At 38.8% G+C, this 128,218-nt stretch overlaps 4 protein-coding genes across 5 annotated transcripts; 2 read left to right on the forward strand and 2 right to left on the reverse strand.

Moving 5' to 3' along the window:
* Window positions 1-49,995: 49,995 nt before the first annotated feature.
* On the reverse strand, window positions 49,996-90,351 carry snx19b (sorting nexin 19b). 2 transcript variants are annotated; one of them, XM_059330853.1, is made up of 14 exons: window positions 90,276-90,351; window positions 88,063-88,345; window positions 87,250-87,444; window positions 85,413-86,651; window positions 84,133-84,331; window positions 83,269-83,369; window positions 83,051-83,170; window positions 82,719-82,843; window positions 82,250-82,343; window positions 81,995-82,154; window positions 76,689-76,818; window positions 55,609-55,793; window positions 55,174-55,261; window positions 49,996-54,113 (listed from the first exon to the last, which is right to left on the reverse strand). In XM_059330853.1, the coding sequence occupies exons 2-14, from the start codon at window positions 88,321-88,323 to the stop codon at window positions 53,990-53,992; spliced, it is 3,021 nt and encodes a 1,006-aa protein (XP_059186836.1). In that variant the 5' UTR covers window positions 88,324-88,345; window positions 90,276-90,351; the 3' UTR covers window positions 49,996-53,989. The 2 variants fall into 2 exon arrangements, with proteins under 2 accessions (XP_059186836.1, XP_059186835.1); XM_059330852.1 differs by lacking the exon at window positions 90,276-90,351 and adding an exon at window positions 89,675-89,779.
* On the forward strand, window positions 89,598-99,412 carry il4i1 (interleukin 4 induced 1). The gene is made up of 10 exons (XM_059330854.1): window positions 89,598-89,688; window positions 92,135-92,247; window positions 92,423-92,511; window positions 93,209-93,314; window positions 94,106-94,320; window positions 94,405-94,517; window positions 96,116-96,317; window positions 96,401-96,469; window positions 96,557-96,693; window positions 97,479-99,412. The coding sequence occupies exons 4-10, from the start codon at window positions 93,284-93,286 to the stop codon at window positions 98,245-98,247; spliced, it is 1,536 nt and encodes a 511-aa protein (XP_059186837.1). The 5' UTR covers window positions 89,598-89,688; window positions 92,135-92,247; window positions 92,423-92,511; window positions 93,209-93,283; the 3' UTR covers window positions 98,248-99,412.
* A 2,703-nt stretch (window positions 99,413-102,115) lies between these two features.
* timm8b (translocase of inner mitochondrial membrane 8 homolog B (yeast)) lies at window positions 102,116-103,697 on the reverse strand. The gene is made up of 2 exons (XM_059331570.1): window positions 103,509-103,697; window positions 102,116-102,510 (listed from the first exon to the last, which is right to left on the reverse strand). Exons 1-2 carry the CDS (start codon window positions 103,608-103,610, stop codon window positions 102,343-102,345), a joined length of 270 nt encoding a protein of 89 aa, XP_059187553.1. The 5' UTR covers window positions 103,611-103,697; the 3' UTR covers window positions 102,116-102,342.
* An 829-nt stretch (window positions 103,698-104,526) lies between these two features.
* On the forward strand, window positions 104,527-118,163 carry sdhdb (succinate dehydrogenase complex, subunit D, integral membrane protein b). The gene is made up of 4 exons (XM_059331264.1): window positions 104,527-104,671; window positions 106,526-106,636; window positions 108,112-108,262; window positions 116,273-118,163. The coding sequence occupies exons 1-4, from the start codon at window positions 104,623-104,625 to the stop codon at window positions 116,436-116,438; spliced, it is 477 nt and encodes a 158-aa protein (XP_059187247.1). The 5' UTR covers window positions 104,527-104,622; the 3' UTR covers window positions 116,439-118,163.
* Window positions 118,164-128,218: the final 10,055 nt, after the last annotated feature.

The following is a 128,218-nucleotide window of genomic DNA, read 5'->3' on the forward strand; positions in this document are numbered from 1 at the left end:
ATAAGTGCATAATATGCACTTGAGTCTGCAGCTAAATCTATATATATGGGACATGGACGTGACGTGACTAGTCGTCAGCGTGCCCGCAGCAGAGTGCATCCATTATAATCCACTGAAGCTGTTACACTGTGTATCCATGATCCTGTAGTTAAAATGGACATGTTTGTTAATTCATATTAGTTAACCTTCTGCAAATATTTCAATAGCATGTGGAGATCAGTTTGGGCAAGTGTTAGATATATAAATTAAATTTTATTCCAATTTAAAAGAAAAATAATTTGTCAGAGCAGTTCAACTTGCATTTTTTTCATGATTTATGTCATTATAACTGTGTTATTCTGCACAAAGATATGTTTTAGACGTTCCTACTTCTAGCCATGATTGTGCTGATTCCATAGCGCTGCAGGACTTATAGATTGTATATATATTTTAATATTAATTAAATATAATTAATATATTATTAATATAGCCTACACTTTGAAACACTGAAAAACCAACTGCATTATCACTTTGCAAAACTTTCACACTGAAGCTGGCAGCAGCCACATGTGAGTGAACTGTCATTTGTGTAGCAGGTAAATAATGCCTCTCTGCTGAGATTAGCTAATTTACAAAACCCAGACTGAAGGTTATTTTTTAAATACTGGTTTTAGTAAGTACCTCTAGAAGTTGGTCTAGTCTGCTACTTCTAATAGAAAAATGAAGTAGGCTTTTAAGTTGTTTGATATTTTATATTTACAGTAATTTGGATCTTGAATCTATTTTAGTCATGGAGAAATAAGGTAACATACCTGTGTAGTCTGTGTAGACCTGCTTTAACTAGACTCCGACTCCAGGGACAGAGCGACCACCTGATCCAACCAGAGCTACCTTTTACAGAGTGAGTGAGAAATGACCATTCGCACTGTGTTAAGTTAAGTCAATCAATTATACAGCTCCTTGTAAATCTCTAACAATTAGTGTCTGAGTGTAACGTCCTTGAAAAGGAGCCCAGACTAGAACGAGCTCTTTGTGCCTGGACTTTATCCAAGTAGGAATTGTGTATGTGTGGAATGTCTCAATATGCCGTGTTCATGTTGTTCATAGTAGTTAGATGCCATCACATGCTCATGTTCGCATGAATGACAGCACCTGGTAGAGATTACCTATTGTAGAGCCGAGCATTGATGTACAATTAGCGCAAGGCTCATGCCTGGCCTGGCCTGCTGGGCTAGTAAACAGCAGGGGGGAGCTTAGCGGTTGGATTTTACAGCTAACACCTGCCCCTTTTGGGGCAGAAGTAGAATGCTCTACAACCGCACCATTAACCTGAGGAATGGGAGCTCACTTGTGGCGCTGCTATGACTAAGTCCTGCATTCTTTATACATCTTGTCAGAGCGGTTCATGATCATTTCTACCGTGGGGAATGATGTAATCATAATAGAGTCAGCCATTGTTTGTGCTTTTATGTGCTGGGGTAAGGTGTGCTTAATTAGATCATATATTTGCCCTCATTTTGGGGTCATGAGTTCAGTTGATGTTTTCATTTCTGAATCATTTTAACATAATCACGCCAAGAATAAATTCATTGAAACAAACAAAAATCTATTTTGTCCTCATTCATGTATTTGAATGTTGGCACTTGTCCACATTGTGTGTCCTCTGGATAACAATACCAACATTTTGGGGGATAGCTAAGTGTGAATAAAGGTTCATTGTGTTTCTAGATAAATGCTACAGTAGCTCCACTGTCCTTAGTGGGTGGGAAGAGAGCATAGCTTTAGGCAAAGCAATTATGAAACTTCACAGAACTGACAATTAGATGAAAGAGGAGTGGGGGTTTGGTCCAACTGACAGGACAGGTCTAAACATTCCTATCCTAGTCAACAGCCAGGACTTCATCTCACTGAATCGAGGGACCAAACAGCTTTGAGAAGAAGCCAAAATAGTGTAAAGCTTCAGTTTCTAGCTGCCCATCAAAGGTAAGACAGCTGTGAACTGGCTGGCTGATTGACCGACCACTCATAATGGTAGCAAAGCCACTCAGACATGTAGAGACCCACTATGTCAATGACACAGCCCCGGGATAATGTTCACAACACAAGCATTTTGTGTTACACTTCTGTCTGAGAAAAAACTAAATCTTAAAAGAACATTTCAGAGAATGAGGCCATTATAATGTGGCCATGTACCTTAAAATATGCAATTGTTCTCTGTGAGAAGGTTGAGATGCACTGAAGGGATTTTGGTGTCAATCAAAAGCAGAATTTATTTAATTATTTGCCCATTATTTTTTATAATAAATATACATTTTTTTTGCCCTCTTTAAACCTGTACTAATCAATGTTTTTTATGGGCCAACAATAGATTAAATTTGTAATGTGAAGTTGGTTGCTCGTGCAGAATTATCATCCAATTCTGCAGTTCCTCTCAGCATTTGTGACTTCATTATGTTGGTTTTAGGTCTAGCTTAACTTAACTTCAATGTTTTCAATGGGGTCAAAAGCTCACTCTACACTGCTTACCGGTGTCACGGTTAGCGACTAGCTGGTGAACACAGTGGAGCAACTTCTAAAGCATTTAGCAGCTAAAGAGGCTGATATTTCCCTCATGAGTTGATAGAGACCAAAATGGAGCTAAAAGAAAAGTCAGCAATAAAAGGAAGCACATAACCCTGAAAGGACAAAACAGTAAATGCAGTAAAAACAGTAAAAACTGCTTGGACATACAGTATCTATCTGTTTGCACCATTCCTATAAAGTGGCATAAAAAAACTGCAGTTCCAGACTGTAAGTGAGAAGGGGGTAATGACTGTTACTCACACATGCAGAGGACACAGGACTCTTTGTCAAAGAGGAAAAGATTAATTGGAGGTATTTGGCAGAGACAAACGCCCTATACATGAAGGTTTTGGCAAATGCGAGTCTATTTGTTATGTGTGTAGGAGGGTACCGTCAAAACCACAGCACAATACTTCACTTTGTCACTTTGAAAACCTGCAACTATCCTTTCCTTAAATGATAGGTAAGGGTGAGGAATGATGTCCTGGAGGGACATGTGGGAGATGTGCTGTGGGTAAGGCAGGTATAATCTCTCTGCACCTTCGACTATTCAGGTATTTTGTGGTGATGAAATGCATCTGACGTCAGCGCACTGAAGAGCAAAACTGTGGAAAACACTGACGTCAATGAGGCTGGGCGCATTAACACCATCCTCAGAGCCAAAAGATGAGCTGCTCACCATGAATCCTCACCATCCTGGATCTGAAAAAATCATTTAGCAAATTCCTAGTGACGTCTCGTTGCCCTTTCCCTCCTGAGTGTCGCAAAAGTGCTCTGAGCTTCTATCAAGATGTCTTCATCAGCAGTGGAATGCTGTGAAGCAGAACTACAAACTATATGAACAACTATGTGTGTGTGTGTGTGTGTGTGTGTGTGTGTTGGGGACTGCAATTGTGTTACCAGCCCTGTAAAGATTCTCATGTGGTGAACAGACCTTGTTTATTTGGAGTTCGCACAGCGTGCATGTTGCCAGTGCGCACATCTATTCTTTTACATTTCCTGGCAGTTTTTTAAGCAAGAGACACTTCCAACCAAAACAACATGCTCAAGAAAAAAAGTCATAAAAATTACATGAATTGACCTAAATCCGTTGGATTTCATCGACACAAAACATATGTCTGAAGTACATGAACATTACATCCTGTTCTGTACACAATGTTCCCGTTTTGAATATACAGCGGCTGTGTTTTTTATCGCTTGGAATTATTTCAGTGCAGTAAATTTGTTGTAGTTATTGTCATGTGGAATATATTATGGAGTCAAGAGTGTAGATCCTATCCTTGTACTTTCACAAGTCATGACAATTAAGTTCAGATTTGTTTCATCATTGCAAAAGTACAGATATTTAGCGCTTACAAATTCAACCCTCTTACCATTTCATGTTCTTGCAGGGATTTTATTGTTGTTTTCATAGCTTACGTGCCATAAAAATGTCTGCTGCTGCTGCTGCTGTGATACAAGACAGAACAGATCTATTTGACATGGGTAACTACATTAATTGCACTAAATGGGGCGGCTATGGCTCAGCGGCTTAATCTCAGGTCTGCCACCAATTGTGTGGCACAACGAGAGGCACAATGCAAAGGGTGGTATAATGACATTATGTAGATGCAGATTATTTTCCACACATGTAAGTCTACAAGTCCACGAAAACGCTGGCAGTTACATCAGCTTCACTCTAAAGTTCTGGCTTGAAACCTCATGCCAGTTTGATGATGATAGGCTAAGTAAAGCCGGAGATAAGGTAAAATATATTTAGTATAAAAAAAATAGAACTAGATGTTCTCCTCATTTAACCCAGGCGGCAACCTCTGGGTCTGAGCAAGGAGGCAAACCAGGAAGTGCCTTAAGCTGCATTCTACCAAAAATTCCAGCAGGGGGCGCTAAGTTTGGCTGGGGAAAAAATCTGTCCATTCATTTTAATATAAAATTAGAAAACTTCTCACTTGATTTATTACCTCAGATTTTTTTTTAGGACAACACTATGGTCTCAATCACTAGTAAAAAATCTTCTTCAAGACAATTTGATGTCAAAAGTTCAAATAATGGCCCCATTTAGAAGAAAATAGAAGATATCGTATGATTTGGGGCGGGGGCTACCTTTGATTGACAGGTCACTAACAAGGCGAGCCGTCATCAGGAGAGAAGAAGATCAATGCGTATCCACGGCACTGTGTCAATCAAGTTATATATAATGTTATATAGATTTAAAAAAGGACGTTTAGCGGTTTGGTCTCATAACTTTGACCCTTTCACTGCATTTTCACTTAATGACACTCAATCACTTTATTTGAACATTTTGTTCATTAAAAATGTCTTGTTCAGCGTTTGGTTGGAATGACAGACACTCCAAGGAGGTAAGTAACATACATTTTGTTTTTGTTTGTTGCTAGCCAAAATGAACATCCCATTATTGTTCCAGTTAATGCTAACATGACTTAACAGCAGCTTCTCTCAGTCAGGTTGAGGTGTAGAGAGGCGTGTAGTCAATGATCAGATCCCTCTCGCTCCTCCACAGTCCAAATATGGTCTGCTCCCCGTTTACGGAAATAAGATGACGACGAGTGTAACGCTGAATTTGATGCTTCCAAAGGGCAGTCCACAAACCAATGGGTGACGTCATGGTGACTATGTCCATTATTTATTCAGTCTATGCTACAAACGCTAATACAGGTCATAATAAACTGCTGTATGAACGACATATGAGGTCGTGTTTTTAGGTGAAGGACAATCTCTGCAGTTCTGTTCCAACAAGCGAACATGCAGGAGACTTGTGGGGCGGGGGATCTGGGTTTGCTGTTGCTATATAGCTGGATTTATTTTCCACAAATCACATAGCACAGCCAGCTCGATGACGGCTGCTGTTATGTCCCGTCAAATGCAATGACATCACTGTTTAGTCAGTTTTTTAAAATGTGTGTGTGTACTGGAGAATGGACTGTGTGGTGCTGTGTGGTGCATGGTCAGCTGTTGGCCTGCAATGACTCCATGACTGATGGGTAGCAGAGCCACTGGCACAGACTTCCACAGCTGCACTAAATGATGCCGCGGTGCTGCCAAGCCAGGCGTTCGACATTCCTCCAAAAGCAGGAGAAATGAGGTAGTATGCTTGTGTTGTGGCACCAAACTACACATAACATACTGCATGTACACACATACATTTACATCCATGGTTCTGCAGATTCATACATGTAAAGATAAAAAATCAAAACCACCCGTGCACCCATACCTCCACAAAATACCCACAGGGTGATATGTGATATAAGATTACTGTAAATAACATGTCTGTTGTTAATTTAGACCATTTGGCAACTCATCAATTCAAGTTTATGGTTGCATCCAAAAGGATTCATTTGGGCACATAACAACCCATAAACATATATTACAGAGTAAATACATGGCTCAGAGTAAGCTGGGGTATTTACTCACCTATTCAATGAGCTAGTGGGTGATTACCATTCCAAAAAGTCCCTAATATAAACTCCTGCCAGCACAATGAGTCAGTGGAACAGCTATTGCATAACTGAGACTTTGAAAGGCAATCGCATACTGTATGATGTGGCATGTGTAAATCAGATTATTTCATATTCACCAAGTAGATCTCTCACATCGTTTTCTTTTCTTTTCCTTGTAAAAGTTGGCGGCGCTATTGACACACTGAATAACTTGTGACTTGATGTCAAAAGAAATTAGTTTCTGTTAATTGAAATCATGCCTGTACTGGAAAACATTTGGGTCTCTGTGATGCTGTTATTTTTTGCCCATTTGTAACTGATACTAAGTCTCTGTTAATATATTAGACATATCAGACCGCTAGTACTCAGATCAGAATTATTCATCAGTGTTTGTGTGCTTCTCAAGCAGCACATGTACAGAGCAAATGCCCAATAGCTTATTTTTTATGGATATATTTTACAGGCACAGTGCACCTTCATAAACATTGCTGCAAAGTTAGCCAAGAGGTTATTTTTCATCTGTAGACATATGTTACAAGGACGTCTTACCTGCCGCCATCTTTGTCTTTCCCTCCCTCTTACATGTTTTACAGACTGCTGAGTTTTTCCTTATCTGGAAGCTTTGATTAAGAAGGTTGGATTGTTAATGCAGCTCAGCGTCTTTCTTTCTTTCTTTCTTTCTTTCTTTCTTTCTTTCTTTCTAACTAACTTTGTCTCATTTATCACATGCTCAATCATGTCGAATGTATGTGAAGGAACGTAACATATTAACTTATTTTTAGCAACTACCATCTTTTCCCAAACCTAACTAAGGAGTTCTGTCGCCTAAACATCGCCAAACACAACCACGTGTTTAAAAGAGCTACTGGTATGAGGACATGTTGATCTCCTGCAAGAGGTCGAAATCGACAACGTACGACTTCTTTATGAAGTAAAAATTAAGCAGTGTGTTTCTTGCCGTCAGCTTCCCTCTAAAGTTCTGACTTGGAACTCCATGGCAGTTTTTGTTTGATGATGAGAGGCCAAGTCAAACTGGAGATAAGGTCAAATATATTTAGTATAAAAATATAGAACTAGATGTAATCATCATTTTTCATCTAATATGTTACATTTGCAACCTGTGTTCACATTTGCAACATTTCTAATTTTTGAGCATGATTGTTTATTGAACTTTAAAAAGATTAGTTTTAAAATCTGATTTCAAGGGTTTTTTTCTGCATGTTTTTTTTTTTGGGGGGGGGGGGGTCAAAAAGTTGTCAGTCAGTCAAAGTGTATTGGCCAAAGAAGAGCAGCTTTCACTGTAATGGATGTGCTGCCCTGTTGGAACTTTGTGTCATAAATCTCTTAATAAATCCATGCTTGGAATTGTTAGTGGGCAACCAGCATACTATCAATTGTGTTTCAGAATAATAAACTAAATGTTTTAGTCAATATCAAGTTCATCTTTGCCTTTTATCTCAAAATTGGCCAGATGAACACTGTTCAAAGTTTTCTCCAAGCTTGACTTGACAGTTTAAACAGTCATAAATGAGAACAGGATTATTTACAGGCACGATCACAGTGTTCCCACCAGAAAGACTGAATCATGGGGAATTTTGAGAAGATCTCCTTTTTTTCATCAATTACTAACCATTACCTTGTCAGGCAAATGTAAAACAGTTCCTCTCTCTCAGTCTGTCTTTCTTTTTTCCCAGTGGGCATTGCATGTCAAACTTGAAACATGACACACAACTGGGCCCACCTAGATGAGGGGTACGGTGAAGACTATTAACAGTTATTTGAGGTAGAAGACATGATGTGCATCTGGTGGTGGGCAAGGTCAAAGCAAATAGATTTGAGGTTACAGAGACAGAACTAGAAATGTTCTCCCAGCAGAGTGCAGATCTCTGTCAGGCATAGAGAATCTGCTGCACAGTATTGCTCCCATCGATCTGAACTCCATTCAGAAAACAAGCATTTTAAAAGTTTTTTGCTTGTCATCTCGCAGACAGACCTGACAAATCATGAATTCTGACTTTTTACCAGGCGGCAATCTCCGTGTCTGTGCATGGAGGCCAACCAGGAAGTGCCTTAAGCCTGCAATCCACCGAAAATTCCAGCAGGGGGTGCTAAGTTTGGCTGCAAAAAAAATCTGCCCATTCATTTCAGTGCAAAATTTGAAAACTTCTAACTTGATTTATTACCTCGGAAAAAAATTTCAGGACAACAATATGGTCTCAATCGCTAGTAAAAAATCATCTTCAAGACAATTTGATGTCAATAGTTCTAATAATGGCCCCATTTAGAAGAAAATAGAAGATAAAGAATCGTATGATTTGGGGCGGGGCTACCTTTGATTGACAGGTCACTAACAAGGCGAGCCGTCACCAGGAGGGAAGCAGAGCAATGCGTATCCACGGCAACGTGTCAATAAAGTTATATATAACGTTATATAGATAGAAAAGAGGACGTTTACCGATTTGGTCTCATAACTTTGACCCTTTCACACTGTATTTTCACTTAATGTCTTGTTCAGTGTTTGGTTGGACTAACAGACACTCCAAGGAGTCGCTGCTCAGTTTTCTGAGGTAAGAAAGATACATTTTGTTTTTGTTTTTTTGCTAGCCAAAACTAGCATCCCAGTTAATGCTCCAATTAATGCTAACATGAATTAGCAGCGGCTTCTCTCAGTCGGGTTGCCGGTGTAGAGAGGCGTGTAGTCAGTGATCAGATCCCTCTCCTCCTCCACAGTCCAAATATGGTCTGCTCCGCGTATCGGAAACAAGATGGCGGCGCAAGATGGCGACGAGTACAACGCTGAACTCAATGATTCCAACGGGCAGTCCACAAACCAATGGGTGACATCATGGTGACTACGTCCATTATTTATATACAGTCTATGCTTTTTACACATTGGCATCATGATATAGTTAATTCAGCATCCTGTTTATTACATTTAATTCACAGCAGTTCATACTAATGTAGTAGCGACATCCATCCAGATGCAGTTTCTGGAGAAAGCAATGAAATTCACTGAGCTGTGTGCCGCATGATATTATTTATCCAGACATGATGGCATTTGGGTTTCCAATGTATCTGGCAGCAATAGTGGTTATTTCAGCCATGGTTGATGACAGAAAGTAAGGATGGCATTGTTTACAATGGTGCATCTCCACATGAATACAGACATGTGATCCTGTGGTAAACTGGGCTGGATGCCTAAAAGCACAGGTCAAAATGTGTCCTGCAACAGACTCCATAAGGCTTGTTTTTACCATAGCAGATTGCAGGAAGTGGTGTTTCAATGGAACTGTAACTGAAGCAGTTGTTGATGACTTGTGATTCCGACTGGCTCTCGAAGAGTCGAAAATCAGTTAACAGGAGTGCAGAATAAGAAGTCATGTTTGTCAGAAATTATGAATCATTGCAACCATGGGAGGTCCTTGAGCTTTAATGTGCATAATAATAATGAGGCTGGTTGGTCCAGAAATATGAAAGTTAGCTGAGAACATACAGATATAGGTCGCTTTCATATATAAAGTTTGGTGGTGCAATTCAGTGGTAAAGCTGCAACATTTTTGCCCAAGTCAAGCAAGTCAACGACTTTAATGTATTGCTGATGGAGATTTTTTACTTTTATGCAGCATTGATCCGTTCTATCGCTAAATAATTTGAAGACTTCATTGTTTTTGCGTGTAGCCACAAGCAACTGAGTCATGTGATCTCTTTGACCATATTTAGATAAGTGCCTTACTACATCATTAGACCTGACAGACACCTGACATTTTTCAAGCCTGTTAATACCGTGCCTGGTGTTGATTCTCAAATTTCAGCCCAAATTCAACCCAGAATGCTCAGTGTTTGGTTCCCTTCCTTTCTTTGGTTCAGACTGCATTCTCACCTGCAGATAATTGAACTCTGGTGCACTAGGAAGCGAATCGAGAATCCTGTTTTTTAGCGGACCAGATTTTGGTTCTTTGGTCCACACCAGAGTTCATTTTAGCATTCACACCAGCGAAAAACCAAATGGACTCTCTGACAAAACGCACCAGAATTCATTGCAAGCGGACCCAACAGCTCAGGTGTAAAATCCCCCATCATCATTGGCTCACACGGCCAAACTTATGATGATCTCCTCCAGGCTTGTGTGTGGCAGTGATAATAATAATAATGAGACAAGCTAATGGCCATCAGAGTGCTTGTGTTCTCAAAATCACACTGGTTGCAGTCCAGTTTGTGAAAGAAGGAAACAAAACAAAAAAAAGGGCTGTTTTTTTGTCATCAAATGGACTAATGTTTCTTCAGGAGGGCCTCTCTCTGACCTGCAGCCAGGTGTCTGAGAGGAGCTGGTAACAGTAGTTTGGAAGAAAAGCAGCAGGGGTCTGAAGGAAGGGCGGGGCAATGGGGTCAGAAGTGCAGAACACAGGTCTGCTGGGTTTTGACGCTTCCAGCTGAAACATCCATCTTTTAGAAAAACATTCTTAGAAAGTGATAGGGAAGTGGTTAATTATGGAGATGCTACATTGTGTTGTGATTTCCTCTGATTTACCACACTCTCATGAGTAATAATAATTAATAAATGTGGCTGTTGACTGATTGCTGCTACAGTGTGATGTGATATATCGTGCAGATGCCGCCATCCTTTTCTGGCTGAGCCAGGTTGGAGCTGCAGCTATCGTGCGTGTCACTGTGATGAAACCTTCATCTCAGCACTATAGTGCATGAGAACTTGTTGACACTGAGACCAATAAGAAGAGGAAAGAGGAAACGATGTGTGTGTGAGTCTGCGAATGTGTCTGGGCATGCATGTGTGTGCATGTTTAAGCACAAAAAATGTATGTGTGCCATTTAGTGTATGCCAAAATATCAAATTTTTTTACCGTCTCTCAGCCTTGAACTATCTTCCTTCATGGTCCAAACCTTTTTTTTGGCACCCAGGCTTAATACCTCAAGAACAAAGCGATGTCTTTGCATTGAAGCATTCACACTCAGAGCCATAACTTACTCTGCCTCAGGGCAGACAGTAATTAATGATTGATCTTTTGTTTTGGCACAAAGGCATGCTCTCTGAGTTATGTGCCTTTATTCTTTCTGAGTAGGATTCCTGAGGTATGCAACATGTCAAACGGCACAACATTTTTTGTAGATGACACATTTTAGGGCTGTTTTTAAGTTCTGTAAAAGAATTGACAGACCTGAAGAAGACACATGACTCACAGCAATAACCCCGTCTCCAAAGAAAGTAAATGTACATACTACTAATCTGCAACAGTAAACTGGACTCTGACTGGATTATGTCCTACAACATCCACTTTTTACTTACAGAAAGTTTGTAGGGTTCTGATAGGTCTGGGAAAGGTTGTCAATGTATTTATAGCTTTTGAAATGCTGCTTAATTGAAAAAATAAGTTTCTCCATATTTTAACAAAAACACAATCTTTTTTTGAGCATTAGCATAAATGTTTTCTGTCTTGGTCTTAAAGAAGCTAAGAACAGCCATGTTTGCAATTATTTTTTAATGGTGTTAACTTAAGATAACAAGATAATTAACAAGTTATTACAAGAAAACAAGCTCTTTTACTGCACTCCAAAAATAATTTGAAGAGCTATTTACTAGTATTTAACCCTTTGGAGTTTTGGGCTCTTTTGTCCGTTTTTGAATACTTTTCGTTCTGCCACTTACCATGTTGGTGTACTTTTTTTATCACCTGTATGACCTGATCATTATTTTTTTCACTTTGACTTACTCGATCAACATTTAGAACACAAAAAAAACAAAAAACAATTGTAAAATCTGATTTGAAAATTATGGGTTTTTTTTCACTTTCAGAATACAATCATGCTCAATGCAGAATTTTAAATGTTGGTTACAAATATAACATATAAGAGGTAAAATGAGTAACATCTAGTTCTATATTTTTATACTAAATATATTTGACCTTACTGCTGGAAGTCTGTACTTTTGAGGGAAGCTGACCGCAGGAAACACACTGCTTCGATTTTATGTTGTGACGCCATGAAGAAGTACTGCACCGGAGATTTTGTGGACTCTAGTTAAAGGGGATGTCTGGGATTGCCAGCAGACAACAGATTACTTATAAATCGGGATGACTTATAGTAATGTTGATGTGACAATCTGCTCTAACATTGATTATCTGAGAAAATACAGCAGCAAAAAGAAAGCCGAGAAGCTGTCTGTATCTGTCATACTGTCACCTGTATCATTTGGTCAAATCAGGACTTCAAATATTTTATCCTAAGCTGTTTCAATATAGGGGTGGCTGTAGCTCAGTTGGGGTGGCTGTGGCTCAGTTGGTAGTGTGGTCGTCCACTGGTTGGAATGTTGGTGGTTCGATCCACGACCGTGGCAGCCTACATGCCGAAGTATCCTTGGGCAAGATACTGAACCCCAAATGGCTCCTGAATGTGTGTGTGAACGGGTGACGCAGTCTGTAGTGTAAAGCGCTTTGGATAAAATCGCTATATAAGTGCAGTCCATTTACCATTTAGTTTTCATTGTGTCATAATGTTTTTTAAAATCATTTGGGTTTTGGTTGAACTCGGCCTCTTCCTGCCCTGCACCAATAAAGAGAATGAATGTCCTATGGCACACAGAAAGATGCATGTGCAAACATTTAAGAGCTACCTTACTAACTAATACTACTTTAAATCAGAGGTGCTTATTGGAAAAATAATACCTGCACTCTACATCTATCCCCTTGTGCAACATTTCACCCCCTGTACATTTTCATCAATTACGTAATGGTAGTGAAATTGTAAAGGGGGTATTGTTTGACAAAGAGCTACTTTGGGTTGAAACTAAAACCAAATAAAGCTTAGTGAAAGCAAGATGTTTCGTTTTTCTTTTTCCTCTCGTCAGTATTGACTTAGTTAATTCCCTGTGCCTGAGATGAAGTTCTGTGTGGAATGTGCAAACATTAGACGGCAAGAGCGACAACACTGTTTCTCTCCAGTGTATCTCAGTACCATGGAAACCCACCATGGGGTAGATGACTGTAGCCCTGGCAGAGAGCAGGGCTCTGTCCGCTGACAGATACTGTCTGGCTGAGGAGATGGGGGACTGGGGGATGCTGGGAATACAATACGTACAGGACAGCATGCACTCACCTGCCCACTTACTCACAGCTTCTGGGGGAAAACAATCTGCTGCCTGGCCATGTCGGAGTGAAGAAAAATATTTTTCTTTGGTTTTTGGTGATCTCCCTCCCTTTACCCACAACCTCCATCAGAGCCAGCATACCGCTAAAGGTAACACATTATCTCCCAGAGAACAAGACGTAGTTATTAAAGCATATTAACAATGCCTATGCTTTTTTATGCATTTAGAGTTGTAAAACAGCTCTCATTTCATTATACATACATGTATGGTCCATGGTTGTAAAAAAAAGCTGCAATTTTGTTGAATTGAGGCTACAAAAATCAGAGATCTAGTGCTGATCAGGCGTAAGGCGTTATAAAAGACAGTTTTAACAGTAAATAAATGCACGTAAATATCAGAACTGAAGTAGTTACCATAGACTGGATATAAATAATGGACGTAGTCACCGTGACGTCACCCATTGGTTTGTGGACTGCCCGTTGGAGGCATCGAGTTCATCGGTACACTCGTCGCCATCTTGTGTCGCCGTCTTGTTTCCGATACGTGGAGCAGACCATATTTGGACTGTGGAGGAGCGAGAGGGATCTGATCACTGACTACACGCCTCTCTACACCTCAACCTGACTGAGTGAAATCGCTGCTAATTCATGTTAGCATTAACTGGGATGTTAGTTTTGGCTAGCAACAAACAAAAACAAAATGTATGTTACTGACCTCAGAAAAATGAACAGCGACTCCTTGGAGTGTCTGTTAGTCCAACCAAACGCTGAACAAGACATTTTTACTGAACAAAATGTTCAAATAAACTGTAATTAAGTAAAAATACAGTGTGAAAGGGTCAAAGTTATGAGACCAAACCACTAAACGTCCTTTTATATATCTATATAACGTTATATATAACTTTATTGACACGTTGCTGTGGATACGCATTGCTCTGCTTCTCTCCTGATGACGGCTCGCCCTGTTAGCCACCTGTCAATCAAAGGTAGCCACGCCCCAAATCATACAATTCTTTATCTTCTATTTTCTTCTAAATGGGGCCATTATTTACACTATTAACATCAAATTGTCTTGAAGAATTTTTTTTATTTTATTCTTGGTAGTTACGAGGAAGATGCAAGGTAAGTGACATAGTTATGTAAAAACGTGAAGTACGGAAGTTCAGTCTGATGTTAAATCACATAATTTACTTTTGTTTTCACCTGACCCCATTCTCCTGGGTCAAAGTCTGGGGTTTGTTTGACCCACCCAACATCCCTCCCGCCCACCTCAATAGCAACTTCCGCCATTTAAAGTCGAGCACTAGAGGGGTGGTGGTGGTGGGCAGTCTAAATCGTGAATGTGGGTTGTATTTTGCTGGTTGAACAAACAAACAATCAGATCGTTTTTGAGGAGAGACCAGTCTCTCTGAAATGAGAGGAGACAGTCTCCTTTTGAGATATGTTTGAGAAAATCCACACATTTAAAAAAAAAGAAAGAGGAGGAAAGAGGGAAAATAAAGAGCTCTGGACAGTGTCAAAGTAAAGCTCTCATAAGAGTGATAAACAGTGAAATGAACAAGCAAATATCATGTAAAATGATAATATATCTAAGAGCAGGAAGAAAACATATCTGATGTCATATATAATCCTTACCCTATATTATACTTCATCACTTCATGAATGTTATTTTTGTCAGCAAAGTCGTGTTCATGATCCAAAGTAGTTTCAGAGTGAACAGTGATCAAAACTACACAGGGTTAACTCAGTGCACATGGAGCAAACTGAACACATGAAAACACGACAAGAACACAAAGCTGTGCCCCCTTGCCTACAGGGCGAACTTCTCTGTGGATGATGATGCAACACGGGCCCCAACATGTTTAGTCTGCAGTCAGAGGTCCTGTTAGGTTTCATCCAGTTAGGTCCTGTTGCCGGTGAAACACACTATTATAAGCTCAGGGAGGGACATCTTCAGTCTGAGCAGTACCTCAACCTGAGAGGATGTGCTTGTTCTGAGTGTGAGCACAAAAGCGCAGACTTTAGATCTGATCACAGGACATTTTTTAGTGTGATCGAAATATTTGTGTCCAAGAAGAAGAAATGTGAGCACAATGTGATTTTTGAATTCAAGCAAACATATTGAAAGAAAGCAGCAGAAATCTGAGTGCGAGCACAAAATGTGAGCATGAAAAGGAGCTGCTCTCAAACTGAAAATCTACGCTTTTGAATGAAGATAGGATATTTCTTCCATACTAATTATCCTTGTCTCTGTGTTGAAAACCACATTTAAATCAGACGTTTTGTTCCTGATTTGTTAGCCAATCAGAGGTTGTACAAACTTTCCTTTACAATACAACAAACTTTATTTAATTACCCGAATTATCTAAAGTGGAGTGATACATGTAGTTAAAAGTCCCAATGATGTTATACTTTAACAGGAAAATGAAATGATTCGTCACTTTTTTTAAACGACAATAAACATAAAGCAGAAATATAACATGACACTTTAACCATCAACCTACTGCAATACACTTTCATCATGCAGCATTTCTTCAAACTGTATGTCACAAACACACCTCAACCAAGAAATGTGAAATGTCACTATGTTGAGCAAATATAGTATTCATTTGGTGCTGCATTTACACCTCTCATTGACTTTCAAAATAAAAGCTTCAACCGTCATAATATATTTACAAGAACAACATGCCTTAGGAAAATGATTACGGTATGCTTTTTCCTTTTATAATTCCTCTTTTCTGTGTGCACATTAAAAATGTAATTGGGGGGACGAGGGGGGGCTAAAATGAAATTTACTGTTTAATTTCAGTCTGGAAATATGGAAAAAGTAAGTCACTTATTTTTAATTTTGGGAATTAAGAGGAAATGTGCAGTAAATTAATTCTATTTGGGGTTTTAGTGGATTCAGTTTTAACATCTGTCATGAATAAAACACAGACAAGATCCTATTTTGACTCTTCCAGCGTCACACTGAGGACTTACAGAGGTGACAACATGGAAGAACAGAATTTGGCGTCCCACACATCATGTCCTCAGATAGTCTGTTTATATTTGTAATAGGCTTAATGATGAAAATACATTACCGCATGTGGATGGTGAAGATGACATGAGCTCATGTTCTCTCTTTGAAACCTGAAAAAGAAAGGACCACAAGCTTTTCTTTTTTCTCTCTAGCTGACTTCACCCATCTGGTATGTTGTTGTTTTTAATTTGATGCACAACTTTGGAGCCCACCTTGACTGAATACATGACTAAAATCCTGTCGTCACCTGATAGCCCATGAAACATTGTGTAAATGTTTTTCAGAGATGTTAACTGTAGGGCTAACAACTCCCTGGAGGAGACAATATAGCGCTAATATTGTTATGTCATCAGGGACGCATTAGCTCCATATATGAGATTGACAAGAAGGTATTAGAACGGAATGTGCTCTAAATTCTGCATGTTTTATATTTCATGTTTGTTGCACTTACATCTTTTATCAGTTACAGCATTTAACTTATCTGCTGTTACAAATTACAATTGGCAGATTAGGTACAAACTATTTGAGAAAATGAGTCATTTTATGACCAGAAAAAAAAATCACTGACCAAAGAGGTAAAAGGAACCATAACTCAACACCTGAACCAGCTCTGGACACGTAATAACTGTCTGAAATGTTTCTTTAGGTGCACTATTATATTGCTTTTCGTGTGATGATGTCATAGTGCCAGCGACGAGCTTCCTCAGTTGAGTGGCACTAAGTCCTGTTGCTCTTAACCCTTTATCAGGCAAAGAACTATATTTGGTAACTTCAGGTAATATTTCAAGAAAAAAGTTGCAAATTTACTAGATTAAAGTGGCAAATCTACAAGGAAAAAAGTCGCAGACTTACGAGAAACAAGTGGGGGGAAAAAACAACTTTTTTCTCCCAGATTCACCACTTTAACCCTTAATAGGGCACTCATTGAAATACTTGCAAATTCCAAATTTTAACCCTAGAGAATATTGGAAGGTATATCATACAGCCAGAATGTGTTAAAAAAAACATACGAAAATAATATTTTGAGAAAAATTTTTACGAGATTAAAGGGGCAAATCCACAAGAAAAAAATGCATAGATTTATGAGATTTAAAGTGGTGAATCTGTGAGAAAAAAGTAGCTTTTTTCCCACTATTTTCTCATCTGAGACTTTTTTCGCACAGATTTGCCATTTTAGATCTCCTAAATCTGCAACTTTTTTCTTGTAGATTTGCCACTTTAATCTAGTAAATTTGCAACTTTTTTCTCAAAATATTACCTGAAGTTACCAAATATAGTTCTTTGCCTGATAAAGGGTTTTTATCATTTTCACCTGTTTAGCAGGAGAGGGCACGTCGGAGGTTTGCCCGGTTGAATTGGATGTGGTAGCCGTAGCGGTCATGTCAGTGGGGGGATCCAGGGATGTCTCAATGAGTTTCACATTCCTGTGCCGGCTTGCTAGGTGCTTGCTCGGATTTGAGGTGGAATTTTTTGCTGTAGATAAAAGTTTTCTTCCCACGCAGAGTGTACAGCGGATGCTAATGTTTTTGTTGATTTTTCCCAAGTCAAACTCAAAGTAATGTCGGTACTTCCAGGCATTAAACGTTGCATGGTCCTGCTTTCTCTCATCTTGCTGTCACACGTTTGTTACCACTGACGTCGCACCGCTCATACATGGTTGTCATGAGACTCTCTTACAAACAAAATTTCGGTTTAGTAAGGCAATAACGCGCCTATTATCCAGCAGTGAGTACTATGTGGGGAGTTGGTGAGAAAAGAACATGCATAAGGATGTGCAGATCACTTAATAATCAATCACATGATGTCATGCAGAAGGAGTGAGAGAGAGGTGTCTAAATAAAGTCAGCTGTCTAAATACAAATTAATGGTGTGGTCCATATCTCATCCACATGGTACTGAATAAGAAACATGAACCTGTTGCACCACCCTCTATTAAAAACGCATCACAAATCAGACGTTTTCACACACACACACACACACACACACACACACATACACACACAATGTTTTCCGTTTGTGTGCGCTATTAGAGCTAATTAGCAAAATATTCACTCGGGAAATGAGCCACAGTGTGAAGTATTTACATTACAATCAGCTCAGTTAAATTCCATTCACACACCCTGATCAAATAAACAACCAGTATTTCAATGCCAATCACTGGATGGAGAACATTGTTTGGACTTGCTGAGGCTTTGTCCCAGGAAATTTGTGCAGTGCAAAACATCCACCCACAAAAAGTAGAATTTCCCTGAAATACGTTAGCGATGCTGGCTCATAAAAATGAAAAATTACCAAGAAAAACAATGATGATGGATGTGATAAAACTTGATCAATTACATATTTACCTCTAATACATATTTGGTATTTTAATAACATTCAGCATTTGGGTGCATTAACCTTTAAATGCTTTAAAAGCCCACAGTTGTCAAACTCTAGCACAAAACAAAGGTTTGATTGTTTCTGGGAATGCAGGAACAGTTGTTTCCCCTCACTCCAGCTCTTGTAAAAATGTCTTTTCACATAGCCACAAGTCTCCGGGGACAGTGGGACTAGAGCAGGTTGTTACTGGACACTGTCCATGCCTCGATCCCCGTACAGCTGTGAAAACCTGCAGCAGCCTCTCATCTGGCAGCGAGCCGCCACCGATGCGACGTCACCCAGTCTGAGGTCACCGCTTCTTGTCACCAAAAGTCATCCACCACCCAGCTGTCAATCACAGTCCAGGTGCAGAGGGGAAGAAAACTGTGGGTGGAAATTTGACAGTTTGTTAAATTATGATGCTCATCAAAAAGCAAATAATCATCAGTATTAGCAGAAATGAATCATAGTTTGAGGAGGTTTATTCAAACCTGAATGAATCTTAATCTTAATCAAATGGCTGTGTAATGTTAATGTATTCATCCTGCTCCAACTTGTTCAGTTGACGCACCAGGTTGCGCACACCTGTGTGTGTGTGTGTGTGTGTGTGTGTGTGTGTGTGTGTGTGTGTGTGTGTGTGTGCCTGATTTTACACTTTTACACCATTGTAGTTGTATAAAACTTTGATTTGCAGTGTTACTATTTGTTTTAGCAGGCATACGTCTGAGAGATAAGGTATAATATGTTTTAGTTTTGTTTTCAGCTCATGTAAAAAAGAAAAGGAAACATTTAGCATATGAAGAGAAAACAAGACATTTAGCAGTTAGTTTACTCATGGAAGCATTATCTTGGCCTACATCTGGGTCTAGTGACTCAGACCACGCCTAACGTCTACACAAGCCATGTTTCCTTTAAAGTCAAAACAGATTTTGTAGCAAAATTTTGAAATGTTGCATAAAAGAGAATGTGAATTAGGGACGTTTCCATCAACTGGTTTCGAGCAAATAAACAAAGCTGCATAAACGTACTTTGGTCAGAAGATGGCAGTGTAATGTGTTGCTGGAGGCTAATCTGTCAGTAAACAGGAGAAGAAGAATAGAAAACAACAACAAAAAAGAGGTTGCTAATCAGACAACTTTGGCCACCAACGAGAGAAAATGAAGAGAAGTCTTCAGGAATTATATTCAATTGATCAACTTATAATTGTTGTTTCATGTCAGAGGAAACAGCTCATCATTCCTATAAGTTAGATGTTCACTACGTCAGAACTTATTCAGGAAAAAGCGTGTATTGTGTTTCCATCTCTGGTTTCTCTATTTTTCATAAAACAAAAACCACCTCAAGCCTGCGTAAAAACTTTTATGCACATTTTTGAAAGTTTTATAGAATTTTGGTGTTTTATCAAGCTTTTCTCATGCAAATCTTCAAAATGCTCTAATACATTTGTTGGAAAAACTACTATAGTCAGTCCATCTATCTCACATGCATTTGATGGAACAGATGCGCTTCTATTTTTATTTAATCCAGTTGTCTACACAGGCCATGTAACAGCTGGTGTTTTACTCAAGGTCTATGTTTTCCAGTGATTGAGTGTCATTCTCAAAATGTCACTACAACTCGGGTGATCTTCAATCAATATTGTAGTCATGTGTTGAGTACTAAAGTTGCTGTTCATGCGATGCCTCTTGTGTATACATGGTGCAGGTGCAGTTCCTGTGTAAAACACAGCAAAACTCTTGTATAGCATATTAGCTTGGTGGCTAATAAATCGCAACAAACAATACAAAACTGAGATTATTTTGAGGTTGCTGAAAACATGTTCTTTTACTCTTGACTGAGGCTGGCATGAAGTCATATACCTCACACATAATTACTGTGACACTGACTGGACCAAGACAGTGAATAAACTTAAAAGTATGACTCATGTCATACTCAATCAGGCAATATATAGTAAGAGCTGAGGCAAAGGTACAAAAACCTATGACACAAACCAATTCCAAACACACAGCGAAGGCAACATGAGGGAATGGCTGGGACGCTTACTGAGGAGCAGACAAGAGGAACTGGCATTGACACCAGGGGCAAAGACTAAATACACAAGGAGGGGAGGATGATTGGAAACAGGTGATGACAACAATCAGGGGCAGGGGGGAAGGTAATCACACAAGACGGGAAACACACGAAAGGGCAGGAAGTGACCTAAAATGAGACACCATGTCAGTACAAAACAGTGAAGAGTGACGTGTGAAGTACAGTTATTGCTGTAGGCAATTTTATATTTTTCTATCCTTGAAATGCTTTTCTTTATTGTTTTACTATTTATTCTGTTTGTTTTGAGACATGTCTATGGTGAAACCAAAGAGGAATTTCCACTCAGTGGATAATAAAGTTTTCGTATTCGTAAATGTGGCAAAATAAAAGACATGACATCACAATAATCACCCAAGCACACACAGTACAACTCTGTACGCTGTACAGGTTGTTTTAGCAAAAATGTACTGTGTAGGAGCAAAACCAGCTAAGCATGGAACTAATACAAGACACTGTGACGTAGTGTGGCCACTCACCCCACCTTCATCATCTTCATCCTTCATCATTATGGCGTCTCCTCAATTAAACTGTGACTGGTCTGAAATTATGGCTTTCTCCCCAGTTATGATGGGAAATAAACCCCTTTGTGTGTAGCGAAAGGTAATATAACCAGCGTGACGTGTATGTGTTATGGGTGGTTAAGTTACAGCATTCTGCCAAAGTGTCAAGAAAAAACACTTTTTGCCCCCCAAAAACAAGAAGGCTTGTACATTTTGCAGGACAAGCTGGACATAAAGTTTTACCGTTAGCCTCAAACAGAGCTAGTGCAAACCACAGCTACAAGCTAATGCTAAAAGCGAATAAGAGTCAGTAACTTCTTTTCAAATCACTTTGCCCACTTTTATAGACTTGCTTTTCTGTAATGTTTTCCATCTTACGACTCTTTGTATTCTATTCTATTCTATATATAGTCTTGCTTTTACCTTGGAAATCTGTTCTTATTACTTTATCAGGATACTTATCCTTGGTATTTCGACCTAATGCCATCATTCTCCTTTGTAAGCTGATGTTTTTTAAAGGTGATATATAAATAAAGTTATTATAATTGTAATTATTATTAATGCTATTGATGGTGATGGTGACACTTCTCAATCAGCTCACTCTCAAGATTCCAGGCGTCAATATTAAAAATGTTTTATTTCCAAGATAAGATAAGATCAGATAAGATAAGAAATGCCTTTATTAGTCCCACAACAAGGAAACTTCCAGTGTTACAGCAGCAAAAAGTTTAGAGCAAAAATAGAAAGAAGCATCAAGAATATAAAAACAAATAGAAACTAGCAATATTAAAAACAAAAAATGAATTAATAATTTAAGCAAAAATAAATAAGTATTAACACTTTAATTAAAACAAAATGTCTCTGTTTTTGTCTACATATGTCTGTAAACACCTCACACTGCAGGATTGTTTGGGCAGATAAATAACTGGTAAGGACCAGCCTCAAATTGGAACCACAATCGGCCCATTTATCCTCTAGTGTGGGGGCATTACAACACATACAGTACAACCATGTACACTTACTGAATGAGATATTGCTGAGTGCAGTCCTCAAAAAGGCATACATTATAAAAGGCATTATCCATGATCTCAAAGCATAAACATCATACTAGTTAATGAACATAAATCTGACACTAATTACTACAATTTACATTAAAGGCTGAACTGGATTCACCTTCCAATTTTACATCCATGATTTTGTGAATGTGTACCATGTGTGTACCACATGTATAACTGGGGTTGTGTGTGTGTGTGTGTGTGTGTGTGTGTGTGTGTCAGAGTGAGAGAGAAATGAGAGACGGGGGGAGAGAAAGAAATCTCCCCTCGAGGCCAGACCCACCACATTAGTTAGTAACCACACAGCATGTTGGCCAACACTAACAGCTGCAACGCCTCGGTGAGTTTAATGCTCAGTTAGACACCATCATCCAACCACCACACCCAAAGCCAAAGCAGCCCAAAAGCCCCTGACCCCTCTCTCTCTCTCTCTCTCTCTCTCTCTCTCTCTCTCTTCAGCTTGGTCTCATTCTCAATCTGCACGTTCCAGGTAATGCAACACTAACAAGGCACACATGGATCGGGAGTGCTTGTTTTTTTGCTGCATTGTCGCTTAGCGCTAACGGCATCATCCACATGTATCCTGACAGGTCTGAGCTCTCCAGCTCTCCAAATATAGATGCAATACTCACACCACATTTGCACGCTTTTCTTTGGTGAAGTCAATTATGTCATAATGCTGTTTCCAATACGCTGGGAGCCCAGCGCAGGACCTGAGCACGAGCAGATGTTCTGCATTAGCATCTCTGCTAGCTAGCGCTCCCAGTGGGTGGAAACACTGTTGTCGAAGATCCATAAGTTGTATGCTTTCTAAGAAGTTCAGGAAATGTGTGTGTACTTTACATTACATTTAAAATATGTCCAATATATCACAGTATGCGGCCGTGCTTTTATGCATTGTATTACATAACTGAAGATACATTTGATATCTAATCGGATGGTGTGATCATTGTGGCGTAAAGTGAGCACAGTATAGCTTCAGGCTTATTATTACTGTCTATACTGATTCAAGCAAGTACTGACTTTACATATACAGATGTGGTTATATAATGCTTGTATTCATTTACATGGTGTGAGTATTCTGCTTGAAATAGCTGACAAACAGAACCTCCTCTCCCACACTTGGACATTTCGTTGTCATTGTGAGAAATTTCTCAGCACATTGGCCGATGTATTGACCAGAATCGATGGTGACAATCAAGTCAAACAGAAGAGGAATGTTAATCTCATGAGAGAAATTCTACAATGACCAATCAGATAATCGGATTAATAGGGGGCAGGAAAGTGCTGCCCCGCATTAGCCCCTCGGTCTGAGCATGAACAAACGCACAACTGTTTGGAGACGTTATCATCAAAATCATATGCCTCCTCTATTCCTCCTCTGGCTTGTTGTCATGGCTTGAGCCCAAGCAAAGCATTAAAAAAAGCTTCAGACTGGGCCAAAGCAGGAACCTTTCGAGCGACCTTGTAAAATATCTCTATGAATAATTCTCAGAAACATAATAAATAAATAGGCGATTTGAATATGCACTTGAGCTACAGTATGTCATGCAAGTGTTGAAACCAGGGCTGTAGCACGATTGAAGTGCTAATGTCTTCCAAATGTGCTGTGACACACTGAAAGATGACATCATGAATGCATAAACCATTGTGTTGGAGCCCTCTACAGTGGAAAGTCCCTCTGTTTCTGGTGAGATGTGAAAGCAATGATCACAACACTGCGTAACACTCGCCTCTGACCTTAGCTACCTCCAGAGAGGCTGACCAATCACACAGGCATGTTCCCACCGATCTGGATCTGTGTGTGTTTTTGGCCGTCTGCTCTTGTGCGTGCTTGTGTTTTTTTACATGCATTTGAGCATGTACACATACATGTGTGTGCAAATACCAACGTGTGTGTGTGTGTGTGTGTGTGTGTGTGTTCCCACCAAGCAGTCCCAGAGTCTGCAACAGGTGCAGCTGATTAACTAATCCCCCTCTCTCTTAGAGGAATTTTGCAAGAGGAAAAACTCCACTCCGCTCCTCTCCCAGTGGGAACATTTGCTTTTCGTCCATTTGGCTTCGGTCCAGAAAGAATAGAGAGATCTCAGCTGCTCTGTGGATAGACACTCCTCGTCCATCAGCCTCCAGAACTCCAGGCGCAAAACTGGAGTCCTTAATTGGTTTAAGTGCTTCAATTCCAACATATTCCAACAGGCAGTGTTTTATGGTGCTTTACTAACAATACAAACCCTTATGTTTCCAAGGTTAAACCAGAAACTAAATTTTGGCTGAAATGGATTTCTTAAATGATTCCAGTTTAAATCAGTATCTTACAGTCACATTTTACACTAAAAGGCTTAACTTGGTCATATGAATTATATGGCTAATGCACCTACTCCAGCTTGAACTATAGTGCTACTAATAATAATATTAGTAAAACTACAATTCATGCTTTAATTTAACTCTTTTCAGAGCTTTCAATCGCTAGTAAAAAATCTTTTTAAGACAATATGATGTTAATAGTCTAAATAATGGCCCCATTATTTACACTATTAGGTGGTTAACAAGGCAAGCCGTCTTCTGTCCCAATAATGGTAATTTCATATCTTGATAATGATATATACGCTGTATAGGATGGCCATTCAATAAATGAATAGTCTGTTTTAAATAACCACAGCCTATTTTTCTAGCTCGAGATTCTATGTTAGCAAACAGCACCTCTGTGAGGATCAGAACATAAAGCATCATCCATATGATGTAAATGTTGCTATAATGGCTGCTGGTTTTATAATAATAATAATGAAAACTTTTATTTTTTTATATAGCACCTTTTAAAAACAACAGCTTACAAAGTGCTTTGACAGAGAGCAGGTTATCACGAAGAGAATGGTGCCATAAGGCTAAAAACAATTATTGCATTAAAAGAAAAAAGAAAAGACAGTGTAGGAACAATCACAAGACATTTTCAGATACCAAGTATCCGATAAAGTAATAAAAACAAAGTTAGAATGTAAAAGGAGTAAAAAAGTATAAAGTAAAGAAGTAAAAAGAGTTGTAGGATAGAAGTCTATAGAAGTCCGTTTTAAGAAGTGATTTAAAAGAAGTTACTGCCTTATCTCCTCAGGCAGCTCGTTCCAAAGTTGTGGTGCTCTGATATCGAAAGCGCGGTCACTTTATGACATGACATCAGGTATTATAGAGAAAAATATATACGATATGCATTTTCAAATCATTCATATGAGGACGTATACTAGAGGCGGCACAACTGGAGGTCCTAAGCCCTTAAAAAAAAGTAAAGGGATTCAGGAAGAACCCATGTTTCGTTTACTCCCCTGCTTTTTTCATTGTGAATTAATAAATATGTTTTTTTTTAATAATAAATACTTTTTGTCTTTTTGTTTTCTCTTCCAATGCTACATATGATGGAGAGGCACTGCGATCTTATCGCTCTGATCCAGGGGGAATAAGTGCTCCTTACAACATTACGCAAGAGCCAGACCGAGCTACGAGGAACACTGGCCCAATTAGTACAGCAAGGCAACAGAAAGGCCCATAGGGCCCCGGAGACATGCTGACCGAGTTAACACCCCAGGATGATGCTGAGGCCTTCCTGGAGGTGCTTGAGAGGACAGCTAGGAAGCAAGGCTGGCGAGCAGCAGACTGGGGAGCAATCCTTGCTCCCTTTCTTACCAGGGAGAAGAAGAAGATCTTCCAGGAGTTGACAGTTGTTGAGGCAGCCTGTTACCCCACCTCTGCCATCCTGGAAACCCTGAGGAAAAAGTGTCACCTGGGCCTGGAGATAGTGGATTACCTGAGCTACACTGCAAGGCATCACTAACTGTCCAGTTACCAAACAGCGGTAAATACCAAATCAGAGGCAGAGTAGGGTAGGTCATGCTTTCTGGTAAGTACTTTGGTGGTCCAGTATCTACCCTGCCCCGACTCAGAATCAGCAGCCCTGTAAGAGTAATTTTCATCTCAGCCACTTTGAAATGCCAGACTCCCTTCTCCTTTCCTGCCACTACTTTAAGGTCCCCTTTGTATTTCAAATGGGATGTTCATATGAGATTCTCACACCTAGAAAGGTCTTATTTGTGATGTGCAGACCTAATTTGATAATTAAATGTAATCACTGCAAGAGGCCAACCTCTGGGGGAAGTGGGATGTCTACGCCAGATCTGATTAGCACATGGGTGTGCCCAACACCTAGTGGGTGTTCTCCAGGCATATATTGGGCAGTCTTCTTTCATTCTGGGTCTTTCTTCATTTTGACCGCTCATGTGTTGAATGACCTTTCTTTGCAAAGAAATAAAACATTGTAGCAGAAGTTCTCTATTTCATTCTTCTTCACCAGCAGCAGAGAAAATTTCCACTACAGCCCCATCATGGAAGTGTACCCCAGAGGTGGACCCCGTGTTCCAGAACCTGCGACAGGCTCTGTGCACCTAACCCATCCAAATTTCCCCAGACTTCAGCAGGCCATTCATCCGTCAGACGGACGTGTCAAAAACAGGCTTGGGGGCAGTTCTGTCTCAGGAGGTCATTGGGGAGGAACACTTGGTCACCTACATCAGCCATAACTTACCGAAGCATGAGCTGAATTATGCAACTGTGTAGAAGGAATGGTTGGCGAATAAATGGGCTGTTGCAAAGTTAGAGTACTATGTGTTGGGTCGAAAGTTCACCCTGGTCACAGACCGTACATCACTCGAGTGGATGGCATTGAACAGGGCACTGAGGCGGTACAACAGAAGGTCCTCAGCATTAAATGGCTTTCCCCATTTGAAAGAACTTGTGTTTTGTGTTAATAAATATGAGAGTTTTTGGGTACTTCAGTCCTGTGTTTTCAGTCTGATTTCCTCAGTGCCAGAACACAAATGTCTGTAAGATTATCCCACAGAAAACGTGTGGAGGAGTGTTTTGGTGGACAGTTTTCTGCCTCCGGTTCCTCTTCTGTTTTCTTCTCCTCTTGTAATAATAATGCCTCTCCTTGTTCCCTCCTCCCACTACTTCCTCTCCCTACTTATTTATCTGAGTACAACTGGTGGTGAAAATGTTACCTGAATCCAGCTTTGGCTGAAGAACACTCTCCCTACAGATGGTAATGTACACATGTTCTTGTGATTACAACACTGGCCACAGAATGATAGCTACATAATTTATCCACTGTGATTAGCTGCAGCAGGGTGAACAAGGAGAGATGAAGTGGTCCTGTTGGCAAGAGATCCAATGTTGATGTGTGTAATAGGACAGAAACTGCAACTTTCCCACAGAAAACGGTCCACTGAGGGTTCTCATTGGCCCATTTACCAAAAATGACATATAAGATTCTGCATCAGTTTGGCTCAGTCTGTATGGGATGTTTCTTGTTGTAAGTGTCACATATAAGACATGCATCATCAGCATGTCAGCGTAAGTCCAACTGCAAGAGCTTGATGTCAACATGACGGCAAATAAGTCGTCTTAAAGCAGCATTAATTGACTTTTTTATGATCTGGGTGCAGAAATTGGTGAGTAAACTTTATTAATACAGCACCTTTAGGAACAAAAGTTATTAGATGCTGGACATAGAAAGATAAAATTAGGGGGAAAAAATAGGAATGACACAGACCCAAACGCACATTACAGGACAAAGTGCTTACAAAAGAGAGTGTTTATCATCTTATAAATATCGCCTGACTGCATTTTTCATAACTAGGGGAAGACGGTTCCATAGGGTGGGAGCTACAACTGCAAAAGCTTTGTCACCTTTGGTTTGTAGCCTAGAATTCAGGACAGCCAAGAGGCCTTGGTCAGCAGACTTCAGTCATGTCAACGTGGCCAGGAGACACAGTAATTCAGAAATAAAAATCAGGGCCAACCCATGGAGTGCTTTATAGGTGATTAAAAATAATTTTATAATAATTTCTGCATTCTACGGTTAACCAGTGTAAGTCTGCCAGGACTGGAGTAATGTGTGACCTATGTGGTGTGTTAGTTAAAAGTCTAGCGTCAGCATTTTGGACCAACTGGAGCCGGGAAACAGAATAAATGCTCAGAATTATATGAAACAAATACATTTCTGAGGTTTTTCTAGGTGCTGAAGGGTTAATATCGCCTTAATTTTGGCAATATGTTGAATATGTCAAAGTTAACATCAATAAAGATAAAACAATCATGTTGATGCATTGATTCAGTATCCAACTTGTGTGTAGGGAGGCTAGGTAAGCTCAACATGAGGTTATAGAAATGTGATTTGACTGCTTCGATTTGTCGTTCTTCATGGGCAAGTAGCATCAGCCCCAGGCGGCAATCTCCGTGTCTGAGCATGGAGGCCAACCAGGAAGTGTCTTAAGCCTGCAATCCACCGAATATTCCAGTAGGAGGTGCTAAGTTTGGCTGCAAAAAAAATCTGCCCATTCATTTCAGTGCAAAATTTGAAAACTTCTGACTTGATTTATCACCTCAGAAAAAAATTTCAGGACAACACTATGGTCTCAATCGCTAGTTAAAAATGATCTTCAAGACAATTTGATATCAATAGTTCTAATAATGGCCCCATTTAGAAGAAAATAGAAGATAAAGAATCGTATGATTTGGGGCGTGGCTACAGGTCACTGACAAGGCGAGCCGTCACCAGGAGAGAAGCAGAGCAATGCGTATCCATGGCAACGTGTCAATAAAGTTATATATAACGTTATATAGGTAGGAAAGAGGATGTTTACAGATTTGGTCTCATAACTTTGACCCTTTCACACTGTATTTTCACTTAATGACAGTTTATTTGAACGTTTTGTTCAGTAAAAATGTTTTGTTCAGTGTTTGGTTGGACTAACAGACACTCCAAGGAGTCGCTGCTCAGTTTTCTGAAGTCAGTAACATACATTTTGTTTTTGTTTTTTTGCTAGCCAAAACTAACATCCCAGTTAATGCTCCAATTAATGCTAACATGAATGAGCAGCGGCTTCTCTCAGTCGGGTTGCCGGTGTAGAGAGGCGTGTAGTCAGTGTCGTCAGATCCCTCGCACTCCGCCACGGTCCAAATATGGTCTGCTCCGCGTATCGGAAACAAGATGGCGACGCAAGATGGCGACGAGTATAACGCTGAACTCGAGGCTTCCAATGGGCAGTCCAAAAACCAATGGGTGACGTCACGGTGACTACGTCCATTATTTATATACAGTCTTTGATCAGCCCCAGTTTGAGAGAACAGTTAATTTGATCTCAGCCAGTGAGTAGCTGCCAGGCTGTTTTGATTCTAATCACTCATATGTCCTACTTCAAGACATTCCACTGGTTGTCCCCCTTGATAAGCTTTGAGCAACTGCACCACTGTGTCAGGGAGCATGAGCAGTACAATACAACAGCAAGTGCATGGGATCCAGTGCAGTAAAAGTGTCTTTTCATTTTCATCCATCACTGGTCTGAAAGACTCACACTCATCCAGTTTGGTGGTGTGGTCAAGTGACGTAGCATGAGCGCTATGTGAGAAAGTGTAAATCAATGTGAATCTCCTGATGTATGGTGGTGTACAGAAGGTAGTAGACCGCTGATGTCACAGTCCTCGTTTCCTAATCCTAAACTAAACATTTTCCCCAAATGTTATTTCTTATCAGTGAGGTGTACTGTGAGTACAGATGAGTCTTGTCATGAGGCTTTAGCTCTGAGTGGTCGTCTCGTCTCACCTTTCAACAGAACTGACAAAAGCTCTCAGATAAGTGATGAAAAGTCTTTAAGCCCACAGAGCCTGAAGCTCTTGTTTTAAGACTGTTAAACATCACGTTACTGACTGAAATCCTAAAGACACCGGTGCCATTGTTACAGCCAGCGTTTCTCAACATGGAGTCCATTTTTACCACGGCCTGTCTCTTCATGTTGCAAAGAGAAAATTGTTTCATGCTCATATTAGCATAAGGCTTGTAGTTGCAGCACTGGTCATGATGATGGAAATCCTTCTTCGCCAACATTTGTTTTGCACCACTAAATAAGTCAGAATGTTACCTTTTCAGTGTGCAGCCAGTGCATTGTTCACTGCTCGTAGCTGTACTTTTTGCAACAAGGCAAGGAAATAAGTGTATGCATTCATTCCAGAAACCATCCTTCAATGACGATCATTCTGAGTTTTTATTATCTTTCATCTGCTTTTGTGCTTGAATGACAGAGAGCTTGGCCTCGCACGCTGGACACATGTTGCAAATATTAAGTGATAACTAAGATAGCTTTCAATATCTTTTAAAGCAGGAAAAATGTAAATATCATTATCTTATAGAGGACAAGTTGTTTTCCATCACTGAAAACAAACTTTAAATATTTTTACCTGCATGCCAGGATCCAAATCACCCACTTTATTTCCACATTTAGTACAACTGCCTGTCAGTCACAGGTAAGAGGTTTGTGGTGATACAGCTGCTAAGCCAGGGCAGAAAATATTGTTTCCATTACTAACATCAAGAATAGATCTTTGTGATATACAGTATTTATGAAATGTACAGACTGTATATGAAATCCATTAGAAATGGGAAGAACTTGTACATTTGATATATATGTCTAGATCATAAAAATATGCATGTTTGTTTATGCATAATACATTGTCTGACATATATGCCAAATATATATAATTGTACATATAACATACAGTATATATATACATGCATACTATACAAATTGCAAATACATGCATAGCATATTATGCACAAATGTGATATACATATTTTTTATTTAGCTGACACACACCTACATATCATATATATATATATATATATATATATATATAGATATAGATATAGATATACATATATTTGTATTTGTTTTATATATGTACACACTGTAACTTGTATGTCAGTAATCAGTGCATAGTATATATTTACAAATATTCAAAACATCTATTTGATTATTATTATCATAGCAAAATAAGTACATATGCTAGTTTTACATTTTAATAATTTTACTAAGGGTATTTTTATGTCCTAAATCTATATCTTTTAATATCAAGAGGATGTATATATTTTAGATTCATATATCACTTTATAGGTAACATATTGGGTCAAACAATGATTTAAAAAAACAAAAACAATGGTGGCTCATTCATTGAACAGAGCTGTTGATTATTTCCTGTTATCACCTATCAAAATGACTTGATAGCATAGTTTTTTGTTTTCTTGGTCGTTTTGGGCACTTGGTCTTGTCTGTTTCATGGTCATTGCACTTAAGTCTCAGAGTGACTGTGGCAGTGATTTATTAGACACTGAAAGGTCATAAATGTATCTGACCTCTGAGTGTGTAGCTCTTAAGTTTCCCTCAGGTCCTCCAGGTGATGTTATCCGACTGAACGAAAGAATGTTGGATGGCTTTACAATGGCAATTTGAAGAGGAGCGAGATCCTAAAACTAATGGAAGTAATCAGAGGAGGGGAAGTGAGTAACAAGGGGTCAACAATAAAGAAACACTAGCGCTGTATAGAGGGAACTTCAACAACTTTTTTCTACTGGTAGGACACTGTAGAGGGGACTTCATCACGTTTCCTTTACTAGAAGTGCACTCTTGGTTGCACTTTGTGATGTTTTCTCCAGGTAAGGCCCCCCTACAGGGCACTTCATCATAGGGCACTCCATCATGTTTTCTCGTGATGTAAAGGTACCTGTGAGGGGACTTCATTACCTTTTTTCTACTGGTACTGCACTTCATCATGTTTTCTTGATTTAAGGGCAACCTTGAGGGTACATCTGTTATGGTTTGGACTCTTTCTAGTTTATTTTGGTGTTTATTTCTGTGTTTCTGGAATATATTTTATTTTACTGGTTTTGATCTGGGGTTTTTTGGTGGCTTTTACTTTGTAGTTTTGGGTTTGGGTTCTGGGCACTTTCTCCAGAGACGGTGTGGCAAAGAAGCACGAGGCGTCATAGCTGTGGATCATTGGCAGCAATGAAAGGCAGCTCATATTCCCCTCCTCGTCCCTCTACAAGATGCCAGAGTGTCTTCGCATCACCAGCGGTAGATCAGTATTGATAAGTATCAATCCAGCTTGTCAGTTTCTGTTTGAACACGTTTTTGCTCCTGTTTTTCAAGTGCCTCCTGCTACTTCTGCCTGGGCCTCTGTACAGCCCCATGCAACCACCTGGACCGCCCTTCCCCCCTCAAAACCCCTTTTTGTCTAAATTTTTTATTTTTTAATTTCAACTCCTTTACCCAAGTCTCAGCTTTTGGGTTCATCCTCACTTTACGCCATCGTCACAACCTTATCATGTTCCATGGGGGCATTAAGGAGGGAACTTTTACAGCATATGTTTTCGGACATGAGGGCACCAAAGGGGGCCCCACTGCCCATCCTGAGCCCACCAGTGTTATACATGCTTTGCAGTATAATTTTCCGTTGAGCTGAAAACCCAGAATACTTTACCTTCCAAGACATCACAAATGTCTTTCTGCTTTTTATTCAGGTTGTATGATTATTTGTCAGCGGAATGGATTTGCACATTCGTTTGTGATGTTGATGGGTTAGTAGATAAGTTAATTTGCATCACCATTGTCTCTAAAACAGATGCTGTGTGCATGTGACTAAAGAACCGATGCACATGCAGCATTGTATGGTTTCAGTTCTGACTTTAACAGCAAAATTTTCATATCACAAATGCAAATAATATTTTTAAAAATAAGGCCAAGATATTATTGCAAATTTATCAAAATGGCTGCCAATGGCCAGTGGGAAATGTTTAACAATCTACTTTGTGTTTACATTATTCTTTGCAATGTGTAGCCTATTCAACAACACAATCTCCACTGACATCAGAAGTGCTCCTCCTACTCTTATTTATGAACATACACTCACTCCAGATGAAAAAAATGATGAGAAAATCAATGTGTCATTTCAAGGATATACAGTAATAAGAAATACACCTGACGGACATCAGCCCACAGCCCTGCTAAGTGAGCCAAAAGGAGACGGGAGAACAGTCAGTGATGCATTAAACATCTGATGGAGCAACCCACAGAAGCTGTAAAACCTTTAACATCTGACAAATCACCTTGTCATTGATGGCAAATCTCAAGCGGACAAGTGTGTTTTACTGACCCCTGCAGATTGGTTCACTGCTCATTATATGACCTCAGTTTATTTCTGTATATTCCAAACAAACTGCTGTTGCTGCAGCAGAAACTCACAATATCTCCTGGTGATAACACGCCTGAACAGCATTTATTTTTGTATCCATCAGCTACCATGAGTTGGATCATTGCTGCATTACAGCAACCACCAAGAGATAGTAAAAAAGTGGATATTAATTTAAATAAGAAGTCTTGTTGAAATATCAGCTGTGTTTTCTTTGGGGTCCCCATGTCTCTCTGTTTGGTCGTAGAATCACATGGATTTCTTCCAGCTAATCAGCAAAGATCAGGCTACGTCACAAATGGTGACACCATGACATCTGAGTAATCAGTATGATAATAATATTTCGATATTTTTACCACTTTAATCTGGAAATTTTCTAGATTAAAGTGGTAATTCTACAAGAAAAAAAGTCACAGATTTAAGAGATATAACGTGGCAAATCTGGAAAAAGTCGCAGATTTACAAGAAAATAGTGGGGGGAAAAGCAAACTTTTGCGACTTTTTTTCTTGTCGATTTGCCACTTTAATCTCGTACACTTTTTAATCAAAATATTACCCCCCTCCCCCCGGGTCCGTATGTTTTTTACACATTCTGGCAGTATCTAATATCCTCCAATATTCTCTAGGGTTGAAATTTGGAATTTGCAAGTATTTCAATGAGTGCCCTATTAAGGGTTAGGGAAAACCTAGAACATCATGGGTTCAACAGATGGCTCTTAAGGACTGTTACTTTTTTGTACGTACTTTATTTTTAAGTGCAAAGTTTCAGTGTCTTACAAAGACAAACAAGACATATTAACTAAACAAATCAGGACATTCAGGTCACCAAGGGAAATCAATCACTTTGTCTCAAAAAGAAAAGAAACACACTACAACATTCCTTCGTGTAATGTAGGGCCACAAAAATCCATAGATGAGAGGTGAAGAGGAAGGGGGCCTATAGAGCCAGCACAGTCCAACCGGCCAGGGGAGGGAGTCCCTCCAGGGCAAGTCCATCCATAAACATCATTCACAACATATAACAACAAATGAAGTGATGTTCTACTCATATTAAAGGTTATTTACACGTGGACATCGAGGTGGTGCCAAGTTATAAGTATCTAGGTGTATACCTGGAAAATAAGTTGAGCTGGTCCCTAAACACTGACGCTCTCTACAAAAAGGGGCAGAGCCGCCTGTTTTTCTTAAGGAAGCACAGATCTCTTGACATCTGTAGTAAGATGCTGCAGATGTTTTATCAGTCTGTGGTGGTAGTGTGTTGTTTTATGCTGCAGTCTGCTGGCTAGGCAGCATCAGACACAGAGATGCAAGGTGGTTGGACAGACTGGTCTAAAGAGCTGGTTCTGTGGTTGGAGCCAGGTTGGACACACTGGAGGAGCTGGTGGAGAGATGACCTGTCAAGATGTTCAAGTTCATCCTGAAATACCCAGATCATCTGCTACCCAAAACCTTTATGGACCAAAAAAACAGCAGTGGATGGCTCCTCTCTTTCCGTTGCAGGACGGAGAGATCAAAAGATCCTTCTCTCCTACAACCATCAGTCTGTCTCATTCTAACAGAGCTAACAAACTAACTGAATTTCCCCTCAGGGATAAATTAAGTAGTTTTAATTTATTTGATTGATTGATTGATTGATTGATTGATTGATTGATTGATTGATTGATTGATTGATTGATTGATTGATTGATTGATTGATTGATTGATTGATTGATTGATTGATTGATTGAATTGGGGGAAGTTATATCCAATATTTTGTAACTTGACACTATTCAGATAAGGAAAAATCCCCCAAAAATATTGAATGAGGGAAAAAAAGGTACAAAGGTTTCTACCTAGCAGGAGCAAACGAGGAGGGATCCCTCTCCATGGACGGACAGAAATGCAATAGATGTGTGTACAGAACAGACCGATGTGATGACAAAGTTAAAGGTAGATTGTAGTTCATTTAGGTTGTCAAGCAACCTTCAGCTGCTACCAAACAGACAGAACCTGAGTCACACAGCTTCCTGTCCACCATGTAGTCCCAGGAAGACTACAAGAAAACTAACAAGAGCAAAGCCCTAGCACATATTTCACAACAGATAGGAGAAAGGAAACACACACACACACACACAGAGGAATGAGGCACTGACAGCTCGGAGAAGAATAGAGGTCCCAGGGTGGCACATGGTTCAGCCTGATTGAAAAGGGAGCACAAGGAGAAACTTATCCACTCTGGTGGACCAACTAGTGCAGGGTGATGTAAAACAGTCAATTATCCTCCCAGTGTTTTATGAAGCTTGCAGAGGATTGAACCAATTGAACAAATGTATGAATGTGACTCAACTGGCTTGTATCTGTTCAAAGTTAGTCATTAAAGAGGTGTTTTTGTTTTCTGCCAGAGCACTGCCCTACAATCTGAGATTAACTCGAACAAAAAGCAGAGGTATCAAACACACTAAGCAGAATCATAGTCTAGTATACAGAAACAGATTTAAAACTCTAGATAACTGTGGAAAAACCAAGGCTGGAATACTCACTGAAAAGGAGAAGACGAACTGGCTCAGAAGGGAAGGGAAAGACTCAGGCTACGTTTACACGAGGACGGTCTGAACAGAAGACGCAAAAGTGGCGTCGCGTCTTCACTTTTTATTCCTCGTTTAGACGAGCATTTTTGGGAGGAAATCTGCGTGCATACGGTGACGCGAAAGTGTGTGAAATTCGATTGTATGCATGCCAGGCGGCATCACTTAAAGCGATAAGAGCATCTTTGGACATGCAGAAGTTTTCACGCCACACATTTTCATCAGCTACTCCTTCCACAAAGTTCTCCACCATCACTAGATCTCCCAGGTCTCGTTCACAGCCGTCTGGCTCGCCTCCGACCAATTGCTGCATCCAAAATGTGATAGAGGTAATTACAGATCCTTCTCTGTTCAGTAATACTATCTCTACATATCCTGTACATTTGGTGGAAAGACTCCTGTAAGTTTATTAGAGCTGCCAGAGCAGCTTGAAGGTCCGACGCATGAAAATAATCCCACGTTTGTTTATTTTCCATTACTGGAGCATGTATGTGACGTAAACACATACGTGACGTGAGCAGATCTGAGCAGAGTTTTGCGTCTTGGCAGTGTAGACGGACACGCTACAGCGGAGCGTATTTAACTTTTCCACTTTGGAAGGTGGTTTCAGATTTTTGCGTCTTTAAGCCCCAAAAACGCCGTCACCGTCTAAACGAAAGGCACTTCCGATAAAATATTTTGTCGTTTTTACCCGCGAGCGTCCTCGTGTAAATGGGGCCTCAGACTAAAAACACAAGAGAAGCAGGGTAATTGAGACAGGTGAAACTAATCAGGGGTGGGGAAGCTAATCACAAAGGTGGGAAACAAATGAGGGCAGGAAGGGAAGAGACCAAAAACATGGATGTATAAAGAAAACTCATTCCTTTGAAAGTTGCTCAGCATGAAACCAAGAGAGTTTGACTTCCATAAATGAAATTACTCTGAACTTCTATTGCTCTTCTGGATCTATGCAGTCAAAGCAAGCACACTAGAGACTACCACCAGCCAACCTTCACTAACTTGAATGGGAGTAAAATGATGGAATTGTGTGGCTCTCCAGGACTTTACAAATGTTTGGCCAAATGAATCAAATTATGGCACTGAAACGAGTTGATTTGTGGGGGTTGTCATGTTCAATAATGTCATCTGCTGATTTTCAGACAGTGTGAGATAAATTGTTTTTGGGCCAAATGGCATTCTTCCCACCTGAAACACACAGACAAGGTCAATGTATAAAATAAAACAGGTGACACAAACAACTGAGAAAACTCAAAACAAAAGAAAAGGGATCTTAATCCGGAGGCTGGGATGAAATACAGACAAGGGCTCTCACTCAAATCAGAAAGATTTGCTAGAAAAGTTCAGCACCTGAATTTCAATGTCAGAGTGTTTCTGCATCAAGAGAAGCAACCGCTACTTGCTCCCCTGAGGATGAGATGAGATTTCACTTCATCAACTATTGTTTAGAAAAAAGCAGATGGGCCAATTTCTCTGAGAACAAAAAGCTCTCATGTTTTGCATAAATCACATCCACAGAGATTACCCTGATGATTGGATGGAGGTCTCACAAACTCCCAGTCTATTCACTAGTGGTTATAATAGGTGGGGAGATGAGGAAAACAACTGCTTCCATTCAAGTTGTGACCTCAACTGTGAACTGTAGATAGCTAAATGGATGGATGGATGGATGGATGGGTGGATGGGTGGATGGATGGATGGATGGATGGATGGATGGATGGATGGATTGATGGATGGATGGATGGATGGATGGATGGATGGACGGACGGACAGGAGAATGGGTGTTCTGGTCTTTCTCCAAACACTGCCCTTCATTATCTAATCTGCACATTCAAATCAGGACCCTAACATGTTCTCCCCAGTCTCCCTTCAATGATTAGATCTCAGAGACCAGCTGCGACCTGAAGGGGTGGCGAGAGTATAGCATGGCTGAAATGAAAGTGCTTCTGGTAATAAGAGGGAAAGCGAAAAGGAAAAAAAAGACAGACAGAGAGATAATCTATTAAAATGCAAAGAACAGGCAAAAGAAAGACAGGCAGTCTAAACTGCAAATCCACTTTTAACTGGGTTTTGATTTAAAAATTCTCAGTAGAAAAAATATTTGTCTATTTGTTGGCTAAATGCTCCATTAGGTGTAACTGGGTGTGCCCTCTGTTTGGAGCAGCTAAAGTAGGTTCACAGCGGGTTCATAGACCTTTTTAAATATTAGGTACACCAGTACAGTGTAATGCAACAGCTCTGCCATTAATTCTACAATAGATTGTAGTTTTTCAGGTTTTGTTGACTGTCCGAAAGGTAATAATTCTACTTTATGTTTATTATTGAGCTCACAGTGGGTGGTGGTGGTGTACTGGAGTGCATGATATTGACAGGTTTACTTAGTATTCGGGCACTACCATGTATGTACTAAAATATTAGAAACACCTCTTAATATAATGGTCAAAACTACTGCAAACTACAACCTCTATAATGAAGATATAATTGCACATAATTACATTATTATTGTTGTAAAGGCAGAATTTATGGATGGAGATCAATTAAATTAGGTTATACAAGTGGACCTAATAAAGTGGCCAGTCGGGGTATTTTCAATAGGTTCACCACTACAAGTGACCACACACTGTTTTCATGTGCACATTTTTTTAAATAAAAAAATCAATTATAGCATCTTTATTTCATGTAGAAAACAAATGGTGGAATGGTTGGAATTACAAGAGACATTTTGACCTGCTACAAGAAAGACTTGGCTGCTAATGCTCCAATCAATCTGCCTCATTGGACTATAGTATGTAAACATTAACGTACAGGACCCTTGGATCAGACTGTAGTCTTAGAGGTCACACAAGGTTCAGGCCTTTGATCATTCACCGATAGGAAAATCAGCGCAGTCAGCTGCCTGCTAAAACAGTCTGAGGAGCTGCACGTATAAACACAGAAACCCAGTAAAAACAGATCCATATAAGTCCAAGAGAGGCCAGTTTTCATTCAACTACTGTGGCAGGGCTGAGGTCATTTCTGCTCCGTAACATAAAGACAGAAATTATTTTGACTACAAATTACATGCCTAAAGTCTAACAGCGTGTAATGCTTTAAGAATGTACAACTGTCCAATGAATTCTGATACTGTAGTGTTATAAATATAAACCAATGAGTTTTATATCATTTATCCTTTTTGTGTCTTTTGGAGTCTGTTCTTTTTGCTGCTGCAACAACTTTTAATTCACCCCCACCTTTTCTCATGTTGTTTCTACGAAGCATTATTTTTAGATCATAAAATTTAAAAAAGAAAGACCTTCCTCCCAGCAATAAACGCTTTAATGCTTAAATTGCAGCCATATCTCCTACATTAAATCTTGGCTTAGTTTAGCTTTCTGTGTCAAACTTTCAGTTTATGCTTTTTCAGTTAAGGTTAATCAAGTTATTTTGTTATTGCTCATGCATTTCTGATTATTGCATCATTTTCTCTGTCTCAATTGGCAGGAGATGTGATGGTTCACTCTACAAGGTAGCTTTATCTTTATTATATTTAACCTCTTTTTGCTGCTCTGTCAATTTGACATACAGGATATATCATTCAAATGCATATTAAAACCTTTTGTCTGCTTCTCTTGGAAATCATTTCCCCAAAATGATATAATATTTCCTCAGGGGGTGCAGTTAGTGTATAAAATTTGTCTACAGATAATTACTAAATTTGGAAATTCTAGAAGCCAAAATAAACAATAACAAATACATTTATTTCTGCAAACTGATTAGGTTAGGTTTTTTTGGTTTAGTATTAACTAGAGAATGGAATTTCTGAACAATTCACGGTGGGAATGCTGAATAGCTGACACTACGCTGTCATGCTGAGTAATGTGTCAGAAGAAGTTGAAATAGGAATAGTTTTTAAAAAATAGTTTACCATTCATTTGAATGGAGAAAGAAGTTCTGGAATATGTGGAATATTTTTGAAATTATGAAAGATATGAATGAGAAAAATACACCCGTGCATGTCCAAATTGAGCTGAATAATTTGATGCTTGAAGGAAGTTTCTACAATGAAAAATTAAATATACTTTTTTGGAGTTGAATAAGAAGAATTGCCTGAATACAATATAATAATATAACTACATTTGCTATTAAAAACATTGTCTCCTTTATCTCTAACTTTGGCATTGCTGAACAAAATATTTTGCCATTTCTACTATTTGTGCTTAAATTATGAACTAGACGGTCGCCCATATAGTTGGAATAATTTCGTGTTCAGATACAATCCTCTGTTAACTGTGGTTTGATTTTCATTGTGATATGTTTGGAAGAGATTGATTCATAATGTTTTGAGAAGATATACACTTTATCTGTCAATAATAAATCACACAATAATTTCATGGAAAGAGGTAAAAAATATTTTATTCCAACTTGGACGACTGTGTAATGTTAATGTCTTAAGATAATTCATTTATTGATGATGACATCTCATGACAACTTGTTTGTCTTAAAATTGCAACTTGTTGTTGACCTCAGCTGTGTGTTGTTGACCTCTCAGGGCTTCCATAGCTTCAGGTCAGATCGCCCTGTCACCTAACCTCCCATTCACCTCCTCTCTGAACCTTCTACAATTAGGAGAGAGCATTTTTCGGAAATGACTGTAACAATCCCCGGGGGTGTGCCTGTGTGTGTGTGTCTGAAAGAGAAAGAAGGACAATAAGGGAGTGAGTTCCTTTATCAGTGCAGATATCCCATGTGATGAGCATGCTGCGTTCATTTAAAGTTCACACAGCCAAAGAACATATTTCTTTACAGTTCTGGAGGACTGATGATGTGTACGTTACACACACATCACCATCACTCTGAGTGTGAATGTGTGTCATATCAGTCCCGTGTGCGTTTTCATCGCCAGTATTGTTTAGAGGTCTGCGGAATGAAAGGGGTGTGTCACACTCAGTTTGCTTTTGGCAGGCAGCAGTGTTATATTTCCTATTCGCTTCAGGAAATCAGCAACTCATGCAACAAAGAGAACTCTATAGACTTTATGAGGAAGCTAACGGGGAGTCATGCTGCTGAGGACAGCTGCACATTAAGCGTTAAATCTGATACAGACACAACTAGAAAAATCAGTACAGAGTACAGATCTCTGCCAGGAAGAGAATTTCCTGCATAGCAAAGCTCGGATCAAAACTCTGTTCGGAAAATGCATTTTAAAACTTGTTTTCTTATGGCCTTGCAAACATATCTAACAAAGCATGACCTCAGGCCTTTTACTCATCTGTATCATAGTTTTGATCCATTTATTGCAACTAAGTTGCAGCAAAATGTGTCTTTTTGTATGTACATACTGCTGTAGTATTGGCACTCACTAAAGCTCTTATCACTCAGAACTCCATTCAGAAAACAAGCATTTTAAATGTTGATTGCTTGCTGCCTGGCAGCCAGAACTGACAAAGCCAGAATTCAAGCTTTTTACACATCAGCATTATAATGTAGCTATGTTAGCATACTTTTAATCTATTTATTACAATTAAACCACATGTGAATCAGTTTATTGTCGGTACATACTGTCATACTAATGTTGGAAAGAAGGAGAAGGTGATGAATCTGGGTCTTCAACAACAGGTACAAAGCAACAATATTGGTTACACTCACCAGCCACTTTTTTTTTTACACCTGTGCAACTGCTTGTTAATGCAAATTTCTAATCAGCTAATCACATGGCAGCAACTCAAAGCATTTAGACATGGTGAAGACGAGCTGCTGAAGTTCAAGAATGGGGAAGAAAGGTGATTTAAGTGACTTTAAACGTGGCATGGTTGTTGGTCTAGTATTTCACAAACTGCTGATCTAACAACCATCTCTAGGGTTTACAGAGAATGGTCCCAAAAAGAGAAAATATCCAGAGAGCCTTGATGCTTGCTGATGCCAGAGGTCAGAGGAGAATGGAGACTGGTTCAACAGGAACTCAAATAACCACTGGTTACAACCAAGGTCTGCAGAAGACCATCTCTGAACCACAACATGTCCAACCTTGAAGAAGATGAAGACCAGACCGCCAATTTAGTAGGTACACCTCACACCTACATCTGGTGGCCAAGCTCTGTAACCTGGAATCAAATATAGTGGTTCGGACCTAGACATAACACACCGTGTCACTGGAACAGTAGGTATAGTTGCTCATATGTTTTTATGAATTTAAGCTTCCAATTTCAGATGTTACTGACAATAAAAAAGGAGGAAAAGAACTCCGTAGACACTTCTTAGAGTGAAAAACCTGAAACATGAGGCCAGGGCGTTTTAGGGAGAAAACAGCCTAAATGAATGTTTTTACAGAAATGAAACAAATATTTATTATGAGTAATAATGCACACTGCAAGGATTTCATTGTCTCCCCGCCTTTTTCTCCACCATGACCGCACTGTCTGTTACAAAGGCTTAATGACTGAATCCAGCACACGCAGCACTGTTAAACTCACCAGTTTAACAAGTTTGGTGTGGTTTGACAAATGGAGGCTGATTTCCCCGGCCTCATGCAGCTCAGCAGTGAAACAATAACAAATACAGCGCGAGCCAATTACACAGGCGGGGGAAATTAATTAGGCAGAGGAGGATTCTGGTAACAAATACAGCTGTGGCAGTTGTTTTGACTGCTCAGCGGTTTAGCTGCATTGCGACAGCGAGGCGGAGAGCTGGTTACCAGCAAACAACTGGCGAGACTGGGAGTTAACCCCCTCCAGCTGTTTTTGCTCTTCTTTCCTCATTTGTCCTCCATTCTAATACTTTATTTACATTATTTAGTATGTTATTGTTGTACTTATCATGTTTAAACTGATGCATTTCTTCAGCAGTACATACAAACTTTGTGTCATCATCATGTACAATGACAGTATTCAACCCCACCACTGAACAAAAATGAATCACTAGGTGATTGAGAGGATGTAGTGGGCTCAATTTTAAGTATATATAGAATATATTGGTATCATAGGAAACTACAAGATCTGAGGAATCCATCGGTACAAAACATATCATGACATCATGTGGGGAATGGACAGTTTCCTACGTATATTGACAATAAGGGGGTTTCTCAGCACTTTACAGAACAGAAGTGCTCATCATCCAATGGCAGAAAAATACAGAAATCTCCAAAATGACCAAAATTTTAAAAACTAAATCCAATTCCAAAGGTCTTGGTATATTGATGTAATATTTTGGAGGGTTTCTGACCATTTTTATCCATTCTTGAAAAAAAAAAAATGTGTGTACCAAATGGTATCAACATAAAAATTGCTGCAACAACTTCTGGGACATAGATGAGCATCAAAATGGACTTCAAGTTCTAAACATTATACACCTTGATATGTTTACTTCATTGATTAATTAAGTAATTAGTAATCTTCAGATCTCTAGCTTTCAGATGATGTTCACCACTTCTATGTGGCATCTATTGTTGACCTGCTATCTCCCCCTAAAACTCTGCTCCCAATAACCCCCAATTCTAATTCTCTATTAAAAAGTGCCTGAATGATAAGTTTATCCCTGAACTCACCAGCCTCACTGTTTCTGTGATGTTTGTTATGATGAAAATACATCTCTCTGCTTCCACAGCTTCCCTTCAGAGCAGTAACAGGTGGATACCAGGTTAGTTACCATGTAGCGCCTCCCTGTGGTCTTTTTACAGATAGACACTAAATCAGCTGTTTGCTTGTGTTGCCATCTAGAGGTGAAGGATTCTCTCATATCACACGTTCCTTGAAATGCCCTCAAACAACAGACCAAAAACTTTGTGATATTAAGTGTGAGATATAAAAATGAATTGAATGGTGTTCTGAATTTTATGATAATAATAATAATAATTATTATTATTATAATAACAATAATAATAATAATTATTATTATTATTATTATTGTTATTATTATTATACTATATACGATATAAAATATCATAAAAAATACTTAATGAATGTAGTCAATCTCATTTAATTTTAAGAATTTGTCATTGTGGGGATCAGTAAATATAATGAGATGACAAACAATTATATACATATATACATACATATATTTTTGTATAACTGTATATAGATTTATTTTCAACTTATAACATATAATTATAAAATATATTATATAAGATATAAAACATGTATATATATAGTTTTATACTATATTATTTTACAAAAAATATGTATATATAGTATAAATGTAATTGCTTTGTATCTTATAATATATATAAATAAAAATATTATATTAATATATTACAAAAGATATGAAACACACATACATACACACACACACACACACACATAATATTTATAATGTACACATATATACATACATAATATAGAATTATATGTAAATTATTTGCCACTAGAGGGCACTGTAGTGCAGCACAGTCACACTCATTCTCATTCACACTCAGGCTCATTAAACAGGCTCTCTTTGCACATTTTTAAACAGGCAAAATTACTGTTCTAATCTGTATTTTGTAACTCCAGCAACTTCAAATTAATTGATAGTTGGAGACATGACGTCAGTGTCACAGAAAAAAGCCTCTCATGCAGGTTTCTGCTGAAATGGACTTCTCATCTTGGTAGAGAAAAGCACGCCCATGTACTTCACTGCAAAAAGCACAAAAAGTTCTTGTTTTTTTCCTCATTTTGGTTTTCACCAGTAATCTCTCTCTCTCTCAGTGTGCGCAGTCACATTAAAGAATTAGCATGAACTGATTTCATTACCTCCGACAGACAGATTTGAAAAGGAGACCACGCTCTGTTGAGTTGTTTTTCTGGCCGGCCACAATGTCCCGAGATCATTTCTGTAATATTGTTTTGTTTCAAGATGTTAAAGCCATAATGAGGCTGTCAAAGGAAGAATTCCAAATGTCCCTGAGTGGCATATTTTGAAGAAGTGGGTAATAAGGCCTCCAAAAATAAATGAAACTGTTGAAGGTCAGTGAAAATACCTTTTGGTGTTGTGTCTCTGGTTTTGCCCTTTGAAGGGCAGACAGCTCCAACATGTATGTCCTCAGAGCTGCAAGCGTGTCTGCATTTTATTATGTAAGAAAGAAAACAAGAGGTAGACAGGGAAAGAAGGTGGAAAACAACCAGAAACCAAAACGTGTGTGTGGAGGGAGGGTGATGAGAGGAGGTTGCATAACCTGACGGAGACGAAGAACATGTGGTTTCCATGTAAATCGGTTGTGCTGCAGATTGATGCTGATGTGAAACAAAACATTTGATTTGTTTACTGCCAAATAAAACTGTGGCTGTATGCGGCCAGTCAGGAGTCTGTGTGTATGTGTGTGTGTGTGTGTGAGATAGAGAGAGAGAGAGAGAGAGAGAGAGAGAGAGAGAGAGAGAGAGAGAGAGAGTGTGTGTGTGTTCTGCAGCAAACATGCCTCATTAGCTCTGTGGTGTGGAACAAATCAGAGGTATCCAAAGGACAACACTGCTTTCTGTCTGTTCATAGCATTATTTTAAGTAAGTAGCTATCTGATGGATTCATGTTCAATTGTTTCTCATTTTTGGTGCTAAGTGCACAAAATAGTCTCTTTTCTGGAGTCCAAGAAATCGGCGGCTCATTACTTCTTCATGACATCACGATGTAAAAATTAAGCTACATCGAGTCCTGCCGTCAAGTTCCCTCTAAAGTTCTGACTTGAAACTCCATGCAAGTTTTTGTTTGATGACTATAGGCCAAGTAAAACCAGAGATAAGGTCAAATATATTTAGTTTAAAAATATAAAAGTAGATGTTCTCCTCATATTACCTCTTATATGTTATATTTGTAACCAACATTTAAAATTCTACAATGAGCATGATTGTGTTTTGAAAGTTAAAGTTAGTTGGGGTTTTTTTTGTTTCTTTTGGGTTCAAAGTGTTGATCGAGTAAGCCAAGTAAAAAAAAAAAAAAATGGTAATAACAGATGTATGACTAGAAAAACACAACACACAAGTCCTGAGCTGCATCATCTAAAGTTATTCTTCCCAGCTTCCAGATGATAAGCAGTGTAGTGGAAGAGGTTAATAATCTGTTACAGGAAGGTATGAGTAATAAAGATACTAAACTGGTATGGATTGTCACTACAGCAACCTGTGACTTTCTGTGGACTATGCCAGCACCTCCTCCTCCTCCTCCTCCTCCTGTGGGTGCAGTTGCTACAGAGACACTGTGAGTCAGTCTTGTCATGTGGGTGGGATGGCGGTAGCCCTGGCTTCAACCCAAACACTGTCGTAAAACACAAAGAGCCTTAAACCAAGGGCTTCCTGCCAGCGCCGCTGTCAGTGGGGACCGTGCAAAGTCAATACAGAGCAGCTCGTCCAGTGATCCAAAAGAGATGCGCATCTGTCTCCATCCTTGCACTCTGTCCCTGTGAATGTCTTCAGACGGCATGTGAAGGAGGAGACAGTGCTGATGTCACTCAGTCTGTGTCATCCACAATGACATGAGGCGCCTCCTGAACCACAATCACATTAAAACAGTCTGGCAATCTCATAATTAAATTTGCAATATTTTCATTGCATTTATTCATTTAATTGTCCAATATTGTTTTAGGGGAATAACAGTATTTCTTCATATAAAGGCAGTTTTGGATCCCAGAGCTCCCCTGCTACTGAATGGTGGCTCGCCAAACCAACAACATTTCAGTTTAGAGTTGTCGGTGTTTCTTTTGCGGTATTTTTTCCCGAACAATCAAAACACAAGGAGAATACAATTTGTTTAACCCCTGGTGCATTACTTCTTTATGACATCACAATGTAAAAACGAAGCGGCGTGTTTCCTGATGTCAGCTTCCCTCTAAAGTTCTGACTTGAAACTCCATGCCCGTTTTTGTTTAATGATGATAGGCCAAGTAAAACCAGAGATAAGGTCAGATATATTTAGTATAAAAATATAGAACTAGATGTTCTCCTCATTTTACCTCTTATAAGTTATATTTGTAACCAACATTTAAAATTCTCCATTGAACACGATTGTGTTTTTAAAGTAAAAAAAAAAAAAACCCATAGCTTTTCTCCTTTTGTGTTCAAAATATTGATCCAGTAAGTCAACTATCAGGTCATATAGGTGAGGTTGTGCTGGATAAACTGATACCAACATGGCATGGTAAACATTTTTTAAGTGGCAGAATAAAGAGTATTCGAAAAGACAAAATAGCCCGAAACGCCGAAGGGTTAATAACGGCCATCAACTGTTTAAAAGTACTTGCACATGACTAAATAGATACCAGTGTTTCTCTGGGGGTCGCCGCCCACAAGCAGACCCCAGATCAGCTCTCTGAATAGCCTTCCTGGAATTGAGGCTCATCCGTCCCACTGAGGCTTTTACCGGCACTGTTGCTCTTTTTGGCACTTTGTTCTCTAAACTATGAGGGCTCGCTAATACTGGCTGAGATATAATCACTGTATTAGGTCACATGAGAGAGGCTGGGTCAATGGGAAGTAATAAAACTAAAAGACCAAAAGTCTACAACCATGATTGCAGCACCCTGAGGGAGGCTTTACTCAGGCAAATGTTAAAGTCAGGATGCTAACATGCTATGTTATAACTAGGCAAGCATAATGTTTACCCATAGACTGTTTAAAACTGGAGGATGTCGTCATCATGACATCACAAATTGGTTTGTGGACCCCAGTTTTGAAGCCTTGGCTATTGCCATCCGTTTTTTTGCATACTGGGAGCTGAAAGGACACTATGCTGTCAGCTACTGGTTATAGATTTGGGAGCTGCAGGGCTAATGAACAACAGCAGCTAAACAGAATCACAGGTGTCCCTTTCCCCTTCCTGATGGAGATCTACCAGCAGCAATGTGTTTGTAGAGCTACCTCTATCATTAAGGACCCTCACCACCCCTCCCATGGCCTGTTCTCCCTCCTACCATCTGGGGAAAGTGCAGGTGCATCTGCTGCACATCCTGCAGGATGCTGAAGAGCTTCTTTTCACAAGCTGCACAGCTGGTGTATGGACTGTGTGTCTCCTCCCTACACACACAAACTAAGCACCTGATAAATGAATTCAGTCATTTAAAAACAAACACATACGAAATATATTTTTGCTTTAAATAAGCTAAAATTGTTATTCTTAAAGTCATTTAAATACGATGCATAACAAGTTAACCTGACTTCACCCTGCTTCACACAGGGTCCAATTACTTGCGTGTTGTGCAGATTTTGGCTGAATTACACGGTCCTTATCAGCATATGGAGTTCGCTTAGTTGTTGTGGAACTGTAGATGTTTGAACCTGCTGTTATTGCATTAGACTGCATGATATCGTTGAGCTTCAATGGGCACATTTCCTTGTAAAACTCAGCAATTTCCATCCACTGATGAGGACCGTGAAATACGATCAAAAGCTCCTGAACAAGCCAGTAGGTGGACCTTGAGTGAAGAGTTGCACTGTTTGTGGCTTTAGATTCTGGTCACATCACATTATGTTATGTGCTTTTTGACATTGGTAGAGCCAAAAATAACTAAAATCAATCATACTGAGCATCAAATAAACTAAACGTTTCTAGAAAAAAATACAGATCTTGAAATTGAAACTGTAGGAAAGACTCGAAGAGTGTATTTGAGGTCAGAACAGAACTGAACTATCATACTTAACTGACAGAAATCAAACTTATTCAATGTGCATTTTCCTAAACACTTAAAATACTATTGAAAAGTATCAATGTTTAATCACATTTATTCGTCCTTATCCCTCAGCACTGCCATAATCCAAAGTGTTGCTTAGTCTTATGTGTAAATCCGCTTTAAGAGGATTTCTCGGCACTGCAAAGTCATGCACCACCCCCCGACTCCCCCTTTGTTGTTAGAGAAGTGGAGCTGAACAGAAACTGTTCCAAAGAATGGGTCTGATCTTTATTATGGGGTATTTAAAGGTTTTCATCCACACTTTTTGTTGTTGTTGGACAGGAACCATGAGTCTGCAGGCTCCAGCAAATTAGTGGGGAGCTGATGGAGCTTTTACACTCACAAAGAGGTGAAATAATGATAATATGGAATGCATACATGCAAAGAGGCGGAGTACATTTCTGGTGAACCCCAAGACAGTAAAAAAAAACATGCCTGGGATAGATTTAAAGTAAAATCTCATAAAAGATAAGCGAGCAGCTCACCAGCCTCTTGTAAAATGTATCACCCACCTCAGGCCAAGAAAATAATGAGTGTGAACAACAGTTGAAGATTTAATAACTCATGTTTGGAAACTTTATTGTTTTTGCAAATATGCTCAGGAACACCCAGCAAAATGTTTAAAAGACTCGTGATACAGACTGTGCTCGCAAATCAAGACAGATTTGCAGCGTTAACATGCACAACACAACTCCACGTGTTCACAAGTGACAGTGCAGATAAACACCAGACACAGGATCTGATAGAAAACAAGACCAAAGGGTGAAAAAGAATGCAAGTGTGATAGAGAACAGGATTGCAGTTTACAGAAGACCTGTGCAATGTCATTTACTTTTCTAAAATATATAAAACACTGGCTGCTCTAATTAACATTTGGCATGAATAGTTGAGGTTCTGAAGACAAACAGCTGTGTGCATTGTTTGCAGGGAAACACGTAACAGCTACAAAAGCAGGTCAAGTACGAAAGAATATTGATGCAACCACTGCAACATTTTTTTTAAATCACTTTTTTGTTATAAAACATTTCTTGCTTTAAAGAGATCATGTTAATGAAATATAAGATATTTTTACTATAAAGATGTAGCTTTCTCCATATTTTTTTTTACAAGGAACATTTCAAGCTGGAACAACAAATCTTTCATCTTGTTGTATCATATCCATTACAACACAAAATCAACATGTCTGCGTGTTCTCATTATAACATGATTGTTATGAGAAAAAAGGTCGAGCTAAACAGAGGCTAATAAATAAAGTCTGATGTAGGGTCATTTTCCTATCAACTTTCCTACAAATTAACTTCCTTTTGCAACCAGTAAAGTCGCCCCCTGCTGACCATTAGGAAGAATGCAGGTTTAAGGCACTACTGAATTGGCTGGTTTCCACTTTATTCTAGCAAGGATTTTAGTTCCTTCATACATCGACTGGCCACTTAATTAGGTACACCAGTACAATGAAATAGAACAGCTCTGCCAAAAATTCTACAATTATGAAAGGTTTGGTTGACTGAAGGTAATAATTCTACTTTATGTTTATTATTGAGGTCACAGTGGGTGGTAGTTGTGTACTGGAGTGCATTATATTGACAGGTGTTCCTAATATTCTGGCATTACCATGTATGTTAATTGGGAGAACTAAAATATAAGAAACACCTCTTAATATAATGTTCAAAACTACTGCAAACTACAACCTCTATAATGAAGATGTAGTTACATTAATAACTCAAAACCATCCATCCATCATTGTAAAGGCAGAATTTATGGATGCAGATGTTGTATTGGATCATTAGGTTATACAAGTGGCCCTAATAAAGTGGCCAGTCTGTATTTCAATATATAACTATGTAGCAACACCTGTGCTTGTTATTTTTTCCATTTCATTTTATATTTTTATTTGCAGTCAGACCAAAAACATATTTGTGATAGCTAAAATTTGTAAAGTGTGTGACTGGTGATGCCCTCTGCAACCCTGCAAACAATAAACAGATATAAAGGTCCAAGCATCAAATAATAATGTTAATATTTCTAAACAATAACAAGACTAGTCTGTCCTCTCTTCGGGTACTGATAGGATCTCTTTCCTCATTAAAACAACATACCAACTTATGTTATAGCAAGAAAATGCCTTGCTTTATTTAGATCCATTGATTTTGTGTAGTGTTTTGTAACATAATAAGATAAAGTGGTATGTAACCACAAAAACAATATTATAACATTAGAAAGTTGTTCTTGCAAGAAAATGTTCTTGTTATAATGATATACTGAGCAGATATTTACTGTCACGGTGGCATTACATAAGAGAATATGTCATTCCTTCAACAGCATTAGAAAATCTCTTCACAACAAATGTAACAGCTTTAACATTCAGCACAATTTGACACATTAAACAAACAGTTTCACTACAGAGGGCTGGAACTGGGTGCTTATCTTCTACTAAGGCAGGTATCAGTGGCTACGCTGCAGCTGCATCACTGCAGGACAGGCAGACCAAACTTCATCAGGTGACCTTGTAAGGCAAAATCCAGTTAAAAGCACTTCAAAAGTGAGGACGCTCCTCCTTGTCAGCACGAGGACATCAAAAAGTCATATATTAGTAAGTCAAGCAAATAAATAGGTTAATAAATAGGCTGAATCACAAGTTTACAATAGAAAGGGTGAAAGGGTGCAAAACACGAATGATAGCAACATTTACTTCTTTTTTGTTTTACTTGCATGATGCAAGATGCAGAAGCGGTCACAGGAGACATATCTGACATATTTTAAATTAGAAAACACTTCATCTTTTATAACCCATTGGTCCCAATGCTCAATTCACATAACTTCTCCAGTATTACGAATCACATAACTTCTTCGACTTTAAGTCATAACATTTTAGAACATTAAAATGTTGCCAGGAATGGTTAAGAAACTAAATTACTCTGGCCAGCTGCAGCTGATGATGAACTAAGCAGTATTTTAAGACGGACTGCGTTAAGACATTCGGGTTACACTGTGTTAGAGATATGAAGGATCATGTGTGTTGTAACATACTTTGGATAGATATTTTTGTCTTAAAAACTACAGTAGTTATTTGCTTTTTTTGTCTTTATCTAATTAAAAAAATAAGCACTGATTGCTGTGTTCTATCCATGAAGGCAGTAAGATGCTAAGGCAGATTTTCAAAGTGCAAAACCTTTCTACAGTATGTTTAAATGAAAGAAGACTGTGTGGTAACAGCTATAAAATCTCTTCAGAAATTTTAAGGTGAATGAAGATGATCGACTCCACAACTACACGGTCCATGAACTGAATATTTACACTTCATGTGTGTAATTTAGCTTATTGGGTGGCAAGGATCAATTCACTAATCACATGGTACGTTGAAATTAGAATAAGGATCCGTTAGAACAGCCCTTTGCAATGATTGGGGGGAAAACAAACCTTCATATGTTGGGAAAAAGTGGGACAAATTAATCAATTTGTGATAAGGTCATAATCCCTGTCCCCTCCATGTTAGTGGATGGGACACTGGCCAAACTAAAAACTCAAAGTAGACGTTAAATAAATGTTTCCCAAAGATTTTACATAGTGCTTATCATGCCTATGCATCTAAAAGTCTTCATTTTTCAAGTTTGATTTAATCGGTTATTTAATGGTATAAAATTGTGGTGTAAAGTCATGATTGACAGCTCGCATTGTGCTCTAATGGGGCGGGAAGCTCATTAATGCAAATATCTAATCAGCCAATCACATGGCAGCAGTTAGCCATTTAGGCATGTAGACATGGTGAAGACAAGCTGCTGAAGTTCAAAGCGAGCATCAGAATGGGGAAGAAAGGTGATTTAAGTGACTTTGAACGTGTCATGGTTGTTGGTCTGAGTATTTCACAAACTGCTGATCTAACAACCATCTCCAGGGTTTACAGAGAATGGTCCCAAAAAGAGAAAATATCCAGAGAGCCTTGATGCTTCTTGATGTCAGAGGAGAATGGAGACTGGTTCAACAGGAACTCAAATAACCACTGGTTACAACCAAGGTCTGCAGAAGACCATCTCTGAACACACAACACGTTCAACCTTGAAGCAGATAAAGACCACACCACCACTTTATTAGGTACACCTTGTAGCTTATAAAGTGGCCCGTGATTGTATATTCAATTGAAAATCAGTACCAGGACAGTATATTTATCAACTCTGAATATGATGCCAGCAGCATGTTTGAAAATAGTAAAAACAAAAGACTGGGAAATTGGGGAATATTCAAAAAACACCCTGTATGGTAACCACTTGCTAAAACCAAGGTACAACCTTGAAGCAGATTAAGACCACACCGCCACTTCATTACGTACACTTTGCTGATTATTAAAGTGACAGATGAGTGCATATATTGGCTTCACTTTTTGAACGGTGGAGATGCTTCTACAATTCTTGATATATAGTATTTCATTAGTTGTCACACCGTCATAAATTAGAGGGACACACGAATAGAACTTTACTTACTGACTTAACATGCTTTTCCCTCTATGTCAAAATATCTGCTGTGAAGAGTGTTGACAAGATTCACAGAATGCACAGTTTTCATAGGGACTATTCTATTGTATTTGGGTGGAGGTACAAACATCAGCAGTATAGATACCACTGACTGTAAGTGAGACTCCAGCAGTTCACTGTTCTCACTATTGGTATGCTATGCTATGGACCTAGACCATCCCTAAATCCTCTGTGTTTTTGTGGAGCCCGGTTTTATATGATTTAGACATTAACTGCACATATAATTCTCCAAGGGACCCATTAAAGGAACTGTGACGCATCTGTGAAGCCAGTTAAATATATCATGGCCAACGCTTCACCATGCTACACTACAGTATGTACTGTTCCTACACCTGGACATTTGCAGGTGAAATAAAATTGCTGCCAGATACATGTAATCCCTCAGGAAGGCTCAGATTTAGGAAGTATAGCTCACATTATGTCAGAATCACATGTGTGGCTCGAAACAGAGCCTGTGGGATATTAAAGAATGGGTCAACAGAGAATAGAAACAGTGATGCTAAATCCCGTTAGAGCATTTTGTGATTTAAGTTAGGGAGAGAAAGCAAATCTTGCTCCTCCAGATTAGTGCAACAGGTGTGGGGTTTTCTACCCTCAGACGGCAAGAGATGATGAGGGAAGAGTGCGAAAAGCATCTGAAATGAGTTTAGTCAAAGCTGCAGAGTTTAGCAAGCAGGAAGAGGCCTGATGTGAAGATCGGGGAAGGCTTTGCCACATGCTGAGATCTGACAAGCACATCAGACACGTTCTCAGATCAAACACAAACCAGGTGCTCTCATGTAATCAAAGCTGCTTTGAATATAGTTAGTGTTGAAGTGTGTGTCTGTGTGTGTGTGTGTGTGTGTGTGTGTGTGTGTGTGTAAGCCTCACATATCAACACATCAACATGTAATCAAAGACAGGTCTGAGGGACGTCAGGAGTTTCAATTGGGAACAGAGAATTTTCACCTGAAACATTCACTTACACTCAGAAAAGAAGAACATTAGTAGAACAGGAGCAGCCTCGCTGTCTCTCTGCTTTTCAGCCATTCATTAGTGGTGAATGATCAGTTAGGATGACAGAAATTACAGAAAAATTAAAACTGGGTTTGCAGGTGTTCCTGTGGGGGTTTTATCCTCATGCCAGCAGCTTCTCTGGGTTCTTGGAGAGGGTACGCAACAGGCTCCTCTGGAAGTCCTCCTCGGGTATTTCAGGAACCAGGAACTCCAACAGAAGATCAAATATGCAGTAGACCAGATGTCTAAGAGAACAGAGGACCAGCAGTCAGTATATTTTCTTTAATGTAAGTGAGACTGGGTGAGGAAGAGTTAATCAAGCTGTTCTCACATTCAATGTCATATGTCATGACAAATAGCCCTGAGCACTTTCTTTTTATACTGCCACCATGTATGTAAAGGCAATAACCAATGAATTGCTTCTGATCAGATTGGAAAGATCTGAAGTAAGAAAAACACATTTTCTCTATGATTCCAAAGCAGAACAATGGAAAACTAACAATGGTGAAAGTAAAGATACCACTATCCGTGGACAAGATAATGCATGTATCTTGTCTGTGTTTTGACTTGTATAAGAATCTTTTGCCTTTATCACCAATAGCACAAAGTAGGGTAGTTTTAGCCTGTATAAATAAATAAAAAATGTAAAACAAAGTAAAAATCAATCATAAATCTAAAATGTAGTGTAAATTGCAAATCTCAACAGTTGCCAAATACAAAAAAATTATCTTGACTCTTGAGTATTAGCAAATAATAATAATTAAAATAATAATAATAATCATCATCATCATCATCATCATCATCCACTTTGAGAGCTAAATGTGAGCAATTAACTCACATAATATTTTTCACACGGCTTTCCACTAGGAATTATTAGGCTAGGAGGGTCTCTGCCCCCCTCGAGAATTTATTTTCATAAAATCCCAAATTTGGTGCCTCTCACACATTCTAATGCCACTATTCCATCATATACACTGATCTTAATCATTGCCTATTTATTTTAATTAATGATTGTAAAGGAGAATAAGGGTTCTTGTATGTTTTATTTGAGGCATCTTATTTTGACAGTCTTCTTGTAAATGATGTGGTGTTAACACACTGTGCTCTTATTTTGAAAACTGCATTGTTTAGCGACAAGAAGTAATAGTAGCTTTTTGTGATTAACACAACTTTAATTGTTAGCTAATATTAGCTGAAAAAATATATATATCGGTGTAATAGTAAACGATACGATATGGCACACCCCTACCACAAAGTGCTACCAACTGTAATAAAGTGCCCACTGAGTGTATACTGTATGCTCACCTGTTAATGTAGGGGTCCTGAAGAGAGTCCAGTGCAGTCTGCCAGCTGAGTTTGTACTTGTCAGAGCCCAACATGTCTGAGATCAGATCTAGAAAGACAAAGACACAGAGAACTATGTGACACTGTGTAACCAGCTGTTTGTTGTGCGTGTTTGTCCCTCTTTCATTATTGTAAGATGAGGCAATCATTTCATTTGGTTATTTAATAACAGAGATATACTAAGCATGCAATTTTACAGTTGAAAATGAAGGTTGTCTCTATTAGACAAACTATGTAAAGGCGATACAGTTTCAAAATTATCTCAAACTTATCTTTGCAATTTTTATGGAGATTTTTTTTGTTAGTTATCCATCTACCCCAATACCAATATACAACTAATTGGCAATAACTGGTCTGGCACTAATATACTGTCAACTCAATTGCTTGTATATGTACCTGGTAGGAGTGTCATCAGACAGTGTAAGGCTTGTTGCCTGGTGCTGTCCTTCTGCTGCTGGCTGCGATCAGGCCGAGGGGCCGTCGGCAGAGTTCCTCCTGGCCACACAGACTCCTGGATCACCTGCAGATACACCACCCAGTATGCAGTGCATGTCAGGTTTGCTACGCTCACATCCAGCCATCTGAAATTCACAAACACACAACAGTGGTTTCAAGTTAGCACAGTTGAGGAGCCTAAAACTGGCATCTGCTTAAAGGTGACTGAAATGATCCAGTCTTGAGACCTGCTCACACCAACATTTTACTATGAAATTAAGATGAAAACTGTTCAGTCCACATATGTACGCTGCTGACACGCCAGCAAGCCACCTGGACAATAGTGACCTTTAAGGGCACAGGGTGCAAAGTGTGCAAAATGGACAAAGTAATCATAGCTAATTAGCTGTGTTGAATGATTGACCTTTATTTAGTTAGTTAGTAAAAACTGTTGCACAGAAACGGCATGGTTTGCACATAAATTATTCCTTTGAATGAACTGTGAAGTTATTCTTCCATTTGTAACTACAGTTGAACAATCTAGTTGTAGTTGCAGATCATCAGAATGGCAGGAAAGATATACTGAACACATAATGTGGATTGTTCACAGGCTGACTGCTGCAGAACTTTTCTTCCACTATAATCAATGCCCCTATGCGTCACTGATATGCTGAAGTGAGCAAATTGCTTCATTTACGGTAACAGATGCTTCTCTGTTTATTGTAGCAAAAATCATGCTGTTCTAATTTAACCCAGTCAAGTCTGGTCATATTCTTTATAATAATTTGTGTGCACAAATGAGCAAAAGGTCACGGTTGAAGTAAACAGAACAGTAGATAAAAAACAGAGAGAAGCTCTGGGAGCTATTGTGACTGACTTGGACAAGCTGCCATGTTAGCGGTTAGCTCTTAAAGTACCACAGTTACCAACCAACTAGCCCTGCGAGTAGTCACTACATCACTACATGTCCAGCCCCACTAATTTTTATGGATGAGTAAATGTCCTCGCCGCCTTACATAAAAGTATATCTCATGTCAAGGTACAATGACCTTTGGAACAGTTGGTTAACTTCCTGATTTTAGTCAGTGAGTGTGTTATGACCTCCATAATGCCTGATCTGACCACTACTAAGTGATCCTGGCATCAGACCAGCCAATCCCTTCATTCCCTTCAGACCCATGCCTCATTGCATTCCCACACAGATTTGAAACTTAAAGTATAGCAGAGGAGTCCAGCCTGGCACCGCCTCACACTGGAAGTGATCTCAAACTGAGCCTATTTCCCTACAGTCTTCCACATAACTAATGGATTTAAGGTCTCGTAATGAGTAAATTCAATAGACCCTGTGTAGCTGGGAGACGTTGACTCTTCCGTTCTGACTTGACCTTTTTTCAGAAGATTTACCACCTGAGGGTTGGAAACACAGCCAGTCGCCACCCAGACTGGATGAGGAGGTTATTTAAAGCACAAAGTAAAAGCTAAAAACAACATCTCAATGCAGCTCAAGTATTCAAGCATTGTGCGGGTCAGGAGCATAAAGCGGCAGGAGATAGTAGCAATTTGGATGTAGTCTGAAGGAAAGTGATGAACGTACAAAAAAATTGGCTGTTCGAGACCATTTAACCCATTGACGCCTAAAACTGCCTGTAAAACCTCTGGGCGATTTTAAAATAAGCCCCTAAAACCTGAAGTTTTTCTGGAAATTCAACAGAAGTGTCAACGCTTCTACTAAATAATAGATTTGTCAGCCTCTGTAGCAGATAGAATTAAATTCAAAAAGTATTTGAGAGCTTATACAAATACTACAAAACGACGTATCCGCTTTCCAGGCTTCAATGGGTTAAGGCCTTTAATAAGGCAATTCCACAATGTGTAAACGTTTTCTAGGACTGACAGACCCTAAAAATGAAACCCCATGCAGATACTGTTGTGCAACATTGTTCGAAACCTCAGAGTTCTGTTAAAAAGAACCAGGGACCTCCCTCTGGGCCTAATGTTCTGCTTCTTTTGCTCACTTCATGTTGCCCCTAATAAAGTTATTTCATTAGCTTGTTCTGGCCAGTTACCACACAGCTTGACTGCACTCAGAGAAGTGATGGAGGGACACTTCGTGCCAGCCACAATGTTGGGTTTCCACTATTTACATGTTTTTCATCCCTTAGTATTTCATAACAGCAAAAGCCGCCAAATATTCAATATTTCTGGAAAGATACTTTTGATTCCTCAAAGTATACAACTGCAAAGGAAAATTATGTAAAAAATGATCCAATCCAACTTAAGTTCCAACAAACATACAGGAAATTAACCAACTTTAACAGATGTTTAGGCCTCTGCGTCGTGATGAAAATCACTCGGTAGCACCTGGAGTGGTGAGGTCACAAGCATTTTATTCAAACAGTCTACAAGTGAGCCCATGAAAGAGAGACTGTGAAGGCTTGACATACCCATCCTTTTTTTAATGTGGGGTGATCGCAGTGCCTGGGCTGGTGATGAATCAGCAGGGAATCAGTGCTAATGTTAGCCAGCACTTTTAGAGCAAAATGGGTTTAAAAGATTAAATTAGGATTATTGGAAATGTTAATAAAACATAAGGTTTATATGACAGTAGATAATGTTGCAAATTGTGCAAGTATGTTGTGGAGGCACTGAAGTTTTGCCTCAGCCCCAGTAACAGGAGTGTATTTTGGTCGGTTCAAAGTCAGCAGGTGGACAATGAAGTTTGTCTCTTCACCAGCTCATACCAGTCAGAGACAAGCTCCTTAAATCACACTGACTTATGGCTGGCCACTGCAAACAGAATTATATGGACACTGAGACCTCCAGGCACTCCAGACACAATAATGAGCAGATGCACCGAGACGTTATTTGGACAAATTTACAGTTTGTCAGGGATTCCACATTCACTTAAGTGCTACGGCTGTAAATCTAGAACTACTAAATCTCCTTACAAGCTGCTACAGGAGAAAAAATGTTTATCATTCCTTTAAGGGCTTGCTTTTCTTTCTTCAAACATATTCATTTGATATTTTTTGATTTTGACTAGGAGACACAGAGGAAGCAACATTTCTATGTGGCATTCTCCTCAAGCAACCATTTAAAGCATATTGTTTATTACCTAAATCATTTTTATTACCATCTAATACTAGAAGACCAAAGGTATCCATTGGTACCAAACATGTCATGATAGCTTGTCAGACAGGGGCTTGATAATGCTCCAAAGTAAATTTTAGCACGGGTAAAACTGACATGGCCATTTTAAAAGGCCATTTGTGAGGGCTACTCACACTCGCCACCGAGTTTAAATGATTGATGAGCTCAGTTAGTGTCAGGTGTGTATGTCTCTTTTGCCCCTAATTTAGACCAAGTGTGGGAGGCCTATATATCAGGACCCCCAGGATTCCATTGTAAAAAATTGTCAAATCCCACGCTGGAAATCCACAGTGAGCTTTTTAAAAAAAAAAAAAAATTGAGACTAGTTTCTTTGATATTTCCAAAAGATCAGAGGAAGGCATTTACAATTATTGAAAAATACACTCTATTTATTCAAATTCTCAACGCAGAAACAAAATACATTCAAGTTGTCCTGTTCTTCTTACTATTACATGCAAAAAATAAACCTTCAGTGCAATTATAAAACTGGCAACTCCGGTTTTGTCAAGGAAAAGATTAACTGGATTCATGTGTAGCTGTCACTTCATGTAAAAAATCAGTTCAAGAACATCATGTAAACCACATGTTCAAATAAAGTGTAGGAGGATTCTTCGCACACAGGTTTAGGTTGACGGCAGTCCAGTAAGATTTATTCAATATTAAGATGATCTTCATTTTTGTCAGTGTCAGTAGCAATCAATTTGTCACGTCAAAATCTCGTAATTCCGCGGATTTTCCGTTTTACGCGGTGATCGCAGAATCCTGGGGGGCCTATATATGAAGTTGGGTTCCAGTGCTCTGTGCTGACTCATTGTCTCTCCTTCAGAAGCAGTGAGAGCATCTCCTCTTACATTTAGCGATCCTTTCTCGTGTCATGGCCTCGGTCATTATTAAACCCAGCTCTTTGTGTTTTTCAAAGGCTTCCTTGACAGCCATTTTTGTTTTTGGTTTATAAGGGCTATCATATGCTCCCTGAGTTCATTTTTTAAGTCAGCTGCTCGGCAGTGGTGGTTTAGTTAAGATTTATTTTCATGCAGTACTATTGTATTCGAAAATGTTTGCATACTGGGATCCCTAAACAGACTTGTAATTACATAAATTGAATACGACTGGAAAGCTGAGACTCTTGTGGGTTCAATGAGCTCAATTTTATTAATGTGTGATGATGTTTGTCCTCATAGTAGCCATTCCATTGCAAAAATAAACAATCACTAGCGCCACATCCCAGCTCAAAAATGCCCTTGCCTAATTGACAATTACGAGTGGAAAAAGTGACAGATCCAGTCAGCTTGGGTGGCTGCATGAGCAATGAGAAGGAAGGCCAATATTAACTTGGACAAGTGAATTACACATTTAATGAACTGTCTGTAAGTTGACAGAGGAGGCTCAAGGTTGATGGCTCTAATGCAGTTCATTTAAAATACGTGTTGCCATTAAATTAAAGTGTTTGTTTCATGAGTGGATTATGAGACTGTGAGCCTCTGGGCACAGATGTGCAAAAGGCCCCATTGCCTCAGTTGTAGTTGTTTTGAGTCACTTTGTAACTGTTTTGGTCTTTTTGTTGTTCTTTTTGTTGCTTTTAGTCATTTTTATCCCTTTGTAATAATCTTCTGTCATTTTGTAGGTTTTTTTAATCACTCTGTAATTGTATTGGTCTTTGTTTGCCTGTGGTTGGCTGTTTCAGTCGTTTTCCATCTCATTGTGGTTGTTTCGCCCCATTTCATTTTCGTCAGGAATCTTTTTTTCTGTCCTTTGGTCATTTATTTTCTTTGTTGATTCTGCCCCAGTATCAGCATAAACACAAAACATAATATCTAAAATCAAATTCTCTGAAGAAAATGTCCTAAATCCAAGTGGATGTTGGTGCCAAATTTAAACAAATTATCCTGCATAACAAAAATTAGACTGGCACTACTGATATTGTGCGTTGCTCTCTGATCGTGGCACCAGTTGGCAACTGCTTATTAAACAATCTATACAAATCTTAGTAGCTCATTTCAATATTATATTTGGAAACAGTCACTGCAAATGAATGCGGGTAGTGCAAACATCAGAGCCTGTATCAGACTTGTAGCTGGAGGATAAGAACAAAGTTCCATGTTGCCCGTTTTTTTATTTCACAATAACGAAAAGCATCAGTTTTCATTCAGTGTCACTCATCCAGTGTGTTTCCCTTTAAAGTATCCACGCTGGAGGTTCAGACACTGTTCAGGATTTAAAAGACAGACTTGTCTACTCAGACCATAGTAATCCAGACATGTGGAGTCAAAAACAGCAAAGAAACACATTTTAATGCACATGCATCACAGCTTGCATACACAAGTCTGTTGCTTAGGTTAAATTAGCTCCATATGTTGTAGCTGCAGGCAGAGTCTCTTGACTACAGCAGACTCCTGCAAATAAAGTCCTCAGACAATTTTTCAGAGCTCAACAGGATTAACACACACAACCTGCTCTGAATTTGAACTTCAATCACTGTTGCTACCATATAAAAGATTTTAATAGATGTAAATGCTCATACTGCACAAAAATATTAAGTCACTAAAGTACAGTAACAATTTGATAACTCATCCATACTTAGAAAATCTATTTAATTTAGGTATCTTACTAAATAAAGTATTGATGTTCCAGGCCTCCAATCCCATATCAGTGTTGTGAAAGTTCACACTTCAAACACTAGCTCAAAGTTCAGTTCACATAGATTACGGATTAGATTAAGAGATGTGTCCTTTCACATAGGTTGCCGCTCTGGTTGATGTTCGGACTTGTTTTTTCAGACCCAGTGGGCACAATTTGCATTAAAATGTGACATCTTTCCCATTGGAATCTGTACTGATCCATAAAATGTTTGTTCATAAAATATAGCAGTACTGCAAGGTGCATTTTTATGCCAGTTGCACTCGCCCCTTTAACCCTGCTACAAGAAACACATTGCTTTAACAGGAGAGCAACATAGTTTTTCGAGTAACATCTGTTGTAAGCAGACACAAGAGTTAACAAGACTCTTGTTCACGTTCATTATTTACAAACGGACACATTTAATTCAACTTTTTTTTTGTCTTTAGCGCGTTAATGCACAGCACTAGTTGTTACACACGTAAAACAGAAGAAACAAACTTTAAATGTAAAAACATGCTTTGAGTTGTGTTCATGCATGTAAATCATAGTTTGTATGAATAATAGTGTCCAGTCTGATGCGCAGATGGCAACTGAAAACACAATTTAAATGCTTTCTGTGTTTTATATCAATCATAAGGAACAGAATTGTCTGTACAATATTCACATACTATCATCCTAAATGTACAGTTTTGTTTCATGCACACATTAAGCCTCTATTCTTTAACACATGCAGGCTTTTATCTATTGGAATACCTTTTGTGTTAACTAATGCAATACATCTTGATCGATGACGTAATTCATAGGGAAGAATGCAACCACAGCACTACAAACCCACTTAACTGCGACCTTAGTCCTGAGGTGAGTGCTGTGAATGTGTACTGTTTACCCCGGTTCCCATTAAGAGTTCCAGTGTCAGTAAATGGTCTTACATCATAGAGAACAGCAGGAGAACATGAAAACAGTTTACATCCCCACAGATGAGATCATTTATCTGCAATCTGTGTGTAATAAGGAGGAATCACCAGTCATGATGTGGACAGGTCAGTGAGGACAGACAGAACTCATGTGGAGATGAGTGCAAGACCATGAGCAAAAAATTCCTGGTAAGAGGACGCTGCTGAGTTTCTTAATATGAACACACCATGACATCTCTTGAGGCTCGAAGCTGTGCTAGTAGTGAATGAGAGCATGGCTAAAATGACCAGTGTCTGGTAGTCATGGCTCATTTTCTCCTTTATTTTCAGACAAAATCTCAAGTCCTCAGGGCAGCTTCTAATATTAGTACCTGCCACCACCAAATGGGGATAAAGTGTTGGCAGAGCGGGTAAAATCATCAGGCTATCCACCACTTTGGCAGAGAGGAAAAACAAACGACAGAAAGACACATTTAGTCAGGTTGAGGCTGTAGTGGACTAAGTTTTAAAGCTGCAGAGATGTATCTATGTAGTGCATATAAAACTAAAAGATCTAAGGAACCCATTGGTACCAACTATGTCATATCTTGTCAGGAAGGGGAAATAACTCTACAAAGTAAGACTAACTTTTATCAAGAGAAAAACTGACATGAATGAATGTGCCAGATAAACACTAGATATTTGACACTGTAATTAGACCCAAATAGCGAGGAAAATATCAGGCACATACTGTATCTGCTCTGAACAGGATTAAATCCGCTGATCAGCACCTAAAAACACTCTTTTCAGAAATAAATTTGCTACAGAATGGCTCACAAACATTCAGACATATAGAGTAGGAATCCTGAAGTACCTCAGCACACAATTCATTCCAGATATTGGAACAAATTGTAGTTTCCTAACTGCCTTGATACACATATCCAATGTCAATTATACCGCTGTGAAAATTCGAACACATTCCATTGTTTCTTTTAGGAGAAACTGTTGTGGCAAAAATAAAGTCAGTGCCAGGTGCCCACCAAAACTAGCTCTGTCCAGTTTAAGAAGCAGGGATAAAATTAGAGGTGAGTTAATATGATGAAGTGTTAATTGTCCAGTATTAGCAGCCAACAGTCATCATGGCTAAGATTAACTTTACATCTGTTTATATACAACATGCACTATTTGTGGATATAGTAGCATGATAGTGTTTACAGTGTTTACTAAATGGAGTTATCATGTGCTAAAACATGTTTCTCATGAGTATTTGGGGATCCCACCGAAATAGATATTTATATATTTTTTTCCATTTGAATAGTTTTCTGCAAAACACTAACAACTAAGAAAATGAAGATAAAATGGTGCAATCAAGGGCAATGGCTTGTTAGCGTGCAGAGTTGTTACGTAGCCCACAAGAACAAAAATATGTGCTTCAGCCATAATTTTCAGTCATAAATCTCACCTTCTTTAAAAGCAATCGATAAACTTTCATTCTCATCAATACAGCTTCTTTCACTGTCTCCGTCATGCTTCACGCTTTCAAACACATTCTACTGTGCCACACTGGAGCCTCTGTTCTTTCTCTTGTTGTTGCATGCCTCTCAAAATCCAAAGAAATGTTAGCAGCGCCTTGTGCGTGTGAGTGCTACATAACCACAACATCTTCTGCCAAAGTTAGAACAGTTTGGGTATTTAACTCGCAGTTGTGGGCTTGTTTTTCAATGTTATTGGTCAGTCAAATGTGACCACACTAAAAGTCTTGATGAAGCAGATTAGCTGAGTAAAACTTTTAATAAATATCTTGTCAGTTGTTCCCCAACTATAACTTTGATTTTTGCTTATTTAGTCATGAATATTAATTGTTGCAAAGAGAAACGGTTACAGTTGAAAACCATGTTTTCAGGGGCTTCAATATTTTTTCTGGATTTGCCAATCCTGTTGGGTGTGCGAGCTTAAACCAGTGTGATTTTATGCGGTCAAGTGCGACACCTAGTGATATAAATTCGTTATACTGGTCCGGTCCAGTATTTGGTTTAATATCGAACCGGTTAAAAAGGTTTTACACTGGCCCAACCTTATATTTCCTCTAAATATGTGGAAATTTGGTGGTCCATTTGAGGCCATCTAAAAAGTATAAAATATAAAACTAGGCATTGAAAAAAAGAATCTGCCTTTGGGTATGCTTGCTCTAAACTTCTATCCAGTTGCTGATTACAGTGTTAAGAGTGTGAGGGCAACTTCAGCAAGGACAGTGGCATATACACATCAATTATTGTGCCACACAAACGGATATAAAACGCCCCCAACACGAGGAGGCAAATGCAATAACAGGAAAGAGGGTTTTATTACCATCATCATTTTATAGCCCACACAGTAATAGTCATGGTACAGAAAGACAGAAGGAAGGATGCATTCCTGCAGAAAGAGACAGACAAGATTTCCAAACTATGCAGTTGTGAGCAGCACAGATGTCAGCAGTGACCTAACTGTGTGATGTGTCTGCTCTCAGCGAGGCGTACACCTCAGTCTAGCCCTCTGGCACATGGCTCATTACATCACCACCTCCATTCAGGCCACGGTGCCGTCTTACAGCCGTCTGCCTTGCTGTCTAAAGTCAGCTCTGTTTCTCTGTCTGGTTTTATTGGGACTGTCATGGCGCCTTGTTCCCCACGGCTGGTCAAAACACAGACATGTGATGTTATAGCCCTGAGCCAGATTTTAATCACAGGTCCACAGAGGTTTACATTAACACCGTCTTGGTTCCTTGTGTCACATTTTAGTGCACAGGACAAACACTAAGATAGGTGAGTGTAACAAACACCAAGACACACACACACACACAGGTCAAGGTTCCTGCCTAGGCTACAATAACATCCATCGAACTTAAGTCTCTGCTGTCATCACCATGGAAGCCTACGGCAATCACCAAAGAGATTACTTTTCCCTTTGGCCCATGTAGCCACACACAGATTTAGACACAGCATACACACACAGTGCTTTCTACCAATTAGAGCTGACAAATGCCAAGTAATTCTATATGAGAGATTGTGGTCTGGTAAAATCTTAGACTGAACACCATTATTGCTACCACGAAAACCACCAGTTGTTTTCCAGCTCTACTCTGTCAGGGATATTTTTCAAGCAAGAGGAGAGCACCCAACCAATGTTCTGCTCACTGCCTGTGGCCTTAATGTGGCTTATATTCAACAAAACAAGAGGTGTAACTGTATGCAAGTCACATTGATACATAAGTGTGGATCATCTCAGGAGAGGTTTGCAAAATATGTTTACCCCACAAGCCTGTTCTACTGTTACAAACTTTCTGCAGATGTCTGTGTTCTCTTTACTGGCATTTTAAAAACAATTATGTTGCTGCTTGCAACTTTCTCTCAACCAAAAACTTCACTATTGACACCGTGCTTCCTTGAGACCTAGAATAGCTTGCTGTTTGGAACGAGGCTTTTCTAGAGACAAGAGCATTAATTCCAAATGTTAAATCACTGATGTCTAAAATGTCTTTTTTCATCTGTTTTTGAATGAACTGTAGCGAGTGACAGACAGAGCTGCGTTCAGAAGTATAACAGTTAACAGGGGTCCCCTAACAATGCAGTGTGTAGATCTCAAGAGCTCATACTCTGCACTGCACTTCCTTGGTTCCTGAGCAATGTGAAGTGATCAGATGAACGAATGTTCAGAAAAATCCAAGTAATCGAGTACTTGCATTAAGGCAGTGTTTTCTCTCTGTAGTGTATTTTTTGTCAATGAAAAGTACTTCCAGAAGCATTTCTAGCGTTGTATTGGGTTTTAGATTCAGGAGTTTTAGTAGATAAAATAACATCTTTTCAAATCTGTTGTAGAAGAAATGAAGGTACAAACTATTAAGATATACTTTTTCAGACCTCCAACACTGAATCTGAACCTTAAATTGCTCAAATTTTGATGCACATAACGTCAAAAATGCTGAATTATACCCACTGAAAGTATAGAAAGTAAAGTAAATATAGAAATAAAGATACAGTATTTTAAAGAAATGCTGTTTAATATAAATTGGAATATATGGTTGTTGCTCACACAAGACTGCCTGGGTGAAAAACATACTGCTCACATGACAGGGCAGGGAGATGTAGCCTGCTACTTCTGGTGGTAGTGATTACTCCCAACGCTCTAATGGGCCTTCCAGGAGAGAGAAGTTTACAGTGCAGGTGATATACTATAATCCTATGAGGAAAATCCCCTCAAGCACTGCCCTTGAGTTTCCAAAGATACATAGCAGGTGTGGACAGTAGGCAGTGCCAAGCCAATATGAGCTCAGAAGAAGATCCTTGAGAGAGTTAAAGACAGCAACACCTCCACATATCACATCCTTCTACTGCTTTTATTATTCTCAACTGACTGGTTATACATTTTCATCGTGAAACTTACTTAGGCTTATAATGCCAATAAGAGCCAATCAGTGAGATAACAGATCAGATATAGTGTAATATTACTGCTCTCTACCATTTTTGTCAAACTGTTTAGGGCTTTATTCATGTTTCTGTCGCATGGCAGTTTACTGACATTTGATTACTTGCATTGCTAGAAGAAACGCTGTAACCTTGTTGTGCACTACTCACTGTAAACTCACTGACCACTGCATTATCTAGCAAGGTGTACCCAATAAAGTGTTAGTGTGTTCTTCATCTGCTTCAAGGTTGCACGTGTTGTGTGTTCAGAGATGGTCTTCTGCAGACCTTGGTTGTAACCAGTGATTATTTGAGTTCCTGTTGAACCAGTCTCCATTCTCCTCTGACCTCTGGCATCAACAAGCATCAAGGCTCTCTGGATATTTTCTCTTTTTGGGACCATTCTCTGTAAACCCTAGAGATGGTTGTTAGATCAGCAGTTTGTGAAATACTCAGACCAACAACCATGCCATGTTCAAAGTCACTTAAATCACCTTTCTTCCCCATTCTGATGCTCACTTTGATCTACAGCAGCTCGTCTTCACCATGTCTACATGTCTAAACGCTTTGAGTTGCTGTCATGTGACTGGCTGAATAGATATTTGCATTCATGAGCAGTTGGACAGGTGTACCTAATGAAGTGGCTGGTGACTGTCTATCATACTGTTTATCTGAAGCACCAAAGTCATCTTTCAACAAGTCAACATAGCATTGGATCAACTATTAGTGTTTAGGGTGTCCTAACCCTAACCTCACCTCTCCGTACAATTTGTGCATTGCTCTGTTTCGGGATTAAAATCAGAGTCCACGGACAATATAAATATAATGGAAGTAGTCACAGTGATGTAACCCATTGGTTTGTGGTCTCCAGTTTCGAAGCCTTGAGTTCAGCATTTTGGCCACCAGCATCTTTGTTTTTGGCCGCCGCCATATCATTTTTTTGCAACCAGTGCATGCACAGAAAGGATCTGGGGCTGGAGACAGTACATCTCTACATCTTTCATCTCTCTGACTCCTCAGAGCGTCTTTTAGTCTAACCGAAGGTTTCAGTGGACATGTATGTCACAGGCTTCACCCACGTCATGATTTATTTTTCAAGAATGTTTCCATTTCCACCTCATTCCAATCTGAAGAACCTTTTTCCAATATTTTTTTTTTCCTCCAACCTGAGGTTTCTGTATGTGCAAATTAAAATTGTGCATAAAACCAGACTCATGGAAAAGACTTATTGTTAGATCCAAAGAAAAAGCACTAATGTAGGGGGTGTTAGCACTGCAGGAACATTCATTTCTTAATTTTCATTTTACAATTTGCCCATATATGCACATAACTCAAAACAAATACCAAGGATAAATATGCAAATGTATTTTCAAAACTGAATTTCAATTTAAAGCTTTAATTCTTAAGTTGTAACACACGCTGTACTTTTAGCCTAATTAAGATAGTCAAATAGAGTTTAGAGAGAGTCTGGTTACACTCAAAGCTCAAGGATCTGAATCAAATGATAAAATGAACTAGTGGGCTCAGCTCCATAAATCAACCAGACACAATCAACGCCAATCAAGATAAAGGGGAAATGCTTCAAATACTTGGCAGGAAATCAATAATCAGTGACGCAAGAGAATCCAAAAACACGTACAACATCAGCTGAGCTGGCCAACAACTTTGTACGAGTTGTACTCCAGTGGGATTTATTTTTGTTGCCATTTATGGTAAACACAGACTAGTATAACCAGGTCCTGTTTGAGCTAAAATCAGCCTACAGACAGTTTTCGACAGACAAGATGTCATTGCACAAGTATGTCTCTGGAGACAGAAGACGAACCATGACTATGGAGCCACATCACGGGCCTCAGGCTCAGGTGAGCGGTAAAAACAGACATCAGAGACGTGAAGAGGCCAAAGGGTCACTTACCAAGTTCACGTTGCAAACATCCCAACAGCATTTTAGCATGTAGCCCATCTAACTTTATCAAGTGTGGACAATAATTAGCCATATTATCTTTCATGTCCTGGGGAGGAAGGATTCTGGTGTCCCTACAACTCACGAACACTAAATAAGGATAAATGGACACAGAAGCTGGCAAGCTTTAACTGATGGCACATAGCGGCTGGGGGTTAAGTGCGTTTCATAACGTTCATGAGAAGTGACCTGGGTATTTGCCCTATAATGTCCCCTTGAGACGATTACATATGTCTGTAGGAATTTGAAAGCAACTGCAGACTACTATTAGCCTGTAATAGAAGACAATATTTATATTTCAGAAACGTCTGTAGGTGTAAAAAAGGAATAATGTCCCGAGCAAACGTGATAGTGACATGACAGTGGGCACACTTCCAACTGAAACACAGGGTGGGATATAAACCACTCAGACAGTCTGATTGCACTATGAGGACTGGGTCTGAATTTGTCTCATCTCAGGAACAGCCTGTCCAGGGTCATCACACCTCCTCCACTTTACAGAGACTGATAGATAGCCCGCAACATTATGTAACCACATCTTTCCATCCAACACTCCCTCCTCTTCTTCCCACCATTACCAAATCTGTCATGTATGGCCCACCCGTCTGACCACCGGCACACTCAGCCTGAGAGGGAATTCTTGCAGACAGATGAAGCTTGGAGCTTCCAAGCAGGGATTTCTGTTTATACCTCATGCCTGGCCCCAGGACCCATATGTCAAAGGAACAGCACCAGAACAGAAAAACAGCAGAGGACTCTGATATCACCCCCTCACTGTGAAAACAACCAGTGGTGTCAAAATCCCCCAGAGTTGAGGATGGATGGGTTTTTGGGCCAATCCTTTAGAGGAGAAAGACTTAAATCCCTGGATTCCCCACATCGCTGTCACTGAGAATCATTAGGTCTTCACAGTAACACGGCATGAGGGGTTCTGTTATGTTAAGACACAATAAAAAAATGAGCTCTGACACAGTCAGGCAGAGGTGCCAAATGAAACACTATGTCCAAAGGAATAAATCCTAGGAACAACGGCTACTAAATTCACAACTAGAAGATTAAAAATAGTCTTCAAAGCCAGACGCACATAACTTTTATCTCATGCTGTTAATAACTCAAACTAAATATCTGCCGATACATAATTGTTTATGTGACAATTTTAGACCAGTAAGTGCCTGAACTAATTAATTTGAACAATGATTTTTCTTCTCTCAGTTGAAGGTGGCAGCAAGCCTGCATCAACTGCCACGCAAATGAGTCGCCTGACATGGGTAAACATCACTACATATGGATCTTTTGAACATATGACAGCAGCACAGAGTGGAGTCCTACATTTTGCCTACATTTTACTGCTGGTGCTGTGGCCTGACCATAGGGCCTGACAGACTAGGATGATTTACCAATTTGAAAAAAAACACTCAACATGTATCTATCACACTGGCGTTTCTTAGACCTGTATTAATTGATGTTTTGCCCCCAAGTGGGCAGCACAACAAGCTATTGTACACAACACTGATAAACGTCTTCTGTTCCTTCCCACTTAGTTCTGCTTGTTTAACCACCTAAAACAATCTACATCAGTTTAAGTGTATGCTAAGTATATTTTAGAGGAAGTCCACTTCCAGAATGGAAACATAAAATAATTGAATGATTTCAATCTAAGTCTATGGGGAAATTACTTGTTGGGTCACATGGCATCATGTGACCGACCCAGAAGCTGTAATTCCACTGTTTGGCCACTACGAAAAATCCCTGGGGGATTAGTGTAGATGAGAAATGGATCATCAGTTTAAAAAAATATTAGGTGGTAGGAAAAAAACATTATAACAAAAGAGGAACTCTCCGCTGTGTTTAGTGATGCATCCCACAAGAGCCTACGACAAACAAAAGTTTGGCCATGGTACATTAATCCATTTTGAAGTTATGCAGCTTTTTGTTTTAGGCTGCTCCCACTGCCCACCCTCTTTTTCCAATTGGCATTAATAGTAAATCAGTCCATTTTCTTCATGACCAACCTTTCCAAAAAAAGTCTATAGAAGTGTGCGCCTTTTGGTCCACTCATTGCTGCACCCCCTTTTAGCCAATTGACAATAAAAAAAACACACACCTTCTCAAACGCATACTTGACCTCCATGCCAAAAACTATGTCTGCTAGAAGTTGGGGAAGTTTTTTGGTCCTACCAACAAGAGCAGCTGGTTGCGGGTAAAACTAGCAAGTGGACCAAGAGTTCATTTTGTTCTTGACAAAGCCTCTTTTACAGAGCCTTATAAACCATACAGTTTTGAAAGGTATGGTATCCTGCTTTGTGAGGACAAAGTGTGCTTGATGGCATGGTCTTAACATTTTTATCTACATAAGCCTGAAGCGAAAACATCATATTAGGAATGACTATAATAACTAGATTAACATTCAAGACTGTTGTTATTGGATACAGCATGCTCCAGTGCTCTGAAGTAATCCATCTGATCATACTCTGTGCAAACCTTCTGCATTCAAGAGCAAACTGCCAATACTTAAAATTGAAAAAACAAATTATGAAATAGCATGCAAGTGGACTCATGGTGAATTAAATATACTACTTACAAAAGCCAGTGTTATATATTTTGTGAATGTTGGAGTTCTGACCACATCTTCAGAGTTCTCTCCAAATAACACAATGTGGTCACAAGCTAAATAGTGCAGCAGCTAGACCAAAACCACTTTCCCTGAAGCCAAACAACTTGTTGTTCACCACTACTAAAACCCAAGCAGGCCGCTGTATTTCAGACGGAGATCCCCGGGTATTAATTAACAGTGTAAGTGAACCAGAGACTGAGAGTGCAAAAGAAAAAGATTGAGAGAGTGAGAGCGTTCTCTATGACAACTGTTGACAAGCTTTAAATCCTCCATGCTCCCCTTCATCCTCACCTCCATCATCAAGCTGTCAGCAAGGACTTGGGGCACCATTTGATTTGTTTATGGAAGTATTAATATGCTGTTTTAGGGAGTAAAAATAAAGAATCATGTCATTGTGGGACAGGTGCAGAAAAAGACTGGCAGAATAGAGGTGCCACATGGAGTTTGCTGAGGTTAAACGAGTTGTAGAGCAATAAGGAAGCCCTTCAGACTTACAAGCATCCCATCGACAAACAGGAAAAAGCCAGCATCAGCATGGTAGTACAGGTGTCCTGACAAACACAACCCGTGTAAAAGTGTCAATTCATCAGCCAATACAACATGTACTCTGGACTCGCAGAGGGAATGTTCCATACTTAGTCTGTTTCTGACGACAGTCCAATGGCAAACCAGCTTGCCCGAGAAAATCTGGACCACTTGACGCAATTAGATTAATTACAATCATTATATTATGTGATCATGGCCACTAACCCACTTTCTTCACCACATGCTTTCAGCCAATGCTGTCCAGTGTACGTGACTACATTCTTCATTTGTAAAGATCCACAGAACAGGGGACATAATTTCCACACATATGGTCACATTTTTGATTTTGCCAATTCTGCTTTTTTCTAAAATTGAAATTGAAAGCTAATTTTGATCTGATCTTGATTGACACCCCTACATTTATTTTTGCTATTCTGAAAGTGTAACTGACAGTTATTTATATTGATGGATGTTTACCTCAAGATAATCACCCAATGGTCTTTACGTCCATTTAATTTGGCAAATAGAGGAAGCATTATGTTTACAGACACATTTAAGCAAACACATTGAGTATCCCTTACGAATGCTTGTAATGTTGACATAAAGTGGCAGCACTCTGCTACATCTACAGTACATCTAGACACTGACAACAATCTGGCTCCAGCTGGATTTTCCATCCAGACTGCTGTCTAAGAGAAAGAGACTATATTCATCTTAAACTGTCCCACTTTCCAGTCCATAAAAATCAGACATCTCCCAAACCAGAGCCTCGCCTTGGACCCCATTTATAGGAGCAGAGAGCCGGCTTTTCCAGCCAGACCTGTCACACACTCACAGACCCACATTTGGCCTGTTGGGTCCTGGTTTCATCTCCCACACACAAGCCCACGCTCTCTCTATTCACTCACAATTCCAAATTGAATTCTGACAGACGTGCATCCAGTACATCAGTAGACTGGCATGGATAAGGTTTCTACCGCCTGCAGCTTTAATTTGCCTCCCACCAAAAGAAAACTACACAGCACTTCACGTAACCTGTCAGATTTTTAAACCTCTTAATCCACAGACCACCTTCTGGAATTAGGTATTTACAAAAATCTATATTGCACAATTATCTTTTAATTAATGTTTTGCCGTTTTTAAAAACTGAGGTCTTCAGCTTTCAGAATCCGAAAACCAATTGAGTGGGTCCCAATAACCTTTTTTTTTTTTGTCAAATTGTATTGTTAAACCTGACAAAATAAATCAAAAAATTAAATGATTAAATCCCAAATCTGAAATCTTTATTTACAAAAAAATATACAAATGGCACATCTTGAATATCATAAAGCATAACTTTAATTATAGTTAAATTTCAATTTTCTTCAGTATCTAAAAATATTTTTTGGGGGGGGGGGGGGGGTTGAATATGCTTGATACAGTTTTTTTTAAAGAGTTTTTTTTACATTTCCCTTTAACTCTTTAAGACTATGAACAGATCAGGATCGGGTCTTGCACAGTCTTGACGATGAGAAAAAAAAAGGCAGCCAATGGTGAGAATATTTTTTTAATGTGGCACGTCCCCTGAACGGCAAAGCATCATCAGGTCATCATCAACATGAGCACAGATGGTATGTGAATGGTCACTGGTAAATTTCTTGTTCCTTGCTTCAATTGTTTTTTTATTTTTTTATTTCAACAGATGCAGGGAATGGGAGGAAACTCCGATGAGTTTAATTCTTGTTATGCCCAAAACACACCTATAACTACGTATAACAAAGAGGCAAAATACAACTCTAGCCCAGATTGTGTGCTGTGTAACTAACAGTCAACAGCCATGCCTCTGTGAGGATGCTCTTAAGCACAGCTGTGCTCCATTCATAATGACAATGCTAGTAGGGTATAACACAAATAAAATGTTGACCTGATGATGCACTAGATGAAGAATCAGGGGATCACAAAGGTCATAAAAATTGCGTGTGTGTCTGTACAAAATTGTTGGTCTGTCTGAACCAACGTGGTGGATCAACCGACCGACCACCATTGTGACCCCAAAAGTCATGCAGCTAGCATGGCTAAAAACGTTCTTTAACTGAGCTTTAAGGCTTGGCCAAGAATGGAAACTAAAATTGCTACCTCTTTGTCTTTTGTATCTCTTAATCAGATGGAGTGCATCCCAAAATACGCAGGCAAGGTTCTGGTAACCATCAGTAAATCCTGGCTAAAGCCCAGTCTGTGAGCCCAGACGCTTTAAAACACCCTGACATACGCTAACAATTTGAACTATCATTCACATCATTCTTTCACATTACTTTTTCCTTTTACTAAAGTGGCTTTTACATAAGAGTTTTATGTCATTTTAATCTTCTATGTAAGCGAATGCTGCTTTACTTTTGCATTTTACTTTTGTGCAACACTTTTTATTCATCTTCTTCCACTTTTAATTATTTTTTAATACTAAAAAACTAAAAATGATACAGAGCTAACTGAGTAACAAAATGTCAAAAGTAGTGTTTCCATCAACAGCAGTTCAGAGCATCTCGTCTGCTCTGCACAGAGAAACCAGTTGATGAGACAAGATACCTGCCACACTGGGACATGTCAGCGCAATGTTGACAGACTGTTGCTTAATATAGACGAGGCCAAACAAAAGCACAAGGCCTCTCATACTTGGCTGGTGGGACTGCTTAAAATAGAGAGCCCAATATCAATATGTACACACGATATTCCAGGTCCTGACACCCCAGGGAACGTGAGGTCACAGCACTAAGACCACAAACACTAGAACCTGAGAACATTGTCTGCATGTTCCGTCTACTGGCAGCAGGAGCTATACCTATCTGCGACAAATGTTTGGGGAGTTAATGTCAGGCATTCTATTGAGGGCATAATTGTGGAGCATTCATGCATGTTAGCACATGGACTCTATTTTACAACAAATGTAATAGTAAAAAGTGTACATACCATTCAAAAAGTTTCTCGGATCAGCATATTTCTTTACGGTTTCTGTTTCTGTGAAGTGATTAATAGCATGACAAGTGATGCCCATGATTTTTTAAAACACGGAACACTGCAAAGGCTCATAGCCAGCCCTTGTCTAAAATATCAGCTGTCTTGACTAACGACTGTACCTAAGCCAGAGACCCCTCTCCAGCTCATAAACAGCTCTCTCTGTGGAATCTCCACTAGAAACCATGTGTTTTCATGTCCTGACCTAGCTGAGTCCACAGACTCAGCCGCCCCCTACTATGTAGAAGTTTCCATCACTTCTTTGTTGCAGAAAGAGCTCGTAAAATAACTTTAAGAAGACAAAGTCATACAGAGGCAAAGGTTTGGTAAAGGTAGAGAAAAATGAACTACATGAGCCATGAAGCATCAGCCAGGCTTATAGAGATAAGATCTATATCAGGTGGTTTGTTCCAACATCTGCTTATAACCAGTCACCCAGTGGTTGGAGATGATAGAAAAGCAACAGTAACTTAAATAACCACTTGTTACAACCAAGGTCCACAGAAGACCATCTCTGAACGCACAACATATCCAACCTTGAAGCAAATGGGCTACAGCAGCACAAGAGCACACCGACATTTTATTAGAACCTTTACCCCCCTATGAGAAAGTAGTTGGGTTGGGTTTGAAATTGTCCTTTAAGTTTTCTTTATTTCTTTTTTAACACAATACAATAAAGGTCAAAACTATGAATACCCTCAAGAGATTATGCTAAAATGTGTGTGAGTATCCCCCCTTTTAAAAGGAACATCAAGTCTTTCCTCTCTCTTCCACCCCATCTTTGAGTGTGGCCATTTTTAATAGATATAAACACTTGTGCCTTTAGACATGGTCAAACGACATTGTACAAACTAGTACATTTAAAGCACACTGATAATGAATGGATCTCAAAATAGAACCACTGCTCCTTCAGACTGAAAGCTCTCTGTTACAGTAAGATAGTTTGGGAGAAAGATTTGAATGGCTAAGAATTCTCCTGGAAGCCTTCAGGGATCCAACTGGGAGAAAATCCCGACATCGGCCTAAAACACACTGAAGGGATTATACATCCTTAGTGCCCTGTGAAGCCTCTGAATCCTCCAGAAAGCAGTGGAGGATGTGGCAGACGGGAAGACCAGCTAAACGGGGCCCAGTAAGTGTCAGGAAAGGCTTGATGAATCAAAACTAAGATCATTCAAACCAGTTCTCTCTCACACCACAATATACTCTTTTGCTAGCAGGAGGACCTGTTGATCCTGTAAGGATGTTCTACTTGAGTGTCGAGAACATACAGGTGGTGAAAAATAGTCAATAAACCTGACATCACACTATTTAGCTCAGATGTGCTGATCAAAACAAAAGACTTTGGAATCAGGGACATAAACCACTGGGACTCACAGTGTGCTTTGAGTTGCACAGTTTAAAGCTACCAGGCTGCCAAAAATACCTAAACAATCCTTCACAGTCTACTTAGAGTTCACATACCATGTGTAACCGCCAAACAACCACTGACCAGACATACCTTACAGACATACCGTGCTCAGTTGTGGGAACATTATGACCTTAGGTAAAAAGAAACTTAATGTGCTGATATGAAGAGGGATAGTGAGCAAATCTATCTACAATATATTTAGAATTGCATTGAAACTTGTCATTGCATAAGTTTGAGACACAATTTAATTGTGAACGTTTTAGTGTCATTAAAAAGGGAATTTCAAGTGATACTTCTCTACATTTATTTATCTCCCTCCAAGTAATTGATGCAAAAGTTGCCTTACTATCAATTATGTTTTGGCTTTATGGTGAAAAAACCTTCTTAAAGTACTTTTGTGGTATCCCAGGACTGTTGAATGACTGTAGCATGTCACCTGTTAATCAGGGTCCCAAACAGCAGCCTGATGGTCCTCTGAATGTTTTCAGTGCACAGCCAGCTCCACTGCTTCTTCATCAGCAGACACAGGATGTTCAGAGCTACCTCAGCCAGGGCCGTCTCAGATGCTGTGCCCACAACATGCAAGACACACATAAAAAAACAACTCACTATGACATAAAAAAAATATTTACTGTGCAATGTATGTATATCTGAAAACAAGCATACATTTCTGATGTGTATCTGATGAACATGCAGGTCCAGAAATACCATCAGCACTCCACTTTATACACTTATTAACACTGCCCTCATGTGGTTAGATGTAGATGCTGCTGGATCTGCTGAGTGTTACTTTTTTTATTTATGCACCTTAAAAATCAACCATGCTCCACGATATCTGAGTGTAAGCCTGTCGCCTCTATGTGCAGCCAACCCAAATCCTCTGCAAACATATGATGTTGTATTCTCATATGCATTAAATACATATCTTTGTAATATTTTAAATATGGCAGCAAGTGAAGGAGAAATCTGATTACTGATTAGCTGCATGCAAAGATGAGTAACCAGTTTACTGCTGTGAGTTTAATTCCCCTAATCTGTAATCAAGCAAAGGCAGGTTTTTTCTCTTAATGTTACTTCTTCCAAACTGGTATCCTGTGTGTATGTTTATTTTGTTCTGCAAGCCACGTAAACAACCATGTAATCAATCAAACTACTCTGCCTTAATCCGGTTACAGTATACTCATGGAAAGGGGTGTATTTATTTAAAAAAAAACATTTATCATTTTTTCCGTAACCAAATAGTTTTGTTGCCTCAATGAAACCGATTAGCTCTGTCTGCAACCATTACGTTGTACACAAGTTATTTTAAGATATCATGCAGACGGTTCATGAGAATACATTGCCAGGGAAAACTGTGGAATCTTGTGCGCACAAGCTTGAGAAGAACACACTCACAAAGTGCAGCTTTGGATGCAAAACAAATCACTTTTGGCTCCATGCAACACATAAACACTGCCTGACAAGTTTGTAAGGTACTTCTATACCTCAACAAAAATGCAAAATGGTCAAGTTAAACTTTACAAACTGTGCTGATTTGACTATACATTTTGCATTGAGGTTGTAGCTAGTGATGGTGTTATAGTTAAATTAACATCTGACATGGTTAATCAAAATTGAACTTTAAGGGTAGAATTTGTGGATGAGCTGTTCCAATATAATCTTAAAAATATGAGACCACTAATATGTTTTTCTTTGGGAATAGTCCATTTGGCTTCATGTGGTTTGAATTCCCCTCAAAAACACCCTTTTCTGGGTTTTTTTTTTTTTTTTTTGACACATTCAGAAATTCAAGCCACTAACCTGTACTTCTCTTTCTTGGATCACATGACTGACAGTACTGAGCCTGACTGTGCAGAGGTTAACTTCATTCAAGTTTTATTGCTATTCTCGATAGTGTTAAAGTTTACATTTTCATCTGTAATTTTGCTGTCTGAATTTTACCAGTTCAGTCCAAGTAGAGCAACCTGAGGTTTGAACTTGACTTGAAATTTTAGATCCAAAATTACATAAATATAGTTGTTTGGGGTTTTTTTTTTCAAATCAAACTACTTGAGATTACCTTCTAAATTTTCTGTGTCTGTTATTCAGTGCAGAATGAATTTCATAGTTGGGTATTGGGCTGTTTATAAAGATTTAATGTAGTGTAAATACACTGATTGAAACAAAGAGGTTTTCAGACATCTATCAGTCTGCTGTGAAGGTAGCATATTGTCAACTGTCAGTCTGGTAACTCTTTCAGTGGAACATTTCAGAGCCTACTCTGAACTAAGCTCTTCAACCACCCTTCATTCACCCTGACTGCCTGGAAGGAAAAAAAACTGTCCTTCAAAAAGACAATGACCAGATGCTTAACAAGGAAGAAGTGCAATTTGGATTCAATTGAACAGTGAATGTCTCATCCTAATGTCAAGCAAATGCAGAGATCGTTTCCATATGTTGTTAATGAGATCATCCATTTTTCCTAAGGTGATTCCCTGCGATGGAGAAAAAAATGGAGCAGTGATGATACATGCTGCAACATGGTAGATGGCCAGAGACATTCCAATTAAGAGTTAAGGAAAGCTTACAGTTAAGGGTTATGTAAGGCTATATTATATAATTATACTTTTATTATATTAGGGCTCGCCAACAGTCCCTTCCTAATGCGAAGAAGACTGTGGTGTCATGTGGTTAATGTCCTCGAAAATCCAATCCCTCACTGGTATTTGGTGGCGTACTTTTGGGACGAGCTGGAACACAGATTACCCACAAACCTGGAGGGCTGCATTAAGTACTGAAGTCTGCATGGTAAGCAACAGCAAAAACATGGCCATGGCCAGAGCTAATGTTTTAAGTTTGTATTTTATTGGTCCCTGAGTGCAATACTGCTTTCATAGAGGGGAAGTGCATATAATGCAGGCGAACTGAATGCACATTTATGTCACATTCGACCCAATTATATTACTGGGTGTGTTGGCAGTTGGGTGTAAGGGTGATAATGAAAAAAAATGTCCTGAAATTTACCTACAGCAGCTTTGATACATGTACCAACTTGGCCATCTGATATCAAGCAGAGAACATAGAGAGAATAGTTTGTCTTTGTCACATATCCCCTTGCCCCATTCTTACCATGTTCCTGACTGTGTTTTCCTCTCAAGTTATCATCCAGATAGCCTTTGAATTCTCTTATTACTGGACTGTCCTCCACTGGGAATCCCCTATACCTTTTATTGTGCAATCCACACTGACTACGTCTTCCGTTGCATTAAGTGAAGCATAATCTTCATAAGACAGCTCTTTGAATCATGCAAATATTACGCTGTACATGTGTTTTAAACATATTAACTGTTTACATGTTAACTGATTCATAAACAAGGCTCCCGGTCTGTCTGTGGGTTCCTCATTCCTCACTACGCTGGCGGCTTTGAGCTGAGTTGACCTGCCTTCACCGGGCTGATTAAGAGCAGAAATCTGTGAAAAATTATTGATTACTCACTTAATAGTTTTAATTTCAACATCAACAATGTTTGTATCTACTGATTGATGGAAGTCTTGATCAATGATGAATGCTGTAAATAAGTTCAAAACACATATACAGCGGGATATTTGAGTGATTTAAACAGCCATCTATGCAGAACAACGCTTCCCTAAACATGAAAAAAACAGCTTTTATGTGTGTTAAAACACACGGGGGTCACCGTAAGACGCACATATCATGCCCTCAGTGGGGATTGACACATTTCATAGAATGGAAACCTATTTGATCTGTGAGATGCGCAAAGGACAGAAAAAAAAGGCTTCTGAAAATGTGTTCAGTGGGGATTGGGCTTAAGACTGCTATTATAGACTAATCTTGCAGTCAGCATTCATAGACTCCAGTCTACAACTAAGCGGCAAACTGGGTCTGAAAAGTGAAGCCAATGAAGAAGTGCTTTAAACTTGCAGACTTTCTAATGGCCAGCAGGGGGCGACTGATGACTGCAAAGAGAAATATGATTGTATAGAAGTCAATGAGGAAATGAACCTACATCTGTTTTGATTTATTACGCAATTATTTTCCTAATGGGTTTATGGTCTCAATCACAAGTTTTTAGGTATTTTCCAAAACAGCATGATGTTCATTTATACTGTAACTGCAACTGAGAGGTCGCTATCATGGAGTTGTCCGTGATTTCATCTAAGAACTTTCACCCTTTCACAGTGCGTTTGTTAGTTAATGGCTGTGTGACACTGCAGTGACTAAATCCACTTCTTTTAGAGTTTATGTCTACAACTGAAGCCGTGTTTGTTTCACTTTCAATTCTGGATTTGCTGACTCTCACTTGCCCATTCTCTCATCTTTTGTCTCAATGTCTCCCGATCAAGTTATATAACATTTAAAGATCAACATCACTAAATTAAGTTTGAATCCTGTTCCCCAAAGCCAGGAACTGCCTTGAGATGCACATTGACCTATTCACATTACAACCACCACAGTTTTATCCCATGTCAATGGGTTGTTTGTTAATGGGAGTTTTTTGTTTAAAAATAGAAATAAAAAGACTAGCATGCAGAGTCACATTCATGTATATTCTATTCAGCTCCAGCAGCAAGCCAAGGGTTACCAGAATATAAACCCGGTCTGATAACTCTGATGAGTGACTGGAATACGGAACAAGCTGGTTTCCATCTGATAGTCCCACTGTAAGCTTTATGAGATACTGAGTGGAAAGTTGTAGAGTTGGGCAGACAGTGACTCACAGACTGTTGTTTCCATTCTTTCCTGAGTTGTTTGAACACAAAGGAAAATGAAAGTAGAAAAGCAGACATGCTTATTGCAGGGATAATGATGAGAGGCTAGGTGAAGATTCAAATTCATGATTAGATTATAGTCTAGACAGAGGCCATCAGACAGTTGTCGTAAGGCCATCACAGATAGTAACTCTGCTGCTTGTGGTGGTGTCAAGGTTATTATAGTTAACGAAAACTAACGAAATAACAAAAACTAGAATTGAAAAAACATTTTCGTTAACTGAAATAAAAATAAAAACTAGAGTTTTTAAAAAAACGATAACTAACTGAAAATGTATTGTGTGGTTACAAAACTAACTAAAACTAACTAAAATTATAGTGAAAATGTCCATAGTTTTCGTTTTTGTCAACTATTTTCATTCATAATTCAGTGCATTTATTTGAACATGCAACACATGGTAAATATGTTTACTGAGACTGGGATGTCTACACTAGAACCAGAATTCAAAACACCCAGAACCGTAAGAGTTAATAACCTTATTGGGGCTGAGATGATAAACCAAAGGAAATAAAGGAAACATTTATTATGACCTCTTTGAATCACGCACCCAACAAATACCCCATTACAAAAAAACTAAAACACTAAAACTAACAAAAACTAAACTAAAACTAAGCATTTTCAAAAAATAAAAACTAAACTAAAACTAGAAAACTCACTCTAAAAACTAACTAAAACTAACTGAATTTGAAAACAAAAATTCACAACAAAATTAAAACTAAAACTAATGAAAAATTCAAAACTATTATAACCTTGGTTGGCAGTTGGGTGTAAGAGTGATAATGAAAAAAATGTCCTGAAATTTACCTACAGCAGTAGATAGTAACTCTGTTGCTTGTGGTAGAGTGTTGGCAGTTGTCCTGAAATTTACCTACAGCAGCTTTGATACATGTACCAACTTGGCCAGCTGATATCAAGCAGATAACAGAGAGAATAGTTTGTCTTTGTCACATATCCCCTTGCCCCATTCTTACCATGTTCCTGACTGTGTTTTCCTCTCAAGTTATCATCCAGATAGCCTTTGAATTCTCTTATTACTGGACTGTCCTCCCTCTCTAGCTCAACTCTGGTGGCCAGTTTTTCTTGGTCAGTGATAAAGGCTTGCAAATCTCCCAAAGACATCCCATTAAACACCTTTGAGAAAAGAAAAAGGTAGAACATTAATCACCCCTAAAAAGTAATTTGATTACTGCAGCAGTCAATACCATATCAACATGGAAGTTACTTACTGTGCTAGTTTGGTCCCAACTGAACAAAACTGATGGTCTAATGTCTGAGCCGTTCATAAAGGGGATGTTTTTACCAGAGAACTTCAGACGAGACCTGGAATTATACAAATAAGTTGTATGCACATATGCACAAACAAAATCAACTATCATTTAGCATTGTCCAATACTTTAAGCAGTATTAAGACTTTATGAGCCTGAACACACAGGTGTTACAACAAATGGCTTAGCTTTAATACATATGCTCCTAAATCCAAACTCACTCTTTCAATAACGATAATGTGATATTATCTAAAGCTCCAAAACAGCATCTAATCTTGGATTATAAGGTTATGTCAAGTGAATATAAAAAAAATTGTAATCATTGCGTTTGTGATATGAAAAGTGTGTTCTACTACACTGCGGTATTAATTTGAATTCGTTCAGCCCTATATACGTGGATAAAAGTGGGTCTGGATCTCTGGAGTCATACTTGCTCTTCTTGTCAAGACCCATTTTCCCTCCATCCATCTCTGTCTCATTATCCTCTGTGGGACTCTGAGGTTCTGAACGAGGAAATGCTGTCTTCAGGGTGTCCACAATGGCATTCACCACAATCTAAACACAAAAACACACAGTATTGCATTACTATGAACCCATTGCAAATTGCTAAAAAACATAATTGTGCAACCATGAAAAAAAAAGAATCAAATTAAATTTTGCGTTTATGCCACACGTCTGACTTTAGTTATTACCCTGCACATACATGTACTCATCATAAAGTCAAGTACTGGTTGTGCCCAAATGAAATATCCATCACCAAACCTTGTCTATGCGTGACACAATGAAAGGTTTCTTCACAAAGGCAATCCTGGCGTCTGTATTGAGAGCCAGAAACTCCTGCATCTCTTCACTGTTGGCTATTTCAGGGATAGCACAGAGTTGCTGAAAAAGAGGACAGAATGATGGTCTACATGTTGAGAAATAAGAAAAAAATATATAAAATGTTATCTTGGGCTGACGAATAATATAAATCCACTAACCTTTAGAAATGTCTCCAAAAGTCCTTTCCTGGCCTCTATCTTGTCACTGTCCATGTTACCAAATGGCATGTCTGGAAATATTTTCTTTGGACCTTTCACACCTGAAACACAGCCAGATTAGTCAGGTTACAACAAAGTCCAGGATATTGGCTCTAGTACAAAACATCAATCAAACTGGATCTTTTAAGCAATGGCCAAAATTTGAAATGCAAATCCAATTCTCTTTGTAGGCCATGCATTGATTTCTCTAAGCCAGGCTAAAGTTTACTTGGCTACTGTGTACACTGGTGGCTCTGACTAGGAACACAGGGTTTCATATGTTCACTAATGCCAGACTAAGACTACTAGGGCATTGGACAGAATTAAAACCCCAATTCACCCCTTCTGAACCTGGGTTGGTATTTATGATCAGCCCAGATTATCTGGTAATGTGAAGGGTTTATAGATCCAGTCTTAAACCTCTGTTATTTGATATTTAGGGGTTAAAAGTAGACATATCGGTGAGCCAATTTTTCCCAGCCACTGTCTACAGCCACATCCTTAATTTCTATTAAGACATAGTTACTTTGTGGGGCTTTCACTTTGAAAAACAGCCTGTGCCATTATTCTACTAAACTACTTGTTGCTTCAAGTACAATTGATCGTCGCACCACTTAGGTCCCACCTGAGATTATGTGAGGTCATGTGAGGTTATGCATTTCTCCCTTTGGCATAATAATTTCATTATATGTAATATGTATATATGTAGTGTGTGTTTGTAAAGTTTCTCCTTAAAGTGTGTGATGCAACCCAATTTAAAAATCTGAGCCCATCTTTAAACACACAAGAATTCTGTAAGGTGACCGAGACTCCGCTCTCTTTTACCTTTAATTAGTTTCCGCAGTTCTGTTTTTTCTTCCAGCCGAGTCTGCAGGTTGAGGAACTCGCTGTATCGTCTGTTCACCGTATGATAGGCTACAGGCTGAATGGGCAATGGATTATCACAACCTGACAGCAAAACTTCAGCATCCTCAGAGCCCGGCTGGATGCTTTCTGGGTTCTCGCAGCCCATCGCTGTCTCATACTAGGGAACCAACACAACAAAGTATAAGTCCTGACATGTGTTGCAGATTCCTGTCGCCATGCAGTTAAATATATCTGTTTGTAAAATGTTAATGGACAATCCTGATATGATTTTTTCTTCATAAATAAAATTATTACAATAACATTAAAAAGATGATGTCAAAGTTCAACACTAAAAATTACTTTGTAAACAAAAATACAAATTCAAAAGAGTTAAATCTCTAATCCCATCATCTTTTTTTCCCCCCAACCTTAAAATTCTTTTAGCAGGGCTCTGTACTTCGTAAACTGAACATCTTTGGATTTTGGATGAACGGTTAAGGATAAAACAAGCAATTGAAACTTGTCACATTGGGCTCTGGGGACATTTAATGGCCATTTTTTTCGGTTTTCTTCACTACCTTTCCTGCGCATTGCTCAGTGTTTGCACATTTCCACCAACAACTATCAATCAGTAGAATAACCTAAAAGGAAAAATGGGATGTAAATCCTATCACACTTTTTACACAATGCATGCAACAGCTTAGTGTCACTAGAGGTGAACACTATAAGAGAACAACTGGATGATCTTGTGAGTGTGTTGCAGCTGGAAAAGCATGAAGCATCATGAATAGGATTGCAAAATTCCAGGAATTTTCAAAGTAGGAAACTTTCCATGGTAATTAGCATGGATTTATGGAAATTAGCAGGAATATTTTGGCCGAATCTTGACTAAAACAACCAGATTTCATACAAGTACACTTGAATATCTCTGCTATTCCTCAATCACACATAGCACACTGCTTACTACAGGGCGACTGAGGCCACGCCCCCTACATGCACTGTACATTCCTCTATCACATGTTTCACTCAACATTTACATGTTCAATGGGACTTTTTAGAGGAAGAGGGGTTTTTTTTTCATTTAACATTTTGAATGGGACTTTTGGGGATTTTTTTACTGATTTTGAATATTTCCAAAATTCCCCAGCTTAACTTCCCATGGAAAGTTTCTGGACATTTTTCGCCTTTTTGCAACCTTAATCATGAACAAAATAATGAATAATGAACAGAAGTAGAAGCAGATTATGTAATCTCCTTACTTTGATAGTGTAAAGCGTGTAGGGGTGTGAGCCGGTGCCACGATGTTCCTTAGCTGTGATGGTGCCAGTGATGCGGAGGTTCTGGATGATAACTGGTCCATCTGGGCTGCTGAGGGGTTCAAAACTGAACGATGCTATAGGGGAAGATACCTGCAACGGACTGGCTACAGTTAGCTCATTGGCGTTCCCCAACCCAGTCTGTTCCACTCCTAGAAGAAGCTCTCTGGCTGGATTTACTGAAGGAGAGCCCCCCTCCCTCTCCAGATCCAGGAGGCTGCTGTTACTGGGAGTCCCCTCTGCTGTCCTAACTGATGAGGGGTCACAGCCATTAGGATGCCCTTCTGGTACTGAATTCACCAGGACTTTAGGACAGGAGTCATCCACTGGACTGGGGAAAACATCCTCCGGGTCCACTCCATAACTGTTGTTAACAGGTGTGGCACATTCTTTTGTTCTGTCATACAGGCCCTCCTCTTGGCCTATCATGACCAGGGAATCAATTGAACTCCGTTTACAGTCGGCCAAAGGAGAATCCAAGTCAGAGTCATTTTCCTGGTAAAATGGGTTTAACTTGCTTCCTCTCAGGTAATGCCTTAAAAACGGTTGATTAGGTTCTTCTTCTTCAGTGTTGTTTTGCGGACAGTCCACCTCGTCTGAGTCAATCACATCATAGGTGGCGAGCTCAGACGAGGCAGTTTCCGTGTCACTGACCAATTCAGTCACGGCTCTAAGTGGAGGAACCTCATTATTCTTTGTAGGCGTATGAGTTGGCTCTTGTGGTGGAGCAAGCTCTGATTCAGCAGGGAGTGGCGGTGGTGGTAGTGGTGGGGATGAAGCTGGTGGCTCTGCTGTAATCGGCTCCTGCGGTTTGCTGGCCTTGCCAAATATTTCGATCATGAGAATGTTTAACCAGTCGGGGTCAGACAGTTTATCAATAAGAGGGAGCAAAACATTACAGGTGATGAGCTCTCCGACAACGAACCTTCCGGTGCGGGTCTCCAAGTGAGGCGGTGGCACCAAAACATGCAGCAACAAATCTACCACTGCTCTGGTGTAGTTGACTGCTACAGTGTCACCGGTCATGGCAAGATGAGGTGTGGTAACGCTGGAATACGCTTTCCACAACTGCTCGCTCTCACTGCTCCACTTTGGCAGAGGCTGCTCAGACACCAGCTCCTTGGCTTTCATGTAGTCCTGCAGGTGGCAGCCAAACAAATTCAGGATCCTGTGAGTCAGCTCCTGCAGGGATTCAGAAAGTTAAACATGTCCTATTAAAAAAAAAGTGAATTTAGTTCTTTCACAAGCAGCCTACTGAGCAAATCTGGTGAACATTTCTTTCAGTACCACCATTAGTGGTGCAATATATATACAGTCATGGAAAAAATGATTAGACCACCCTTTTTCTTCAAGTTCTTGTTCATTTTAATGCCTGGTACAACTAAAGGTACATTTGTTTGGACAAATATAATGATAACAACAAAAATAGCTCCTAAGAGTTTAATGTAAGAGCTGATATCTAGACATTTTCCATGTTTTTCTTGATAATAACCAAAATCATTATCAAGAAAACCATGAAAAATGGCTAGATATCAGTGTTTAAGTAATTTGAAATGCACATTATATCCACAGGTCACCAGTGAGATCCCACTCTTGAATTATTTTGAGCCAGTAAAAGCCCTGAATACATAATGGTTGATACACTCGATTGTGTTGTGATAACCTTGAATCTCTGCTTGAAACGCTTAACATGACTTTTAGGAAATCAGGTCCCATCAGAACGGCAACCATGTGCCAGTTACATATGTGCAGATAATACAGACGTCTTTAATCAAAGTACCTTCCTGTCCAGCTGTCGTGCGCGCAGTTTCAGCTCCATGGCCATAGAGATCATGGCCTCTTGGACCTCTGTTTCAAAACCACTCTCAGAGGACACAGTGGAGTACCAGGAAGTGACAAAATCCCTGATGATTTTCCTCACTGTGTTGTGGATCTCCTGGTCCAAGTGATCCTCATCCTCCACAGATGGTGGAACCTGAAATTCAGCAAGGACAACAGAAGTGTAAATTAAGTGGCACTGGAGTCACATCTATCAGTCAATGCACCTTTCATTCAAAATTCACATTAAATTTTACAAGGTACCACTCTTCAAGCTTTTAGTTACTCTGTCTGTCTGTTGATCTACAAAAGTTACCCCACCCTTTGGCAGCCATAGTTTTCACCCTAGGAGGCTGAAATTTGGAATAGAGGTCAAGTAAGTTTATAAGTTGTGTGGTGTGCCTATGGGAGTGGCCTGTTGTTAATAGCTTCTCCATCTTTTCCTCTGTGTTTACTCTGACGATAACATTTAACAACCTCAACGAGCCAGGTTAGCAGAGTCAGCGGGAGAGTTTACACAGTGATGAGTTGATTTACCTATTGTGATGAGTGACTCATAGTCATGTGTCATCATTGAAGTACAAGTAATATTTGTAAAATAGGCATGAATGTGCACAGATGTAGCAGAGATGGCGGAGAGGCATGACTTTACATTCTTGGGCCGAGGATTATTAGGACAGGATAATCTTAAACTAATAAAATTCTAAGAAAATGTCTACATATGAAAAGTGAAACTAACACTGAAACTGTAAGCCACAGTTAAATGTACATATACCTGCTCCAGGGTGATAAACCTCTCCAGGTGAACCACACTGTTGGACTCCAAGATGGCCTGTGAGCCAAGCCAGCCACCCAGCACCACCAGCAGGCTGGTGAACACGCACAGAAGCCAGATGTTGACCAGCAGGTGGAACAGCAGCAACCATGCCAACAACACGCCAAAGCCCAACAAGGTCCTCTGTCCCAACACTTCAGCCATGGCACTCTGAGGGTTACTGTCTGGCTTTATGGCCCCAGAAAGAGATGGAGAGATCATGTATGCCAGTGCAACATCACACCTTAAAAAAACATAAACAGTGAACAATGCAGATTAGGTAAAAATAAAAACACTGACAGCTGCATGGATTTCAGTATGTTGTTGGTATGAATTAAAAAGACTGCAGGGTCAGATTAAACTGCAAGGGGTACCAGTGGGGAAATTAACAGTTTGTGGTCTACTGACCCATTTTTCTATGTTTGTATGTTTATCCTGGTGCTGTGATTACCCATCGAGGACAGAGCTTGAGCAGAGCTAGACCATACAGCTTAATTTTATTTTATTGTGCCGTAGACCTCAAAAAAACAACTGCTCACACTTGCTAAGTGTCTGTGTAGTTTAATTGAAGAAACGTAGTTACTTAGGAATATGCGACATCAAAATCAACAAAACGAATGCTGCATCAAAACCTGTTTTTATACATAATTATTGTTACTTAACCCATAAGAACCCATGGTGACACCTGTGTAACAAACACTTTAAATCTTCTATAATCTCACATATTCAGCTTTATGCTTCACCTTAACTCATTAAATCCCTAAGCGACGCATACTCAACACCCTGGTGTGGTGGTCAGGTGACTGTGACAAGAAGTGACTTCTCCAAAATGTGTGTGTGACTGGAAACAGAAATGTGAAAAAGTTGCTAATTTAAAAAAGCTTTTTTTTTTTATTCTAGGCTAAGTTTAAACCCATTCAACAATTCTATTCTTGTTTTTATTTATTATTGATTTATTATTATTTTGTTACTTAAAACAAATCTGAAAAATAATTTGTTGTTAAATAGCACTATTAATGTCACAATTTTGATAAATGTTGGATACATGATAAATGAGATGCAAAGAAAAATGTAAATTTGTATCTCTGTAAGCAGAAAATGTGTCTACTTTTTTATTTTAAAATAAGAAATATTTTAAACATAAATACCATAAACGCCCATTGTAACGTATATGTCACATCACAGATCTTTGACATTTAGGAGTAGTATTTATAGTAGTATATTTTTTTAAACATCATAAATGTGTTCTATGTTGTCCACTTGGTCTGTGGTATATCCCCTATAATTTGCCTTTAAGGATAACTGGGTCTCGGTTCTTATGGGTTAACATTGCTTTATTTTCCTATAACCGGCTGACTTCAGTTCGGTTTTGGACACGCCAAAACATATTGATGCTAGCTGCTAACGTCAGTTTGCACGACATCTCGGCAGGAAAAACAAATGTTTACTAGCTGACAATCGACCCAGCTAGTTTTTTGTCACACCATTATTATTGCTTTGTCTGCATTTATCGGTTCTGACAACCTTCACAAGCACAGTAACTTGTTTTACGAAGAATAGCCGTGGTACAAACCGTGATCTGTTCCGGTGAGGAAAACACGGCACCAATCTCCATTCAAAATGTTGACAATTTACAGTTTATTTGTCCCATGGCACCTATACGACGAACAAACATTGTTTTAAGAGCTTGCTGACTCAATTTCATGTTACAGTATAACGTTCGTCATACAGGTTATTCGATCTGGAGCAATATATTTTCCATAATATCTAGATACGTTCTGATTAAGTTGACATTTTCAAGACTTCCTTCATCTCGGAACGTTAAGTGGAGGAGGACTGGGAATGAAAGGCGGGCCCCTACAAATCGAAATATTAATAGCACAATTGCTTTCTCGTGTACTGCATCAATGCCGAATTAAAGAAAAGACCCTGGTCATTTGTTTGAGCTACAATAATGTCTAGTGAGGTGTCACTCTTTACCAAAAAGTCTTACCAAACTTAAATTTAGTGATTTTTGGCTAGAGGATTGCATGTGCTAGAACCCAAGGATGGAAACTAGCGACACATTTACACAACACATCGCGGGAACAGTCCTGTATGTAAAGTGTTATCCTCTCGTCAGTAAACATTTGCTTAGTTGCCTATTTAAATAGGAGTAATAAAATATATTTAACCTGCACGAGCTGTCATGGCACGCGATGGGTTGGAGGTCTCGTGAGCGTGTTGACGACAACACTTCGTCTGGTTTGTTTACTTCCTGTATTATGACGTATGTACAGACGAGAAAGCCTCCCTCGCGGCTCTTAAATGCTTTGAAAACACAATCATTTCATCTCAGAAAAATAAAAAAATATATATGACCTAAAATTATTATCTAATGTCACTTTAAAAAGTTACAACAAAGTTGTTTCGTTTGCATTTAACGCCTCGAGCTCCCATGGGGCTTTGTACGTGACTATGACTCATGGGATATGTTGTTTCATGATAATTAAAAATGGTGGCATTAAGTATGGCTATTTTGTCTGTTTTTGAATACTTTTCATTCTGACATTATTTTCATCACAGCCTCACCTATGTGACCTGGTAATTATTTTTTATCACTTTGACTCACTGAATCAACATTTTGAACCAAAAACAAAAACATAAAATCATATTAAAAAACCATCTAGAGCAGGGATGGGCAACTGGAGGCCCGGGGGCCGCATACGGTCCGCACCCTCACTTGAAGTGGCCCTCAGTACAACTACATTAATTTGAGCAAAATCTTAAAAGTGCAGTGTAAAAATGCACAAAATTACTTCTTGCAATTAATGTTGGTCTGCTGTTCTTGCACTGTAAAAGAAGAAATCACAGTAAGTGGTTATTTTTTATATGCTTCAAACCTTTTGTATTCCTATTTATGCTGTTATACATGCATCCGAGCATGAAGTATGTTAAGTTATTGCACTGTAAAGATATTTAAAATTGCAGTTTCATCATATCTGGTTAAGTGCACGGTCCTATGTGTGGCCCTGTGTGTTGATGAAAATTTGTGGCCCCCTCCAGCATTTAAGTTGCCCATTCCTGATCTAGAGCATCTAGTTTTGTATTTTTATACAAGATATATTTGACCATATCTACTTGGCCTATCATCATCAAACAAAAACTGGCATGGAGTTTCAAGCCAGTACTTTAGAGGGAAGCTGACAGAAAGGGAAACACACTGCTTAGTTTCATATTCCATGAAGAAGTAATGTGCGTGCACTTCCGTGGAGGGTTAAAAAACTTCATGATGCAGATTGTCAACTAACATCTAAGTTTGTCTTTACAATTAGTTTACTAGTTACACTTTAAAATATGCAGTGGTGTTTAATTCTTTTTTCTTTTCTTTTCTTTTCTTTTTAAATTAACAACAGTTTCATTCCTTAGTTTGATAAAAAAAAATATATATATTTTAAAAGAACAATTCAGCATTTTGTGTGTGTGTGTGTGTGTGGGGGGGGGGGGGGGGGGGGGGGGGATGCCACACATAAAACACATCAACATATAAAATAAACATAATAATTATCAGGTCATACATATATGATGTTGTGCTAAAAGAAATTATACCAACATGGCATGGTAAAAAAAATATGGCAGAATGAAAAGTATTCAAAAACTGACAAAATAAAAGGGTTAATTGATTTGATAGTGAAGGTTGCTGGGGGATGAAGGGAAGTCAAATATGTTCACTTTCATTTAGGCTCACATTTGGTCCCCACCAACACCTGGGAGACATATTTGACTAATGTTAAATGCTCACATTGGCAAGTAGTGTACAGCAATACATTATCCATTAACATGGCTGACATAATCTCCAGAACCTTGTTAGTTCAGTGACCTCAGAGTTTTACACACACTGACAAAAAAGTAAAATAAAACCTACCCCTTGACCTCAAGAACACTGCATTCAGCTATGCATCATCTATATATTGCAAACTAGTTATGTAACTATGATGTAGGATCTCACCTGAGCTTAAATAGGTAAGTTAGGTAAGCTTTTCTGTCTTTGAAGACCTCTTCTACACCAGCAACCAGACTGTTCAGGTCCAAATCAAGATTTAACACAAACAACTGGAAATATAGGCATCTCTGCCAAGAAAAGGAAAAAAAAGTTTTCTTAAAGTGGTAAGTCATGCCTTCTCGTCTATATTTCCTAAATACTTTCTTCTATCACCATTAAAATTTCCTTAGTATTTTTGGTTCGAGGTCACAAAATTACAGTGAAGCTACTTGGGTCAGGAAAATGAAACTTAGCTTCTGTGGGGTTTTTTAATGTTGCTTTTACTTTCATTTCCTGCAGCCTATAAAAGCTGTGCATGGGCTATTGTCTGCTGGACACAGAAACAGTTGGATGAGTGGAACTGCTCTATTTCAAAGGTTCTTTTAAAGGTAAGCACTAATGCAATTTACAAATTAAATTTAAACAAGGATATTTTTAATAGAAAAAAAACTATTCTTTTTTTGTTTTTCTTGTATTATATTTATCTGAAGTTTGAATGCAGCTTGACCTTTTTGAATAGCACTGAATGAGCACTTTCAGGTCAGATATTGAAATGAGTGAAGATGGAGGAAATGAGGTATGCTGATGACTAGTATACCCTCACTAATCTGATTTGTTCAGTGTGGTTGACTCTCGAGCCGGTGTGGGAAAATATTTCTGGAAGACCTGAGGAGCCACACAGTCCCTCATTAAAATTACGTCGTGTGCAATTTCACACATACCATGCGTCCGGGTTTTACCAGGCGGCTCTCATATGCACAGACAGCATTGAAAGTTTAGCTTTATCAGGGACTCGGTCAGTTCTCCTCAGTCATGCATAGGCTTATGACAACTTACGAGACATTACCTTTGATAAAGGTGAGTGGAATGTAGGGGTAGACTGGAAATGTTTCTCATCTCTTTTTTGATATTTCACTCATAGAATAAATATTCATGTATGTACCAAATTTAATGTATTTTTAAAATGTTTTTTGAAAAAAAGTTCAGCTTTGAACTGAACACATTCAGCTCAGTGGGATATTTAACTGATAAATAACACTGTCTGAGTGTGAACCCACTAAGCTTTTATCATGCTTGTCTTGGTAGGTTTCCTTTTCCTCTAACAGTATCAGTATCAGCAGCAGAAGGAAGAAGTCCAGACTGTGGAGCTCTGTTCTCAAGATGATCCCTCACATGGCACTTTGTAAGTTCTGTAAGTGTTAGATAAACTGCTATTACATAATATAATTTAACAGTTTGGATTTTAGATTTGATTAATTGTTAATTTAATCCTTGTATGTGATTGAATGCACTTATTGATGCACTAATAGCTCATTTTTGCGCTATACCTTGATTGTTTGCTTTTATTCTTCCTGTAAGTCGCTTTGGATAAAAGCGTCTGTGCAATTCAAATGGATTATTGTGAATATGTAACATGATTAGGATAATTTTTTGTTCTGAAAGAAAGAAAGAAAGAAAGAAAGAAAGAAAGAAAGAAAGGAAGGAAGGAAGGAAAGTGGAAGTCAGTGGTTGCTGTCTTCAGTTTCAGTAAAGCTTGGAAATATTCATCCTCTGCTGCTTTGAATTCATCACTAGACTTGATATTAGAATTATGTAGTTTGATATTTATTCTCAGTTTACCATCTATATATATATATGTATTTTATATATTTTAATTTTTATTATTATAAAAAATATTATTATTATTACCACAGTAATTATGTAAGTAATTACATTTTATATTTCAATGAACATATTAGTATAAAATTTGTATTCTGTAAAATAAAGATAATACTATTTATTTGGATACATTTATGAAAATAATTGTTGTTGTGACCTATTATTGACCTACAAGTAAGCTCGGTAATTAATTATGAATACACAATAAATAAATAATGACTATTTTGTGTAATATTATTATTTTCAGTATGACCATTTTTCTTTTTCTTTTGCATGTTTGAAATAAACTTAAATCAATCAATCAGTATTTTCTTCCTCTGTCAGTTCCTCTGGTTCTAGTGGGGGTGGTGGTGTTTGCTGTGAGTGGGATCTTTGGGGACCCTCTGTTTGAGTGCCTCCAGGACACCGACTACAGTGAGCTCCTGGACATGGTGGATAAAGGTCTTCCTGCCACTAAGGCACCTCGTCACGTAGCAATCATCGGCGGGGGCATCGCTGGACTGACTGCTGCAAAGTTTTTAGAAGATGCTGGACATAAGGTAAAGTAATTTATAGCGTGGGAATAATAATTTCTACTTGAAATATAAAAGTGAAACTAATATGATGATCTTGTGGACAACTAGGTGACCATAATAGAAGCCAGTAACCGTATTGGAGGACGCGTGGAGACCTTCAGGAATGATAGAGAAGGCTGGTATGCAGAAGTGGGCGCCATGAGGATCCCCAGCTTTCATAAGTGAGTGCAGAAATTACTCATCTCTTCTAACTGTCTGCTGGGCCATAACATGACAGGGACATGAGGTGCCTGATAATGTTGGAAGAACTTTAACAAATATGTACATTAACTGAAGTACTTAATTTAGCACCATATTTAAGTATAGTGGTGGAAAAAGCATTCAGATCCCTTAAGTTAAACTACTAATACCACACTGCAGAATAAGTCCACTACAAGTAAAAGTCCTGCATTGAAAACTTAGTAAGTTAAAGTACAAAATTATCAGCATCAAAATGTACTTAAGGTATCAAAAGTAAAAGTACTTGTTATGCAGAATGGACCCGATCAGAAAAAAAAGTCTATTCTTTTTTTATTTTTCATGTTTTTTATGTTAAATCTTGTCCTGAAAAGTAACTAAAGCAGTCAGCTAAATGTAGTGGAGTAAAAAGTTCAATAATTACCTCTAAATGTAAAAAAAGTGGAAGTATAAAGTTACATACATTGAAAATACTTGAGTAAATGTACTTAATTACATCTTGTCTCAATGAATGAGACAAGATGAACTGGCACAGGACAAAGGGAAGGACAGGACATAAATACTGAAAGGAAAGTAGAGACAATTCTACACATCTGTGGGTAATCAAGGGAGCGAGCAAGGAGTGAAGAGACCTGAAACGAGACAAGGGGACATAGGGGAAACACAAAAATAAAAGCACTATGAAAAGGTCTGTACTATCTATACTGTACCCTGTCTATCCAGTCAAGCAACAGATGAATAAAGTTAGCAACTAATGAGCCAGATATTTCTCTCAGGGGTTGGTAGAGACCAAAACAGTCAATGTTGAATTTACAGCTTGTTGGGCTGCCCCCAAGTGGCAAAAAATCAACTAATGCAGCTTTAACTAAAGGATCTAAATGCTTCAATACTTTAATTAGGTGTATTATCATTCAACTGTGGACTATAAATATGTTTCTATGTGTAATGGTGCAATTTCAACTGTTGAGTCGGTATATATTGTATATATTGTTCCTATTATTTTAATTTCCTCGTTTAAAATGTTAATGCTTTTATATTCCTTCTGATTTTTATTGCTTGTTTATTATTAATTCTCATTTTTATTTATGCTTCTTTCGCTGCTGTAACACTGAAATAATATCTTATCTTATCTTCATCCACCACACTGTAAAAAAAGATTAACAATAGCTACTCAATAAAATTGAGGCAACAGATTGCACGCAATATTATTAATTAAATCTAACTACGTTACAAGTTGAGTTAATAACAACTTAACAGGAAGTGCCTGTCAATTAAAAACAGACTAATTCTATTGTGTTGGATTCATTCAAAATTCTCTTGATTTAGAATTACATACACATAAAGATTATATTTAATGTGATCAAAATAAGTAGATTCTATCTCAAACATTTTTATATTAAAGTTACTTAAACAACTGCCTCAAAATCAAGGACGCATTTATATTTAATACATTTGATCAAATATATTAAGTCAAATGAAATGACTACATAATGATTTATTACAGTGCACTGGGCTTGATAAAAAATAACCAAATTAAATCTCTTTTCCATGAAATAAAATATTTAATATATCTGTTCAACAGAATTCTGCTGTCCTTTGTCTCAAAATTAAAAATTCCCCTGAGACAGTTCATCCAAGATGACATCAACACCTATTATTTTGTAAACGGAGTGCTACAGAAAACATATACTGTGGAAAACAACCCCGCTGTGCTCAACTACAGCTTGAATGACAGAGAGAAGGGGAAGTCGGCTGCTCAACTATTCAGTCAGACACTCTGGAAGGTTTGTATACATTCCACATGACTTATCATTTCTGTACATGTTGGGATAGGGATGTGTTTTTAAGTGTTGTAATCTGTGCATAGGTAAAGGATGACCTCAAGGCAGTCGGCTGCCGAGCCATGTTGGATAAATATGATTCCTACACAGTGAAGGTAAAGAATTATTTGTTTGGACATTGTCACAGTTCATATTTTGAATCTGAATGGAACATTTTACAGCTTACGTTTGATTGCTGACAGGAATATCTGGTGAAGGAGGGCAACCTGAGTCGTGGGGCCTTGAGGATGATCGGGGACATCCTGAATGAAAACAGCCTCTTCTACACATCACTGATAGAAATGCTGTACATACAGTCAGACATCAACGACAACACTGAGTAAGGAATATTTATTTTACCACTGTCTGGAAACATGCAGTCTGCACACATAGCATTGGCTTACCATCTCTGGATGCAGAAAAAAAATGTGGTTGAGATAAAAAAATTAAAAAAAAATGTTAATTGAGCGCAAAAAACAAAAAGTGCAGGCAGGGAGCTGGCTGGTTGAGAAATATTCACCAGTGGAAAATACAAGGGCTGAGCACACAAAAGGATTCAGATTGAACGGTACAGCAATCTGATAAAAATGAAAATCAGGTTTTGTGAATTCAGCATTAAGCAAAATAGTAAAGTTTATTCATTCATCATCTTTAACCGCCTATCTGAACGTGGGTCATGGGGAGATGGAGCTGATCCCAGCTGACACTGGGCAGAAGGCGGAGTACACCCTGGACAGGTCTCCAGTTTATCACAGGGCAAACACATAGAGACAGACAACCATTCACGCTCTCATTCACTCCTACGGGAGAGAACCCACGCTGACCTTGGGGCAAACATGCAAACTCCACACAGAAGAGCCGCAAGCCAGTGCTGCAACCCTCTTGCTGCAGTACAGTGTTGCGCAAAGTAGTAATGTTGCAACCAATAAAACAAAACAATTAGCTGAAAGTTGCTAAAACGCTTTGTAGAGTTGAAGGGGAAATGCTAATTTGAGTGATAATTCACATTGAATTTGTCATTATTAGCAACACATACAGTAATATGTTAAAAAATATGCATCAGTGGAGCTTTAATGATGGATTGTAATTAAGAGGTTTTTACTGGGTGTTTTTTGCTGTTGTCAGGTATTTCGAAGTGACAGATGGCTTTGACCACCTGCCGAGGGCTTTCTATCAGCTGTTGAACGCCACGATCCTCCTCAACTCCAAGGTCAAGCTGATAAACCAAACAGGCGGAAGAGGTGTGACAGTAACATACCAGGACTGGCGTAATTCAGGCTCCCTGGCCAACCTAACAGTGGACTACGCCCTGGTTACGGCCACAGCCAAGGCCACGGTCTTCATTGACTTCCAGCCGCCTCTCTCTGGGGAAAAGATGGAGGCCCTGCGCTCAGTTCATTACGCCAGCTCCACCAAGGTGGTGCTCAGCTTCAGAGAGCGCTTCTGGGAGAAAGAGGGCATCAGAGGAGGGAAGAGCATCACAGACCGGCCCGCTCGCTTCATCTACTACCCCAGTCACAGCTTCCCTGGAACGGCTGCAGGAGCCCTGCTGGCGTCTTACACCTGCTCTGATGATTCCACGCTCTTCCAAGGGATGAGTGAGGAGGAGCTGATGGCTGTGGTGCTGGAGGACTTGGTGAAGATCCACGGAGAGGACATCAGGCCTCTGTGTACAGGGGGGCTGGTGAAGAAGTGGGGCTTGGATCCTTACAGTCTGGGAGCCTTCGCCCTGTTCACACCCTACCAGCAGGGACACTACGCCAGAGAACTGTTCCAGAGCGAGGGACGGGTGCACTTTGCAGGAGAACACACGGCCATGCCGCATGGCTGGATTGAAACTGCCATGAAGTCTGCCCTCCGGGCAGCTCAGAATATCAACAGCCTTACAGTTTAGTTTAATGTGTAGAAAATGTTTTGTTTACATATCTTTCTTTATGGTTGTTTGACATATTGGTTATATCTTGTGAATACTGGTGTATCAATGTTAACCCACTGATATGCCATAAAAAAAACTTGTGTGTTATATACATATTTATTGGTGTAGGTATGTTTTTAGAGTTGTCTTTTTATCAGCAGCACAAAGCTTATAACTGGCAACTTATTAAATGACATTTTGATCAGACTCCAAAGATCAACATACGAATATTAATTCTATTATCAGAATCAGAATCACAGAAACGAAATTAGCCATCAACCCGTCCAAACGTATACTTAAAACACACATACAATATGACAGAGGTGGACAGGACAGGGAGACATGGTTGTGAATTGCAGGGCATTAATATCAAATGGTGTATTTCAGAGGATATTCCATGATTTTAACACTGAATTACAGCTGAACGTTAACTGATAACTATTTTCAGTACTAATGATTACTTTGCTGACATTTTCTAGACCAAACAGGTATTTCTTTGATTGACAAATAGTGAAAAATGCCCATCATGGTTCAGTCCAAGTTGGTGTATGCAAATTGCTCAATTTGTCCGAAAAACAATCCCAACACCCAAACACTTGCCATACTAACATTTACGAAAAAAAGCAGGGAATCCTCATATTTGAGAAGCTGGAACCAAGCAACAAAATAGTCGCTTCTATTTTGATGAACCTTGAATGATGGACCTTCATGTGACATTTCTGTATCTATATTTCACTTCAGTTACTTTATATTTCAGTTACTTCATTTGACTTTTAGTTTGACCAAAACAAAGATAATTGAATTGAGTACTTTCTTAAAATTTTCAGTCATCTGGGTCTAAAAGCTTTTATTTAAAGAGAAAATATTTTAAATATCACCTTCCACTTTGTGCTGCTTTGTTTCCTTGCCACTGTATTGTTAACCCTGCACGACAAGGCCTTCTTCGATAACCCTTTCTAACAAAGGTACAACACATATATTTTGTAATACTTAGTTATTTAATGCATGCATTAAATAAAAGAAATTGAGAAACTTTTTGGAGCAGAACCTTGTGTTTTCTTCTTCCATCTCACACTCCCTCGTAGAAAAAACTACCTCCATCTTAACCAGCTACATCAGTAACATGTTACGTACTGATGCATTTGTATTATCAGTCTAATAATAACAAAAATATAAAATGCAGGAGAGCAGGAGCCCAGAGAAGTTGGCAGCGTTTTTGGATGTTGTTGATAGATATAGGTCTTCGTTGCATATTGTTTTAACTTGCATTTGGAGATGCAGTGACAAATTGTGATAAACATATTTTCTGAAGTGTTCCTTGTTTATACAGTCATGTTGGTTTTTAATGCGGCGCCGTCTGGAGGATAGTAGGTCACAGACACCCATTGTTGGTTTTTCGGCCTTGCCCCTTACATGCACAGATTTCTCCAGATTTTCTAAATCTTTTAATGATGTTATGGATTGTGGATGTTGAAATCCCTAAATTCCTTTCACTTGTGCACTGAGAAACATTGTTCATAAACTGTTGGATTATTTACCCATGCAGTTTTTCACAGCTTGGTGAGCCTCAGTGAACAACTGAGCCTTTCCAGGATGCCCCTTTCATATCAAATCATGATACTATCAGCTGTTAAAAAATAAAATGTTTACCTGTTGAATGTCCCATACAGGGTGTTTTTCTGAATATTCCCCAAATTTCCCAGTCTTCTATTGTTACTATTTTCAAACATGCTGCTGGAATTATATACAGCTATGATAAGCGTAAAGTTTAAATATATAGTCCTGGTACTGTGGTGCAAACACCACACAGAAGAGCTGCAAGCCGGTGCTGCAATGCTCTTGCTGCAGCACCATGTAGCACAAATTAGTAAAGTTGCAGGCCATGAAACAAAACAATTAGCTGAAAGTTGCTAAAACGCTTTCTAGAGTTAAAGGGGAAATGCAGATTTGAGTCAAAATTCACATTGAATTTGTCATTATTAGCAACACACACAGTAATAGAGTTAATTGTTCAAATATTTATCAGTGCAGCTTTAATGATGGATTGTAATTAAAAGGATTTTACTGGGTGTTTTTTGCTGTTGTCAGGTATTTTGAAGTGACAGATGGATTTGACCACCTGCCGAGGGCTTTCTATCAGCTGTTGAACGCCACGATCCTTCTCAAGAGGGCATCAGAGGAGGAAAGAGCATGTTACGTACTGATGCATTTGTATTATCAGTCTAATAATAACAAAAAAATACAATGCAGGAGAGCAGGAGCCCAGAGAAGTTGGCAGTGTTTTTGGATGTTGATAGATGGCCCAGTCTTAGTTGCATATTGTTTTAACTTGCATTTAGAGATACAGTGACAAATTGTGATAAACATATTTTCTGAAGTGTTCCTTGTTTATACAGTCATGTTGGTTTTTAATGCGGCGCCGTCTGGAGGATAGTAGGTCACAGACACCCATTGTTGATTTTTCGGCCTTGCCCCTTACATGCACAGATTTCTCCAGATTTTCTAAATCTTTTAATGACGTTATGGATTGTGGATGTTGAAATCCCTAAATTCCTTTCACTTGTGCACTGAGAAACATTGTTCATAAACTGTTGGATTATTTACCCATGCAGTTTTTCACAGCTTGGTGAGCCTCAGTGAACAACTGAGCCTTTCCAGGATGCCCCTTTCATATCAAATCATGATACTATCAGCTGTTAAAAAATAAACTGTTTACCTGTTGAATGTCCCATACAGGGTGTTTTTTGAATATTCCCCAATTTCCCAGTCTTTTGTTTTTACTATTTTCAAACATGCTGCTGGCATCATATTCAGAGTTGACAAATATACTGTCCTGGTAGTGATTTTCAATTGAATATACACTCACGGGCCACTTTATAAGCTACAAGGTGTACCTAATAAAGTGGTGGTGTGGTCTTCATCTGCCTCAAGGTTGGACGTGTTGTGGTTCAGAGATGGTCTTCTGCAGACCTTGGTTGTAACCAGTGGTTATTAGAGTTCCTGTTGAACCAGTCTCCATTCTCCTCTGACCTCTGGCATCAAGGCTCTCTGGATATTTTCTCTTTTTCTGTAAACCCTAGAGATGGTTGTTAGATCAGCAGTTTGTGAAATACTCAGTCCAACAACCATGACACGTTCAAAGTCACTTAAATCATCTTTCTTCCCCATTCTGATGCTCGCTTTGAACTTCAGCAGCTCGTCTTCACCATGTCTACATGTCTAAATGCTTTGTGTTGCTGCCATGTGATTGGATGATTAAATATTTGTGTTAACGAGCAGTCAAACAGATGTACCTGATAAAGTGGCCAGTGCGTGATTATTAAAAAGTATTATCAAATTATCGATACGCGTTTTATTTACACAGCATCACAACTTTTATGGAATCAGAGTTGTGATGTTTGCACCAACGTGTGATTCTAAACTGCTCTTTGTCATCACCATAAGATCTAAATATAAATCATAACACTGACCTCTGGTGGTTTTTTGTGTAATCATCAAACATTCTCTCTTCTTACTCCATTCGTACTTCCAACTTGTATTGCAGATATCTGTCTGCCAAGTACACAGAAAGAGTCTTAATAACATTCAGTAACACCTTGAAGTTTGCTTCCACTATTCGATCAATCATTTAATAAATATTTTTATGAAAATAATATATTAACCAATGTTGGTTGTCTTTTTCTTAATCCTAATCAGTCCATGTTTTTATCCTTTCTCCACCCAATGAAGTTCTCTCTTGGTAGGACACATGGCGACAAATTTACTGATGTTGAAACAGCAGCCACCAGATTGTTTCCCTGCTTCATTCCCATTTCAATTTAGTAGATGAAAGATCACAGACAGGATGAACATGAGCATATTGTGTTGCTTTACTGATGTAAGGTACATCTCGCTGCCATTTGCAGCTACAACAATGTAGAGTTTCTAACGCATTTTTGGACTCCTCGAGCAACACCAGTCAACTGGTGTCATAAACAGTAAAAAACATGTTCCTCTTCACATAATCTTCTATACACATGCATGGAATATCTTAATAATATCATGATACAGTCCATTTGCATCTATAGTCCATCATTAATGAGCACCCTTCTGCACCATCTGTGTGAAGCGGTTGGTAATGGTCAGGGTGGTGTCGATGAAGCGCTCCACACAGCTCACCAGGCACGTCTCTGTCCGGTAGTCCAGCTTCGAGCCTGGACTGTCCACACACTTGTCCCAGCAGACGTCAGTAAAAGTGTGCACCTGGAATATAAAAGGTGATTAGCAAATGATTAAACACTGACTGGCCACTTCAGGATTTTGGTGACACTACAACCTTAAATGAAGTTATTGTTCATTAATTTATAAATTAAAAAATTTGCAGAAAAGCTTGGAGAAACACCAAGCGGAGGTCATTTATGTACAGGGTTACACAATTCCGGGAATTTTCAAAATAGGAAAGTATCCATGGGAATTAATGTGAATAAACCAGGAATATACAAAACTTATTGAGGTTGGCCCTTAACAGGAAACATAAATGTAGTTGGGGAAAATGTATTTTAGCATAATCTTGACTTAAACAACCAGATTGATTAATATTTAACTCAACATTCATGTTTGTTGTTTAATGAAAACAACATCTCAATAAAATTGAAATTTTATAAAGTTCTACCTACAAATATATCTGTTGAAATGTCTTGTGTTTAATTGTATCATTTTGCATGGATGTCTGCTTAATACAAAACAAAATGTTCATAGTTACGTTTGGATATTATACAGTTTGTTTAAATTAACCCCAGTCTTCAGTTAATTCCCATGGAACCTTTTTTCCGATTTGTGTTTTTAGTAAGGGATGGGATTAAGGGGTGGGAATACTTCTTCCACCACTGGATGGATTAAAAAGTTGGCGGATTTTTCTTCATCCTTCCATGGTAAGGTTGTTGATTGTTTTTGTGACATGTATGTTCGGTATTGCACTTTGTAGACGGTCCCTGTGCATAAGAGCCACAGCTGGCAGTGCATAGGATCCAATGAAAGCTGTCGTGATCGTACTGAGGAAAATCAGGTTGTTGTTGCGGTCTACCCAACTGTGTTCAGTCACCCTGAAAACAATGTTCCTCTGGTGACTTATAGACATAGAAAGAACGACTCTGTGCACATATTTCCAACTTTACCGAACTTCATATCCCTACATGTGTCCTCGCCGTCACAGTTAAATGCTAAATGCCTGGATAACAGATTAGCATGGTTAGCATACACACCTGGGCCTGGAACTGAGCTTTCTGCTGCTCTATCGCGATCATACGCTGCAGCTCCGTCGCCTCTGCTTTATCCGACGCACTAAAATTATCAAAATTGTCCATTGTGTTTATTAAATAACTACAGAGCAAGTCTGTATGTCAGTTGACAGAGCCGGCGCTGCTGATATGAGATGAGGTGACCTTCGGTTTCACCGGGATGAGCGCTGCAGCGTGTCACACATCGCTGATCTACAAATCACACGTTGCGTTGCAGACAGCTGCGGAACCACCCTGTTTTATTTTGTAAATCTGCGCACCGGATGTGACGCAAAAAGTGACGGATACGAAGATATTTCATGTTCAACAGGATCTGCCTTAATTCACATAAAGACTCTGGAAGGACATTGACTCGTTTGTTAACACAAATATTTTCACTGGTTTTGCTTTGCATTATAAAGATGTCATATTTGGCTGTTTTGATCACAAAAAGATGGATGATGATGCATATTTTCTTATAAATCTAATTTTTCTTTTTGCCAAATACCACATACACAAATGTAAGTTTTCAAGTAAAAAAACAAATTTATTTTTATTTACAAAGAAGAAGAAACGAGTAACAGAAAGATAAACAATGCAAAAAATAAAATAGAAGTAAATAATATTTTTTTAAATAAAACAGAAGAATAATTAAATGGAAAAGAATGAAACAAAAACAATAAATAATACAAACAGACGCAAGGTTACGTGTTAAAGACTTTAAACGCATTAAGTGCATATGTTGGCAGTCTTCACAGCTTTTTTGTTTGTAGACAGGAGAGAGTTGAGCTATATTGTTCAAACTCTGACTTCAACAAAAATAACTTAATAATTTTTACTTGAAAACTTATAATTGTGTATGTGGTATTTGGCAAAAAGAAAAATTAAATTTATAAGAAAATATGTATCATCATCATCATTCTTTCTGTGATCAAAACAGCCAACTATGACGTCTTTATAATGCAAAGTAAAACCAGTGAAAATATTTGTGTTAACAAACGAGGCTTTGTGATCTCTTTCACCATCCAACATCTTTGTGCTGCTGACGACTCAACAACCACATCCGGGTAACTGTGGTGACCTTGATTGGCTGATCATCATGGCGGCTATCGTCAGGTTGAGTTCTGTGTGTCGCAGAGGAGTCAAACGTGAGTACTTCTGTCAGTTTTTAGCGTTTTTCTGAACACATGTGCTTCAGTTGGTGTCGTAGTTGAATAGCCAGGCGTTTTAACAGACGTGGGGCCCAGTTTTAGCTGTGTACGAACAAATCACGACTGTCAGAGGCTCCTACCCTTAATAAGTTCACGACTTAAGTTAACATGCAAGCTTTTGGTGTAGGTTATTATTATTAAAGGGCCCTGTCACTGTGTAACGTTTGTTAGTAGCTTCATCTGTTATATACTAATGTGCACTGAAGGGGAATTAAAATATGCTACCATGACGACATCAGACCATGACGTTACTGCTCCTACTATACATGGAGAACTGTACGCCAAACACTGGTCACAGTCTCACAGATATTCATTTAATCCACTAATTGACGCCATTACGTGCCACGTAAAACTTTTAAGAAGACGTTTTTTTAGATAACAAGGCCCCGTTTTTAATTCGGCATACATAAAATAAACCAAAGAGCATAGAGTATTTTCAATAAAAGTTAATGTTAGGATAACTGAAGGGGGGATTTGAAATTTGACACTATGATGACATCAGTCCACGACGTTACTGCTTCTTCCATACACACAGAACTGTACGCCAAACACTAGTCAGAATTTGTGAATTTCTAAGTTAACCCACTCATTGATACCATTACTTATCACGCAAAACTTTTAAGCAGCTATTTTTGAGATAACAAGACTCCGGCTTTAATTCGGCATACATAAAATAAACCAAAGAGCATAGAATATTTTCAGCAAAAGTGCATGTAAGGTTAAGACTACTCGCCACCGCCCTCTTTTGACTGTTTGGTTTACTGTTTCCAATTATAGAAACAGCTGTGTGTCTTTATACATTCTATGGTGGAAACCTTATTATTATACAGTCTATGGTGGAAACCAGTTTTGTTGAACTCCCCTTTCTTTTTTACTCAATGTTTATCGTCGCTTTGATACTCAAAGTCAGTTTATTATGTAATTATCCATGGGAAAATTGTATTTATATTTATTGAACATATTATATATTGAAGTGTACTGTGCATGTTTGAGGGAAAGTTGTAACTGAATAAATATCTCGCCTCAAAATATAGTCATAAAAAAAAAAATTATGTTTGTGTTTATTTTTCTACATTTATTTGTTCTTTTATTTATTCTACATACTCTATATTTCTACATTTCATTTTCACTTAATTGAAAAAATCCAGTTATTAATTATTTATGCTATTTTGGTCCTCTGGGGCTCAAATCTGTCTTAATGTTGCTAGAGTGACTGATATTATTCAGGTAAATATATATTTACAAGACAGAAATATGGACAGTTAACAAAGCTGTCATGAAATGTCAGAAAATTGTGAAAAATGTCCATCCCAGCTTCTCCAAGTTCAAAATAATTTATTTACCGGTAAATGTTTTTTTTTTTATGTCCGTCCAAATCCCAAAGAAAATCAGTTAAATATGATATTAAACAGAGGAAATATAGTTAGATAGATAGATTACTTTATTCATCCCTGAAGGGAAATTCGGTTCTCACAGTAGTCCGGTATTTAAGTACAAAGAAAGAAAGAAAGAAAGCAGAAATCTCCATATGAAAACAGCATTTTGTGTCATTTTTTGCATGAGAAATTAAGTAAGTTTCAAGTAACAAATTAATAAATTAGTGAAGGCATATTTTTTCTGTCAAATGACTTATTGATGGATAAACTAATGCTGCAGCTCTCTGCTGAGCTGGGTGTGCTAAGATGACATACTTTATAAAAAACATATTTTATTTTGTGCTTCAAACTTCAACCTGTGGTTCATCATTATGCCCATTTGGAAACATGTTTTTTTTCCTGTTTTTTTCTCCAGCTCTGTTCTATCAAAGCACTTTGTTGGCCAGGCCGCTGGTTGTACCACACAAATACCAGGAGCAGCCCTACCAGCTGACAGCAAGGATTCATGCGTCACAGGCTTTGTACGGTCAGTGTTGACAAATGGAAGTACGCAGTAGCATATACAGGGAGCATACAGAACAGCAGGAAAACCTCTTATGTAACAAACCAGCAGCCCCAGAAATGACCACCGACCTAAGTCAACACCTGTGTCAGACTTTCATTATAAAATAAACATTATAAATTACATCCCGACTTTTCACTCCATTATCACTGCGAGACACTGCTTTTAAACCAAATAAAGCTCAGTCCGAGTATCATAGGGCAATCCATGTGAAAATTATGTGTTACGATACGATACTCTGTTTGGAGAGAATGAACCAATATTTAACCAATAATCAGGTAAGGGTGTCTGCTTTGTCAGTTCTCGCTTTTAGCTTTTGCCCTGATTACGGTGATTGATTTGGTTTAGCTGCATTTCTGTAGAGTAAAGTGTGTCAGTACCCCTCAGTTTGCATGGTTTGACATAAAGGCAGCTGGCTGACGGCTTTTGTGGTGTGTAGGACAGGTGTTTTGTGGTCTAGATTTAGAACCCTTAATGCTGGAGTGGTGGTAGTATTTTGACGCCAAGTTCATGTAAGGTCTCCTTAATGGTTTCACTCACATGACTCACTATTAAGGTTACTGGGTCATATACAGAATAACAAGAGTTGAGGTGTTCTCTGGAAAGCCAGGTGTTTCTGTGAAATGCCAAAAGTTGGCCTAACTTCTTTATTTTTACTGATTGACATTAGTTTTGTTAACCCTCTGAACCCCGAGGTTTTTCAGGGTGTTTTTTGTTCTTTTTAAATTTTACGCACTGCAGCCTTGTATTTCACTGCAATCTAAGTCCTGCATCTCTATGGAATCAGCACAGTCGTGGCTAGAAGTTTGAGCAATTAAAGAATGTCTTTTGTGCAGAATAATGCCGTTAAAATGACGTATCTAATACAAAAAGATTTCAATGTTCCTTATCTGTTCAATATGAAAAACTGTTTAAGAATAGTCTATCAGCACACAGGTGTTTTCACCTGTGCTTTGTTTGATGAGATATGAGCTCTACCAGCTGTAACGGTGCTGGTAGGTGGACTTTGTCACTGTTGGTCAGAGTCTGGCTTCATGTTTCTTTGTTTCTAGACTTTGTGCTAAGATAATCAGCTGCAGGCAGCATGCATGGATTACTGAATAGCACTTTATTTCAACCAAGAAAGGGATGAAATTACTACAAACATGACCTGCAAGTCAGTTTTGTGAGTTTTTTTGGTTCACTTGCTTCACTACTGATAGGGCTAGCATCATATTTACACTACAGACATGAGAGGTATTGATCTTCACATCTACGCTCAACAAGAAAGCATATATTTTCTGAAACCTTGACTGTAAAACTGTAAATGTGTGTATAGATTACAAATCTTGAGTGTCATGTCCAAATTAGACAAAATGTCCAGCTATTTGTTTATGGACACCCCATCTTTTGACTTTTACCATGCATATAATTAAGTCTGCTGTTTCTCTCCTCTACAGCGGGCTCTGGCTCCAAAGCCGCCTCCCTGCACTGGACAGCAGAGCGAGTGCTGAGCATCCTGCTCCTGGCCATGGGACCCGTGGCCTATTTTAACCCCTGTCCTGTCATTGACTACTCCCTGGCCGCTGCCCTGACCCTGCATGGACACTGGTAAGACTGGCAACCACTGAGCTGAGCCCTGGTTGCATTAGAAATAAAGTTTTGTTAATGCGTATGTACCAGTAGGGCAGGTATGGGCAACTTAAATGCTGCAGGGGGCCACAGTGTTTCATGTTTACTACCACAGGGCCACATATAGGAGCGTGCACTTAACCAGATATGATGAAACTGCAATTTTAAATATGTTTACAGTGCAGTAACTTAACATATTTCATGCTCAAATGCATGTTTAACAGTATAAATAGGATTACAAAAGGTTTGAAGCAAATAAAAAATAACCACTTACTGTGATTTCTCTTTATTTAAGTGCAAGAATAGCAGACCAACATTTATTACAAGAAGTAATTTTGTGCATTTTTTAACTGATTTCATACTCAAATGCATGTAGTTGTACTGAGGGCCACTTCAAGTGAGGGTGAGGGCCGTATGTGGCCCCCGGGCCTCCAGTTGACCATCCCTGCAGTAGGGGCTGAAAAATGAAGCCTATGCAGAAATGCCAAAAAACACAGTTCCTTGAATGGCCACTGGCATTAAGCAAGTCAACCCCTGTTAATAGAAAATGAATTGAAACCGACATTCAGAACCTTTAACCGACGTAATCTGGCCAATGACGTTTTCTTGGTTTATTACTATATTGGTAATCAGTGAATGTTGCCTTAAAATCAGCATTGTTGTCAGCCTCAAAATGCCCTGTATTGGTCTGGGCTCTAGTTTTGTGGAACATATTGCATCACCACATACTTTCCATAGCTAACCCACAAAAAACATAACTTCCTGTTTACTTGGTAATTACACAGCAGAGATCTTTTTTTCTCTGGTCGGTTTGCAGGCCAATTCCTCTTTGCAGGCTAGTTTTTGTTGTATATAGCTCTACACCAACTGGCCACTTTATTAGGTCAACTTGTATACCCAAATGTGATCTAATACAAAATCTGCATCCATAAATTCTGCCTTTGCAATAATAATAAGAGAGTTATTAATTTAACTATATATTCATTATAAAGGTTGTAGTTTGCAGTAGTTTTCAACATTTTATTAAGAGGTGTTTCTAATAATGGCCACCCAATTTACATACATGGTAGAGCCAGAATATTAGGAACACCTGTCAATATAATGCACTCCAGTACACTGTGACCTCAGTAATAAACATAAAGTATAATTATTACCTTTCTGACAGTCAAAAAAACCTGAAAGCTGCTTTTAAAACAATCTGAGTGAAGCCATTTTGCATAACGAGTACTTTTACTTTTGATACTTTGAGTACATTTTAAAGTTGAAGTTCTAAAGTCAGGCCTTTCATTTGTAGTGGATTCATTTCTCACTGTGGTATTAATACTTTTACTGAAATAAAGGATCTTTTGTCCTTGTAACTGTAGAATTAATGGCAGAGCTGTTGTATTACATTGTGCTGGTGTACCTTATGAATTTGCCAGTCAGTGTATATACAAAACATATATAAGGAAAAACAATGAATATGAGTTGGCCACCACTTTATTAGGTATATATCCTACCATCATAAACATCATGTTGTTGGGTGTTTGTTGAAACTGATTTAGAGTGATGTGGTTGAACATCTTTCTGGTTATTTTGGGGGCTGAGAGGGTTTTCTAATATTATATTGTCCACCCAACACCATTCAGTATAAATTCAACTCAAAATCACAACAAACTACAGCCTCCAGAATGACCAGTATATTTCCTTATCCTGGGAAAAGGCGACAGGCAGGAAAATGAGGTCTTGAGGTCCACAGGGAGTTGTAGTCCAGTGCAAACGGGGTATTAATTTGACTTAATTTGAGGAGTCAGAGGTGGGGATCATCAATCAAATCAATCAATCAGTATTACTTTATTGAGAGAGCAGCAGCAGCACAGAGAGCAGCAGCAGCACAGAGAGCAGCAGCAGCACAGAGAGCAGCAGCAGCTGAACGATCGAATCCCGAACAGCCAACAGTTTAATCTACAATTTGCTGACTCTTTACTCAACTTTACTCAACACAACACTATTTACACCTAAAGAGGAAGCAGGAGTAGTTTTCCTCCAAAACCGGAGCGCTTCCCTCCAAAACCGGAGCACTTCCCTCCAAAAACCGGAGCGCTTCCCTCCGAAACAAGCTCTCTGGGACAAGCTGGGTACAAACAGGGTGCTATCATGGCTCCACTCACCTCACCATCCTGTGACAGCTGCACCCACCTCGCTGAGAAAGTCACCGAGCTTGAAGGACGCATTTCCAACCTGTATCAGATCCGCGAGGCTGAGCTGTTAATGGACACGGTCACCTTCGATCCACCGGGACCTGAAGCCACTGCCCCTGCAGCTGCCACTTCTCCTCCAGGCATCAACCTCCACGATCGCTGGATGTGCCAAGGTGCCAAGCCCAAAGCTCAGGGCTTCTCCACCCCATCTGCACCTGAATCCTGGTCGCTTATCACCAGTCATCACAGGCGAGGGCGCCGCTCCTCTCCCGCACATAAACATTACATCCACTTGGAAAACAGATTTTCCCCTCTTCAAGATGACTCTACTCCCCCTGCAGAGGAGCCCCGACTCTCTCCTCCGGCTCCACACCTGTTACGCAGCTCCATGCCGGTGTTTACACCCGCGCCGCAGCGTATGTCTCGAAAACCTGAGGCAACGAGACCCGTGTCCCAGGTGGAGTTTCAGCAGCCCTCTGCCACGCGACGTCTGGGCTCGTCCCTCTCTGGTCCGGCGCGGGTAGCTCGGCACCCCGTGGAACACAGCGCCTCCACTTCCACAAACGCCCGCTCCAGCTTGAGGAAATCGATCGGCTCCCGCTCCGAGAGGGGGCCTCAGTCAGCGTGTGCGCGCCACTCCAGACCGCCGCTTCTTTTTTCCCGTGGGTCTGGGAAGCAACAGGCTGCTGAGGATATTCCCGACGACCGCTCCTCTGTTCTTGTTGTTGGAACTTCCATGGTCCGACATGTGGAGATTAGCAGATGCAGCACTTCCTGCCACCCAGGTGCGCTCGTCCAGGACATCAATGACGTCATCCCGCAGCTACTCTCTCAACGTCCGTCATTCTCCACTGTGGTTGCTCACGTTGGTACGTGCGACCTCAAAATACAGCAATCAGAGAAGCTTAAGGACGACTACATCTCCCTCATAAGCACCATCCTAGACTCCAACAAACAGTGTGTAGTTTCTGGCCCCTTTGCTCCCCCCTGTTTTGGTGATGTAAAATTTAGCTGACTCAGACAACTCCACATCTGGCTTAAAGGATACTGTCGCAGCCGAGACATCCCATATGTGGACAACTTCACCTCCTTTCTCAACAGAACTGACCTCTTCAAAAATGACCGTCTGCACCCAAATCTCATCGGATCTCGCCTCCTATCCTTGAACATTGATCTCACCCTGCACTCCTGCATGGCTTACTCTGGTTGACGGTCAGTGATTCCACACTCAAAACACTATAGCGGTCCAGTGACAGTCTCATCTATCCCTGTTATTATAAACCTTAGGCCTAAGAAATGCACTTCTGATCACACCAGCTCAGCGAATCACAGTAATCTAATCCATATCCCTCCAGTTGTCAGCCCCTCACACAGCAACGCACCTCAAATAATAAAAATGGCTCTTTTAAATGTCAGGTCACTTACAAATAAATCATTTTTAATAAATGAACTCATTAGTACCCACAGTCTAGATTTCACTCTACTAACTGAAACCTGGTTGGATAAAAACGGAGCCACTACACTCATTGAGACTGCACCTCCGAACTTCAATTTCCTCCATACCACTAGAACTGATAGGAGAGGTGGTGGAATTGCTGCTGTCTTCTCAGACATTTATGTCTGTAAGGAAGTCCACCTTGGTGATTACATATCATTTGAATACCTTGCCTTGTCAGTGCATTGCAAAACTACAATCTTAATAATAACTGTTTACCGTCCACCAAAATCCAAATGTGGATTTCTGGAAGAATTCTCCCAGCTATTATCTAAGGTTTCAATTGATTATGACTGTCTTATTATAACTGGTGACTTTAATATTCACATTGACAATGAAACTGACCCAGATGCCATAAACTTTGTTAGTCTGCTGGAGGCATTCGACCTCTCCCAACATGTCCGTGGAACTACCCACAATAAAGGACATACTCTGGATCTTGTCATCTCAAAAGGACTCAACATTACAACACCTCTTGTTGTAGATATAGCTTTTTCCGATCACTGTTGCATTTACTTTGATGTTTCTGCTTGCCTTGTACAACGTCAAAATTCTCAATTACTCAAAAGACGCATAATTAATGACAATACAATTGAAAGCTTTCACAAAACTATAAATGAGTTGTCGTTGTCCATGACATCTTCAACTGGGGATCTTGTGGACAACTTCAACTCAAAAATACAGAATGTATTCAACAAAATTGCACCACTTAAATCTAAATATGTAAAAAAACAAAAAGCTCCCTGGAGAAATGGAGTGGACATCAGACAGTTAAAGAGAAAGTAGAAAAACAAGACTTCACGTTCACAATGACATCTATAAGGATAAACTGAATGAATACAACAAAGCAATTAAACAAGCCAGACAATCATTCTTTTCTAAAATCATCAATGAAAATATTAATAATAATAAAGTGCTTTTCTCCACTGTTGACAGACTTGTTAACCCACCTTCCATCATTCCTTCAGAAATATTGTCCTCAGTAAAATGTGATCAATTTGCTTCTTTCTTTAATAACAAAATCATTACTATTAGACAAAACATTACTGCCCTAAAACCTACAACTGAACTTGCCCTCCCTTTCTCCAGAAACTCCACCTGTGTCATGCCTCATTTTAACTGTTTAAATCTGAAAGAACTGGGTGATATTGTTGGTCAGCTCAGGTCCTCCACCTGCTGCCTGGATCCCCTCCCAACTGCATTTTTCAAAAATGTTTTTAACTGGTTAGCACCAGAGGTTTTACATATCATTAACACGTCTCTTCAGTCAGGTATATTTCCCACATCACTAAAAACAGCTGTCATCAAACCACTTCTGAAGAAAAACAATCTGGATCAAAGTGTCATTGCAAATTACAGGCCCATCTCCAACCTACCATTCCTCAGTAAAATACTTGAAAAAACAGTTTACATTCAGCTCAAGAATTATCTAGCATCAAATAGCCTCTTAGATACGTATCAGTCTGGATTCCGTCCCCACCATAGCACAGAAACAGCACTTATTAAAATCCTAAATGATCTACATATAAACACAGACTCCAAAAAAATTTCCATTCTTGTTCTACTTGACCTTAGCTCTGCATTCGACACCATTGACCACAATATCTTACTGGAAAGACTTGAAAGGTGGGTTGGTTTATCAGGCCCAGTTCTAAACTGGTTCAGAACTGGTTCAGGACAGACAGTTTTACGTTTCCATCGGTGAATTTCATTCAAACAAAATGAACATTACATGCGGGGTACCACAAGGGTCAATTCTAGGACCACTACTGTTTAATCTCTACATGCTTCCACTCTCACATGTCATACGCAAACATAAAATAAGTTATCATAATTATGCAGATGATTCACAACTTTACATTTCACTACACCCTGATGACCTATCACCCATAACATCCCTCACTCAGTGTATCAAAGACATTAATCAATGGATGTCACACAATTTTTTACAACTAAACAAAGACAAAACAGAAATACTCATCTTTGGTGCACAGGGTCATAGACTGAAAATTGCAGCACACCTCAACTCTCTCTCCCTTGACAGCAAAACTGAAGCAAGAAATCTGGGTGTAATTATCGACAGCAATTTAAATTTCAGAAGTCATATCAACCACATCACCAGATCATCTTACTACCATCTCAAAAATATCTCTAAATTGAGAGGCTTTCTGTCAAAATCTGACTCAGAAAAATTAATCCACGCATTTATAACAAGTAGACTAGATTACTGTAATAGTTTATTCACTGGAATCTCCAAATCAAGCATTCAAAGGTTACAACTAATTCAAAATGCAGCTGCACGTATTCTCACTGGCACCAAGAAATATCAACACATCACACCCGTTCTTAAGTCCTTGCACTGGTTACCCGTTAGAACAAGAATTGATTTCAAAATACTGCTCCTGGTTTATAAAGCACAACACGGCCTTGCACCTCAGTACATCACAGATATGCTCATCACCTACACCCCAGCAAGAACACTTCGGTCAACAGGCAGTGGCAACTTACTCATCCCTCACACCAGATCCAAAGAAGGAGAAGCAGCTTTTAGTGTTTATGCCCCAAGAAAGTGGAACACCCTGCCTGACACAGTTAAACTTGCCACATCAGTAGCCATTTTTAAAAACAGATTAAAAACCTATCTTTTCTCTACAGCATTTGGTTGAATTGTGTGCATGTGTGGTTGTGGGAGTGGGTGCACATGTGTGAGTAATTAAGTGTATATGTGGTGAATATGGCATGGCTTGTCTACCTGCACTCTTCAATTAATTTGTAATCGATTTGTTTGATTTTTCTGTGTTTTTTGTTGTTGTTGTTTTAAACTGTAATTATGTGTATTGTGAAGCACATTGAGTCTGCATTGTGCATGAAATGCGCTCTATAAATAAAGTTGAATTGAATTGACTTGTCAGCATCCAGGTCAAAATACAGTCATCCTCTCCTCTGTGGTCATTCACCAGAAGACTGCGATTTAACAGATCAAGAGTATTTTGGGAATATGAGTGAAAGTTCTTTGAACCCTCCACAAACTCATTTCCCAAACGTCTCTACCCAGTACAAAGATTTAGCTTGTTCACTGACCCTCACGGGACAAAAGGCAAACTTTGCACCACGGGTCTCTGGTGGGGGTTGGTGAGGTGGGGTTGCGCCATCTCGGCGTAGCCGTCAGCAGCTGTTAATTCAGCACCGGTTAGTTCCGGCTTTGTTTGCAGACTTGAGATGGAGGCTTTAGCTTAGTGTCGCGGCGATGTGTTCTTCCATCAGTTAGAGCCCTGAGTGAACAGTATGGCAGGTGTAGGCCACAAATCCCGGTCATGAGTAGTGATAAGTCTTCTTAAGCAATGGCTCTCAGGGCAGGTGCGTATCTCAAAAGGTCAAGCCCTGTCGCCTTTGACCAAAACCAGTTAAACGACTGCTCTGATGTCATTTAGTGTTGTCATCGGCATGGCTTGAAGCATGAGAAGGCTGGAAAGCTTCCCCTTCTCTGCTGGTTCTGGGGATAAGCAAAGTCTGTGCCTAACAGGATTTTACAGCCCGAAGGAATGTTGGAACTGAATGCCTTCAATAAGCTATTAAGCTTTTTGAGTTAGGGCGGGAGAGGCCTGGAACATTTACCGGTCTCACTCTAATAGAATATATTTGGGGGTTTTATTAACCCTTCAGACTTTTGGGCTATTTTGTCTGTTTTTGCACAACCTCACCTATATGACCTGATAATTAACTTTTCTTACTGGATCAACATTTTGAAAAGTGACACAAAACACAACTTTCAACTTTCAATTAAGAATTTTAAATGTTGGTTACAAATATCACATATGAGGTAAAATGAGGATAACATCTAGTTCTATATTATTATACTAAATATATTCGACCCTATCTCTGGTTTTACTTGGCCTTTCATCATCAAACAACCTGGCATGGAGTTTTAAGTCAGAACTTTAAAGGGAAGCTGACAGCAGGAAACACGCTGCGGAAATTTAAACGTCATGACGTCACAAAGATGTAACACGCCGGCGCTTTCGTAGCCTCAAGGCGGTTAAGAAGTTGAAAGCGGAAGACTTTGTACATACAAATGTAACATGTCTGTAAAGGGGAGACCCATAGAACCCATTTTTATTCAGATATCTAGCGTGCTGAGGTCAAGGCCCCCTTGACAGCTGAGGCTTATGGGTATTGTAAACCAACAAACAAACATGATTTTTCAAAAAACAGGCTGAAACATTTATAGCTGGTGGTTATAACATTAACCCGTTTAGATAATTTTTTTTAAAAACTGACTAACTTTTTTTGTTTCTGCATGTTTTTGTCTTGTAGGGGTATCGGCCAAGTGCTTACAGACTATGTTCACGGGGACGCAAAGATCAAGATGGCCAATGCCGGCCTCTTCCTCCTGTCCACGGTCACCTTCGCCGGTCTTTGCTACTTCAACTACAACGACGTGGGCATTTGCAAAGCCATTGCCCTGCTCTGGAGCAAATGAATATAACTGTGGACTGGGAAGCTCGGGAGGACCTAGACGCTGGGATGAGAGCACTCTCATCATGGCCGATTGTAAAAATTCAAGGTGTTCTATGTAAATTCTTATAAATATATCATTTTTGACCATATTACAGTGATTCACAAGTGTGTGATTGTTAATAATGTCAACCAATGAAGGCTTGGTCTCTGTATTAAGTTCTTTCTCAACTTTTGGCATCCATTTTCTCTTGTGAAATGTGGCAGATTAGCTCCTGTTTGTGTTCAATGTGAACTCAATTGAAGCTACATCACCAATCAGATTTTGATCCTAAGCAATATGTCCACTTGTTCCCATCAGAGATATCCAGTGTCTTGGCATGTACCCGTTATACTTGCTGAGGACAAAACAGCTGACTTCTATAAAGTCTTAGGGACTAGAGCTGTTAGACATAATTTATTTTTGCATGTTGGGGTCGTTCTTGTGGCCAATTTCGTAAATGTGTTTTGTTTCGATCACAATGTGTACATACCATCTTTTTCTGATGAACCCATCAGGAATAATAGGGCAGCAGAACAGATGTGAGCAGTGTTTGTATGTTCACATGACCCTCCACACTAACCGCAATGTACAGATGGCTCACAAGTTCCACTTAATGTTTTTGTTTCTACAGCCTCACCGTGTCACTCAGCTTCAGTGTACTTGAGTTTCACTGTATCTCGACTGAGATGGTGCCCTTTCAAAGTCAGCAGTTTAATTGTGAAACGTCTACCTGTCAGCCAAGTATGCTAATGCTGTGTTGTGAGCAGAGAGCAGCAGAGGCTGAGGGGAGTTATAAGAGCAGAATGCATTTGCATGTTTAACCCAGAAGATCTGCTCTGCTGCTCTATAGAAGGTTTGTTAAAGGTAAGGTAGGCCAGATCTGAAGTGCATCATAAGTTCAAGCCATCCAATACTCAACCTACCTGTGCATCTCCAGCAAAGTGGCTAATAAAGTCTGGCTGTTTACAAACTTGTAAGCTAGCAGTGTTTAATCCACAGCAGGGGCTGAAATTAACAGCTGCGAAATGCCGTCCTCTGCCAATAAAATATCAAGACCGTAATACTAACGCCTCTGACATATTGAGTTGTGTTGTACTTCATGTATGAATTACAAACTCCTTTCATTGTGTGAGTGAGCAAACAGCAAATTTGAAAAATGACAAATTTTTGGAAAAAAAATCTGCTTTTATTTTGGCCATATAAAAATTAAGTTTCAGGCAATTTATTACCTCATGGCAAATAAGGCAAAAATGTAATTTCAGGCACTGTTACTTCACCAATGTAAGCCCGTTTGATAAGATGACTGGCTAATAAAACTTGGAAAATGTACTCATAGTGTACAATATACTTGGTACACACACACGCTCTTGCATGAAGCTATTAATGCCAGCAATTATTTTTGTCTCGCTGTACGATCTGGATTCAGTTTATTGTTTCAATGCTCCTACAGTAAACATTATACAGCTTACAAGTTTGGTGTTTGTCCGCTTCTTACAGTAATTGTCAATTTGTAATTTCTGTTCAACAAATGTCTTTTCAGATTATACGCACAAAATGAGATTTGTGGCAAGAAAAATGTTCCTGCCTCAATGGAATAAAGTTGGCTTTACACATGTTTTAATATTTTCACATTTTATGACCAAACAGTGCACACAATATATAATAGGAGTACAAAAGGTGTATAAAAATACCTATAAACTGTATTTTTTTTTTTTAAAAAAAGCTTCATAAATGATCTGCACAATATATAATAACAGGAGTACAAAAGGTGTATAAAAATGCCTATAAACTGTATTTTTTTTTTAAAAGCTTCATAAATGATCTGCACAATATATAATAACAGGAGTACAAAAGGTGTATAAAAATGCCTATAAACTATTTTTTTAAAAAGCTTCATAAATGATCTGCACATACAAATAAAGGAACATCGCCAAAAAAGTACAATTATTTTTGAAGTTTCAGAAAACAAAAAGCCACAGATTCAAGGTGGCAGTGCGCATCACTTTAGAAATATAGTATGCAAAGTTAGCAGTTAAAATATTGTGACCAGCTTTGACAGAAATGGAAACAAAGCATATGAAGAAAAGGTGTCCATGGTTGTATCTGGGTGCACCATCTAATTATAGTAAGTAATTAAGTCCTTAAATCAGGATTTTATTGGTGTGATACATCTGTGTGATGTAGTCCTCTCAGCCAAATGTGTTTCTATCAAACCCCAAAGTGTTCAGTATGACCTAAATAAATAAGAAATGATGAATATGAAGAAAACTGATTGAAAGCCACTGTGGAAACAAAAACAGATTTTTTAAAATGAATGGCAAAAGTGAGTTGAATATTAATTAAATTATTTCACAATTGTTGGTTCATTCATAGATTTTACACAATGTATTATTTATTATTTCGTAATGTCTTATTGAATATTGAACACTTTGGTTTTTTCCAATGTTTGATGGTGCTAAATCTAATTTAAATGGCACCAAGAAGTAAAATCAAGTCTTCATTTTGGAACTCGCTCCCTGATAATATCACAGGAGCTATCCAGTGCATTGTTAGGACACAGGACCAATTTTTTGATAGAGGGTTCTGTAACATCAGCAAATCCCAGGCATTTACTCTGGTCCTTAGAAAAAAGAAACCGAAATGTGCGAGATGGTGTTTGTTGGATCATGTAGAACACTGCTTCGTTTGTAGCTTCCGGGATACTGCTTGGAAGAACCTATAGAAAAACATGTAACAAACAAAAAGTATAGGATGAACCCTAATACACATGGTTATCACAATAAAGTAGTTCATTTGCAGCTAAAACGGGTTCAGTTATAGTTAGTGCACCTAATTTTGGACCATTTGGACCAAAAATAAATAAATATCTGTGAAAACAAAATAAAAGCTTGCAGTTGATCAATGTGATCTGCCATCTTGCTACTACTACTTGCTACTCCTCCTCAATAAAAATGGTTTAGGTCAAAACTTTTGGAAATGTGGGCAAATAGCACCAACGCTCCGAGAATCAGTGAACAGAGCCAGTTTGAGCATGGGAGCTAATTTGGTGGGAAGGGGGTAAAAGTTGGCATTCACTTCACACATACTAGTAAATAACTAAGTGTATACTCACCTCCATTTCCTTAAGACTAATGTCATGCTCATTGCAGCATAACACCATCATCTTTTCCTCCTTTCGGACATACAGTATGGCTGCCCTCCCTTTTCCCTCTCTTTCAGGTAATTCATTGTAAGGCTGGATCCCAAATTTGCAGCCTAAAAAGGAAACACATGATGAAGAGGAAGAAATGACTGAAATATTTTATTTAAAGAACACTTCCACTGAGTTGCTATTATACTACACATTTAATAAATACACTCACTGGCCACTTTATTAGGTACACCTATTCAACTGCTCGTTAAAGCAGTTATCTCATCTCTAGGGTTAACAGAGAATGGTCCCAAAAAGAGAAAATATCCAGAGAGCCTTGATGCTTGTTGATGCCAGAGGTCAGAGGAGAATGGAGACTGGTTCAACAGGAACTCAAATAACAACTCGTTACAACCAAGGTCTGCAGAAGACCATCTCTGAACACACAACACGTCCAACCTTGAAGCAGATGACGACCACACTAACACTTTATAAGTTACACCTTGCAGCAAATAAAGTGGCTGGTAAGTGTATACACGTGCACCCAGTGTCTAGTATATCTCTCTAACCATCAACAGGAAATACACACATGCTAATGTTCAAAATATCTAATACAAGGAGGCGTCAACAGAACATACACATGTCATTTGTGGCTGGCACTATTTAGGTTATAGGTTACAGTTGATTCCGAACAGAATACTACGGTTGTACAAAATGTAGTAATGCCTCACACACAGAGCTACAACATGTTGCAACCAAAACCGAATACTTGCCCATGTACTGATATCAGTTAAGTTTGGAGTTTTGGGCTACTTTGTACTTTGTTTTTGAATCCTTTTCATTCTGCCTCTTAATTTTTTTTTACCATGGTTAGTATCATTTTTTACAGCACAACCTCACCTGACCTAAATGACCTAAATAATAGTATTTTTTTTTTCACTTTGACTTCCTGGATCAACATTTTGAACCCAAAGAAAGAAACAAAACAAAAAAATAAGATTTAATGTTATAGGGTTATTTTACTTTCAGAAGACAATCATGCTCAATAAAGAATTTTAAATGTTGGTAACAAATATAAAATATAAGAGGTAAAATGAGGAGAACATGTAGTTCTATATTTTTAAACTAAATATATTTGACCTTATCTCTGGTTTTACTTGGCATATCATCATCAAACAAAAACTGGCATGGAGTTCAAAGCCGGTCCTTTAGAGGGAAGCTGACAGCAGGAAACACACTGCTGAAGGTTTTACATCATGATTTAATGAGGGATAATATTTGGGTCCCGCCCTAAAAGATAACTTCACTGATTTCCAGCAAGTTGCTTTATTTCTAAATTCCTAAAATATCCACAGAGGAGCTATCAATATATTTTATATTGTTGCAATCGTTAATGAAAATGGAAACCTGTCTATTAAAGGCAGAGGCACAATTTTTCGCTGTATTTGGCTTCATCTTACCAGGCTGATGTTGCTGAGTGTCATCCAAGTTTTCTGCTAGAAATTCCTTTTCTTTTAAAAGAAGGAATTTGTTGTCTTTGCTTCGGAGCCAATAACTAGCACTGATTGGTTCGGACTTGTTGAAAGCATCTCCATCCACTTCTGTATTTTTGAGAGAAAAACATGTTAGAACACCAGAAACATTGTAAACCAGCAATCACTCTTTGAATATTCTGCTATAAATTGAGTAATTACCTGTGTCTGATTCCACTTTACATACAGAGCAACGGACAGGAAAAGAGAAGATGCAAATACAAAAACAAATAAAAATGAATAGCGATTACATAGACGTTATAATAAATATATTCAATACCATAGTAACTGGTAAAGAGTGAAATATGATATCAATTTTACCCTTAAAGTAGATGGAATTGTCACATATATCGAAAAATGTAACAGGAGTGTGTCCACAAGTAGCCATCGGGTAGACCTGTTAACAAAAAAAGTCTTTATTATTCATTTTTATTATTCATTAATTCATATTTTATATTGTATTTTTTGGTTATGGAATACAGGGGGTACTTTTCAGCCTGCCTCTGTGTGTTTTTGGATGTTACTAATGTCCTAATAACTGAATTACGGTGTACGTCACCGTATGGTTCGGCATTTCCGCTGTCACAACATACACCGACCAGCCATTTAATTGGGTACACCAGCACAATGTAATATCACTTTATTTAGTGAAAGGACATGAGCCAAACTAAAAACTCAAGTAGAGAAAAGTAGAGGTTAAATATTGTTTTCCCTAAGATGGTTTCTGTCAGTTTAAGTTGTTCCTATTGTTACACGGCACGGACTCAAATGCAGCACTCGGGAGGCAGAAACAGGAGGTAGCCAGTCTTTAATCACAAACAATGGTTCGGTACACGGGAGTTCAGTCAGGCAAGGCAGGCAAACAATCCAAAAGGAATAAGGCAGAGGCAGAGTCCAAAAACAGGCAAGGGTCAAAACCAAAAAGCACACTAGGAAAACGCTGGAAAGTAGGACACATGGTACACTGACAATCTGGCACTGGGGAATGGGAAACAAAGGGTTTAAATACTGAGAGTCAATGAGGAGATGAGACACAGGTGTGTGATTAGGGGGCGGGGCCACCACCAGGTGTGAAGCTGGAGCCTGGAGTAGGCAGAGGAGGGGCAGACTGTGACACCTATCAAGCTGTCTGTTCCAGTATTTTTTTCTGATAAGTTTGGTTTAAATTTTTTTTTTATTCTATTATTATTTGTTATTGCCGTTTCAAGCCACGATATTTACTCCTCTGTAATGTGTCGCCTTCTATCTGAACGTCCCAGAGGCATGATGGGGTCCCGACTCAGGTAGTAACAGAGGTGTTGAAACTGGCGAGACTGTTCGAGGCGGGATCAATGTGAACTGGTGAAGGCAGCAGCCAACACCAACAATAAGAAAGGAAGCGGAGCGTATAATCAGAATCAAGCCTCTCACTTGAGTCCGACAGTAATCGAAACATGTTCAGCAAAATGCAGAACAACTTTGTTTGAGTCTGTAGAATCTCTACAGAGAGAAACAGCATGACTGTCTCCTCCCACTTCATTCCACAATGTCAGAGCACCTAAAATATCCACAGAGGAGCTATCAATATATTTTATATTGTTGCAATCGTTAATGAAAATGGAAACCTGTCTATTAAAGGCAGAGGCACAATTTTTCGCTGTATTTGGCTTCATCTTACCAGGCTGATGTTGCTGAGTGTCATCCAAGTTTTCTGCTAGAAATTCCTTTTCTTTTAAAAGAAGGAATTTGTGGTCTTTGCTTCGGAGCCAATAACTATAACGTGAATGGACACTTCCACAGAAACGTAGATCTTGTTGTTCGGGTGGGTTTTTGCCCAGGAACTCAATACCTCGGCTCCACTTTTTGTTACTACTGCAAAGACTCTGAATGATGTCACCAGTACAAGATGCCAAAGACTGTAACTGGGATATTTTGGTGTTGCTGTACAGTGGGATGAAACTGAGACGTGTTTGGGGACAATCAATTATTGACTCCTGAGAGTGTCTTTTAGTTCAACCGCACACAAAAAGAGACATACGTGACCAAAATTTTAGTTAACTTGAAAACACAGCGTAAAAGGGTCAAAGTTCACAAGGTAGCTAAAATGTATCCTGCTTCATTGTCCATTTTACTGGAAACCATAATCTGATTAATGAACATCATGCTTTATTGAAGAAGACTTGAAACTAACGATCAAGGCCATAAACTCATTATTATATTGTTTAATGAGGCTATTAACAAATTGGGAAGTACGGTCATTCTCCTATTGACTTGCAAATAAACAGACTTCTTTTTGCAGCCATTATAAATTCTCTTCTGCATTAACTTCAACCGGAGGTTGCCATTCGATTTAGCCTGATATTATTTACACTACTCAACTCCATAAGGTGGGCTGCATTTGTGATGTTGCATTGACAGTCGCTAATTTTATCAAAATGCTTTTACCACTGACAAAAGACTTGCAAAATATACCCACTTATACCATTATAAGTGGGGGCTTTCTGCGCCCTTGCTCGGACCATACCCATCTTCAAACCCTGACCTACTTTTTTTTTTTTTTTTTTTTTTAAGATATTTTTTGGGCATTTTGCATCTTTATTGAGAGAGATACTGAGAGTGAAAGGGGGAGACAGAGGGGAAGACATGCGGGAAAGGGCTCCGAGCCGGATTCGAACCCGGGCCGCCCGCTCACGAGGACTGGGCCTCTGTGGTATGCGCTCTACCAGGTGTGCCACCGGGAACGCCCCAGACCTACTTTTGATGTTAACTTCACCACTGTGCAGTTTTTTTTAGTGCAGAGACATAGACAGAAAGGCAAACAGGCAGATGTACAAACACCTGGCAAAGTACTCAAAACCACTTCTGGTTTTCTAAACCACACACACACACACACACACACACACACACACACACACAGCGTCCCTATGTTTCAAGTTCTGAAAGCAAAATACGTAGAGTGGCCACTTTATTAGGTCCACTTGTATAACCTAATGTGATCCAATACAACATCTGCATCCATAAATTCTGCCTTTACAATAATAATAATTGATTGGCACGGTCCGAGAGTTATTAATTTATATATATATATATATATATATATATTTTTTTTTTTTTTTTTTTTAATTATATTTTATATATATTTTATTTACATACATGGTAGTGTCAGAATATTAGGAACACACTGCATCACCGCCCAATCACCACCCAATGAATTATTTGAATTATTACCTTTCAGACAGTCAACAAAACCTGAAAAACTACAATCTTTGCAGTGATGAGATGCAACAAAGTACATTTTAGAAAGTATTATACTTAAGTACAATTTTGAGGTGCATGTACTTTACTTGAGTATTTCCATTTTATGTAAATTTAAACTTCTACTTCACTACATTTTGAGGCAAGTATTGTACTTTTTACTCCACTACATTTAGCCGCCAGCTTTAGTTACTTTTCAGGTCGAGATTTAACATAAAAATCATGATCAATTTGAAGTGATGAGACTTTTTTGTTTTTTAATTAAACCTCACAACAGTATATTAAGTAGTTAAAATGAGCTCTATCTTGAAAAAAAATAAAATACTGCTTACATAAATGCACCAATATTAATAATCAGTACTTTTACTTTTGATACTTTAAGTACATTTTGATGCTGATACTTTCAAATTTTTACTTCAGTAAGTTTTGAAGTCAGAACTTTTACTTGTAGTGGTGTCATTTCACAGTGTGGTATTAGTACTTTTACTAAAGTAAAGGATCTGAATACTGCTTCCACCACTGCACCTTTGTAACTGTAGAATTAATAGTAGAGCTGTTGTATTACATTGTGCTGGTGTACCTAGTGAATTCGCCGGTTGATGTGTCTACAAAACATATAGTAAGAAAAACAATGAATACGGGAGAAAGCGTATTAAATAGTTTTTAGTTGTTTTTTTTAAAGATAGTGATAGTTTTAGCTACAGCAGGTATCTATAGGGGCACATTTTGCGATGATGACACACACAGACACATAAAAAATGTGAATTTTCTTTCTACAATGAAAACTATTACTATTTTTAATTTACATGCAAATAGACTTATTATTTTTTCTGCTGTTTTTGTGTGTATAAATGGTAAACAAAAAAAAAAAAAAAAAAAAAAAGAAGAAGAAGAAAGAAATGCTACATTTCCATAGACGGTGTCCTGTGTCTATGTCAATTTCTGTCTATGTTGTTATTTAAAATAAAATGAAAAATCTGACTGATAGCCAAGTTCGTGTGGAGAAAAAGGAGCCATACATATGATGTAAGGACAGACTGAAAGATGCTAAACAGAGACAGAAATGAATGCATAGGAAGTTGACAAATTTGAACCAAAATCGGTATGACACAAACTTGGCTATCAGTCAGATTTTTCTTCTTTTTTTAATTAAAAGTATAAAGCTGCCAGGAACCCAAAATACAAACAAAAGACACGGAAATGCACCTAAAAAAAAAAAACAAAAAAAAACTATAAAACATTCTTTTTGCATGTAAATCAAAAAATAGTAATAGCATTGTAGAAAGGAAAATTCAAATTTTAAAGATGGTCTAGAAACATAAATGTCACACTGTGTGAAAACTCCTATGATTGCACTTTTAACTAGCTTTCTCAGCGTGTCTACATATGATATATAAATAAAGTTATTACTGTAAATAAAACATGCTCTGTGTATTTTCAATAAATAGATAGACTCCAGAGGGTTAAACTTGCATGATAGGAGTGAGGTCAACATACCTTTGAAGGTGTAAACTGCAGCTTATCTCTTTCTTCACACAGCACGCTCACACGCCGCTCTGACAGAGAGGTCAAACAATAGAATTAGTTTCTGCCAAAGACTTCAATTTTAATACTTCCCACCATCATATTTTCTCACATGTGGCTGTTGGATGCAGAATAATGCCCATTCACTCCACGTCTGACGTCTTTGAATTACCTCTAAATACAGTAACTCACCTTACGTCTCTGTGCTCCAGACGTGCCACTCCCTGATACTCCGCTGAAAGAGAGGACGGTTGAAAGTGGCTCACAAATAAATGTGTTCCCGGTAAGAGTAGTGGGTAGGGCACGGGTTTCAGAATCTGAAATTAGGGCGGAAATGAAAATGCTTTTCCTGTTTCATTTTCCACAAAATGACAAATAATAAAAAAAGATTCCGCTTCAGCCTGGTGTGCATTTTCTTCCCCCTTAGTTCTTAGATCATTTTTCACATTAACAAAACATATCTTTAAGTAATTTTAAGTAGTTGTAAATGCTTTGTCTGTTTTTGTTAGAAGTTGTAGTAGGGCCTTTTGGAAAACGAATTGCTCAACCAGATAGTAGTTCAGAAATACTTTTTTTCTGGTTTATAATTAAATTATAATTTTACACTTTTATTTTGAAGCCTTGTGTGGGCGTGTTGGTTCTGCCCCTGTCTGCCACCAGAGGGCACAAACGAGCCGAGAGAAGTCAAACACAAATGTGTTCATGAACAGCCACTTTATTTTTATTCTGCAAAGTGTGAACCCTTATTATGCCATAAACGATATAATAAATCTGTCAACACAAGTTAAATATTCTTGTTATAGCCATTTTTACACACCTCATTACACACCTTCATACCTACATACGTGCAATTTAAGTTCCTGTTAAACCAGTTTTGGTTTACCACAAATTACAAAACGTCTCGCTCTACATGCATACATAACATGCGTCACTTCTAGTGCAGTTTCATGTAGGTGAGTCCAGAGTGACTGAAAAAAAAACAAGAGACAAATGTTTACTTTCTTCATACTCCAAGTATCATGGAGTTGTAATGTTGCCTGTGTATTTCTCTGAGTTTTTCTATTTGTTATCCATTATCTGATTTTTCTATTGCAGCAGTTTTTAACCATCACTCCTCAGTGAACTGCCTCCTTGGCAGTCTAAGACCACTTCCTAGTTAAGTATCTTGTTATAATTCTGGATTTCCCATGTTTACTAGGAGTTTGTTGACACCGATATAGGCAAATAAAAAATCATGAATTTAATAAGAAAGTGACAACATCAAAAAAATAGGATAACTAGGCATAAGTACATTATATTTTCTTTATTTGAAAGTCCGTCACCCACAGTGTCTGCTTTGAAAATGTATTTGATGACCACTGGCCTACAAAGATATTTTAATGTTTGTATGTTTTCTGACCTCCATCTTCACTCTTTTGGCCCACTCTCCTCTATATTATAACCATTGTTTTAGCAGCTGCTTTCAGCAAGAAAGCTTAAAAAAAAAGAAAAAAAATGTAAAAAAAACTTACTGTAAATTACCTGCGCAGCACCAACCAGCAGTAAGATACACAAGCCTTTAGAGTAAAAAAAGAGTGTGAACAACGTTGGACAACAGTAAGTCTTTCAGACCAAAGCTGGCACAAATGGGTCTACTGCCAACTCCATAACACCAATATGTTCAGGTGAATCTGCCCCACAGTCTTCTGGTGGATGGTGGGTGTGGGCCTTATCACAGAAAAGTAGAAAAGCACTCAGACAGCACAGTCTTCTGCCAAGGCATGCCCAATCTTGCAGTCATAACCCTTTGGAGTTTTGTCCGTTTTTGAATACTTTTCATTCTGCCACTTACAAAAAAGTTTTTGAAAATTATGTTGTTGTTTTTCTTTCAAAACGTCATACTCAATGAAGAATTTTAAATGTTGGTACAAATATAACAAATAAGAGGTAAAACAAGGATAACATCTAGTTCTGTATTTATATATAAGATATATATATATTTGACCTTATCTCTTCTTGGCCTCATCATCATCAAGAAAAAAATGGAGTTTTGAGCCGGTACTTTAGAGGAAAGTTGACCACAGGAAACTGCGCCTGCATTTTTGGAGACTCCAGAGGATATTCAGTCACAGTAGAGATCATTTCCAATATTTGTTAAGAACATTCAAGAAAAGGAACTAAACCCTTGTTGTCAACATAAGAGTTGATGATCTTGCATCAACATGAAATATTGCTTATCTGTTAAGTTCAGAGTGAAGACTTCCTTATCGTGAAACATTATAATCTCTGAGAGGTTGTCAAACAGTGGTTAAACTTTGCATGACTTCAGTCATGAGAGATAAAAAGAAACCATAAGCCGGTCG

This window comes from Centropristis striata, chromosome 4 (assembly GCF_030273125.1).
Source record: "Centropristis striata isolate RG_2023a ecotype Rhode Island chromosome 4, C.striata_1.0, whole genome shotgun sequence".
Taxonomy (NCBI): Eukaryota; Metazoa; Chordata; class Actinopteri; order Perciformes; family Serranidae; genus Centropristis; species Centropristis striata.

Bases quoted from the DNA above. Each gene is read 5' to 3' on its own strand.
- timm8b (XM_059331570.1), bottom strand. From the start codon at position 103,610: ATGGACAATTTTGATAATTTTAGTGCGTCGGATAAAGCAGAGGCGACG. The intron at 102,511-103,508 runs GTGTGTATGCTA...TTTATATTCCAG, and splicing joins AAGCTCAGTTCCAGGCCCAG to GTGCACACTTTTACTGACGT.
- snx19b (XM_059330853.1), bottom strand. From the start codon at position 88,323: ATGATCTCTCCATCTCTTTCTGGGGCCATAAAGCCAGACAGTAACCCT. The intron at 82,344-82,718 runs GTATGACTCCAG...GTATAATTCCAG, and splicing joins GGTCTTGACAAGAAGAGCAA to GTCTCGTCTGAAGTTCTCTG. The intron at 82,155-82,249 runs GTAAGTAACTTC...CTTTTCTCAAAG, and splicing joins GTTGGGACCAAACTAGCACA to GTGTTTAATGGGATGTCTTT.
- il4i1 (XM_059330854.1), top strand. From the start codon at position 93,284: ATGATCCCTCACATGGCACTTTGTAAGTTCT. The intron at 96,470-96,556 runs GTAAAGAATTAT...GATTGCTGACAG, and splicing joins ATGATTCCTACACAGTGAAG to GAATATCTGGTGAAGGAGGG. The intron at 96,694-97,478 runs GTAAGGAATATT...TGCTGTTGTCAG, and splicing joins GACATCAACGACAACACTGA to GTATTTCGAAGTGACAGATG.
- sdhdb (XM_059331264.1), top strand. From the start codon at position 104,623: ATGGCGGCTATCGTCAGGTTGAGTTCTGTGTGTCGCAGAGGAGTCAAA. The intron at 104,672-106,525 runs GTGAGTACTTCT...TTTTTTCTCCAG, and splicing joins GTGTCGCAGAGGAGTCAAAC to CTCTGTTCTATCAAAGCACT. The intron at 106,637-108,111 runs GTCAGTGTTGAC...TCTCCTCTACAG, and splicing joins TGCGTCACAGGCTTTGTACG to CGGGCTCTGGCTCCAAAGCC.